General features: G+C 43.0%; 2 protein-coding genes across 5 annotated transcripts; both read left to right on the top strand.

The window, feature by feature from the left end:
• Positions 1 to 61,909: 61,909 nt before the first annotated feature.
• Positions 61,910 to 114,683, top strand: TARS3 (threonyl-tRNA synthetase 3). The gene is made up of 19 exons (XM_060005296.1): positions 61,910 to 62,331; positions 63,281 to 63,346; positions 64,058 to 64,254; positions 70,769 to 70,892; positions 74,155 to 74,276; positions 75,844 to 75,961; positions 77,522 to 77,586; positions 80,483 to 80,561; positions 81,463 to 81,609; positions 82,439 to 82,537; positions 90,771 to 90,937; positions 92,843 to 93,005; positions 99,076 to 99,213; positions 101,372 to 101,449; positions 101,534 to 101,634; positions 108,215 to 108,319; positions 111,330 to 111,402; positions 112,030 to 112,144; positions 113,466 to 114,683. Exons 1-19 carry the CDS (start codon positions 62,029 to 62,031, stop codon positions 113,612 to 113,614), a joined length of 2,409 nt encoding a protein of 802 aa, XP_059861279.1. The 5' UTR covers positions 61,910 to 62,028; the 3' UTR covers positions 113,615 to 114,683.
• Positions 114,684 to 115,810: 1,127 nt separating this feature from the next.
• On the top strand, positions 115,811 to 127,828 carry TM2D3 (TM2 domain containing 3). 4 transcript variants are annotated; one of them, XM_060005288.1, is made up of 6 exons: positions 115,811 to 115,935; positions 116,329 to 116,421; positions 117,927 to 118,084; positions 123,258 to 123,432; positions 124,890 to 124,965; positions 126,880 to 127,827. In XM_060005288.1, the coding sequence occupies exons 1-6, from the start codon at positions 115,845 to 115,847 to the stop codon at positions 127,043 to 127,045; spliced, it is 759 nt and encodes a 252-aa protein (XP_059861271.1). In that variant the 5' UTR covers positions 115,811 to 115,844; the 3' UTR covers positions 127,046 to 127,827. The 4 variants fall into 4 exon arrangements, with proteins under 4 accessions (XP_059861271.1, XP_059861270.1, XP_059861273.1 ...); XM_060005287.1 differs by lacking the exon at positions 126,880 to 127,827 and adding an exon at positions 126,474 to 126,867; XM_060005290.1 differs by lacking the exon at positions 116,329 to 116,421 and having other exon boundaries at positions 115,836 to 115,935; positions 126,880 to 127,828.
• The last annotated feature ends 16,351 nt before the right edge of the window (positions 127,829 to 144,179 follow it).

The following is a 144,179-nucleotide window of genomic DNA, read 5'->3' as shown; positions in this document are numbered from 1 at the left end:
ATTGGGTGGCCATGGCAAGGGCTCTGGAGCTCTGAAGGACACAAGCCCCCAGCCTGTCCCCGGGCCCCCAGCTCACCCACCAGCCCGAGGTCGGAGGGCCTGGAGGGCCCTGGGGAGAAGGCCATGGTCTGCCTCTCACCTCACTCTCTGCCACAAGGGACATGGCCACGCTGACCACTGGCGGAGCAGGACCTCTAACAGCCGGGCTGCAGGTCTCGCACTTAGGGTCTGGCGGTAACAGTCTCGCAGTAAAGGCTGTGCACCTGCCCTGCCCCTATTACAGATATCTTCAGTTTTTATAATGGCAGCACTTTCCTCCCAGATACCAATTTCTGTTTCAGTTATCTGTTTCTGCGTAATAAACCAGCCCAGCATTTAGTAGCTTAAATCAATGTCACTTTTATTGCTCACAATTCTGTGGGCTAGGAACTTGGGCAAGGGTTGGTGGGAGCAGTTCTCCTCGGCTCTGGTGGGGACAGCTGGGGCAGATGAGGCCGGAAGATCCCAGCTTCTGCCTGCTGGTGCTGGCTGTCAGCTTGGGTTCCTTGGTTCTCCTCTGTGGGGCCTCTTATTATCCAGGCCCTCTTTCTATGTGGCCTCTCCAAGAGGGTCGTCTAGATTTCTGTACCTGGCACTTGGCTTCCAAGAGGCAGAAACAGAATCTGCAAGGCCTCTAAAGGCCTAGGCTGAGAAGTCATACAGTGTAACTTGCACTGCATCCCACTGGTCCAGTTCAGATTCAAAGGAAGAAATTTCATTTCTTTGTTGGTAAAGTCCCATTGCAGAAGAGCATACAGGATGGGACAGATTGCTGTGACCATCTTTAGAAACAACCTATCCCACAGATAGAAGGAAAAAGATCACGAACCCAAATGCTCTCTGAGGCCATTTCTATTCTGTATCCAGCAATAAACCTGATGTTCAAACTACCTCCTTAGCAAACTGGCTAATTAAGCCGAGGTAGGCAGAAGGAGGTTAAGACAAAACTAATCGACGCAAGACTGCTTTTACGGGACTTCCCTGGTGGTCCAGTGGCTAAGACTCCATGCTCCCAAAGCAGGGGCCCAGGTTCAATCCCTGGTCAGGAACTAGATCCCACGTGCTACAACTAAAGATCCTGAATGCTGCAACGAAGATGCTGTCTGCCTGCAACTAAGACCTGGCACAGCCAAATATTAATAAATAAATACATATTTTTAAAAAATGCCTTTAAAAATAAAAGACTGCTTTTACAACATCCCTATCTGTATTTTCTTGGACATTTTGAGAGACAAGCCACCTCAGAGGGCGACCTGTCCCATTGTTGAGCAACTCTAAAATCTAGAGCAGTCTTTCATTTGTGAGGCCAACACTGCCTTTCTGTGAGTCCTCCCAGGCTCAGAGATCTGCCGTCTGGAGCCAACTCCCTTCCAAATATGGCTTTCTTTTCTTTCTTTCTTTTTTTTTTTTTTTTGTAATTGTTCTTTTTTTAAATTTAATTTTTATTTTACATTGGGGCGGTATAGTTGATTTACAATGTTGTTAGTTTCCGGTATACAGCAAAGTGATTCACTTATATATACATGTATTTATTCTTTTCCAGATTATTTTCCCATCTAGGTTATTACAGAGTATTGAGTAGAGTTTCCTGTGCTATACAGTAGGTCCTTGTTGATTATCTGTTTTATATATAGTAGTGTGTATATGTTAATCCCAAACTCCTACCAAATACGGCTTTCATTCAGATTTAGGTATTCTCAATTCAAGGCTCGACATCTCCCAACTTCTTTACTTGTCTGTCTCAAGTCATGATTTCCCAAACATGTGTTTGCCTGTATAATATATAACTCATAGAATGAATTTTGCCCAGTTAGTGTATTTAAGAACAGAGGAAAGTAACAGATTATTGAAAGCTTTAAAATATCTGACAATGCAAACAAATGGGCTGTTTATTGTTAAGTGTCTGACACACTGGCCTGGCTTAAACTTCGGTTTGATCTCGTGGAAATACAGTGCTTGAAATTTATCTTGTCCCCACTTTTTATTTTTTTTTCTTGCGGTACGCGGGCCTCTCAGCGCCACGGCCTCTCCCGTTGCAGAGCACAGGCTCCGGACGCGCAGGCCCAGCGGCCATGGCTCACGGGCCCAGCCGCTCCACAGCACGTAGGATCCTCCCGGACCGGGGCACGAACCCGCGTCCCCTGCATCGGCAGGCGGACTCCCAACCACTGCGCCACCAGGGAAGCCCCCAACTTTTTCATAAGTTATTCACTCTTAACCAAAATAATTATCTAACTGAACCATTTCTATAATTAGTATTCAGTGGGTGATACAAGTGGGGACCATTAATACACAAATTCTGAGAAAAGCTGAAGGTAAAGTTTACTGTTCTGTTACAACTGATGAAAAAAAAAATTACCCAGATAAGACAAACTCTGCTTGATGCTTTTTGTGCCAAATGAAAAATAGCCTGTATGACTGGTTGAAGAATCATTTCTCCCCATGGGTGGTGCTTATGTAAGATGCCTCAGACCCAAAATTAGGGTGAAGCTTTCAGTAGTCAGGGAAGGTGGCTGTAAAAAGATAAGAATAATGAAAAGCTATGACCAATAAAAAGACAGAGAACTTAATCACAGCCTTGTCAACCCCCAACCAGGGGTCACAAAAAGCCTTAATCACGTCCTATAGTATTAAGACAACAACCCTACATTTTCTTGACAACAATTTTTTGGTGCTAATATTTTGGTCTTTTGCCTCCAAGTACTAGCCTCCTAATAAAGTCAGAAAGCTTTAAAAATGTATGTGTGTATGTGTGTTTGTTTTATAAATAGAAATACATTTGAGGATATATGAAAGGAGCAAAGTATTTATCTCACCACACAGTTAAGGACTTTAAAAAATATTCATTGTTGTATGATGTCTTTTAAAACATTAAAATAAGCGGGACAGTTGCTTTGAATTTATGAAGAATAACACATATATAATTAATGACTTTCCTCTTCTGTCTGTATCATACTTGCTTAGTTTTTTTCAGGCTTAGTGAAAAGGCTATATATAGGAAAAATAATGTGTATATGTAATAATAAAGAAATAATGTGGACTATCAATGAAATGAAAAATAGTCATTTACATACATTTTGTTTGAAGATATTTTCAGATATTTCCCTACATTCACCTTTCATATTTAGTGCATCAATGGCATGAGAAGATCTTCAAAATTAGGTAACTCAAATGTGTTCTAGTTGAACACAAAAAAGTGAGAAAAAATTAATTTTCCTAAATATATAATAGAGGGTAGAAGATTGTTGGAATTGCAGAAATCTTTTTCAAAATTGATTCTGAAACTAGTTAGTGGCGATGGTTGTACAACAATGTGAATGGACTAAATGTCTCTAAATCGTATACTTTAAAATGACTAAAATAGTAAATTTTGCTATATGGATTTTACCATAATAAAAAAATGGTCTTTCCAAAAAAAGCCCAATAATTCATCTAAATAGGCAAAGTAGATTTCTAGGAAGCTAAAATCTGAGATTTGAAGGAAAAAAGAATAAACCTGGGTTGAATTTGCTGGGATTGCCCATCATTGTCTTTGTTAGCAACCTGCTAAATATTTACAAACTTCTGGACAAGTCTGAGGTCAGTCGGTATAATCAGCAAAGAAGTGAAGTGCACTTGGTCCCAGGCAGACTGGTACCCAGGGTGTCTCTGGACATTTAATTGGTCTGAGTTCCCTGCTGAGCCTGTTGCAGACAGGAGCAGGCAGGTTCAAGAGCTACTGTTGCTCAGAGTGTACAGCGGAGTCAGCTGATTGTGAACGCGGCTGGTACAAGTGGCCTTTTATGCTAGAGCCCTGCTGGCCGCCCAGAGGACAATCCCCCATTCATTTTTCTCCTTTGGATGCTTGTGGTCTTGGGGCCTTTTGGATTTTTATTGCTGCAGATAACAGAAAACAGGCGTGGGTGTATGTTATAGTAGTGTCTTCTCTACACTTGCAAAAATTCCTGGCTAGAAATAAAATAACAACAACAACAAATGGGAAAGGTGGACAACACCAGGCAGTGTAGCTCCTGAGAAAATGACTTTATCCAGAATTCATCCTAAAATATAAGCTGGCTCACCACGACTCCAGGTCTGGCCATGGACTATATTAAAGTGTCATACATACAGGTGGCCAACAGGCACATGAAAAAATGCTCAACATTGCTAATTATTACAAAAATGCAAATCAAAACTACAATGAGGTATCACATCACACTGGTCAGAATGGCCATCCTCAAAAAGTCTACAAACAATAAATGTTGGAGAGGGTGTGGAGAAAATGGAACCCTCCTGCACTGTTGGTGGGAATGTAAATTGATACAGCCACTATGGAGAACAGTATGGAGGTTCCTTAAGAAACTAAAAATAGAACTACCACATGACCCAGCAATCCCACTCCTGGACATATACCCAGAGAAAAGCATGGTTCAAAAAAACAGATGCACCCCAGTGTTCATAGGAGCACTATTTACAGTAGCCAAGACATGGAAGCAACCTAAATGTCTATCAGCAGAGGAATGGATAAAGAAGATGTGGTACATATATAAAATGGAATACTACTCAGCCATAAAAAAGAATGAAATAATGCCATTTACAGCAACATGGATGGACCTAGAGATTACCATACTAAGTGAAGTAAGTCAGACTGACAGAGAAAAGAAAAAAAAAGAAAATAAAGATCTTTCCTGGAGGGCCTGGCAAACTTCTCAGCTTTCTCGTTGACCTGAATTGGGTCTCATGCCCATTTCTGAACTGACTTAGGGCAATGAGTATGGGTCACCCTCTGACCAACCACCTCCCAGGTCTGGAGGTGGAATCTACTTCCACTAAGGTACATGGGGTGGGGGTGGGGGGGGTCCCATGGTAGGGGTTGGGGGAAGAGAACTGCACAAAATCAGAGCTCTGTTAGGAAGGAGGAAGCAGTGAATGGGTGCTATGTATGCACAGAAGGTGCAGAAGGAGGAAGGTGTAGAACAGCATGTCCAGCATGTTGCCAGTTTTTGTTAAAAAAAGATGTGGGGGCTCCTAGAGAAATGGAAATAAAAACAAAAATAAACAAATGGGACCTAATGAAACTTCAAAGCTTTTGCACAGCAAAGGAAACCATAAACAAGACCAAAAGACAACCCTCAGAATGGGAGAAAATATTTGCAAATGAAGCTACTGACAAAGGATTAATCTCCAAAATTTACAAGCAGCTCATGCAGCTCAATAACAAAAAAACAAACCCAATCCAAAAACCCAATCCAAAAATGGGCAGAAGACCTAAATAGACATTTCTCCAAAGAAGATATACAGACTGCCAACAAACACATGAAAGAATGCTCAACATCATTAATCATTAGAGAAATGCAAATCAAAACTACAATGAGATATCATCTCACACTGGTCAGAATGGCCATCATCAAAAAATCTAGAAACAATAAATGCTGGAGAGAGTGTGAAGAAAAGGGAACACTCTTGCACTGCTGGTGGGAAGGTGAATTAGTACAGCCACTATGGAGAACAGTATGGAGGTTCCTTAAAAAACTAAAAATAGAACTACCATACAACCCAGCAATCCCACTACTGGGCATATACCCTGAGAAAACCATAATTCAAAAAGAGTCATGTACCACAATGTTCACTACAGCTCTATTTACAATAGTCAGGACATGGAAGCAACCTAAGTGTCCATCATCGGATGAATGGATAAAGATGTGGCACATATATACGATGGAATATTACTCAGCCATAAAAAGAAACAAAATTGAGTTATTTGTAGTGAGGTGGATGGACCTAGAGTCTGTCATACACAGTGAAGTAAGTCAGAAAAAGAAAGACAAATACCGTATGCTAACACGTATATATGGAATCTAAGAAAAAAAAATGTCATGAAGAACATAGGGGTAAGATGGGAATAAAGACACAGACCTACTAGAGAATGGACTTGAGGATATGGGGAGGGGGAAGGGTAAGATGTGACAAAGTGAGAGAGTGACATGGACATATATACACTACCAGACGTAAGGTATATAGCTAGTGGGAAGCAGCCGCATAGCACAGGGAGATCAGCTCGGTGCTTTGTGACCACCTAGATGGGTGGGATAGGGAGGGTGGGAGGGGGGGAGACGCAAGAGGGAGGAGATATGGGAACATATGTATATGTATAACTGATTCATTTTGTTATAAAGCAGAAACTAACACACCATTGTAAAGCAATTATACTCCAATAAAGATGTAAAAACAAAACAAAACAAAACAAAAACATGAATAGGCAAAAGAAAACAAAAAAGAGATGGGGGAAAGAGAGAGAGAAATATATTCATGTATGCATAAAATATATTTGGAAGTGTAAATAAGAAACCGTTCATGTGGCTGCCTCATGGGAAATAACCAGGTGTCTGGAGACAAGTTTACAAGAAGTAAAATTTTCACTCTACACTCATTTATACCTTTAAAATTTTGAACCACGTGAATATATTGCTGATTCAAAGAAAAATTAATGAAATAAAAATAAAAATGGACTTTCAGACTTCCCTGGTGGTCCAGTGGTTAAGACTCTGCGCTCCCAATGCAGGGGGCATGGGTTCGATCCCTGGTCGGGGAAGATCCCACATGCTGTGTGGCATGGTCCCCCCAAAAAAAACCTGTTAAAAATAAAAATGGACTTTCAGAAGCAAGTGGGACTTGGGGACTCCAAATCTAGACCCTTTCAAGGACTTTGCTCCAGATTAAATGGACACTATGCTTACTTATTCACCCAAGGGCCCAATGGATAACTGGGCATGTATTGTTTGTGTCAAATAATATCACACACACACACACACCACACACACACACACACACACACACACACACTCACCGAACGTTAATTTCCCTAAGTTCTTCTGATGGGAGGATTGTTTTCGTGACTAAGCAGAGAGGTGACAGGCCCCTTCTTCCACTGCCAGCCTCTGAAGCACTGATCCTCAACCAAGGGTGGTTTCACAGCCCTCACAAAGGGACCTTTGACAATATCTGGGGGCCTTTTTGGTTGTCAGATCTTGGGGGTGCTACAGGTATAGAGTGGGGAGAAGACAAGGATATTGCTAAACATGCTAAAATGAACAGCACAGCCCCCCAACAAAAAATGATGGCCCCAAAATGTCAATGGTGCCACTGTTGAGAAACCCAGCTCCAAGGCAGAAAGCACAAGAAAAGAGCCAACTCTCAATGGCCACGGTGTAAGAAAATACCTGTCTTTGTAATTGCCATTTGTCTTACTCCCAGATAAGAATTCTTACTAGAATGCTGCCACAATAAATGAAGCGATGTGGAAAGTTGTGGTATCCAGGATTTAACGGAGTGGAGACACTAGTCTCCTAGTCAAAGAGGTTGGCTCCATCCCGTGAATGGAACATGGTGCCCACTGAGCTTCTGTACCGTGTTTTCCTTCAACAGCTCGCTGCTGAGAAGCAGTTGGAGGTTTTCTTTATACTAATGTTGCAATGATTGCTACCTACGTGCTAAGCATTCTTCTAGTCTGTATAAATATACCTAACCTTCACAACATTTCCATGAGCTGACTACATCATCTCCGCCTCACAGATGAGGCTCAGGTGGGTAAGGTAACTTGTCACAGTCACACAGCTAGAAAGTTGCTGAGGTGACATCTGATGCCTGGCAGGCTGATTCCAGAGCCTGAGTGCCTAACTCACTGCTCTCCTGCTTTGGCACACTCAAACTAACCTACACCTCTGTGTACTCTTGTGAGAAGGAAAATTGTCCTCCAGGAAGATTATTCTGACATATTGTCCAATGAATTATCCATAGGAGTGACTGTTTCCCCTCATCCTCACCAACAGCGGGTATAATGCATTTTTAAAAACCTGTCATCCACCATTATTATTTCTATTTTTCATCTCCTGCCTTAGAATGAAATTATGCATCTTTTCATGTGTTTATATTTGCACTTTGTTTTTCTGTGAGATGCTTGCCTCTTTTTCTATTGGGATGTTTATTCTTTTCTTTTCAGATTTAAAACACTTCTTTGTTTATTAGGAACATGTAACCATTGATCATCATTGGCCACTTGGGCCAATATTTTGCCCAAATTTATCTCTTGTAGCTTTTATTGTACTTTTCTTTTTCTGTGCAAAGGAGCTTAATTTTTATGTCCTTGGATTTATCAATCTTTTCCTACTTGGCTTCTTGAGTCTGATGTCATCCTTGGAAACTTCTTACCTATAAAGTATTATTTAAAATATTTACCCCTGTTTCCTTCTTATAGATTCTCATTGTAGAACTCTCATCTTTAATCCATCTGAGATTAGTACACTAAATTTGCATATGAATGCGTATTTTGACACAGTAAGAATCACAGATAGATAATGTATATTCTTAACATAATGCAGATTTCAGTTGAGGTCACTCTGTATTTTGAGATTTACAAAAAAATTGACCCAAATCCCCATTGCACACCTGGAGGGAAGCCCAAACCCCTTTCCAAGATTTCTGTGGGCCCCACAGTTTAGTCTGATTCTGTGCTCTGGCTGAATCACTGAGCTCCTTTGTTTCCCTCAATCCTCACCGTATTCTGCTCTCTGTTCCCTCAGCCAGATGAGAAACTCAACCTACCCTTTTTCTTTGGTAGAAAGCCCCTCACATGCAGATCTCTCTATAGGGTCGGGGTGGGAGGTGGAGCTTCCCTGCTGCCACATCAGTTGAATAGTAAAGTTCTTTGGTCAACTCACACAGTTGGGAATTTCTAACTGGCATATTCCTCCAGGAGTCTCAGGCTTCTACCCAGTTTGCTCAAACGTATATACTATATTCTGCTTCCCTCCCATCTTTTTTCACCCTTCCCTGAACTTCTGCTTAGTTTTTGTGCCAAATAGTGTTACTATTTTCTTGTTGGGCATTCCAGGGCAAGCCACTCCCTCAGGGCTTTGCCTCCCAATCAAAATATTTTTGAAAACAGAGAGACTATTCCATCATTAAACATACCTTGGTACTATGTATTTAAAAATAAATTAGTCTTTCTGCTACAGTATTTGAAAGTCTTTTCAAATAATGCAAATTTTTCAAATGGCTTCGTAGAATTAAGGTAATCGTAAGGCTTTCATTCTTATTAATGAATGGAGTTCCTAAATCAAAGGATTTTTTCATTCTTAAATTAAGCCTTGCTTAGTAATACTGTGTGTTTCTTGAGATACATTTTCTTTAAGTATATGTTGGAGACTTGTAACTAAGTTCATAAGTAAGACTTTAAAATAGGGATGCTTTGTGAGTGTGCATATCTGTGTGAGAGCCACCTGCATCAGCTTTTAGAAGCCATAATACCATAACTTAGGAAATAAATTAGCAAGGCTCCCTTCCTCCTCTGTGCTTTAGAACAGTTTGAACGCCATTGGAGTCATCTTTTCCTAGAGTGGCTTTATTTATATAAAACAAAGTATACTTCAGAAGAAAGAAAATTACCAGAGACAAGGAGGAAAAACACTTTTAACTATAGAGGAGCAAAGATGAGAATTACATCTAACTTCATCTCAGAAACCATGTAAGCAAGAAGATAGTGGAATGAAATATTTAAAGTACAGAAAGAAAAACAATACCAATCTAGAATTTCATATCCAGAAAAATTATCCTTCAAAAATGAAGGAGGAAGAAAGACTTTCTCAGAAGAAAAAAAAATTGAGGTTATTTGTTGCCAGTAGACATGCTTTGCAAGAAATGTTAAAAAATAGATCTTCAGAGATAAAGAAATTGATAGGCCAGAAACTTTGATCTACATAAAGAAAGAAAGGGCATTATATATGTAAGCAAGCTCCTAGATACACAGAAATAAAAACAGCAAGTTAGGTAAAATGAGGCTGTTAGATTGCTGACTCAGTGCTCTGGAAGTTATAATATGTCCTAGAACGCAACAAGGGAACATGTTCCAAATGAAGGAACAAGATAAAATCCCAGAAGAACTAAGTGAAATGGAGACAGGCAGTCTACCTGAGAAAGAATTCAAGGTAATGATCATAAAGATAATCAAAGAACTCAAGAAAAAAACTCATGAACAGAGGGAGAAGTTAGAGGGTTTTAACAAAGAGTTAGAAAATACAAAGAGAGACAGTAAAAAGCTCAGTCATTGCCCGGGGTTTGGGGGAAGAGGAGAGAGATTAACAGGTGGAGTACTGGACTTTTTGGGGTGGTGAGGCTATTCTGTGTGATGCTGTAATGGTGCATACACAATATGAGTTTGTCAGAACACACAGAACTGTACAAAACACAGAGAGTGAATGCTAATGTAAACTACGGACATTAGTTTTTTTAAAATGTTAAGTCCCTCCCCATTTAATAACTTTTTTTTCTTCCAGTATATTTTGTCTTGTATTAATATGCCACTCTGGCCCTCTTACAGTTGCTGTTTGCACGATATATCTTTCCCAACCTTTTACTTTCAACCTCTTTGAATCTAAAGTGGATCATAGTTGTTTTTTTTTTTTTTTTAAATCCAGCCTGACAATCTCTGACTTTTGATTGGAGTGTTTAATCCATTCACATTTAATGTTTTTATTTATCTAGTTGGAACTATCTCTGCCATCTGGACATTTGTTTTCTATACAACTCTATGTTTTGTTCCTCTATTCCTCCTCTGCTGCCTTTTTTGTAGTAAGTAGATATTTCCTTGTGTATCATTTTCATTCTTTTGTCGACTTTTGGCCTATGTTTGGTTTTAGTGATCTTCTTAGTAGTTGCTTTATATCTGAAGCAATTACTACTGAGGGGATTAGAGTTGGTGTCAGGAGACCCGTCAGAGTTACCACGTGAATGCAAACTGCCGTCCACGCTCTCCTGCCTGCTGGAGCCACCGGCTTCTGGAAGCTGATCTGGATCACTCTTCCTCTCCGGGGATTGGTTTTGCCTTTCAGTCCCAGTTTGGCCTGTTGCCCAAGTCTTGGACTTCAGGCTGAGCCTGATGGAATCAGACCTTTTGACCTGGCTCTTCTTGCAGTCACTGACTGTGATTCCAAGGCTTTCTGAGTTTTGAGCAGCTCTACTCACCTGCCAGAAATCAGTAAGGAAGCTCCTTTATTGGTGCTGAAGCGGGGGTCTGAATCAGACAATACTGAAAGGTTCTTTCTAATTCTTTTATTCCCCGATTGCCTTAAAATAGTATTTGAAATATTTCTCACCTTCTGCTGTTCCCACGCATCAACTCTTTGAATCTGGTACGAAACAAGGTATCTGTTGTGTGCTTTTAACACCTTTTTGCCTGAGTTCAGCTAAACTATTACTGAAGTTGTAACCCTTTTATGATATAATTATTTAGTGTTAGATTTTTGTGTTATGAAACTACAGAATATCTTAAATATGTTTCCTGATAGATCTAGGGCAGCAAATCTCTTCTGGATACTTTTCTCTGAAATTACACTGAAAGAAAGAAACAGCTGTCAGGAGGATGCAGGCTAAACCGTTAGATTGCTGACTCAGTGCTCTGGAAGTTACAATACATCCTAGAATGCAAGTCACTTGGCCTGACATTCAAGTACTCATTTTCTTTTTTTGAAGGTTAACGTAAATTCGTTGTGGAAGGTTGAGAAGAGGACACGGGAATAACTGGAAAATGCAAATGCATGGGCCAGTAACAACCAGTATTCTAGCTGTACAGGCATGGTCAAACACACAGGTCATATGCAAAATATGATTCACGTCTAATTTATGATGCAGAAAGCCTTGTGTTAATAATGGTTCTCTTTACCCATTAAAGCTACTGAATTACATATTTCTTTGTTGCTTGGTCTTGTTTTCCCCTGAAAGACCCTATCAAACAGTTGTAATGAAAGCAGTATTTTACAAATACAAAACCAGTGCATTTTGTCCTTAAGCCATATTTCATTTCAACCTCTGTCATCTCATCTTGATGTAGAGTCAAGAGGCTTACTGCCCGGGGTAGAGAGTGTGTACGCGCCCTCTTTCGCACGATGCTAGGCTTGAAATCCAGGCTTTGTGCATTTGGTCGATTCACTGAATGGCCATTCAAACAGGCCTAGACCTGACTTGGAGCTTAAACCATCTCCTAAAGTGAAAAGAGAAGAGGGTCCTTTTATCTATCTCTGCTGGGCCTCAGGGCTTTCTTCAACCTGGTACAAGGAAACTCTCGCAGAAGAGATGTAAAGGGAAGCCCAGCTCCTCCCCTCTGAGAGATGGGGGTAGGAGAGAGCAAGAAGGGTCCAGCTACGGGTCAGTCTGATGTCGGTGCCGAGTGGTCCTCACGAAGCGCCAGCAGGAAGGGGTGTAGAACGCACGGGCTCCGCAAGAGGCTGCTGGGTGGGGTCCCCTGAGCAGACATGAGCGGGCCCAGCCTCCTGAAGAGCACAGAGCCCAGAGCTCAGCGAGAGAGTTTTCCAATCCCCACCAGCAAGGCCCTGAGCTGAGAGCCACCGGGCCACCCTGAGTCCTGGTGGTGGGGCGAGGCCAGGCTGCAGGGGCCCCGAAGGAGCTGCAGGGAAGACGATGCAAGCTCTTGGAGGGGCTCAGCCAGTGAGATGGAAGAGAAGCTGGGTCCATCGGGGGCCATGCCACCCAGGTGGGAACCTGCAGGTCCCCCCCAGGAATGAGCAGCCGCAGCCCTCAGCTTGGAAGCCAGCAGGGAGCCCGGTGCCCACACAGCCAGGAGTATCACCAGGACCCGGAGGAGGACCATCCCGCAAGAGGACACTCGAACAGATGGAAACAGGGGAGGCTGGCCAGTGACCAAGCAACCGATTAAAGAATCATTTGCCTCTAAACCTTAAACCTCATGGGCCACTTAGTTGGGTTCTGTTGGTTTGTTTGCTCTGCTTCCCTGCAAACAGGTACTTGAGGAAGGCAGGAAATTTGTGTAAACACAATGAGAAACATTTTCTCCGCACATTCCAGCTGTGGCAAGTGTCGCTGCAGGTAGGTTATAGGTTGAAGGAAGCACATGTGAGTGCACATGCACTCACACTTGCTGTAACTCAGGAACGGAGCTTAAGGGAGTGAGTGTGAGGGGCTCACAGCTGCCTTCCGGCAGGAGGAGTCCTGGACATCCTTGCTCAGTCTTTTATACCGGGGCTTGCGGCACCTTTTCAGAAGAACGTCCACACACCATGTTTTTTCTTCTTTTTAAAACCACTTTACTGATGTATGACTGATTTACAAAAAGCTCTATATTTAATATATGCAAACTGATGAGTTTGGAGATAGGTATGCATCTGTGAAAACATCACCACAACCAAGTCCTTAACTCCTCCTTGTTCTTTTTTGAAAATTTTTTCATTTTATACTGGACTGTAGTTGATTTACAATGTTGTAACTTCAGGTGTACAGCAAAGTGATTCACATATATATATATATATATATATATATATATATATACATGTATCTATTCTTTTTCAAGTTCTTTTCCCATTTAGGTTATTACAGAATATTGAGCAGAGTTCCCCATACACCATTTTAAGAGAAGATTTACCAACACAGGAAGCTCCTGGTCCTTGAAGCCAAGTCAGCATCAGCCAGTTCTCCTCCAGAGGAAGAAAGCCCTGCTGTGCTCAAGGCCCTGAACCACTGCCCGCTTCCAGCATTCCAGGAACCCTGTGTCTGGGAGCTGGTCAGCCGCTCGAGAATCAGCATCTTCAAACACATGATTATGGGTGTTACACACACATGATTTTACTTCTGTAACTAATTTTTGTCAGATTAAGTGTTTACCCATCTTAGAGTTGTCAGAGCATAGCAGTGGGTGACAGACTGTCTCCTTCAGGGCATCGCAATGCGGTGAGGGGGTCTTGGGGGTCTCAGCACAGTGAAATTGCTCCCCTGGGGAGCTGAAGATGTTTCCCATCTTCCTATCTTCCCTCAGACCATGCCAGGATGAACACTGAATCACACTGACCCTCCCAAACACTTTCCGAAGTTTCCCAACCCTTGAACTTAATAATGAAGTTTGAAAAGCTACACATTATTTTCCCTTTATTGTATTGAATATACTTATCTCTGTATCCAGTATTTCACCTTTTTTTTTTTTTACTAGTCTCTGAAACAACGGCTGTGAAGGCCTCTTTTCTACCACACTGTGTTGATTTGGGTTTTCCTTACCTTCAAAAATGTCTCACTGCATCATCCTTCTCTAACCCTGCCCTGTCACTCCCTTTTTCCCCATTTTATTTCTCTTATCTACATCTATTTTTATCTCAGCTCAGACACCAGAAGAATTTCTAATATGCTCATTTTAAAGTTTGACATTATCTGTTGGGATCAGAGGTCAGAATCTGTTTGACGTTAGGAAAGCTTGCGATGGCCAGCAAATTGAGGACTGTGGGATTCTTCCTTTTGTGGAAGAAGAATGTGCTGGGGTTTTTTTTTGTTTTTGTTTTTGTTTTTCTGGCCGCACCATGCAACTTGTGGGATCTTAGTTTCCCAACCAGGGATCAAACCCGGGCCCCCTGCAGTGGAAGTGCAGAGTCCCAACCACTGGACCACCAGGGAATTCTCAAGAATGTGCTGGGGGTTTGATAGACCCTAAGCCGTGGAGTTGTTTGTGTTTGGAGTCGGGCACACTGGTCATAGCGCCATTTTTGGAGCAAGGTGACCCCAACAGTAGCACTGGAAAATGCCATCTCAAGGGGGACCCTGGACATTCCCTTTTCTGATTTTTCTTCCAGAATATCAATGATCCAGACTCTGTAGGACTTCCTGAAGTCTTTCCTGTTGAGCTCATCCTCTGTTGAGCCACGACTTTATCAAATTATGGTACCACATGCGGGCCTCTCTTCTCACTGGAAAATTCCAAAAGCAGCCAAAATTCTAAAAAGATAAGCTAATACACATGGGAAAGGCCAACTGTTCCAAACCATAAATTAAAAAAGACGTTCAAAGAACTGATTGGCTGAGGTCTCAGGCATGGGCACAGCATCTGTCTCCACTGGGGTTTGTCAGGTATCTTCGAGGGGCTCTCTTGGCATTTGGGGTGGGACAATTCTTTGTTCAGAACTATCGCACACATTATCAGACGGTTAGCGTCCTGGGCCTTCAGGCACCAAGTCGAATTTCCATGTTATCATGGCAACCATGATGACCCCTACACATTTCCGAATGCCCCCTTGGAGGTGGTCTCTCCTCCAACCGAGATCCGTTAGCTCTGTCCTAAAGAGTATGAATGAATGATTTCAGAGCACTTTGTTTAGTTAGAATTTCATGTTTGTAATAAATTCTTTAGATCAAAAGCTACATTTTTAAACTTCCAGTGAGTTGGTAGAACGACCAGATCCAGCCAGAATTGTGCGAGTCTCCCGCTGTCGGCCCTTAGTTGTTTAGAGCCTTTCTGCATGAAGTGTGTCCCCACAGGAGCAGCTCATTAGAGCTTGTTAGAAATGCAAAAGCTACTGGATTAAAAACTGTATTTTAGGCAAGATTGCCACTGACTCCATACGCACTTTAAATTTTGAGATGCAGTGCTTTAGAGAATACCCTGGACAGTCTTGTGACAGCTCTTATAGTTAGACTTTTCCCCACTCAGTGGCACAAATGATTTCGATCCCAACCCCAAATGGTATTAAACGCTTCCCATTTGCACTTTGCCATTGTGATGGGAGCAGCAACGACTCTACCAAAGACCCACTGTGTTCCTCACCAGCTTGGGCTCCAACCACATCAACTAAGCTCTCTTATAATTGTGAGAAAGCCAGATTATTAGGTGATCTCAAATATTCCTCTTGTCGTCTATGACAGTGTTTTTCATTCCCATTATGGTTTATCACAGGATATTGAATATAGTTCCCTGTGCTATACAGTAGGTTTTGTTGTTTATTTTACATACAGTAGTGTGTATCTGCTAATCCCCAACTCCCAATTTATCCCTCCCCCACCCCAGCAACCACAAGCCTATTCTCTATGTCTGTGAGTCTGTTTCTGTTTTGTAAATAAGTTCATTTGTGTCATATTTTTTTAATTTTTAATTTGTATTTATTTTTTTACAGAATTAACTTTCAGACATTTTCTCAATTAAAAAATTTTTTAAATTTATTTATTTACTTACTTATTTTTGGCTGCATTGGGTCTTAGTTGCGGCATGCAGGATCTTTCCTTGCAGTGTGCGGGCTCTTCCTTGCAGCGTGTGAGCTTCTCTCTAGTTGTGACACGTGGGCTCCAGAGCATGGGCTCTGTAGTTGTGGCATGCAGGCTTAGTTGCCCCATGGCATGTGAGATCTTAGTTCCCCGACCAGGGATCGAACCCGTGTCCCCTGCATTGGAAGGCAGATTCTCAACCACTGGACCACCAGGGAAGTCCCTGTGTCATATTTCAGATTCCACATATCGGTGATATCATATGATATTTGTCTGCTGCTGGCCATCTGTATGTCTTCCTTGGAGAAATGTCTATTTAGGTCTTCTGCCCATTTTATTTTTTTTAACATCTTTATTGGAGTATAACTGCTTTACAATCGTGTGTTAGTTTCTGCTTTATAACAAAGTGAATCAGCTATACATATACATATATCCTCATATCTTCCCCCCCAAAAAAAATGGTTCTGAAGAACCTTGGGTAAGGACAGGAATAAAGACGCAGACATAGAGAATGGACTTGAGGACATGGGGAGGGGGAAGGGTAAGCTGGGATGAAGTGAGAGAGTGGCATGGACATATATACACTACCAAATGTAAAATAGATAGCTAGTGGGAAGCAGCCACATAGCACAGGGAGATCAGCTCGGTGCTCTGTGACCACCTAGAGGGGTGGGATAGGGAGGGTGGGAGGGAGACGCAAGAGGGAGGAGATATGGGGATATATGTATATGTATAGCTGCCCATTTTTTGATTGGGTTGTTTGGGTTTTTGTTTTGTTTTGTTTTTTGTTATTGAGTTGTGTGACCTGTTTGTATATTTTGGAAATTAATCCCTTGTTGGTAGCATTATTTGCAAATATTTTCTCCCATTCAGTAGGTTGTCTTTTCATTTTGTTTATGGTTTCCTTTGCTGTTCAAAAGCTTTTAACCTTAATTAGGTTCCATATGTTTATTTTTGCTTTTATTTCAATTACTCTAGGAGAGGGATTTAAAAAGATATTGCTGTGATTTATGCCGAACAGTGTTATTCTACCTATGTTTTCCAGTAGGTTCATTTCTTTTTTTTTTTTTAATGCTATGATTTTTTTAAAATGTTAAAATCCATTTGTTTTATTTATTCTTTTATTTAATTTTTTATTTTATATTGGAGCATAGTTGATTAACAACGTTGTGCTAGTTTCAGGTGTACAGCAAAGTGATTCAGCTATGTATATATACATATATATATACTTTTCAGGTTCTTTTCCCATTTAGGTTATTACAGAATATTGAGCAGAGTTCCCTGTGCTATACTGTAGGTCCTTATCTCTTTTAAATATAGTAGTGTGTACATGTCATTTCCTTTTGAGAGAGCTATGGAAGGGAATCTTCCTCACTTCCCTTGCTCATCCCTGTGTAGAGAAATGAAGATGACGTGACACTACAGGCATGGCCTTGGAGGAACTGGAGTGCTTCGATTAAGCCAATCCTGAAGGCTGTTCTACTGAAGTCCTTCCAGGTATAGGACAGAGGGTCTAGTCGACTAGGTTAGAGTCAGAAAGCAGTGACATGGGAGCTATACATGTAAATGTGAAGCCATTTCAAGTCCAACTCTGGTGTGGCTTCCAAGCTTTTGGTTTACAACAGTAAAATCATCTCTCTGATGTATAGTATGTTATGGTTTAAAATGTAGTCTCACATTCAGGTCTTGTTTGAGAGTAACTGTGCAAGGCAAGGCCTATGCCCCACTGCACAAGTGAGGGAAGGAAAACACAGTGGGGGAAAGTGCTTGTCCAAGGCCACTCATCTTGTAAGAGGCAGAACTGGAATCTGACCAAAGTTTGCTTCTACATCAAGGTTACTTTCCCTGACATTCCTCCAAACCCCAGGCTGCTCAGATCAAGGCACTTGTACCCACAAACGTGTAATGAGGGCCCAGGCTGCCCTCCAGACTGGCGGGACCAGGAATCTCTAGATGGTCAGCAAGTAGGAAAGGGCAGGAAAAGCCCCACTGGGATACAACTGCTGTCACTAAGGCTGCTGCCACCATGACAGTATGACCTCTAACATTTGACCCTGCTCAGTCCTCAAGATTCAGTGGCCCAGGAGCCAACATGTAGCCTCCAGGCTCCACTAGGGCAGGAGAAAATGACCTGGTGCCCCTCATCTGATGGAAGATTCCCCAAGATGAACATTAGGGTGCTATGCTAGGGACCCCTAAATGGCAAAGGTTCCCCCAATCTCTAAGGCTCCTGCCATCTCCAAAACTCTGGTGGCAAATGCAATGAATAACCTTTAGTCATCTCCTTCCTCTGGAAAGTTTTCTTTCTTTCTTTTTTAATTAAGGCTTCAATTAATTTAAAGAGAATTTAATCCAAAAGATGAGAGTAGAGTTGATGATGGCGTCAGGGAGCTGACGTTAATCAAAAGTTAGGAAAAAGATACATGTGAGCAATAACATCGTTGGATTCAAATTTAGTCCCAGAGCTACAACTGAGTCTGTGAGTGTGTCATTTGGACACATGCTATGTGTTGCACATACCCTTTTGTTTCTGCATGAGCCCAGGCAGGCCACAGTGGTGTTGTTGCCTTTTGTTTTTAATCCTAGATTCGTTTTTAGATCCTAAAGCACAAAACGGAATTCAAGAAGTGTGAGGAGTTCCCTGGTGGCGCAGTGGTTGAGAGTCCACCTGCCAATGCAGGGGACACGGGTTCGTGCCCCAGTCCAGGAATATCCCACATGCCACGGAGCAGCTGGGCCCGTGAGCCATAGCCGCTGGGCCTGTGCGTCAGGAGCCCGTGCTCCGCAGCGGGAGAGGCCACAACAGTGAGAGGCCCACATACCGCAAAAAAAAAAAAAAAAAAAAAGAAGTGTGAATTTACTTGAACCAAACTGAAAAAAGGTTTTATCAGCCTCTGCAAAATGCAGCTGCAGAATTCTCAACAGTTTTTTTTTCTCTCAACAGTTTTAATTATAACACACTAAATAAATACAGTAAGCAACTCTTTGCTCTGAGGTTGAAATCTCTATCTATTTTTATCTCCAAGCAGATAACAGACCAGAAGGGAAAGTTACTACATTGTGAGTAGATTATTGAATCTAAGCATCAACAACTTCTTTGACATTATTTTGTACTGCATGCTGAAGAAAATCATTTACCTAAAAATATTACTGTAAACAGACTAAGCAAAAAAATTTAAGACTTTTTAGAAGAAATTTTCTTCCCACAGGCAAAGAAAGAGTAAGCACATGAAAAACACTGCTGTGTACATTGTGCTCTCTCCATACAATGGAATATTATTCAGCCTTAAAAAGGAAGGAAATTCTGGGGCTTCCCTGGTGGCACAGTGGTTGAGAATCTGCTTGCCAATGCAGGGGACACGGGTTCAAGTCCTGGTCTGGGAAGATCCCACATGCCGCTGAGCAACTGGGCCCGTGAGCCACAATTACTGAGCCTGCGCATCTAGAACCTGTGCTCCGCAACAAGAGAGGCCGCAATAGTGAGAGGCCTGCGCACTGCGATGAAGAGTGGCCCCCACTTGCCACACCTAGAGAAAGCCCTTGCACAGAAACGAAGACCCAACACAGCCATAAATAATTAAATAAATAAAAATTAAAAAAATATATATATATATAGTGTGCCAACAATAGAGATATATTCTTTCAAAAAAAAAAAAAGGAAGGAACTTCTGACACAAGTAACAACATGGATGCACCTGGAGAACATTATGCTGAGTAAAATAAGCCAGTCACAGAAACACACATACTGTATTACTTCACTCATGTAATGTCCCTAGAGCAGTCAAATTCACAGAGACAGAAAGTAGAATGGTGGCTGTCAGGAGCTGGGAAAGAAGGTTATGGGGAGTTATTCTTTAATGGATGCAGAGTTTCAGTTTTGCAAGATGAAAAGAGTTCTGGACATGGATGATGTTGATGGTTGCACAACATTATGAATGCATTTAACACCACTGAACTGTACACTTTAGAAATGGTTAAGATGGAAATATAAAAAGGATCATACACCATGATCAAGTAGGATTTATATCAGAGAGGCAAGGATGGTTTGATATCTGCAAATCAATCAGTGTGATACACAACATTAACAAGGAAGGATAAAAATCACATGATTATCTCAATTGATGCACAAAAAGCATTGACAAAATTGAACATCCATTCATGAAAAAAATTCTTATCAAAGTTGGTATCAACTGTCACTATTTGCAGATGACATGACTATATATAGAAAGTCTCCACCAAAAAAACTATTAGACCCAATCTATGAATTCAGTAAAGTTGCAGGATACAAGATTAATATACAGAAATCTGTTGCTTTTCTATAACTAATAATGAAATATCAGAAAGAGAAAGCAAGAAAACAATCTCTTTTAAAATTGCATCAGAGAATAAAATACCTAAGAATAAATTTAGACAAGGAGGTGAAAGACCTATACTCTGAAAACTATAAGACATTGATGAAGGAAACTGAAGATGATACAAAGAAATGGAAAGATATTCTGTGTTCATGGACTGGAAGAATTAATATTGTTAAAATGTCCATACTACACAAAACAATCTACAGATTTAAACCAATCCCTATTAAAATACCCATGACATTTTCCACAGAACTAGAACAAATAATCCTAAAATTTATGGAACCACAAAACACCCTGAATTGCCAAAGCAATCTTGAGAAAAAAGAACAAAGCTTGGAGACATCATGGTCCCTGACTTCAGACTATACTACAAAGCTACAGTAATCAAAACAATATGGTACTGGCACAAAAACAGACACATAGATTAATGGAACAGAATAGAGAGTCCAGAAATAAACCTACACACTTATGATCAATTAATCTATGATGAAGGAGGCAAGAACATACAATTAATGAAAAACATTCTCTTCAATAAGTGGTGCTGGGAAAACGAAACAGCTATATTTAAAAGAATGAAATTAGAACATTTTCTCACACCATATACAAAAATAAACTCAAAATGGATCAAAGATCTAAATGTAACATCAGAAACCATAAAACTAGAATAAAGCATAGGCAGAGCAATCCTTGACATAAATCAAAGCAATATTTGTTTTGGATCTGTCATCTAAGGCAAAGGAAACAAAAGCAAAAATAAACAATGGGACCTGAGTAAAATAAAAGCTTTTGCATAGCAAAGGAAACCATAAACAAAATGAAAAGAAAACCTACTGAATGAGAGAAAATATTTGCAAATGGTATGACCAATAAGGGGTTAATATCCAAAATATACAAACAGTTCACACAACTCAATATAAAAAAAAAACAAAATTAAAGTTTTGAAAGAACTTTATTAAAAGAACCCAGTTAAAAAATGGGCAGAAAACCTGATGAGACATTTTTCCAGAGAGGACATACAGATGGCTAACAGGCACAGGTAAAGATACCCAACATCACTAATCATCAGAGAAAAGCAAGTCAAAACCACAATGAGATATCACCTCACATCTGCCAGAATGGCTATCATCAAAAAGGCCACAAATAACAAATGTTGGTGAGGATGTGGAGAAACCCCTACACTGTTGGTGGGAATGTAAATTGTTGCAGCCACTATGGAAAACAGTATGGAGATCCCTCAAAAAACTAAAAGGAGAACTACCATATGATCCAGCAATTCCACCCTGGGAATATATCAGAAGAAAATGAAAACACTAATTCAAAAAGATGCATGCATCCTAATGTTCATAGCAGCACTATTTATAATAGCCAAGATTTGGAACCAATCAACCTAAGTGTCTATCAACAGATGAATGGATAAAGAAGATGTGTCATATATATATATACACACACATACACACACACACATATATACATATATATTTACATATATATATATATATATATATATATATATATATATATATATATATCAATATACAATGGGATACTACTTGGCCATAAAAAAGAATTAAATTTGTAGCTTTGCAGACTAGGATGGACCTGGAGTATATTATGCTTAGTGAAATAAGTCAGACAGAGAAAGAGAATGCTATCACTTATATGTGGAATCTAAAAAATGAAACAAATAAATGAATGTAACAAAACAGAAACAGACTCACAGATATAGAGAACAAATTAGTGGTTACCAGTTGGGAGAAGAAAGAGGGGAGGGGCAAGGTAGAGGTAGGGGATTAAGAGTTACGAACTACTATGTATAAATAAACTACAAGGCTATATTGTATAGCACAGAGAATATAGCCAATATTTTATGATAACTTTAAATGGAGTATAATCTATAAAAATATTGAACCAGTATGTTGTACACTGAAATTAATATAGTGTTGTAAATCAATTATACTCCAGTACAAAAATGGTTAAGATGGTAATTTTTTCTTTTTGTCAGAGTACTCTTTATTTATTATTTATTTTTATTTTATTGAAGTATAGTTGATTTACAATGTGTTAATTTCTGCTGTACAGCAAAGTGATTCAGTTATACACACACACACATACACACACACATATATATATATATATACATTCTTTTTCATATTCTTTTCCATTATGGCTTATCACAGGATATTGAATATAGTTCCCTGTGCTATATAGTAGGACCTTGTTGTTTACCTATTCTACATATAATAGTTTGCACCTGCTAATCCAACCTCCTAATCCATCCCCTCCCCACCCCCTCCCCCTTGGCAAACATAAGTCTGTTTTCTATGTCTGTGAGTCTGTTTCTGTTTTGTAAATATGTTCATTTGTATCATTTTTTTTTAGATTCCACATATAAGTGATATCATATGATATTTGTCTTTCTCTGTCTGACCTACTTCGCTTAGTATGATAATCTCTAGGTCCATCCATGTTGCTGCAAATGGCATTATTTCATTCTTTTTTATGGCTGAGTAGTATTCCATTGTATATACGTACCACATAAGATGGTAAATTTTATGTTATGTATATTTTTACCACAATAGAAAAATTGAAAACAGGGACGTCTCTGGTGGTCCAGTAGGTAAAACTCTGTGCTCCCAATGCAGGGGGCCCGGGTTTGATCCCTGGTCAGGGAACTTGATCCCACAAGCTGCACCTAAGAGCCAGCATGCTGCAACTAAATATCCTGTCACAACTTAAAAAAAGATCCGCATGCTGCAGTGAAGTTCCCACATGCAGCAAAGAAGATTTTGCATGCTGCAACTAAGACCTGGTGCAGTGAAAGAAAGAAAGAAGGAAGGAAGGGAGGGAGGGAGGAAAGAGGGAAAGAAGGAAAGAAAGAAAGAAGGAAGGAAGGAAGGAAAGAAAGAAAGAAAGAAAGAAAGAAAGAAAGGGAAGGAAGGAAGGAAAGAAAGAAAGTAGGGAGGGAGGAAGGAAGGAAGGGAGGAAAGAAGGAAAGAAAGAAAGAAAGGAAGGAAGGAAGGAAGAAAGAAAAAATTGAAAAAAAAAAATAAAACAAACAAAAAACCCCATACTGCTCTGAAATAATTTTAAAGTGTAATTCTCCTCTTGACTTTCAGAAGAGCCCTTAGCAAGGGCAGAACTCTCCCTTTCTCACCTCTCCACAGTCGCCGGGGCCTTGGCACTCAGGCCATGAAAATGAAGAACTCTCCAGTCACCACCGCAGCTGGGTTCTGGGGACAGTGGGGATCCAAGAACAGATCGCCCTGGCGTGGTCGGCTGGGGCCTTGGTGAGGGCTGCAGGTTGAGGGAAGGCCCGGGGGATTGCATACCTGCCCTTGGCCTCACTTCCCTGCTCTTCTCCTAGATGATTCTATCAGAAATGATTTGGGCCCAAGAATGGGCTTGTGATGCCAACTCTAGGCTGAATTCCTCCCCTGCATGTGGGCATAACATCGTAGACCCCGATCTTCCGTAGCAGCGTAAGATAGGGAGGGCAAAGCCGGGAGCAGAGAACAGACGTTGAGAGGTTCACTCACTTATTTTCAAAGCAGGCCACACGACCGATGAGGAAACAGGTGCACGGAGGTGAAGAGCCTTGCTGGAGACTGCGCTTCACCCCAGCTCTGTCTGACTCAAAGCTTTGAATTACATCATAATTTCTCAAAGAAAGGGTTAGGGAACCGTTGACCGTAACCACTTGCCTTGGCCAGGCATGATGATAACCGTTTGCCTGAGTTTTCTCACAATAGGACGTCCCGATAAAGAACTCAGTGCTGCCACCGAAAACAAACTGGGAGAATTCGGGAGGGGCCGAAAGGAGGGAGGGAGAGGAAGATATGTCCAGAATCCTCCTCACTGGAATCCATCTTGGCTGAGCCATGTGCGAGCCACCAGGAAGGACCCTGAGTCAGAGGGATTGGCCAGAGACAACCCGGAAACTAATCCCATCACCATAAAACCCTGAGACTGCAAGCCACGTGGAGAGCGGTACTCCCGGCCTCCCTTACCTGCTGCTCTCCGCCCAGGCGCCCCTTCCCAATAAAGCCTCCTGCTTTGTCAGCACGTGTGTCTCCTCCGACAATTCATTTCCGAGTGTTTGACAAGCGCCCACTCTTGGGTTCCCCTTCCTGCAACAAAAAGGTTGATCCTCACAATTACGATAAAATTAACAAGCAGCCTAAAGGGCTTGTTTGGGAAATTCAGTCAAATGGCTACATAACAAGTTTAACATCAAAGGCAGCCTCATTGAATGCTTACATTATGTTTTACCATACGCAGTTATTAAACCACTTAAAGATGTTTCAGGACTGAACGGGTTATTTCTCTATGATGCATTTCTAATGAAAGGAAGCATGAACTATTATTATTCATTATAAAATGTAAAACAGGAGATTTCACAGACAATCAAACCAGAGTTTAGAACTGGATCCTCTTGCACTTTCCCCCACATGATGATATGTCAAAGCCATTCCCTTCTGCAGGCTTCTGCTGGCCTCTAAGCACCCTGGACCACCACCTACGGGGTGCTGCCTGCCTGATCCGGCCAAGAACACACCAGGAACACGCCCCAGGGAGAGGCATCATCTTCCACGGAGCTGTTGAAAATACTGGGGCTTGTTGCCATGACTGCCTTCACCTACTCTAAGGATTTATCAAGTGAACAAAAATACATTAAAACCTCAGTGCTTGGCTTGGGGTTTTGAAGATCAGTGGCATCTATTGTTGGGATAGATCCTTGGGACTTTCCCAGCTCCTACTGATTGATTGATTAATTGATTGTGGTACGGATGCCCGAGGGCTCTGTGCGCAGCCCAGCTCTCTCTCCGTTGCCAGTTCTCCCGCAGATCCTCAGCTGCAGCTCTGGTTCTTGCCTCTTCATTCACACCATCTGGGACCTGAAACTTGTCTGTCCTGTGGCCCCGGAACCTTGACTGGGCAGCCTCTCCTGTCGGCCCCCAGGGAGGTTTGGCTGCCTTTTCTGATTGAGGGCTGCGTGACTGAACCACACAAAGTTGCTGTTTTTGTTGGCTATTTTTGTCCTGCAAAAAGGAGAGTTTCACATCCTTCACTTTCATACTTCTGGAGGAGTAAACAACCTGCTTTTGTTGCCCAATTCAGGGAACAAATGGTTCCTTCGTCAAAGAACTTTTGTGAGCCAAACAATGCTTGTTTGATGCCTGTTTCCTCTTCAGTGACACGTGTGGCACCATCACAGGAGGACCATACTCTCTCCTGCCTTCCTAGGGAGCTCCTGCCCTTTGTGTGACAAGTGCCCTTCCTCTGGGCAGCTCCACTGTGATGAACTTTTTCTGAGGGTGCAGTGACAAGAAAAACGTGAAATATTGTTCCTGTTACCTTAAGTAATAAATCACAATTTCTTCCATTTTCTCATTGGCTAAAAGCTTTACCCAACTTTAACCTTTCTTCTCCATTATGTAAATAGCAAAAAGAATGCGATGTGTGCACCCAAACTTAGACTGTTTGGAGCTGGAAACATCACTGACCTCTTTGTTTACTGTCTTAGAATCTTTGCAGCTGATAAATGTGTTTCTTCTTTCAAATGAACTGGAACAGATGAGTTGCCACAAAGCCTGGGTCTGAGCACATCGTAGGAGAATGTGCAGCTTCTCCACGGCTGGTGCCGGCCCATCTCGTAGAAGCTCAGAGGCCCGGGGAGGCCAGCCCCAGCTGGTCCCAGGAGAGGACCATGGTCAGCTCCGTATGCGATATCTCACTGCCGGAAAGGGATTTGGGGTGCATCGTATGAATACATACATACAATTATAAAATAAAAATAAAATAAGCAAAGAAATGGAGATGGAGGAGAATGAAGGTAAAAAGTTGAGGCCACGTTTTTCTTTTTGCTTATTCATATTTTGAGTTTTCTCACTTTCCTTATCGACTTGTAGGAGTTCCTTGTATATTCCAGGTCTGTGCTCTCTAGTGAGGTAGCCACTGGTCCCATGCGCCTGTTAGAATGACAATTAACTAAAATCCAGCTGCTCAGTCAGACTGGCTGCATTTCAAGTGCTCATTAGCTGCCAGTGGCTTGTGGCCAGCACAGACCTGGAACATTCCCGTGAGTGCGACAAATCTTCTCAGACAGAGTGGTTGTATCTATGAACCCCTTGTCAATTTTATCCATTTCAAATCTTCTTCCAGATTATTGTTTTCTGCTAACTTTGACTAAGACGACTTCACTGAACCACAGGTAGAGTTTTTAGATGGTCTTATCCCTCCTATTTTGCCCTGTCGTTGATGCATTGAGGGTCTTGTTTGAATAGTCTCCTCCCTGAGGTCGCCAAGACATTTCCTTTGACCTTTTTGCATCTGTTATATGGTTTTACTTTTCCTATTTTTTTTTTAATTTGTATTGGAGTGTAGTTGATTTACACTGCTGTGATAGTTTCAGGTGTACAGCAAAGTGAATCAGTTATACATATACACATATCTATTCTTTTTTAGATTCTTTTCCTATATAAGTCATTACAGAGTACTGAGTAGAGTTTCCTGTGCTGTACAGCAGGTCCTCGTTGGTTACCTATTTTATACACAGTAGTGTGTGTATGTCAATCCCAAACTCCCAATTTATTCCTCCCTCCCCTTCCCCCCTGCTAATCATAAGTTTGTTTTCTACATGTGTGACTCTGTTTCTGCTTTGTAAATAAGTTCATTTGTACCCTTCTTTTTTTAAGATGTTGGGGGTAGGAGTTTATTAATTAATTAATTTATTTTTGCTGTGTTGGGTCTTCGTTTCTGTGCTAGGGCTTTCTCTAGTTGTGGCAAGCGCGGGCCACTCTTCATCGCGGTGCGCGGGCCTCTCACTATCGCGGCCTCTCTTGTTGTGGAGCACAGGCTCCAGACACGCAGGCTCAGTAGTTGTGGCTCACGGGCCTAGTTGCTCCGCGGCATGTGGGATCCTCCCAGTCCAGGGCTCGAACCCGTGTCCCCTGCATTAGCAGGCAGATTCTCAACCACTGCGCCACCAGGGAAGCCCTGTACCCTTTTTTTTTTTTTGATTCCACATATAAGCGATATCATATGATAATTTGTCTTTGTCTGACTTCACTCAGTATGGCAATCTCTAGGTCCATCCATACTTTACCTATTAAGGTATTGAATCCAACAGGACTTTGCCTCCTTTACACAGTGGGAGGGAGGAATCCATTTACTGAGACAGGTCTCCCCATCACTGCTGCAAACACATGGGTCTTCTCGCCACTGGTCTGGAGCGCTGCTGCTCTCCCGAGCCTGTCCCAGGCCTGCGTGTGACTTGTTGGTCCGTGGCTCTGTCCCGGGCTGCATCCACCTCTTTGCTTTTCCTCTGCTGGAGCACGCTGCCTTCTTGCTACAACTCTGTGGTGTGACTTCATATGGGGGTTGTGCCCTGCAACCCCTGGCTCTTCTTTTGCCAAAGTATCTTAGCCATTCATGGACCCTACCCATCTACATGCATTTTAAAATCCATTTTGTGAGTTCCTCAAACATACATAACTATCTATCTATCTATCTATCTATCTAAAATTGGCAATACTAATGAAATACGCTCCTTTAATTTTAAAAGAGTGTACGTATGGGGCAAGCTCTGAGATCTCCTTTTGAACCTAAGAATGAAGCTGCAAGTGTTAACAGTGATTAAAAATCCATTCCATGGAGTTTCAATGACTCTGGAGCACCTGTAAATGCTCATTTCCAAAGTGCTTTGCTTTTGGAGGCTCCCAATGAAGGCAGTGTGTTGCCATGGTAACAGTTACTTTTAGTTAGTACTTTTTATAGATTTAAGGGTGACACCCTGCAGTCTCTTCCTACAAATGAATAAATCTTAAGGCAGTGTGGTACTTCATTTAATGTAGATATTTAATGGCATAGAGTTGACTTGAAAGAACCAGAAATGGGAAATTTTGTATTTGATGTAGACACACACTGTTACCAGGGCTACAACATTTTCATCAATTTTTTTCTTTTTTTTTTTACAAAATACAAGTTAATCTTTTTATCCAATGAAATGTATTAAATATGGATTTAATAAATTATGGCAGAAATATATACGTGTGTCAGGAGTTTGCCCAGATCACTGTTTTTTACCTTGGGGCAGAATCCCCAGTTGCTGTTGGGAATCTGAAGACTTGAAGAACGGTGTCTCCTGACCTGATGGGGGGAGGTTACAGGCGCCCGGGGAGGAGGGAGCTGGTGGGCCTGGGTTTGGATACTAGCTCTGCCCTTTACTGCCTGTGAAGGCCTGAGCTTCAGAAGATACGGTAACCCCCATCTTCTACTCTGCAGAGCAACATGATGACTGAAAGAGATCCATGTCAAAAGTGCAGAGGGAAGGCAACAGAGAGTGGTCCTCGGGGGTGCCCGGCACCAGGGAACGGACTGGACCCTCTGTTTCCGTGCAGGGGCCATGGAGCACAGAGGCAAGGCCTCGGACAGGGGGCAAGGGCCTGGGCAGAGGGCCTGGGGCTGGTGGGGTGAGGATGGTCAGTGAGGACAACGGGGTGGCGATCAGAGGCCCCAGTGTAGGCTGAGAGCTCTGTACTTTACACAGCAGCCAGCTTGGTGACCAGAGTGTGGCAGAGGGAAGACCTGGCAAAGCTAAGGGGCACAGAGAGGCTGCCACGAAGGCCGTGTGTGCCCCCGGCCCGAGGAGAGCAGGGGTGACCTCAGGCAGGTATCTGGGAGGGAGGTGACACTGTGAACCTCAGTCACCAAGAGGAGGCTCCTCTGGGCATGGAGAAGCAGAAGGAGTGGAAGGAGCCAGGGCTTATCCTGAAAGCTTTCAGCTTCGCTGATAAACAAGTGTTTAAAGAACAGCGACAAACATAACAATATGTGGTTTGAATATCTGACATCTGTCCTTTAAAAAAAAGTTTCAAAATGCATTTATGAGCATTATCTCATTTGGCTCCCACAAGAGCTTTGTGAGCTAGAACAGGCAGACTTTACATCCTTGTCTAAAATAGGAAGAGACCGTTTCTAGAAAAGTAACAACCGCAATGAAGGCAAAACAATTTCCAGGCCTTATGCTGTCTCCAAAAAAAAGAAAAAAAAAAACTGGCTTCTTTTGCCTCTGTGGTTCCACATCATGGCCAAGGTCAGTCTCGTATCAGTTCTCTGGGAATCAGGAGGAAATTGCTGAAGAATGGACACGCCCAGGAGCAGTCCCTTAGACTTCTCAAGGACAGAGCTGGTTGTCCAGATGACAGACCAGTTCATTGTGCAATGAAATGAAGTATACATGTCCTACAGGTGGTCAAAACAGGGTGCTTCCCAATCTATGAGCTCTCCCACGACTCACATGGGTGTGGGCTGAGGTTTTGGGACACCACTGGGAATACAACTCAGCCTATCATCTGGGTCCATGTGACCTCCATCCCAGCTGCCGTATTGTGGTCCCTGATGTTTCCACTCCTCCAGTCCCCTAGGGAGTTAGGAGCTTCCCACACGGCTGCCAGTGACACCCACCTCCTGGTATTCATGACTTTGTGTGTATGGGCTGGACCAGTGACTTGATTTTGAGGAACAAAATACAGCAGAGGTGATGGGGTGTCACTTTTGAGAGGAGGTTATAAAAGACTGTGACTTCCCTCTTTTTCATATACGCTGTCTTTCTGACCCTCCTCACACATTTGCTCTGATAAAGTGGAGAAGGTCACATGGCAAGAAACTCTGGGCAACCTCCGACTAACTGCCAGTAAAGAAGGCAGAGCCTCATCCTAACATCTCACAAGGAGCTGAATCCTGCCAACAACCATAGGAGTGAGCTGGGATTTCATTGTTCTCCTTTGGAAACTTCAGATGAGACCACAGCCCCAGCTGACACCTTGATTACAGCCTGTGAGAACCCCTGAGCTGTGTAACCCAGCTAAACTGTGCCCTGATTCCTGGCCCACAGAAACGATGAGATGATAACTGTGTTTTTTAAGCCACACACTTTGGGGTGATTTGGGGGTAATTTGTTTTGCAGCAACAGATAACTAATACACCTAGGTTCCAACACTTGGGGCTATCTTTGATCCTATCGATTACAATAAGGCATGTAGAAGTTCTCCCGCCCTTTTCTCAAGGCCCCTAAATTTATGCTTCTCTGGAATCTGAGGGAAGATATTGGGGAGGAAGATAATGCTTAGGGAGGAAAAGATCACTCCGTATCAGCCTCCAGGCACTCTTTCCTCTGCTGGACAACCACTTGTCCAGCTTTTTGCCTTCCTTGCTATTCTGCCTTGGACTTTCTATGTTCCAAAACTTAGCTTGAGTCCAGACTGCCTTCTTCTTCATCCTTGACCTGGATTCCAACTCCAGAGCCTGGGGTTGCTGGGGTTCTCAGCCTGACCTGGTCAGCAGATCTTTTATCGCTGCTGCATTTGATGGTTGGTCTGCGGTGTTCTTGTCCTCGTACAACACCCACACAGATCAAACCTCCTTAGCAGCCCTGCAGGATGGCCTGATTCCCCGCCCGGGCAGTACACTGCCAGGCCCCCGACTAGCTCCCAGTGCCCAGCCCTGGTGCATGGCTCCCTGACTGCTCTGCTCAAGCTTTTCATACCACTGGCCTTCGCAGCCCCGCTGCCTTACAAGGCTCACACAGTCTTTCAAAGGCCTGTGCCAAGTTCTGAGCTCCTTCCTCCTGTCTGTCCAGGGGGGTGGGATGGGACTTACGGACGGGCCAGCTCTTCGGGGGAGGTGTGAATGCAGCAGCTTCACGGAGAGTTTGGCACCAGGCCCGGCCACTCAGTGGCACCGCAGTGACTCACCAAGCACTGGGGAGTGGGGTGTGGTGTCAGAACCAGGCCCCAGGCCCTCTCAGCAATGACGAAGCAGACCGTTGACTTGGAGCCATGAAAACAGAGTAAAAGTTCCTTTTCCTGGCTTCCAGGGATTGCCGCAGATGGATGGATGCCAGCCACCCTCCCAATCTGTCCTCATCCTGAGCCCTCTGCTCCCGCCACTCTCTAGTTCAGAATTCTTTACTTTACAAAATATTTAGTGGGACTTCCCTGGTGGTCCAGTGGTTAAGACTTTGCCTTCCAATGCAGGGGGTGTGGGTTTGATCCCTGGTTGCGGAGCTAAGATCCCACATGCCTCACGGCCAAGAAATCAAAACATAAAACAGAAACAATATTGTAACAAGTTCAATAAAGACTTTAAAAATGGTCCACACCAAAAAAACAATCTTAAAAAAAATAAAAATAAAGAATAAAAAAAAACGATTAAAAAATAAAAAATATTTATTGAATGGGTGAACCCCACAGACATTATGTGAAGCAAAAGAATCTGAATACGAAAGACTAAATGCTGTGCACTTCCTTTAGATGGCATTTTAGAATAGGCAAAGTTCAGTAAAGTGAAAAAAAATCCTACTAGTTGCCTCTGGTTGGTGAGGGATCGTCTCACCAGAGATGTGAAGGAACTTTCTGGACAGATGGAGATGTTCTCTGTCACAGGGTTGGGGCACCACAGGTGTATTCATTTGCCAAAATCGTACAGCCAGCTTTGTGGTTCTGTCACTAAGTCATTTTGATAGATGTAAATTTTACCTCCAATAAAACTAAAAAATAATATTAAGTCAGGACAGGGAGTGGGTGGGTTTACAAAAGAAGCAGAAATGGCAGAATGTGGATAATTCTTGAAACTGGGTAATTGGTGCACAGAGGCTCATTACATTATTCTGTTTACTTTGAATATGCGTAAACTTTTCCATAATAAGGCACTGAAAAATTATCTACTGAACACATATTCTGTACGAGACGCTAAGCTAAATGACACGGCCCAGGCAGACAAGGCTGCAGATACAAAAAGTCAATTAAAGATGGAATTTTTACTTACAAACATTAAGTTTCTTGAAAGGGGGAAATGTGGAAAGAAATGCTGACCATTATTAATATCTTAAATTGTTATTCATTAACAACCCCTAAGTGTCGTTTATAATTTGCCACAGATATGTATGCTTAGGAGGAATACTAATGATACTCTCATCAGATCTATAGACAAAATTGCTCTGAGATATCTTGTTTCTTCCCACTTCTATACCTTTGTTTTTGCTCTTTCCATGAATGCTTGCTTCCCTCTATCCCTCCAAACCTATGTAAATTCCACTCATGATTTAGCAGCACTACTCAAAACATGGGCCCAGGAAGATGCAGACCTTTTACCAGGGGTAAATCCACCTGCTGCTTCTTTCATCAAGATTGTCATGTTATGTTATCCTCATAAGAAGGGCAGCAGAACTAAACATTGTGCTGGGTGATGTAGTTGATTTACATTCTGATTCAAGCTGGATTCTTAGAGCAGCAGCCAGCCCTGGGACCAACACTAGGGCAATGGTTCATTAGATTCACCTGGGGAGCATACAGGTCCACTAAAGTAGAATCTCTGTTGTGAGTTCACCACGTGATTCCAACACACAGCCAGCCGTGTGAACCAGTGATTTATGAACCGCATAAGTCACTTCCCCTCCAGGAGTTTCTCTGTGCCGGCTCTGGAAGAGTTTTCTTTTATCCAACACCCTCCACATTGCTGACTTCCAATCTGCTGTCTAAGTGTCTGGGGCCTTGTAGTGTTTCAAACCATCATGCTTGGTTTCTTCAGTAAAGATATATGGGTATGTGTTTTTGAGGGTAGGGACCATCTTTTACTTCTTTGCATCCCTCCCAACACTTAGCACTATGGTGCTCAGTACACATTTGTTCAAAATGTTTTTTTAGAAAATGATCAAGTATTTCCTTATTAAAACTTGCCTGGGGACTTCCCTGGTGGTGCAATGGTTGAGAATCTGCCTGCCAATGCAGGGGACACGGGTTCAATCTCTGGTCTGGGAAGATACCACATGCTGTGGAGCAACTAAGCCCGTGCACCACAACTACTGAGCCTGCGCTGTAGAGTCCGCAATCCACAACTACTGAGCCCGCATGCCGCAACTACTGAAGTCCACGCGCCTAGAGCCCATGCTCCGCAACAAGAGAAGCCACCGCAATGAGAAGCCCGTGCACTGCAACGAAGAGTAGCCCCTGCTCACCGCAACTAGAGAAAACCCGTGCACAGCAGTGAAGACCTAACACAGCCAAAAACAACCAAAAAAACACAAAGAAAAACTTGCCTGTATTCCTTAATTATATATATATACATATATATATTCCTATGGTCTGAATGCTTATGTCTCTCCCACCAATTCTATGTTGAAATTCTACCTCCTAATACCTGAGGGTATTAGGAGGTAGAGCCTTAGGGAGGTGATTAGGTGCCCTTACAAAAGGGACCCCAGAGAGCTTCCTCGTCCCTTCTGCCACATGAGGAGACAGAGAGAAAACAGCTATCTATGAATCAAGAAGCTCTCACCAGACACTGAATCTGCCAACACCTTGATCTTGGGCGTCCCATTCTCCAGAACTGTGAAAAATAAACTTTTGTTCTTTATACGCCACCTAGCTGAGGGTATTTTGCTATAACAACCCAAATGGGTAAAGACATATAGATATCTATAAATTACTCGAGAACTCTTTCTCAAGGTTTTGAACTAAATGATTAATCAATACTGGGACATGCTTTTTCATGAAGGAAATATAGAAAGAGGTAAAATTTAAACATAACTTCTCAGTTATTTAATTTTGCAATATGCCAATTCAATGTATTTCCTATTTAACAGATTCTGTCTATATTATTTTGCTATCTGTCCTCACGCAGACTATTTATATGCTGAGTTGTTTGCAGGGGAGAAATTTGTTCTAATGGAGTTACTGGGAGTTGAGGTAAACCTACTCAGGCTTTCGAGAACCATCGTTCTTACCGGTTGACCACAGATGAGAGGAACTATATGTACCTATTACAGATCAACACCAGAATGACCTTCACACATAATGGTGCAGAATTTTTTTCCCAATGAAACATGGAAAAATGTAGCAGCCCAGAGTGAAGTTGCCTTCAAAAGCTCTCTGGAGCGAAACCACTGTGTTCTCCTGGGTGACAGAGCCCAGTACTAACGTCCATCAGAGAGGCTCCTAGGAACGCCTTCCATTAAACAGTGTATTAACCAGAGCCTGGTTGCTTGTACCACACTGATAAAGACAAAATTCATCCTCTCTACCAAAAACATACTTGCCATACAAGACTTAGCAATGAAAATAAACAAAAGCTTTAGATGTCAACTACAGATACCACGAAGAACGGTGAATTTCGGTTTTTGTTAATGCTCATTTGTCTTTGCTTTTAATTGCTTAGTTGGCTGCAAAAAGTGTCGTTCACATTCCTTTACAATATTGTTTCACTTGAAGTTAATTGTGAAAGAAAAGAGAGAATTAATAGCACTTCTCAGAAGCCCACACGTTATTTAACCTAAAGAACTTTACATCAGAGATTTCAGTATGAGTCAAAGGCCATCATTGCTTCAAAATAGGGTGATTTAGCAAATTAAAGTTAGGAGAGCAGTAGATAGTGCTGATGAGAATGGCAAAAACGCATTAAGAGTGATTCATTCCTTGAAGAAAAGAATCACCGTCAATGTCAAGTTTAAACACTGTGGAATTTACTAACTATTGCAGAGCACCACCTAGTGGTGATGATATAGCTCCATCCTGGTGTTAAAGGAGGACTGGTTTACCTCGGCCTGAAATTGGCAAATCCAGATCCATAGTGGATGACACACACCATGACTGTAAACTATCAAAAAGGTGAAAGGAGAAAGGCATCTTTTATCACTCAAAATTTGTTTAGGGTGATGAAGTGCATTAATATAGATAAGGTAAGCAGGTTCCAGTAGCTTATATGAAATTTTAAAATGTCCAATATGGATTCTCAGTAAATTTTGTTTTAGGATATTGAACAAGGACTGTGGTTACTTTTCTCACAATAATTACTGCAATCTGTTTTATCTGTCTTGAGTTATACCATAGAATATTGAGTACTGCTTTGTTTTTTTCTTACTCTGAACAAGTGTAATTTGTGCATTTCTTCAAGTGCAATCTGAAAATCAAATGCTTTTGACATGGTAGGTGCCACAATTATCTTTATTTAATGAGATTTATGGAGGGTGAAAAAAATGTTTAAAGGGATAGTTGTTTCTATGACAACTTGAGGGCATAGCTGAGAGTATTATGGGTAATTTGGACACTTTCTGATCAAATTCAGATATAACAAGGCACTTACACTTAATTTACCAATATTTCTAATTATAAGCACGTTTTCAGACATATAGGGCTCACTGTATTTTAAACATAGACAAGTTTCAATGTGAATCTATCATTTTTCTCTTGCTCCAAGCCTTGTTTTATAAAAGACCCATTGATTTGTTTGGCATGGGTAAACCTAATTTAATCTATTAGATGTCCTTCTCAACAATAAAGGGTCTGAAGAAAAAATGTTAATGACTAGGCCTGAAATTATTTTTAAAATTCACAATGTTGTCTATTCTATTTTGCTTACTGATTTAACAAATCTTTAAACAACCTTCATGTGTATTATGGAGATATAACTTATACCATACAGTGATGTGATTTATTGAATGTGAGAGAAATTCTCACATTCAATCTTAATTTCCTAAAAAGAAAAGATGAGAACAGGTTACAGTGTTTAAATAGTGAATGCTTTTGTAAAAGAGCGGCTAAGTGCAGTCTTTCTCACAACTACTCAACTTTAGTGGCAGCATGAAAGCAGCCATAAACTTTATGCAAATGAGCAGACGTGCCTGTTTTCCAATAAAGTTTTATTTACAAAAACAGGCTGCGGGTTGGATTTGGTCCACTGCCATACTTCACTAACCTTGATCTCTATTATCAGTGGGGAAATTGGTATTTTGATGCATCTTATTAAACCTCTGTTCAATATTTTTTATTATTTATTATAACAAATATTTATTGAGCACCTACTGTGCTCCAGGCACTGCTCTAAGAACTAGGGATACAGCTGTGAACAAAATAAAATCTCTATCCTCACAGAGCTTGCATTCTACTGGGAGAAAACAAACGAACAAAGAAACAAAACATGCGATGCATCAGGGAGTGCTTGAAGAAAATAAGGCAGAATGAGGGATGGATAGTTCTAGAGGTGGGAGTGGCACAGTTCTAGAAGGAGTGCTAGGAAAGTCCTCCCAAGAGGTACAGGTACGTGAGGGTCAGAAAGAAGCCGCCCCACCCATCTGCTGTGTAGCGGGTGTTGGCGGCTGTTCCAGGGAAGACAGGAGGGTGGAGTCCTGAGCCAGGAGGAGAACCAGCCAAAGGCTGATGAGCCTGCAGCCCTGGGGGAAGTAAAGGAGGTATCCAGGGGCCAGGGCCAGGGCCTCCAAGGCCATTTTGAGGAGCAAGGACTTTATCTTGGTGTCATGGAGGCCCCTAGGGGCCTTTAAGCCAGGCAGTAAAGTGACTGATTGACGCGTTTATAATCTGTCTCTCTCCGCTGTGGCACCATGGGTTGTGGGTCCAGGACCAAGCAGGGCGGGTTAGGAAGCCCCACAGTCTCCAGGTGCGGGTGGTTGGACTTGGCCGCTTGGTGAGGAGCAGTCAGATCCCGGGAACAGCTGGGGCTGGGACGTGGGATGAGGGGAAGGGAAGCCAGGGCGACCGTCCAAAGACTTTGGACAGAAGTGCCATTTGCTGAGCCCTAAGCAGTCGTGGGCGTGGCACTTGGCAGGGGCCGGTTCCCAGGTACTTGGCTAGCATCGTTTGGGTTGCCTCTTAGGCTGGAGGCAGCGGATCGGACTGGGCTTCAGGGAGGAGATGCCAGTTGGGGAGTGATGGGTAGAGGCCCACAAGGTCATCAAGAGAACCACCAGGACCGGGATCCCGCGGGGGAGCAGGAAGAGTGGGGTGGGAGGGGGGAGCGCATCCGGGAACAGCCGAGGCGAAGGCCAGGGATGGAGGGAGGCGGGGAACACATCCGGGAACAGCGAGGAGAAGGCCAGGGATTGGGGGGGGGGATCTTTATGGGAGGGGCAGGGGGAGGGGAGCGGGCTGCAGAATAGGTTCAAGAGGAACCGAGGTGTGTGTGGGGGGCGGTGAGGAAGCCAAGCCGGGTGCGTGGAGACCTGGGCCCAGGATGGGCAAGCTTTCACCTCACTGCAGGCCAAGCCGCGAGCTCCGTCCCAGGCTGTGCTGGGCTCTGAGAAGGAAAACGTGGATGTAAAAGATTCCTTCTTGTGAGCGTGTGTGCTGGGGGGCCGGGGGGCAGGAGAGGTGTGAGGGGAAACAACCCATCTATTCTGAGAAGCATGAAAATAGGGGCCAGAGTGTGTGGAAACAGAGCTGAGGGTCCCATCCCCGGGGAGGGTCCCATCCTGGCTGCCCAGGTGTGTTGCTGGACAGTGGAGGAAATTTTAGAGTGAGATTCCCAAGGGCTTGATCAACGAAAAAGTGTGGACCCCACATGGGTGGTTTGGCCGTTCCCAATCCACAGTGAGGCCTGGTGGGCAGGAGACCTTCCATCTGTAGGTGTAGGTGTTTCCTTCCATCGGTAGGTGTGCTAAGAAGCAGGCCGGCCGAGTCTTGGGGCTTGCATCCCGCACACACCCTGTGAAGGAGGAGCGCCAGGTCCTTGGAAGCCGTGGGCCTCTGGAAAGGGCACAGAACCAGGGGCCTGGAGCCAGTGCCTTCAGCCCTGAGCCTCAGCTCCTAAACCTGCCACTTGGGGATAATCGCACTTTGAGGTGTGGGGAGAGGAGTTAAGATAACGCATGGAAAACGACTGTGCCCCGAGGGGGCTTGTGGGTGTGTGACGAGAGTGTCCTCAGAACTCCGCGGGAGCATCCAGACCCACCTGAGAATTATGACCTGACGCCAGAGGTGAGGCTTGTCCCTCATGAGTGAAATATTTAGGTATAGGACACGCCCAGCATTCCTTTCCGTTCATCCCTCATTGTCCCTTTTCAATGCATTTAATGATTGTAAACAGAAACACAGTGTCAGCTGGGCTCCTCCCCGCCTCCGGCGGCCTCATCCAGATGCAGCCTGCCTGCTGCCTGTGTCTGGGATGCCATCTGGGCGTCCTCAGGACTGCTGCTGCCTCTATCGGGTGGAGCCGCAGGTCCTGGATACTGTTGCCTTGGTGAATTCACAGTGCTGTGTGTGGGTAGGGGGGGAAGAATCTCTGATTTAGTCTCTGCTCTTAAACATTGAGGTTATCCCTGATGAGGCTTAAAATTAAGACATCCTCTCTCTTTCGTTGTCTTTTTCTTCAGTATATGTGTCTGTGAGCAAGGGGTGTTCTTTTTTTGGCAGGTGAATGAACAGAAAAAGGAGAAAAGCACACACTTGCTGTGTCCAAGTCAATCCCCTCTCTCTAGCCCTTCACGGAAGGGAGAGAGAAACATCACGAAGCATGCGGGGTACTTTTTCTGAAATCAGGTCCCAGGGCTGAGTGGGAGGACCCACTTCCAGGGCCTCCACTCCAGCCTGACTTCTGCTCTGGGGTAGAGGTCCTGCTCCAGCCTCCTCTGCCGAAGGTGAGCAGGAGGGTGAGGGGAGAACGGTGACCCCACCGGGCACAGAGCAGGCCCTTTGCCACGACCGCTGTGCAGCAGACGTACGCGTGGATGAAATGTCTTCTAACAGTTGGTGGAACCCAAGTTGATTTTGCTGCTAGTGTGGCAAAACTCAGACAGGAAAGACACTTTCCCCACCTCCTAATAAAATCACATAGTGCATCTCTAACTTATTCATTAATTCACAGAACCTGGGTATAAATTTGGGGAGAGGAATGATCATATTACTGCCCTTCTCAAGAGGCATATTTAGGAGCTGGCCATACAGGTGCTTAATAATACCTACTGTCATCATTATTGTGATGAAATAACCTAATGAGGTGTATTTTTCACAGGACTCTATTCAACATGAGTAGGAGATGATCAATTATTATTTTAGACCAGTGTTTCACACATGCAGAAAAATCGACATATTATAGGTTGTTTTCTAACGCAAAGAGGATTTAGGTTATGCACTTTGCAGGTTAACCTAACAGACATAACTATTGTTCTAGAATGTAGAGCATGTTTATCCAACATGTAGGGCCATTTTAACTCTTTAAATCATGGCAAGATACAGTTGGGAGTCTGCAGAAATTGTTAGCAATAAACAGTGAACACAGAGGGAGTGATGATAAAATGATAAACCAACACAGACAGAATGTCCAGTGATGGCCCGGCGGCGAAGGTTCTCCACATGCTCTCCAGCAGGGTTGGGGGTACCCCGTTTAGAATTTCAGGCTAGGAAAGGACAGTGAGGTCAGAGAGAAGACAAGCAATGCGCAGAAGGGAAGAACAGGTCAGGGGAGGCTGGTGAGAGCATAGGTCACGGCTCTGGAGAGAAGGGCCAATCTAAAGATATGGGTGGGGTTGGCTGCAACTTTTCCTCGGGAAATGGCTAAAGTCATGAGCTTAGTCTTCAGCTCAGAAGGGCCTGAGGCTGGGGGCAGGGGGAGACGCACCTAGACCACTCCAGGGCACGTCTCACCCCACGTGCACCTGTATCCACACAGACATGGCCCTGGGGAATGGAGGAAAAAGAGAAGGTGTTGAGCCTCCCCAGGAATCAGGAAAAGCCAAAGCCTTAGAAGCTCAAAGAAAGCACAACCGCAGGGTGGCTGCTTTGGAGCTCAGAGCTCCCGCTCTCTTGGGGTCTGACAAGAAGTTATGACCCAAGGACCTTCTTTCCATCCTTACATTATCCCTGGGGTGGGGGTCCGGGGGCAAAAAAAGGAAAGGGAGACAAGAAAGAAGGATCTAGGCCTCAGGGAAAGGCAGGAGGGGTCAAGAAACCATAATCGAGACGCTGTGTTTGCACACAAGACAGAAAGTCGAAACCAGGATGTTCTGCTGATCGTATTAACTCAGTGCATGGGCCTCAGGCCCAGGGGGACTGAGGGTGCAGAAGTGGCCGCAGGCCCAGTGTGCGTGGCCAGAGGCACAGAGGAGATGCCGGCAGCCCCGGACTGGACCGTTGTCTTAATCGGAAAGAGAAGCCAAGAGGAGGACGCAGTGAGCAGGCGGCTGAGTCTTAGCATGAGTTGAGCGCCAACAACATGCCGGGCACAGAGTAGTCTGGGCACAAAGAGGGAAGAATGGATCAGGAGAGGCTGCTTCATGCATTTTTGTGCATTTAACCCTCTCTCCCCCCAGTACTTGATGAGCCAGCTACTGTTTATTATTCTCGTTTTCCACAAGAGAAACTCAGGGATGGAGAGGTTAAACAGCTTGCCCAGGGCTACACAATACTTGGCGATGCTTATTTTTATGTGTGAACTTGTCTAGGCCGCGGTGCCCAGGTGTTTCGTCAAACACCAGTCTAGACGTGGCTGTAAGGATATTTCTTAGGTGTGATTAACATCTAAACCAGTGGACTTCGAGTAAAGCAGGTTACCCTTCCGTAGTGTGGGTGAGCCTCACCCAATCACATGAATAAAGAATAAAGACAAAGCCTTCCTGAAATAGAAGTAATTCTCCTTAAGATTGCAACATAGAAACCTGCCAGGGTTTCCAGCCTGCTGCCGTGTGGAATTCCGACTCAAGCCTCAACATCAAGTCTGATCTGGATTCCCACCCTGCTAGGGCTTGCCCTGTGGGTTTTGGACTTGCCAGCTCCCACAAATGCACAAGCCAATTCCTTAAAATAAATTTCTCTCTCTCTTTCTCCGTAGGGGTGTGTGTGTGTGTGTGTGTGCACGCGCGTGTGTGTATCCTTTCGCCTTACTGAAAACAAGAAGTAGATGGGGAAAGAAACAAAAATCACCTCTTTGACAAACACTGCAGGCACCTGCCGCTCTGGATCCTGTTCTGGGAAGGGCTGGGATGCCTGGGGGCCGGCCTTGGGCCTGCTGGACACAGCTGGGAGGACACTGCGCTCTCCACAGAGGGGGCTCACCTGCAGGAGGAGTGTTCATCACAGGGAACCCAAGCCCACCCAGGTCAGCCTCAGGGACCCCGGAGAGCTTTGCCCCAAGACTAAATGGGTTCTCCACGCAGCCAGAAAAAGGATCAAAAGCAGGATGTATACTTTCCAAGTGAATAGACTATGATAATGAGGCCCCAAGTACATATTTAAGTTAATAAGCCCTATGAATGGAAAAATCGATTACATACGCTAATTAAATACATTAAATGTTGGCCTGTGTACTTTTTCCACAATGCTTACTAATTATCACAATGTAGCTATTTATAAGCAAGCCATAAGCAAATTAAAGAAAATGGATGGTTTACATTTTTCATGCCTTTTGGAGGGGGAAGGATTTTGACTGGAGTAGAAACCATTTTGACAGTTGCGTTCGGTTCTCGGTTTATTCAAATCCTTCCCATCAGAGTCTGTATCGGCAAGAAATAGCCGTGAAGGCTGAGCACAGTCCAAGTTTCATTGTAGCGCATAACATACGTAACCTGTGAGCCAGAGAAGCAGACGAAGGCCGCTCATATTAGAATACTTCCAGAACGTCCCATAAAAAGTTCAATATTCAGGGTTTTTTTGAGGGGAAAGCATTAGAACACATTTTAGTGGATCACTGCACGATTCTTTTTTTTTTTTTTTTTTTTTTTCTTGGCTGCGCTGTGTGGTTTGTGGGATCTCAGTTCTCTGACCAGGGATTGATCCCAGGCCACAGCAGTGAAAGCCCGGAATCCTTCCCACTAGGCCACCAGGGAACTCCCCACTGCATCCAGGACATTCAGATGTTAGAATTTTACCACTGAAATGCAGAGTTATCCGGGAGGCTCTGAAAGTGCAGTTTGGGGCCCCAATAAGGAACAAAACCCTGGGGCAATTAGGAGCGTGCTTCCATGGCATCCAGGGTCTGAGATTCATGTGCTCTCCAAGAACCATTTTTCTATACCGTGGAACAACCCAAGAAGCCACACAGTGGCCTGGGCACATCCTTGAAGATATGGGCATCAGCAGAACGATTTGTAAATGGTCAGGGGTCAGGGTGAAATCAGAGCTACACAGGGAGGAAGAAAGCGGAAAAGAAAAACATAGGACTTTTCAAAAGCTGCAAACACACGCAGAATGTGAACATACTTGTTAAATAATTGAAGACTTTCTCGATCCTCAGTCTCAAGGACACTGCTAGGTTCGGGCTGAGTTCCAATCCTTGCTTTTTCCTCTGCAGCAGCTACATCTTGCAGGATCCTGCGGGTCTGCTCTGCATTGTAACATAAACAGGAATCACAGTTCTGGAAAGACGCTCTCCCACTCATCCCTGCCTTGCTTCCCTTCGCTAAAGTCATCTCTTGCTGGAGACATGGCCGTTTCAATAGGGCAGAGAAGGGCAAACAGGATTCAGGCCACACTTTTCTAAACAAACGCCTGTTAGTTCATTGACATACGGATGATTATAAGTCCTTCAATTGCTCCTTGGGGCTGGGAAGAAAGGGCGTTTTTCAAAAGCCCATGTCGGTATTTTTCTGAGCACAGGGCTTTGGAGTAAATAAATACTCACATTCCTTGCAATATGTACAAATGGGTTTCATGCAAACAGGGAAGAAGGAAAAGGAGGAGCCAGGATCCCTTTCAAATGTGGCTTCTCCCGAGCTGCTGACCCAGGACCCCCACGGCCTGTGCGGGTTTGGGAGGCAGAGGCACGTCAGGTTCGCCAGGAAAGCTCATCTTCCTCTCTGGGACCCGACTGTGATTTGGGGCAGCAGCTTTACCGCACACCCGATTCAAAGCCTCTGAGACTTCGTTCCCTACAAGCCTCTCTGTCCCACCTCCCATCCGTCACAAGACGCCATCTTCCCTAGCAAAGAGCTGATGACACCCAATTAACACCCTCCGTGGGGCCCCTTCAGCATCCAAGGCCACCTGCCGACCTCTCTGCCCCCCCCCCCCCCCCCCCCCCCCCGCTCCGCCTGCACCGGCCCTCGCGCTCACGTGCTCCTGCTTTGTCATGTCCCCCTCCCCCTCCCGCTCCTGGAAGGCAGCCCGCATCCTCCCGGCGGTCACATACCTGCCAGGTGCAGGCATGTCGTGATCTGTGTGGCCACAAGGAATCGCATCGCGGTGGAAGGGTCCACCCAAGAACCGGGCTGAGCGAGAGGCTGACTCTGCTCACACTTACATGGTCCTTCCAGTTCTAGATCCTGCCTGTCCTCCCAGAGCACAAGGGTGGGAATAGGAGAAACGCAGTGCCCGCCTTCAGGGGCCGTAGGGATGAGCCTCTCGCCCTGTGTGTGGGGTTCTCCCCCGTAGTTAGGGGTGTCAGGCACTCTTTTCATCTCTATGGGCACAAATGACCTGTTGTAACAACTAGTGCTTCCGCAAAGAATATTAAAATGTGGACACAGGGACTTCCCTGGTGGCCCTGTGGTAAAGAATCCGCCTTCCAGTGCAGGGGACGCGGGTTCTATCCCTGGTCAGGGAACTAAGATCCTACATGCCGCGGGGCAGCTGAGCCCGTGCACTGCAACTACTGAGCCCAGGCGCCACAACTACAGAGCTCACACGTTCTGGAGCCCGTGTGCCTCAACTAGAGAGAAGCCCGCACACCGCAAAGAGCCCTCACACCGCAATGAAAGATCCCACATGCCACAGCTAAGATCTGATGCCGCCGATAAATAAATATATATATATATTTTATATATACATACATATATATATAAAAAATACGGCCATAAAACATAGGACACTGTAGTGCTCCTGGGCCCTGGGATCTCATTAGCTGTTGATACTGAGTGAAATACAGTAACTTCATGCCTCCACCTTTACACCAATTAGATCGTTTTGCCTTCGCAGATGCTGCGAAGCATAATTGCTAACTTGGATCCTTTCCCGTGTGGTCACCCTGGGACATATTTGTTTATAGTATGTATGTCTAGTGATGGCAGCTGGCCTTGTGTGTATTCTAAGGATGGCAAGACCTCCTAGGCATTTACACAGGCTGATTCTACCCCCATACAGCGAGAGGAGATGGATTTCCTTCTGAAGGGAGGTGTTGTGATAGCCCATCATAAAGCAGCCCCTTCTGGGCACCTAAAAAGGGTGAGCCCCATGGAGCACAGGTGGGTCACCCCATGCTGGAAGGAAGTGAACCTCTGCAAAGAACTTACAGAATAGCCCAGAATTATACCTATGGAATCACCTACAAAAATTACTTTAAAACTCTAAATTCTGACTGTTGACATGAAATTCAGGTAGCAAAAGAAGTTGAACATTTTAGAATTTGATTTTTGAAAAATAATCTCTCCAGTTAAATTCTGATAATGCTATTGCTACATTTTTTTTTACAACTTTTAATTTTCAAGCAGTTTTAGGCTCGAGTAGAAGTTGTAAATATAATACAGAGAGCTCCCATGTACCCTTCACTCTACTTCCTCCAATGATAATGTTTTACATAATCCTAGTTATGTATTGAATAATGAATCAACCATTCAAACCAGAAAACTGATATTGGCACAGTACTAACCTATAGACGTTATTCAGATTGTACTAGTTTTTACATGCACTCATATTTTGTGGGTTTTTTGTGGTTCTTGTATAGTTCTATAAAATGCTGTCGTCAGTACAGATTTGTGTAACCACCACCACAAACACATTATTTCTTTTACAATTCAAATACTTCTATTTTTATTTTTGCTGAGGAACATGTTCAAATATGCAGAAAAGTATAGAAAATAATATAAGAAATATAAGAAATAGCCATGTTTCTAACTCTGTATTTAACAAGTGTTAACATTTTCATACATATGCTTCAGAATTTTTTTGTTACTTTTTAAATTTAAGTATAGTTGATTTACAATGTTGTGTTAGTTTCAGGTGTCCAGCAAAGTGATTCAGTTATATATGTGTGTGTATATATATATATATATATATATATATATATATATATATATTCTTTTTCAGATTATTTTCCTATATAGGTTATTACAAAGTATTGAGTATAGTTCCCTGTGCTATACTGAAGGTCCTTGTTGGTTATCTATTTTATATATAGTAGTGTGTATCTGTTAATCCCAAACTCCTACATTATTCCTCCACCCCCTTCCGCCTTTGGTAACCATAAGTTTGTTTTCTATGCCTATGGGTCTATTTCTGTTTTGTAGATAAGTTCATTTGTATCTTTTTTTTCTTAGATTCCACAAATAAGTGATATCATATGATATTTTTCTTTCCCTGTCTGGCTTACTTCACTTAGTGTGATGATCTCTAGGTCCATCCATGGTGATGCACATGGCATTATTTCATTCTTTTTATAACTGAGTAATATTCCACTGTATATATATACCACATCTTCCTATCCATTCATCTGTTAATGGATACTTAGGTTGCTTCCATGTCTTGGCTATGGTAAATAGTGTGGCAATGAACATTGAGGTACATGTATCTTTTCAAGTTATGGTTTTCTCTGGATATATGCCCAGGATATGCTTCAAAATTTTTTAAAGAATTAAAATGTTAAAGATACAACTAATACTCCACCTGATCCTTTTCCCTCTCCCTCTTCCTTTTCAGCCAAGGTTATTTATTTACAAGAAAAAAATTAAGCAACAAATAAACAAAACTCACTGTGTAATTGACCCTTACCTAAAAAGTTAAATGATTACTGTAATAGATATTCAGGCCATTTTTGACTTATCAACATTTTAAATTACATTGTAAAAAACATTCACCAAAGGGGTTTTCTTTTTTTCACTGTATGATAGATATTTAATAGCAATAGAGGCCTTGGCACTAAAAATGAAGGACTGCATTGTTCTTGTTTGCCACAGTACTGTATAAAGTTGTATAGAGTCAATAAATGAATGGATGAACAAATACTCCTCTGACAAATTTATATTAATTACAACCTGAAATATGTACAAATTATTTATATTACACGATAGCCTAAATAATGTATAAATAAGAAGCCATTTATAAATATCCACTTGCACCATCTTGACCTGGGCCATGGAGGGACCATTTTACTGAACATTATAATTCACGACTATCTTAAAAACCAAAAATAATTTTTCCCCTGAGACAAATTTTAAAATACAGGTAACTATCGTAAAGCTGGGATTCTTATGGTGCAGGCAAATGAAGGCCAACAACCAAACACTTTCTGCAATTCTCGAAGACTTGAGCGGTACACATGTACTCAGGCCACAGAATCACGATAGGGATCTCCTTCGTTTGCCTCTGTTCCCATAGTCCTACAACTGCCCCAGAACATCTGCTGTCACTGCTGTTCCCAAACCCACCTCCTCTGTCCAGCTCTGTGTTGCTTTTCTCTCCCACGCTCACCTTCCCTTCCCCCACTCTTCATTCCTTTAACGTACTGGTATTGACGAACCCAAACCCTTTCTCTTTAGAAGGAAGGAGGTAGGGAAATCGGAACTGGCAATTACAGGGCTCTCTTTGGAAGGCTAGCAGATGAGAAACAGCTAAGAAGACTCCCACGCTAATTTTTGGAAATAACAGCTTTTTTGGAGATATAACATATGTACCATAAAATGCATCCTTTGAAAGTAATGCAATCCAGTGGGTTTTAGTATGTCATAGACATACTCAGCTTATCACCACTACCTAATTTCAGAACGTTTCCATCACCCCACAAAGAAACACGGTACCCAATAGCAGTCTCTCCCAATCCCCTTACCTCTAGCCCTGGGCAACCACGAATCTACTTTCTGTCTCAATGGATTTATCTATTCTGGACATTTCATATGAATGGAATCACACAATATGTGGCATTTTGTAACTGGCTTATTTCTTTTAGCATAAGGTTTTCAAGCTTCATCCATGTAGCATGTTTCAGGCCTTCATTACTTTTTATGGCAGAGTAATATTCCATTGCATGGATATACCACATTTTGTTTATCCATTCATCACTTGATGGACATTCGGGTCATTATTTCTTGGCTATTATGAATAATGCTGCTGTGAACATCCTCACACAGGTTTTTTCTGTGGACATGTTTTCATTTCTCTTGGGAGTATACCAAGCAGTGGAATCCTGGGTCACATGGTAACTCTTACATTTTGAGGAACCATGGCAATTTTTGTGCCTTTACCTATAAAATGAAAGCTCAGGCCAGCTTCTATTAACTGAAACTTAATCTATTAATAGTTTATGCCTTGCAATTAAAAGTCCTCGTTAAAATCAGAAAGGTGCAAATCATTCTATGAGACAACTGAAGTCATCCCCTAGGCTGTGTTGTGTAAGATTTTATGTGACACCATAAGCATTTACTTCTGTATCATGAGACTTTAGAGAGAAGTATTGGATCTTTTTATTAAAATAAAAATCAATGCTGCATTGGAGCGCATTCTTAAAGAGTGTGGTTGTAGTGCCAGATATTTTGATTAGACCATCATTAATCTTAACACTTCTCAGAGCAAACCATGTTCTTACCTTGAAGGTAAAGAAAAAAGCAGGTGAGCAGGTAAGGGCAGAATTCCTCCAGATGAGAGCAGAAAGCACAGAAAGCCTTTGGCCCTTTGGAGCACAGCTTCAAGAAAAAAGAGTCCACTCTCTCCAAAGAGTCATCCCGGGAGAGGATCTGGTTGCATTCCTGCAAGGAGAACACACCATCGTACACCAAGTGTGGGAGCACCCAGCTCACGTCCAAGTCCCTCAGGATCCTCTCTTTGTAACTCCTGGGGATCTCCGAGAGCTGCTCGGCCCTCCTCTCCTTTTCTCTCCGAGTCGTTGGCTCGCAGTGATAGAACCAAGACCCGGCCCCTGTCTCTGCTGTCCTGGCACGTGGAGGGCCCGGGAAAGGGCTCCCTCCCGGTCCAGGCAGCTCCGCGGCCTCCGTGGGCATCATCCACACCGCACAGGCATCTGCAGGCTGACTCATCCCACCGTCTGGAGAGATTGCAGGTCTTCGGAGAGGGGTGGGGGGGGGGGCCTCGGATTAAACCTGCAGTGCTGGCCGTCGTGGCCTAAGAGGATTGCCCTGCACCCGTGAGCCCCTTGCAGTGGTGAACTTGCAAAGATGAACAAGACACAGCCTGGCTGAATCCCCTTCAGCTGAAATTCGTCCCCTGGTCCCCAAGTGAGCACTTCCCCAGCCGACCCCTGCATCCCCCCAAACGATTATTTTCAGCATCGCAAATGTAACAGGCTCATGGTCTATACTGAAGGGTCTCCTTGTGACGCTGGAAGCTGTGTCAGGACCCAACTACTCATCTCTCTGGCCTTCTCTCCCCTGTCGTCGGGGGTTGGACATGGCTTGACAGCCAGCCTGGCTGCGGACACGCGGAGACTTGGCCAAAGCCAGCCGTTCAACAGAGCATTTTGATTTTCCCAAACTGTCTGCTAAGTGCTGTTTCTTAGGGCATGGTTCTTTTTCTTTCAGAAATTGGTACACTTCTGTGTGATGGTTTGGTTAAATGATTCAGTCCCATAGATGACCCCCCTCCTCTGATCCAACCCTGGTGTCCATTTAATGGAGTTATTGCCGGGTCAGGGGAGGCCTCTGCCACGAGCCATGCCTCACTACGCACCACGCAGATGCAGGATGATTGCTCGCTCCACCTGCTGGAGCTGCCAGGCCTGACTCACCTCAGGATGCTCCCTGGCTGCGTCTGCAGGTGACCTGTTCTTCTCTGGCCTGTCCCTCTCCCTCTGCCCATGAGATGGAAGTATAGCCTTGGGGTCTTTCTCCCACTCACATTACTGTGTCTTCTCTCTAAAAGTCACCCTAGGATCATTCACCCAACAAGGACCTACTGTATAGCACTGGGAGCTCTGCTCAATATTCTGTGATAACCTATACGGGAAAAAAAAATCTGAAAAAGAATGAATGTATGTATATGTATAACTGAATCACTTTGCTGTACACCTGAAACTCACAACACTGTAAATCAACTACAATCCAATAAAATTAGAAAGAAAAAAAAAACACAGATCATTCGCAGGTGAAGAGAAATGATTTAAAGAAGCCCAATTTTTATAAACTGCTTTCCAGTTAGGAAACTGACGAAAAGATCTGCAATTCTCGTAATATTCTTGCCAGTTCCATTTATAGAAGCAATTAGATATTATTCTACAGTATCTGGGTGGAAGATTTGCTTTTCAGAAATCCAAACTCCCTTGGGGTGTTCTGGTGATGGTGCTTTTCCTGGCTTTGCTTCCGACCTCGTGTGTGACCTTGAGAAAATAATTCTATGTCATCACACTCCTTGTGTTAACCATGTATTTCTGATGTTCTGACATCTTGGGGCCTTGCTGACTCCGAAGAGATTGCCCCCCTCCCCGCCCCGCCCCCAGGACTGGCCAGTTCCTAGAGACAGCAAAGAACTCGCCTGCAAGCACATCTTTCGTAGGCAAGTCACCAATCCGGAGTCCACACCCCCAAACACCTCCTTTATGGGACCCTTACACTTGGGGCCACTCTCTACCTGCCCTAATGACCCCAGGGCCAGGTATCAGACAACTAGGGACAGCCCCTCTGTCCCACAGCCCGCTGAAAGAATTCAAACTAGCCCATCGTAAGCCTGCTTACACTGCCTCACCTGTTCCTTCCTGCAGAAATCATGAGCCCCACACCTCCCCCCTGCTCTTCCTGCCTCCTGATGGACCCCCGGTGCTCCCCCATGTGCCCCTGCTTGGCACGGAGCCCCCCCTTCTCTTGGGAACTGTAAATGACAAACCATCTTTTCAGTGGCCGTGGTCTCCTGATCTGTTGGCCTCGCCCTGCCTGAGTAGCAATAAACTCGACACTTTAAAACATCCATCGAAAGTACAAAGCTGGGGCTGAGCTGTGACAATGCTGTGAAGCACTTTGAGTGTCGTAAGAACTGGATTGGAGGTCACAGAACCCCTAACCCTAACTACATTCTTCTGCACCAGCAGCAAAGATCATGTGCCCCCACATTGCAACTTCTAAGGGAATTAGTGCCATCTTGTGGTGTTTTTAGAGTCTCTCAGGCCATTTCTTTTTCTTAACAGACTTTATTTTTTTAGAGCAGTTTTAGGCTCACAGCAGTTGAACAGAAAGTACAGAGAGTTCCCATATACCCCCTGCTCCCACACGCCCACAGCCTCCCTATCATCAACACCTCCACCAGAGGGGTACGTTTGTTACAATGATGAACCTACATTGACACATAATTATCACCCAGAGTCCACAGTTCACTGTTGGTGGTTTACATTCTTTGGGTTCAGACAAATGTGTAATAACATGTATCCATCATTATTGCATCAGATGTAGTGCCATTGCCCTAAAATCCTCCTTGCTCCACCAGTCATCCCTCCCTCCTCTCTAACATCTGGCACCCACTGATCAGTTTCCTGCCTCCAAATTTTTGTCACAGGCCATTTCTACTCTAAGATTTTCTTTATTTTGTTGCCCACCTTGTGCTGAGCATGATACAAAATAATGGTGAGCAAGACAGACAACGTCCCTCCCCAGAGAAAAGGTCCAGGTAGGGAGAGAAAAAAGCCAGGTAGCAAATAAATAAAATAGTTACAATATTGTTGAAAAAGATGCTGAGAGGAAATGGGCATAGGGATACCTTAAATAGAGTGGAGAGGTGGCACAGGAGCTAAAACTGCCAGGATGAAAAGAAGTCAGATGTTAAGAGTGGATGGAAGCTATGAGCAGGCAGAGACTCAGAATGTGTAAAATCCCAGAGCAGGAGAGCGTGGGAGTCATTGGGCATCTGAGGGCTCCACGAACCAGCATGTGGGGTTGGACCACGTGGGGTCAGGGAGCGACGATGGAAAGGCCGTCAGGAGGTCAATCTTGCCAGCCTGCTAGGTCCTGATAAGAAATTTGAGGCTTCCCTCGTGGCACCGTGGTTAAGAATCCACCTGCCAATGCAGGGGACACGGGTTTGAGCCATGGTCTGGGAAGATCCCACATGCCGCGGAGCAACTAAGCCCGTGCACCACAGCTACTGAGCCTGCGCTCTAGAGCCTGCGAGCCACAGCTACTGAGCCCACGTGCCACAACTACTGAAGCCCGTGCGCCTAGGGCACATGCTCCTAGAGCCCGTGCTCCGCAACAAGAGAAGCCACCACAACGAGAAGCCCGCGTGCAGCAACGAAGATCCAATGCAGCCAAAAATAAATAAATAAATATGTTTTTTAAAAAAAGAAAGAAATTTGGATTTTCCTCCCCTTGCAGTAGAAAGCTCCTGAAGGCTTTACCTGGAGGAGAGATATCATCTGATGGAAGTTTTCAGAACTAGTGTTAATTTTCAGAAGCCTCACGTTTGAGGCTGGTAACACTTTTTTTACCCTTTGCTTTATCATTTGTTCTCTCTCCCTCTACAATACTTCTTTCTGAACTATTTGGGTGTAAGTTATATACATCATGACCCTTTACCCCTAAATTCTTCAGCTTGCTTTTACTAAGAATGGAGATAATCTCTTTTTTTAAATTGAAGTACAGTTGATTTACAATGTTTCAGATGCACAGCAAAGTGATTCAGTTATATATGTATATATATCCTTTTTCAGATTCTTTTCCATTATAGGTTATTACAAGATATGGAATGTAGTTCCCTATACTATACAGTAGGCCCTTGTTGTTTAACTATTTTATATATGGTCGTTTGTATCTGCTAATCCCAAGATCCTAATTTATCCTTCCCCCACAACTTTCCCCTCTGGTAACCATAAATTTGTTTTCTATGTCTGTGAGTTTATTTCTGTTTTGCAAATAAGTTGATTCCTATCATTTTTTAGATTCCACACATAAGTGACATCAGATGATATTTGTCCATATTCTTAATTATAGAGCTTTTGTCATATGTTTTAATATCCAGTAGGGCTGGCCTTATAGCTCTTTCTCTTCAGTGTTTTCCTAGCTATTATTATGTGCTTACTTTTCCATGTGAACTTTAGGATCAACTTTTCTAGGTTCATAAAAAAGTTCTTTGGAATTTTTTTTTTTTTTTTTTTTTCGGTACGCGGGCCTCTCACTTCTGCGGGCTCTCCCATTGCGGAGCACAGGCTCCAGACGCGCAGGCTCAGCGGCCATGGCTCACGGGCCCAGCCGCTCCGCGGCATGTGGGATCCTCCCGGACCGGGGCACGAACCCGTGTCCCCTGCATTGGCAGGCGAACTCTCAACCACTGCGCCACCAGGGAAGCCCTCTTTGGAATTTTTATGGGGATCATATTAAATTTCTAAGTACAGTAAGGAGGGCTGACCTCTAAATGATGTTGAGGTGTCCTAACCAAGAACAAAGACATTATACCATCAGTTCAAGTCTACCTCTGTGGCTTTCAGAAGTGTTTTAAGGTTTTCTTCATATAAGTTATAATATTTCTTGTGGACTAGATTATGACATAAAGCTAGAGAGTTTATGTAGCCCTGGGGTAAGAATGTGAAGATATTGCTAGTCGTTCCGGCTGAAAGAAAACTGCTTTTGATGGCCTTCAATGAACAGGTAGAGAGAAAAAGGCATTAGCCCGACCAATAGCTGCATATAAGGTGTCAGGGATGATGCTGATACACTCCACCAATCATAGCATATTGGGAAGAGCAGCTGCAACTAAAGTCACCATCTAATTAAATGTATGATAATCCACTGTAGTTCCTCAACACATATCTGTCATGTACACAAGCAAAATAGGGGAGGTAAACGGAGGTGTGATGAGAATCTCCACACCTGCACTGTTCGAGTCCTGGAGGGTGGTAGTCATCTCTGCAATTCCTCCAGGAATGCGGTGTTTGCTTTGGTTTACGATTTTTGAAGGTTGAGAGAATTCGAGTGGCTCCCACTTGGCCTTTCTTACTAGAATATCCTTAAGTCCGTGGGTCAAGGAACCACTGCAGGGATTCTGCCAGTTGCTGAATATGTCTATGCAAACTCTGCTTTCTGAAACTGGGCAAATGAGCACAGTGTGGGTTTGGGGAATGGATGAGCATGCTGTGAGATAGGTCCCAGACCAAACCCGGACACAATCCAAATGTCCACCAACAGATAAATGGATAAATGAATTGTGGTATAGGCGTACAATCGACTACTACTCAAGAGAAAGAAAGAAAGGGGCGGAGTCAAGATGGTGGACTAGAAGGACGAGGAGTTCCCGACTCCGCAAAACTAGGGCATCTACCAGGCACTGGTGGGGGACCATGGACGCCTAAGGGGACAGGAGGAACCCCCAGTGACCGGGTAGGGTGTGGGGGGGAGCAAAGGGGGAGAAGAAGTGGAGACAGGACAAGACTGGCACCCCTGAGGGGCAGCTGGGGGAGGGGAAGGGATCCCACGTCTGGAGGGGGAAAGAGGGCTACCGTTGGGAGGGCAGAGGATCAGAAGGGAGCATGGCCAGCATTTCCGCTGTCCACACGGGCCCCGGGGAGCCTGCTGAGACCCAGGCCTGATCCTCTGCCCACTGAGGCCCCCACCAGCTGTGTGGGTCCTGAGGGAGTAGGAGGGAGGGAGGGGGGAGGAAAAGTAAAGGCCTGACCGATGGGACCTGCACCCCTGAGGGGCAGCTGGGAGAGGGGAGGATTTATCATACCCAGTGGGGCCCACCCATAGTTAGGGGTTCAGCAGCAATGGCAGAGACCCTTGGGAGGGCAGAGGAACAGAAAGGAGAGTGGCCAGTGCTTTCCCTGCCCACTTGGGCACCGGGGAGCCTCTTAGGCTCCCAGGTCTAATCCCCAGCCCTCAGAGGCTCCCTCTGGGAGCGCAGAGCCCGGCCCCCACCCCCACACCCAGGGCCTTACCTCTACAGGTGGCACTCGGAGACCCCCTCTGAGACCCCTCCAACTGCACTGGGCCTAAACCCTGCTCACACACCCTCACCTAAGGCCTTACCAACAAACTCTGGAACCCCACATTCTCAGGCACCCCCCTCTGGCCGTGCTGCCTTTTCCCTGCCAGGCAGGTCCTAAGCGTAGGCCCTGCCCCCACCCTAAACCCCACCCCCGCCTAAGCTCCGCCCCCCCAGCCAAGGCCTTTAACCACCTTTTTTGTTTTCTTCTTCTTCTTTTAGGGTGTGGTTCTGTTTCACCTTGTTGTTCATTCATTTATATTTTTATTTTTTCTAATAAATCTTTAATTTTTCTAATTTTATTTTATTCTTTGTACTTTGTTATTGTTCTCCTTTTGGCGTATTCGCATTTTTCTTTCTTTCTTTCTTCTGTTGTGGTTCTGTTTTACCTTGTTGTAGTTGTTTCAATTATATTTTTATTTTTCTTAATATATTTATATATAAATATATAAACATATACAAATATATATATTTATATATTTTAAATATATATTTTATATATGTAATATATTTTTTATCTTTCTAATTTTATTTTATTTTTTATTCTTTGTTATTCTACTGCTCCTTTTTTTTTTCCTTTGCCATGCTGCATGCCTCGCAGAATCTTGGTTCCCAGGCCAGGAGTCAGGCCTGAGCTCCTGTAGTGGGAGTGCTGAGTCCAAACTGCTGCACTAACAGAGAACCTCACACCCCAGGGAATATTATTGGAGTGAGGTCACCCAGAGGTCTTTATCTGGGCACCAAGTTCCAGCTCTACCCAGCTGCCTGCAAACGCCAGTGCAGGACCCCTCAGGTCAAACAACCAGTAACACAGGAACACAACCCCACCCATCAAGAAACTGAGACGACAAAAAATATGTTACAGACGAAGGAGCAAGGTAAAAACCTACAAGACCAAATAAATGAAGAGGAAATAAGCAACGTACGTGAAAAATAATTCAGAGTAATGATAATAAAGATGATCCAAAATCTCGGAAACAGAATGGAGAAAATACAAGAAACGTTTAACAAGGATCTAGAAGAACTAAAGAGCAAACAAACAGTGATGAACAACAAATAACTGAAATTAAAAATACTCCAGAAGGAATCAATAGTAGAATAACTGAGGCAGAAGAATGGATAAGTGAGCTGGAAGATAAAGTGGTGGGAATAACTGCCAGGGAGCAGAATAAAGAAAAAAGAATGAAAAGAACTGAGGACAATCTCAGAGACCTCTGGGACAACATTAAATGAACCAACATTTGCATTATAGGGGTCCCAGAAGAAGAAGCGAAAGACAAGGGTCTGAGAAAATACGAAGAGATTATGGTCAAAAACTTCCCTAACATGGGAAAGGAAATAGCCATCCAAGTCCAGGAAGCGCAGAGAGTCCCATACAGGATAAACCCTAGGAGAAACACACCAAGACACATATTAATCGAACTAACAAAAATTAAATTCAAAGAAAAAATATTAAAAGCAGCAAGGGAAAAACAACAAATAACATACAAGGGGATCCCCATAAGATTATCAGCTGATTTCTCAGCAGAAACTCTGCAGGCCAGGAGGGAGTGACAGGGTATATTTAAAGTGATGAAAGAGAAAAATCTACAACCAAGATTACTCTACCCACCAAGGATCTCATTCAGATTCAACGGAGAAATCAAAAGCTTTACAGACAAGCAAACACTATGAGAATTTAGCACCACCAAACCAGCTTTACAACAAATGCTGAAGAACTTCTCTAAGCAGGAAACACAAAAGAAGAAAAAGACCCACAAAAACAAGGCCAAACAATTAAGAAAATGGTAATAGGAACATACATATTGATAATTACCTTGAATGTAAAATGGATTAAATGCTCTAACCAAAAGACACAGACTGGCTGAATGGATAGAAAAACAAGGCTCATATATGTGCTGTCTACAAGGGACCCACTTCAGACCTAGGGACACATACAGACTGAAAGTGAGGGGATGGAAAAAGATATTCCATGCAAATGGAAATCACAAGAATGCTGGAGTAGCAATACTCATGTCAGATAAAATAGACTTTAAAATAAAGACTGTGACAAGAGATAAGGAAGGACACTACATAATGATCAAGGGATCAAACCAAGAAGAAAACATAACAATTATAAATATTTATGCACCCAAAATAGGAGCACCTCAATCCATAAGGCAAATGCTAACAGCCATAAAAGGGGAAATCGACAGTAACACAATAATAGCGGGGGACTTTAACACCCCACTTACACCAATACACAGATCATCCAGACAGAAAATAAATAAGGAAACACAAGCTTTAAATGACACAATAGACCAGATAGACTTAATTGATATTTATAGGACATTCCACCTGAAAGCCAAAGAATACACTTTCTTCTCAAGTGCACATGGAAAGTTCTCCAGAATAGATCACAACTTGGGTCACAAATAAAGCTTGGAAATTTAAGAAAATTGAAACTGTATCAAGCATCTTTTCTGACCACAATGCTATGAGATTAAAAATCAATTACATGGAAAAAATTGTAAAAAACACAAACACATTGAGGTTAAACAGTGCACTGCTAAATAACCAACAGACCACTGAAGAAATCAAAGAAGAAATAAAAGAATACCTAGAAACGCATGACAATGAAAACACAACGATCCAAAACCTATGGGATGCAGCAAAAGCAGTTCTAAGAGGGAAGTTTATAGCAATACAAGCTCACCTCAAGAAACAAGAAAAATCTCAAACAATCTAACCTTACACCTAAAGCAACTAGAAGAAGAAGAACAAAGAAAACCCAAAGTTCGCAGAAGGAAAGAAATCATAAAGATCAGAGCAGAAATAAATGAAATAGAAATGAAGAAAACAATAGCAAAGATCAATAAAACTAAAAGCTTGTTCTTTGAAGAGATAAACCTTTACCCAGACTCATCAAGAAAAAGGGAGAGGACTCAAATCAATAAAATTTGAAATGAAAAATGAGAGATTACAGCTGACACCACAGAAATACAAAGGATCATAAGTGACTACTACAAGCAACTATATGCCAATAAAATGGACAACCTGGAAGAAATGGACAAATTCTTGGAAAGGTACAACTTTCCAAGACCAAACCAGGAAGAATTAGAAAATATAAACAGACCAATCACAGGTAATGAGATTGAAACTGTAATTAAAAATCTTCCTAACAAACAAAAGTGCAGGACCTGATGGCTTCACAGGCGAATTCTATCAAATATTTAGAGAAGAGTTAAAACCTACCCTTCTCAAACTCTTCCAAAAAATTGCAGAGGGAGGAACACTCCCAAACTCATTCTACGAGGGCACCATCACCCTGATACCAAAACCAGACAAAGATATCACAAAAAAAGAAAACTGCAGGGCTTCCCTGGTGGCGCAGTGGTTGAGAGTCCGCCTGCCGATGCAGGGGACACGGGTTCGTGCCCCGGTCTGGGAGGATCCCGCATGCCGCGGAGCGGCTGGGCCCGTGAGCCATGGCCGCTGAGCCTGTGCGTCCGGAGCCTGTGCTCCGCAACGGGAGAGGCCACAACAGTGAGAGGCCCATATACCGCAAAAAAAAAAAAAAAAAAGAAAACTGCAGACCAATACCACTGATGAACATAGACGCAAAAATCCTCCACAAAATACTAGCAAACATAATCCAACAACACATTAAAAAGATCATACACCATGATCAAGTGGGATTTATCCTAGGGATGCAAAGATTCTTCAATATACACAAATCAATCAATGTGATACACCATTTTAACAAATTGAAGAATAAAAACCATATGATCATCTCAATACCTGCAGAAAAAGCTTTTGACAAAATTCAACACCCATTTATGATAAAAACTCTACAGAAAGTGGGCATAGAGGGAACCTGCCTCAGCATAATAAAGTCTGTATATGACAAACTCACAGCAAACATCATTCTCAATGGTGAAAAACTGAAAGCATTTCCTCTAAAATCAGGAATAAGACAAGGATGTCCACTCTTACTACTCTTATTCAACATAGTATTGGAAGTCCTAGCCACGGCAATCAGAGAACAGAAAGAAATAAAGGGAATACAAATTGGAAAAGAAGAAGTAAAACTGTCACTGTTTGCGGATGACATGATACTATACATAGAAAATCCTAAAGATGCCACTAGAAAACTACTAGAACTAATCAATGAATCCGGTAAGGTTGCAGGATACAAAATTAATGCACAGAAATCTCTTGCATTCCTATACACTAACAGCAAAAGATCAGAAAGAGAAATTAAGGAAACAATCCTTTTTACCATCGCAACAAAAAGAATAAAATACCTAGGAATAAATCTACCTAAGGAGGCAAAAGACCCGTACTCAGAAAACTATAAAACACTGATAAAAGAAATCAAAGATGACACAAACAGATGGAGAGATATACCATGCTCCTGGATTGGAAGAATCAATATTGTGAAAATGACCATACTAACCAAAGCAATCTACAGGTTCATTGCAATCCCTATCAAATTACCAATGGCATTTTTCACAGAATTAGAACAAAAAAGTATACAATTTGTATGGAAACACAAAAGACCCTGAATATCTAAGGCAATTTTGAGAAAGAAAAATGGAGCTGGAGGAATCAGGCTCCCTGACTTCAGACTATACTACAAAGTTACAGTAATCAAGACAGTATGGTACTGGCACAAAAACAGAAATATAGGTCAATGGTACAGGATAGAAAGCCCAGAGATAAACCACACACCTATGGTCACCTAATCTATGACAAAGGAGGCAAGAACATGCAATGGAGACAAGACAGTCTCTTCAATAAATGGTTCTGGGAAAACCGGACAACTACATGTAAAAGAATGAAATTAGAATGCTACCTAACACCAGTCACAATAATAAACTCAAAATGGATTAAAGACCTAAATCTAAGATCGGACACTATAAAACTCTTAGAGGGAAACATAGGGAAAACACTATTTCACATAAATCACAGCAAGATGTTTTTTGACCCACCTCCTAGAGTAATGAAAACAAACCCAAAAATAAACAAATGGGACCTAATGAAACTTAACAGCTTTTGCACATCAAAAGAAACCATAAACAAGACAAAAAGACAACCCACAGAATAGGAGAAAATATTGGTAAATGAAGCAACAGGCAAAGGATTAATCTCCAAAATATATGAACAGTTCATGTAGCTCAATATCAAAAAAAACAAACAACCCAATCAAAAAATGGTGGAAGACATAAGTAGAAATTTCAGCAAAGAAGACATACAGATGGCCAAGAGGCACATGAAAAGATGCTCAATAGCACTAATTATTAGTGAAATGCAAATCAAAACTACAATGAGGTACCACCTCACACTGGTCAGAATGGCTATCATCAGAAAATCTACAAACAGTAAATGCTGGAGAGGGTGTGGAGAAAAGGGAACCCTCTTGCACTGTTGGTGGGAATGTAAATTGATATAGCCACTATGGAGAACAGTATGGAGGTTCCTTAAAAAACTAAAAACTGAACTACCATATGACTCAGCAATCCTACTACTGGGCATATACCCTGAGAAAACCATAATTCAAAAAGACACATGTACCCCAATGTTCATTGCAGCACTATTTACAATAGCCAGGACATGGAAACAACCTAAATGTCCACTGGCAGATGAATGGATAAAGAAGATGTAGTACATATATATAATAGAATATTACTCCGCCATAGAAAGAAATGAAATTGGGTCATTTGTAGAGATGTAGATGGACCTAGAATCTGTCATACAGAGTGAAGTACGTCAGAAAGAGAAAAGCAAATATTGTATATTAATGCATATATGTGGAATCTAGAAAAATGGTACAGATGAACCTATTTGCAGGGCAGGAATAGAGATGTAGACGTAGAGAATGGACGTGTGGACACGGGAGGAAGGGGAGGGTGAGATGAATTGGGAGATTAGGTTTGACATAAATACACTACCATGTGTAAAATAGATAGCTAGTGGGAACCTGCTGTATAGCACAGGGATCTCAGCTTGGTGCTCTGTGATGGCCTAGTTGCGTGGGATGGGGTGGGGAGGGAGGTCCAAGAGGGAGGGGATGTGCATATGCGTATGGCCGATTCACTTTGCTGTACGGCAGAAACTAACACAACACTGTAAAACGATTATACTCCAATAAAAATAATGAAAAATAAGGAGAAAGAAAGAAGGAAAGGGGGGAGAGGTAGAGAGGGAGGTGGAAGGAAGTAAGGAAAGAAGGAGAGAAAGAAAGAATTGATATACCCAACAACATGGGTAAATCTCAAAATTACTATGCTGAGCGTAAGAAGCCGAATAAAAGGAGTACATACCATATGATTCCATTTATAGAAAACTACAGAAAATGTAAACTAACCTATAGTGACAGAAAGCAGATCAGTCGTTTCCTGGGGGTTGGCGATGGGGCCTAAGAGAGACAAATTACAAAGGCCACGGCATCTGACAGTGCGTAGGTCACGCCAGAACGGGAGGAGCAGAAATCAGATGGGGGGAAGTGGGGAAGAGAATGGGAAGGCTGTGGAGCCTGTGAGTCTGTGTAACTCCGTCCAGAAGCTGATCAGGGGAGGGAATAACAAAGACGCACTGGTATTAGTGTCATACTTATGGAACCTCCTTCTGGGAGCTGTGTGTGACTCCAATCAGCTCGCCCCCTCACCTCCTACAGAGGCATTCATCCACCTCTCCTCCTTCCTAACACCTGCCAACCTTTCTTTTCCAGAGCATCTGCTCCCTTCCTAACTGCACCAGTCCAAACGAAGCTCTCCCATTTTGGAACCACGATGACATTCATGGCCTGCATCTCACCAGGCTACCTGTTCAGTTAAACTTCACCGCGGTCGAAAGGCAGCCTAGTGCTGAGCACGTAAACATGCCTCGGATGGTCGAAGTTTGAAACTCAGATGTACCATGCAGAGGTGGTGTGACCTTGAACACTTAGCCTCTCTGTGTTTCAGTTTCTCCATCTATAAACGGCTATAACAATAGTGTCTCTCGCTATAAGTATTAAAGTAGTTAATATCTGTGTAAAGAATTTAGAACAAGGTTTGCCACATTCTAAGCCCTAAGAATGTTAATAAAAACCAACTTGTGTTCCTACTACGGGAAGGTGTGTGCTTATGGTTATAAGGGATACAAAGACCTATGTGGCATTTGTCCTACCCTCGAGGAACTAGCAATTTCTTGCCATCAGATTTAAATTTTTGTAGCGATCTGCGTGCCCTGGTGCAGCAACCTTTGCATTTGGGCAGCCTTGGCATGAGGCCAAAGAAGGTCAATTCTCAGTGGCCACTTTTTAGAACCTGGTGGCAAGTTAAAAGAATGGTAACTTCCAGGATTCACGAGAGAGAAAACAGGAGCCATTCTGGGAAGGGAGATGGTTTTGGACAATATGCATTTTGGCGACCTACTCGTAGCTTTGAAGGCACAGTGAGCCTGTTTAGGGCCCACTCCACTCTCCAGGTCACTCTACCTGTCTTGGCCCCCAGCCCCGAAGCGTGTCCAATGTGGGTACACCAGCCCCGCCCCAACCCGTCTCCCCCGCCCCGTTCCTACAGCCCTGCCCCTGCAGTGCACAGCCAGCCTCACCCCTCTCCTTTGCCCCGCCCTCTACAGTTCCAATAGCCCAGCCTCTGCAGTGCACAGCCGGCCCCACCCCTCCCCATCGTCCCTCCCTACAGTTCCTATCGCTCAGTCTCTCCCCTTCACTCCGCCCCCTACAGTTCCTATAGCCCGCCCCTGCAGTGCAAGCCGGCCCCACCCCTCCCCATCACCCCGCCCCTACAGTTCCTATAGCCCCACCCCATATCTCCGCCCTCCTCAGCTCCTATCTTCCCGCCCCTACACGGTACAGCTAGCACCGCCCCGCCCCGTCACCCCGTTTCCCCCAACCCGCCCCGCTATTTATATAGCGTCGGGCCCCCACCCGGACACCGCAGTGCGCCCCTTAGCTGGCGACTGTGTCCCACGGGGCGCCGGTACCTGTGTGAGGCGAGGCGGACGCTATGGCGGCCGAGGCCCTGGCGGCGGATGCCGTGGCGTCGCGCCTGGCGCGGCAGGAGGAGGACATCCGCTGGCTGTGGACGGAGGTCCACCGCCTGAGAGACGAGCAGCTGAACGCGCCCGACCGCTGCCAGGCCGAGGGGCCGTGCCTCACGCGCGAGGTGGCGCAGCTGCGGGCCGAGAACCGCGAGCTGCGCCACCGCCTGTACCGCCTGCGGCTGTGCCTCGCGGAGGAGCTGAGCCACCAGGCGCGGCGGGAGAGCGCGCTGCGGCAGGAGGCCGGGCGCGAGGCTGCGGGCACTCAGGTACCGGGCTGAGGCCTGTCCGCAGGGCGTGGCGGAGCTCGGGCGCTGAGAGCCCTGGGGCGGCAGGTGCGCTGCGGGGGCGGGGGCGGGGCGGGGCGGGGCCTGCCCTCCCGGCCCCCTGACCCGCGCTCTCACTCGGGCCGGGAGCCCGCGACAGACTGGAGACGCCGGGGCAGCTGCGTCTCCAGCGATCGCCAGGCTGACCTAACGCTGTAATGTCTCAACTCTTCCCGTAAATTGCTCGGCGCACATTTTCTTCAGTGGCAGAAATAGCATTTTCCTGTCTGAAAAAAATGCTGCAGTGTTTAAAATTCACACTTATTTTCTTGGGCAGGAAGACCAACAGCTCCATGTAGAAACATTTCCCTTTCCCCTGGTGAATGGCTGGTCTGAGCTGTTTATGACAGGTGGTTTGGGGTGTTTAGTTGTTGCCTTGTTTTGGAGGTCTATCTTGAGATTTGCGTATTTAATATTGTCATTGAATAGCGTATTTTAATGTTTTGGTTCACTTACCTTCTAACGTAATGCATTTCTAAGTTCTGAAGGCCTTCTCAGACTGTGGGTGTTCTCAGTCCTTGTACCAGCGGACTGTGGTGCTCCTGGGCAACACCTTCTTGAAACAGTGCATTTAAAGTCTCTGGGAGCAGCTATGCAACCATTAATCCAGGGACATTATTTGTTTAAAATTTAGGGGGGGAAAACTTTAAAGAGCAAAATATATTAAGTGTACTTAGCAAGAATGTGAAAGTGCACATTCAGGAAGGACTGAACCCCAGAAAACGGCTTACCTGTTGAAGGTTGTAGGTAATGGTCAGGAGAGCCCCAGCCGTGAGCCTCTAAACATGGGACGCTTGCTGCCTGCTGGCCTGTCCCTCTCCTGCTTCGGGCTTCAGATATGTTGCTCTTTGTTGTCATTGGGATGAGTTGTTTATTTCCCTTTATTTCTCAGCCTCCTCCTAGTCAGAGCCAAGGAAAGGACATTAAAAAGAAGAAGGAAAGCGGGCCTGACAGTGAGGTAAGTCATTGCTGTGGAAATAATATAAAATACTACTTATGATTTAAATATGCTTATGTAGTTAATTGCCCAGGGGTTTTAATTAAAACAGTTGCTGTAAATTACGGCTTGGGCCACAGGAGTGTGTTTAAAATTTTGTTAGCCTTAGATACAAGATGTCTTAACTTAGAGGTGAGCCAGCCCCACAGCTGTAAAAGGCTCCTTAGTCTATTTAAGTTGAGAAAGCAGAGCTCTTCTTTTGTGTTAAGGAAACCGGCTTCTTTGCTTTTTAAATATAAATCATTAAAACAACCAGAATTGATCAGGCACATCAACATTTGGTAGGAGCAGAGGGATCTTGGCTTCAGGGATCCATCGGGTTGAGGAGTTCAGACAAACGGGAGAAACAACTAGAGAACAAAGTCAGATGGTGTATCAATAAAGGCTGAGTTGTGTGGCTCTGTGCACGAGCATGTTAAACCTGTAGAGAAGGGCGATGCGAGTGGGTGTGGTAGTTGGAAGAGGAGGGCTTTGCGCAGGACCCTGAGAGCTAGGAGGGAGTTAGACCCTGGGAGGGGAGTCTCCAGGGGGTGAGAGTGAACGCAGAGTCATAGGGGCTTGTGGGGGCCGTGACCTGAGCGTGCTGAGAAGGGGTGGGGCTTATTTAGAGCTGAGCAGTTAGAAAAAACTGGACTGTGTCTGTTAACCCTCCTGTATTCTAATGGTTTTCAGGTGAAGAATCCACCAAATTTTGTGAAGGAAAGATTGAAGCTTTTTGAAATACTGAAGAAAGATCATCAGCTCTTACTTGCCATTTATGGAAAAAAGGGGAATACAAGCAATGTGATCACAGTAAGAGTGGCTGATGGGAAAACAGTGGAAGGGGAAGCTTGGAAAACAACACCTTACCAAGTGGCTGCTGAAATTAGGTAAACCGTAGTGTGGAGCAGATGATCAGTACTAAGTGTTGGGCTAGAGCTTAGTGAAAATGTGTTCTTAGGGACTGCTAAGGTATTCTTTTCTTACTCAATTGAATAAATTAAATGTAATTAGGTAATTATTTACCTCTTGGCTTCTAAAGGGGCCATTTAATACGTAATTGAATATCAGAACACAATCTCCTTCTCTTTCAAGGGTCCAATTTTTAGAGTTCTAGTAAAAATATATAGTAGAGAAAAATGTGTAATCCTTGACAGGCGACATTACATTGACCCGGTTCATTATCAAGTTATTTCCATGAGATTTTACAGGTCTTTTGTTGGGCTTGACTCCAAGCCATTGTTCCACCAGTAAATAACTGTGGGTGGGTCTTTGGACCAATGTGGGCAGATCCCTCCAAGCCTGTTTTCTTAAATCTTAAGTGGAAATAATAATACTTTTATCGTTTACCTTACGGGATTGTAAAGATTAAATAAAATACTATATATGAGAGATACTCTGAAAATGAAAGCAACTCTAGAAATGTACAAAAAGGCCTATTAATTATAGATTGAAGATGTATGCGTTAGAGCTATGATCAGCCCTGGAAGCTTTGACCTTCCTAGAAATTAGATACTTCAGTGAAGTTGTGTTGTTTTGACTAATGTTAATTCCTGGCATTAAATAAAATTCTGTGGAAGCTATAGCTCAAAACTGCCATGTAAATAAACTTATTATTTAAAAAGCAAACTATTCAACAATTAAAATCTTCAGATTTCCTTTGAAAAATATGGTTAAGATTGTATTTTTCATCCTATTATATCATACACCCTAAAGGCCCCTCCCAACCTGTTCCTGTGCTTTCCAGGAGAGAGGAATAGATGTGCTGGGAACGGGCTTTGAGGCAAAAATAAGTTTATGTTTCCTCGTGGAGAGTCATTTGCATGTTGGTGGATTGAAGTCTGAGCCGTCCTGCACTGAAGAGACTGTCCAAGCTTGGGAAACAAGGTCATTTCATTATAGGACGTGTTCTCATTGTACAGTGACTTGCATTCCCACAGGTACTAGTTTAAAACCACCCTCGAGTTTTATGACAGAGGGGTTACAGGAGTGTCTAAAAAGTAAAATTGTCCAAAACTAAAGCATGGGCAAAGCTATATCAGGCAAACCTGATAAGAAGAAAGCAGTGGTCTTAATGTTACCGTCAGACAGCAGAATTTAGGGCTGTCTAAATCATTAGACAGAATCATTGAATGGGAGACTGAGGCTTATTTTTAAAATAGAAGAACAGTGTAATTCCCAATTTGTCACGCACCTTTATGAGTTATATAACGTAGCATCAAACCAGAAATACAAGATTATGGGAACTCAAGAGTGGCAGACTTTAACATGCCTCTCTCAGTTTTTGATCAAATAGCCCAAAATTAAGATTACATGGTCTGAATAACAACACTCTAAGGTAGGCTTTGTGGCTAGTCCCTGATCTCTGTGCTGTGGCCCAGATGGTGCCTCCTCTCTTGGCACCTGTGGTTGTGCTTTCGGTTCCTCAGAATCTTAATAAAATACAGAAACACACAGTTAGCATTCTGTGAGCAAAGTGAAATCCATTGTGAACTCAGTAAGCATTAAATGACAACAAGACAAAACAAAGCTAGGAAATTAAAAAAACTTCAAAATACTCAGGTGAAAAGAAATAAAAACAAGTATTTTTGGAAATAAAAAGAGTAAAAAAGGAGTATTCTTAGAAAATACTTCTAATGAAGAGAATATATTTCAAAATCTATGTAATACATCTGAAGTGGTGATCAGGAACAGATTTATAGTGTTGAAGGCTTTTATTATTGAATAAAAAAAATGAAATGACTAAGAATTCAACTCAGGCAGTTAGAAAAACAACAATTAAACTAGGAGGAAACTAAAAAAGTGAATTAGAGAAGAGTATTAACTGAAAAACTATTAAAATAAGTAAGGGTGCAGCAAGGTGTACAGTTATAAAAATAAAGTTAAAAAGAATAGTTTTATTAAATTATACTGACTGTTCCCTTGGTTTACTGAGACTTGATTGCATGGATGATTTTCCCTGCTCTGAGGGAGTGTCGGCCTTCCGAAGTGTAACATGTAAGGTACAAATCATTAAGGAAAAGATGGACAGAGTCAAAAACACTTAGGAAAAATGGCTATGTGTAAAAATGACGCATAAAAAGGAGGAAAAGATAATCTTAGAAATGCAAATTAAAGTAATTGTGTATTATCTATTGGTCTGTCAAAGATTTATGAATAATGGTTAATATTGATATGATTTTAGGGAAATGGCACTGCTGGAGGGTGGATGCAGAGGCGCAGTCTCTTTCTTAAATGTGCAAACCCCAACCCTTGGATCCAGTCATTCTATACATAGCCATTTATCCCAAGGAAATACCCCAGCAGAAAAAATGAGCAAAGGACAGTTCATAGTAGTTCATTGAAGAGTAGTTCTTGGAATGTGGTCCCCAAACCAGCAGCATTAGCATCACCTGGGAACTTGATGGAAGAGCAGATTCTTGGGCCCCATCCCACATTTGCTGAATCAGTTAGTCATCTGTGTTTCCAGGAGCCCCCCAGGGGCTTCTGACTAAACTGCTGCAGGAAAGAGTCCCTAGAGATCATGGCTTAAATAAGGCAGATGCCACATTCTCCCCTGACAGACTCGTGGTGGCCAGACTGGTGGGCGTCTCTGGTCTAGGCAGTCCTTCATGGGCCCAAGATCCCTGCATCTTGTCGCTCTGCCGTCCCCTTAGGTAGGGTTTGTCCACATCTAGGGGTGGAGGCTGGGTCACACCCATGGACCTGCTTGCAGGCAGGGGAAGAGCGGCTGGAGAGCAAGGGTGCTTTGAGGCCAAGACCCTGGAGCAGCATGTTTTAATTCCCACCTACAGCCTGTTAGCTCACGCTTAGTCACACAGCCACACCGCCTGTAAGAGAATGGAAACGTAGCTCCTGCTGGCTGGCCACGTGTCCAGCCCAGGCACTCTCACCACAGGAGAGAGGAAGGATGGTCTTGGGGACAGCGTCCGCCACGGCGTGCTGCTGGGACCTCCAGACACCTGTGAGCATCCGCCGTGCATCATCCCCCACACTCCCTCACTCTCCCGGTGAGACGACTCCAGCCCCTGGCAGTAGAAAGCCCAGGATTTTCAGGTGAAGCACACAACACCCCCATCGGCTGGCTGCTCGTGCTCTAGCAGCAAGTAAACTGATAGACGAGGCTGCCCATGCCACGTGTATATGGTGGTGGGATAAACACAATCACGATTAAAGTGTCATTTGGAAAAAAGAGGAGTGATGCGGCAGACAGTGGTATTCAGGAGCCCCCAGATCTTGTCTGCAGCCTGGCCGTGGGTGGGGCTCGGGTCAAACCATCTGGCCACCCTTTGTCCTCTGGGAGCAGCTCTCTTGTCCACCGCCCTCTGTCGGCCCTGATTTTGCAATTTGGAGGGCTTGTCGTTGTCCCTGGCCTTCACTTGCCGCATCTGAAGTGCGGGCAGTTGTTCATGGTGGAGGCCGCGGGGTTTGCTGGTGCGGCTCCTGCTGGTGCACATGTGGGGCTCAGGGCTCCTGAGGATCAGTGACAGGTACTTGTAAGCGGGGCTTGTAGTTTGTTTGGCAAAACAATTCCCTCAAGCAATTAACTAGAAGCTTCTAGTCAGTTTCCCGTGAAAGTAACCATACTGAAGATTTCTCCTAGACAGAGACTTCTCACCCTTTTACTCCCTGGCCTTTGTCCTTTGCTTGTTCCTCCCTCCCTCAGTTAAATGGGCCAAGATCAGACAAAACTGTAGGTTGCGGGCTCTGATCCTTGTAGCTGGACCAGCCTGTGTTGTCTGTCTCTGTGCGGCCTTTGAGAAGGGCTGTTCCTCCTGCTCTTTGGGACAGAAGATTGTTTTTGCATCTTGCACAGCCTCACACTTCTGAACTCCCATTCAGTTCGGCTTACAGGCCGCGTGCGGAGAGAGCCTCCCTCGCAAGGGGACAAATACCGTCTGAGCTTACCTTGGCCTGGCAGTATTTTGTTAAAAGCCACGAGAGTTACCCAGTGTATCCCAGCGTTTGCCTTTGTATAACCGTTTACTCATGTGCTACAGGCATCGTAAGCACATTATTTGCCTGCAAGTCTTAGGAGACACTTTGTTATGCTGTAACAGGGTTATTGGCTTTCCACGTCTGAGTACCTCTTTCTGTGTAACCCACCGCCCATCCGCTAAGCCAATGTCAGATGATTTGTTTTTGTTACTCACTTGCAGGCCCTTATTTCTGCGTTAGTTAAGGCACAGGCTAAGCTGCTGCAACAGGCCACAGAAAACTTAGTGCCTTAAATACGACTAGAGCCTCTCTGACAGCAGTCTGGGGGTGCAGGGTCCAGGTTGGCAGGCAGCGCTTCTCCATATGTTTATTTGGGGACCTAAATTCCTTCCATCTGGCTGTTGGGTGGTCTGGTACAGTGTTCCTTTGTCCGTATGGCCCAAAAGTCGTAGCATGTGTGCTCCATCTACAGAGGGCCGGATGGACAGGTGCCCTGTGTGGTGTTAAGGCTGAGATATGGCAGTGCTGGACACCGCTTCTGCCTCCACCTAAGCCACGTGGCTGCCTCCTGCTGCAAGGATGGCCAGGCACTGATTGTAGAGGACAGAGAGAATGGGCTTGAGGAGCCCTTAGCAGCCTGGCATGGCCAGCGAAGGTGAAGATAAAATTCTACTCCACTGATAACAATACTGAATGTGTATTAAGTTCTTATTATGAGTACACCTTATTTAATCCTTAGGATAAATATATGAGGAAGGTCCTGTAATTCCCATCTTGCTGACGAGGAAACCGAGGCTTAGAAAAGCTGAGTAAATTGTCCAGTGTTTAACCCCAGGTTGGCCTGACCCTAGAGTGTGTGCTGTTAACCACAGTGCTGTGCCCCTGCTCAAGTTACTCACAGAAATGCAAATGAAAACGTTACATTGTCAAGATGACACAATTTTGTACTCCTGAAGGTGAGAGCACAGAGAAAGGTATTTTGGGACCCTCTTCTGATAGGAAAATTTGGTAATATAGTCCAATTAAAGTCATTAAAAGTGCTTATCCCTTGACTCAGTAGTTTTACTTCTAGAATTTTTCCTGAGAAAATAATCAGGAACTGAGATGTATGTTCAAGAATGTCCATTGCAGCTTTATTTGTCATTGTCAAAATAAAACAAGAAAAACCAAAACCCACAAAGAAATAACCCAAATCCCAGCAATAGTGGGTTCATTAAGCAAATCTTAGTTCTACTGCAGCTGTCAAATAGCATGTTTTACAAGTCTGTTTGCTGTTGGGGAAAATGTCATGGTTTATTGTTAAGTTTAAAAAGTAGGTTATCATATAACATAAAGAGTAATACTATTAAAATTTTTACATTGGTGTATGTATTTATCCAAAAAAGTGGAAAGACGGACAGCAAATGTTAACAGTAATTTCTGAGTGACTGGATTGAGGGTGAATCTTTTTTTTGGCTGCACACGTGGGATCTTAGTTCCCCAACCACGGATCGAACCTGTACCCCCCTGCGTTGGAAGCATGAAGTCATAACCACTAGACCGTCAGGGAAGTCCAGAGGGTGATTTTTTTTCTTTGTGCTTTTCTGTGCTTTCTAGGTCTCTTCTCTTAACATGTTATTTTTGTCAGTAATTTTCAAGCAATAAATGTTAATGAAAAGACACACACACACACACACACACACAAAGGAAAAGGATCAACACCTCAGTAGAAAATAGGCAAAGGACACGGACAGTTCATAAAAGTAAACTGGCCAGTAAACATTTATAATCCAATAAACCAAATTAAAACAACCATTTCCAACATCACATTGGCAAAGTTTGAAAAAATCGGGGTGCGTGGAAGTGGTACATTCAAACAATATTTATCAGCAGTCCTTCAGAGGTACATGCTCTTTGACCTGACAGTTTTACTTCCAAAGGCCTATTCCCAGAAAAGTCACCAAGGAACAAAGCCGCCTGTGCACGGATGTCTGTGCAGTGTACGCTCTGATAGCACACAACGACCTGGTGTGCAGGAGGAGGCTTCCTTAATCAGTGTGGTCCTTCCAGAATGTTCTGGGAGTCTGTCTGATGGCATGGTTGTGAAGAAAATTATGTAGGCAACTATGTTTTTTTATGATGGGGGTGTGTGCCTGTGTGTGTGGGGGGGATGAGTGTGTGAAGGAGGGGCGGGTATAGATAAAGACTGGAAAAACATGTGCCAGAATGTTATATGAGTGGTGATATCTGGATGGTGAGATTTATGTGATTTTTATTTTATTCTGTGCATTCTCTGTTTTCTGAGTTTTTACAGTGAACGTATCTTATTACTTTTGTACTTAAAATAAGTGTTACAGAATTTTAAAAAAATCTATCCTATTAGTTTACATTTGTACTTTCCACTAAAGAAAGAAACCCTGGAAATCATTTCCATCTTTTGTTTTAGCCTGTGATGCGTTAACGCCCACGTGACTGTTCTCTCACCAGTCAGGAGCTGGCAGAAAGCACAGTGATAGCCAAAGTGAATGGGGAGCTGTGGGACCTGGACCGTCCGCTGGAAGGGGACACCACCCTAGAGCTGCTCATGTTTGAGGACAAGGAAGCCCAAACTGTAAGTGTTTAAAGACCAACCCACTGTACTTCGGCTATTTATGTTGTCAGTTACATTATGTAATTATGACGCCACATACCGAAGTCAAGAATGATGGGTTTTGTGGCCTTCTAAGGTTTAAAATGCATTTGTTGGTGTTTAATAAATATAATATTAATAACACCATATTTAAAAGTGATTCAGAAAGAGCAGGTTTTAAATGAAATACATAGCTTATATGTATTATTTAGTTTTTCTCACTTAAGATCTAACCCAAACAGCTGTCACCTAACTATATGCCAGCTGTCACCCCAGAACTTGTGAACACGTATTGATTCCCTCAGTCAGCTGACCAGTATCTAAGCTGTTGGGTGCACATGCCAGACCTTGTGGGGCGGCAGAGGCTCCTGCTACAGAGAGTTCACTGGTGGGAGGGGTAGTGAGCAAGGGAATAAACGACTAGACACTTTCGGGTGGTGTCAGCCTCCAGAGAAGCAAGTAGGAGCAGCCATGGTAGCTGGCCCGGCAGTTAGTTTTAGCCCTCTCCTGAGGGCGGAATCCTGCCGAGACCTGAGCACTTTCCCACACTAGCTGGCTCTTGGTTGACCTGCAGACACTGTTCTCTAACAGATTCTTTAACAGTGGGCTGCTGCAGGCTTTCAGACTGTCAGGTGTTTGGTTGGGGGGCCGGGGGAGCTACCAAACTTAATGTTCCATGGAGGGGTCGACCTCTTTGGAGTTCTTTCCCCCTGTGTTTAGTGACATCATGAAAGAGAAAACTTATTTATCATATTATCTTGGGGAATGTTTCTGGAGTGTCTCATCAGCCCGCCCCTCTGCCTACCCTGATACTAACATGGCACCTGGTGTCACATTGCATGGCTTCCGAAATACTTGTGGTTGTTTATGAAAATGAGAATGTTCCGTGCCAGGCACCAGCCCCAGCCCCTTGTGTACATTATCTCCCTGAGTCTGCACTTACCTTTTCACACAGGTACCGTGTTAATAGTACACAGGCTCAGGATGCTTCAGTAACTTTTCCAAGCCCTCAATGCTTCTTTTAGTGTAATTTAGTAACAGAGAGGTTTTTTTTTGTTCTTGGATTTTATTTTCCTGTTACTATGAACATATTAAGATTTTGAGCAGAAACCCATTTATGAATATTTAATGCATATCCATGAAAAAGAAATCCTAGAAAAGCAAATCTAGAAAACTCAGATCTACAAGATGATAAAATTAATGATTTTGTAAAGCATTTTTTACTTTACAGAAAAATCCGTCTCCTTTGTATAGCAAACTCTTAAACTTCTATTTTAAAAGATGCTTCTATTTACAAGACTATTTAGTGCATGATGTAACATAGGAAAGTAAATAGTCCTCACCCTCTAGGTAAATTCATGTTGAAAGTGACAGCAAGAATGTTCATGTAAAGTTGATAAGTACGCACACCAGAAACAAGGAGCATTTTATAAAATGGTAGAGCTTTCAAGTCTAAAATATATCTAATAGATATTTCCTTTTGCAAGCATGCTGTCCAGCAGGAGAATGTATGTGGGTATTCGTTCTGCTCTAAATCTTTGCGGAAGTCCCAGGAGCAGTCAGCGATGTGCTGCTGGGACCTCATGCTCAGGAAGCATAGGTACTTATCTGAGGTGTAAACAAGGTACTTATCTGAGGTGTAAACAAAACCAGATATATGTAAGAACCCAAGCTGCTAGTTCTGTGATGCCCTATGTTTTAAATGTAAATTCAATCATTTCTTTTCTGCTTAAAACCTTTTAATACATCCCACTGCATTAGAATAAAGCTCAAATCCCTCTCCAAGGCCTGCATGGTCGCTGGCCTGTTCTTACCTGTCACCCTTCCACAAGCTGCTTTGTGGTACATCCCCCCAACCCTAACCACGCTGTGAATACAGGGCGTCCGCCGTGATTCTTAATTACAGCACCCTGTTCATCTTCTTTTTTTTTTTTTTTTTTTTTTGCGGTATGTGGGCCTCTCACTGTTGTGGCCTCTCCCGTTGCGGAGCACAGGCTCCGGACGCGCAGGCTCAGCGGCCATGGCTCACAGGCCCAGCCGCTCCGCGGCATGTGGGATCTTCCCGGACCGGGGCACGAACCCGTGTCCCCTGCATCGGCAGGCAGACTCTCAACCACTGCGCCACCAGAGAAGCCCTCATCTTCTTTTAAATACGCTTCTTGTCTTGCGATGATGCACTTAGAGGTTTGTTGCCTGCCCTCTCCCCACTAGGCTGCAAACCGCCTGAGGCCAGTGGCTCACATTTCTTTCTCTCCTGTGTCTCCAGCACCTAACACAGTGTTTGGCTCAGGCGATTTCCAGGTGTGCACAATGCACCGAAGGAGGTACTTGGGCTGACGCTGGCAGCCAGCCTGCCATCCTGTACCATCCCAAGCAGAGGGTTCTGCCTCTAGGCCTGGTGCCCCGGGTCGGGATTGCACGGAGCCTGCTCAGCCAGCTAACTCCCTCTACTCCGGTTTATTATCTCAGACAGCTTTCTAATTGCAATTTGTTTCCTATGTAACTGAGGAAAGTGCTGCCAGAGGACTCGATTGTCTTGTTCCTTTGGCATCTATATTTATTGATATTTGGTGACTGGTTAGTTTTAATGTATCCATAGACCGTTGATTCCTTGGTAATTCAAAACCCAATCAACTTTCTGAACTTGTAGAGCTAATGACTGGCCCTTGGACTGCAGTGAATTAACAAATGTACACCCTGCCCAGGGGACCCCGGCAGCCAGCAGACAGTCCTCAGTGACCCCTCTGTCTTGAGTTATCTTTCAGACTTCCACAGCCACGTGCTACTCAGCACGTGAAGACTGCTGTGTAGACGCAGAATCTTGTTAACGTGAGTGATGTCATGAGCAGCCGCTGTGGCCTCGAATCTGATTCAGAGAGGCTGCCTGGAGGAGGAGGAAAGGGACCCATGCCCAGCACTCCCTGGCGTTCCTCTGCGCTGGGCCTGGACCGGCTCTGGGCGGCTGCTCTGCTTGGTGGTCAAGGCACAGAAGGAAGTGGTTTAGGAGCTGGGCTTCAGTGCCACACAGAGCAGCAGCTGCACGTTAGAACCAAGCAGCCGGCTGCCAGGGATTCCAGACAGGGCTCAGGAAGCATCTCTCGTCAGCAGTCGCCAGAGATTGATGCTGCCTTGTGTCCCAGTGTCTGTCCCCTTACACTGTATCCACGTGCTTGCTTGTCCTCTTGTCTGCCTGATGGCTTCCCGTGACCCGTGGTCGTGGCCGCGGCCTCTGTCCTGCCTGCAGGTGTACTGGCACTCCAGTGCCCACGTCCTCGGGGAAGCCCTGGAGCTCCACTACGGGGGCCTCCTGTGCTGCGGGCCACCTACCGACTGCGGGTTCTACTACGACATGTTCCTCAAAGACAGGTAACGCCTCTGAGTGCATGTGTTTATAGTGGTTACACATTAGTGTAGTGAATACCTATTGCAGAATGTGATTATAGATTAGGTCACCATTTATGAACAGTATTATTTTTTATGAGTTTAGATTCAAGGGTAACTTCTCAAATTGTTTTCTTTCTTTTCTTGAGAAGGATGTGATACACTATTTATGTAACCTGAGACTTGGCTAGGGCAAACTACTAATTCGGACCAGAGTTGTAGGGTTAATCCCTGGAGAGCACATAGTTCAGCTCTGTGCCGTGATGGTCAAGGGCGCTGTCCACCCCAGCCACACATGTCCCACAGCTGGTGCCAGAGGTGCTGGTTCGCAGCGGCCTCATGCTCCTCAAGTAGATCTGTGCTTGAAATCACAAGCAGCAGGCCCAGCCCTGGCCCACCTCCTTCTCCATATCCCTCGTCGCCCTTAAGGAAACCACCAGCTCTCAAATCAAAACCTGAGGGTCTTCCCAAGCCCACCCTGCTCCTTGCCACCCCTACCCCCCCCAGTCACTCCATCCAGTTCTGCCAGTCTTATCCCCTAAGTAGTTCTCCCCCACCTTCTGCCTTAACATAGACCCCCAGCATCCTTGCCTCGACGACCGTGGTACATTTTCCCGCCATCTACCACCTCCACGCTGTCAAAGTGACCCCTCCCTAACCGAGCGCCCGGCACTCTGCAGCTCCTGCTCCCAGCCTGTCCAGCGTAGTCCCCCCCGGAGTCATTCCGCAGGACGTGTTGACGCCCCTGTGTGCTCTGGGTTTGGTGCTGCTGACTCTGCACTGGACAGATCAGCCTGTCCTCGTGGGCTCAGCAGTCTGGATGGGGGAGACAGACATAGACAGACACGCAGCCGTCTGCTGTCGGAGGTGATGAGGTGGTGAGGGCTGTGAAGGGGAGGTGGGGGCCTGAGCAGGCAGCCGGTCAACTGAGAGCTCAGTGACCTTGAAGCAGGGGTGGGACGGAGGGAGAGAGGGAGCGAGCTCTGAGGCTGGTGGGGGAAGAACGTCCCAGGCCTCTGTGGGACAGCCCTGGGTCGGGGTGTGTGTGGCTTGTTTGAGGAATGCAGGTGGCCCACAGGGCTGGAGGGGTGTGAGCACAGACAGGGGTTCCTGAGAGGAGCCAGGACTGCCCAGCGGAGGCCGGCTGACCTGTAGTTCACACTCTCAGAGCTTCCTCCCAGCCTGGATCTCCTGGTCTAGGGCAGGGGCATGGCGCACGCTCCACACTACGCTTTTGAACAAAAACGTAAACATGTGAAGAATGAGGAAGACTGCCCAGATGATCAGGCCCCGGAGGAGCTTGTGGTCCAGCTGGGGAGTGTCCAACGGGGCTGTTCAGAGAACCGAGGGCAGTTCATCAGCTGACGCCTCTTTCTCCCTCTTTGAGAAGTAGGGTTACCTGCCTTGTGAAAGGATGACTGACCCTCTGAAGTCCTGGACAGTAAAGAACCACGTTCCTCAATGTAGAAGGCTAGTCAGCTGGTGACAAAGGCCACAGGTCTAAGGTCATGTCTGATCAATCTGTGCTGATTCTCGCTGCTTTTCCCTGCAGGGCCGTGTCCAGCACAGAGCTGCCAGCGCTGGAGAGCACGTGCAAGGCCATCATCAAAGAGCAGCAGCCTTTCGAAAGGTTGGAAGTCAGCAAGGAGGCCCTGCTGGACCTGTTTAAGGTGAGTTCGTGCCGGGAACGTGAACAATATTTAACACAGACGACTGGTTTTAACAAATAATTGGCCACTGCTCACCAAATTGTTCCAAACGGGTTGGTTGAATTTTTAATGCAGACATAGGTAGGTGAAGGGCCAGGGGAATAGTTTCATATGTGTGTTTTATAAATCTGATTAATTCTGAGTGTTGTTAGTACTCCGGCTATTGAATTCAACAATATGTATAATACCATATAAAATTCTGGGTTTTCCTCTTTCGTTTGGGGTTTTCTGCTAATTTTTTTTTCACATCTTTATTGGAGTAAAAATGCTTTACAATGTTGTGTTAGTTTCTACTGTTCAACAAAGTGAATCAGCTGTATGTAAACATATATCCCCATATCCCCTCCCTCTTGAGCCTCCCTCCCACCCTCCCTATCCCACCCCTCTAGGTCATCACAAAGCACTCAGCTGATCTCCCTGTGCTATGCAGCAGCTTCCCACTAGCCAACCATTTTACATTTGGTAGTGTATATATGTCCATGTCACTCTCTTACTTTATCCCAGCTTCCGCCTGCCCCCCGCTGTGCCCTCAAGTCCATTCTCTACACCTGTGTCTTTATTCTTGCCCTGCCACTAGGTTCATCAGTACCACTTTTTAAAATTCCATATATAAGCATTAGCATACGGTATTTGTTTTTCTCTTTCTGACTTACTTCACTCTGTATGACAGATTCTAGGTCCATCCACCTCACTACAAATAACTCAATTTCGTTCTTTTTTATGGCTGAGTAATATTCCACTGTATACATGTGCCACATCTTCTTTATCCATTCATCTGTCAATGGACATTTAGGTGCTTCCATGCCCTGGCTATTGTAAATAGTGCTGCAGTGAACATTTTGGTACATGTATCTTTTTGAATTATGATTTTCTCTGGGTATATGCCCAGGAGCGGGATTGCTGGGTCATGTGGTAGTTCTATTTTTAGTTTCTTAAGGAACCTCCATACTGTTCTCCATAGTGGCTGTATCAATTTACATTCCCACCAACAGTGCAGGAGGGTTCCTGTTTTTAATTTTTACGTGTCCTCAGAATTTTATTTACTTCATGTAGTTAAAATTGGAATCTTCGAGAGCAGTGCTGTCCAATAATGAGATCCACAAATCTGAGCCACATATGTCATCTTAAATTTTCTCGTAGCCACCTTTTAAAAGTAAAAGAAAGATGGAATTAATTTTTATAACATTTTATTTAACCCAATAAATCAAAAATATTGCTTCAACATGTAACCAACATAAAAAGTAATTAGTGAGCTATTTTATTTTCTTCTTTTCACATTATGCCTCTGAAATCCAGTGTTTTGCCCTTGTGGTACACCTCATTTCAGATCAGTTGCATTTCAAATGCTCAGTAGGCTCCCGTCCTGCATGGCACAGCTCTGGGCTGACAGCTCTTTGTATCCCCACAGTCTCAACACCTAGAACATAGCAGATGCCCATTCAGGGTGTGTTGAAAAAAGTTAACATTTTTTCCCAGTTAAACATTTTGTGTGATAATATGTAAATGTATTTTTCTTTGTAGTACAATAAATTTAAATGCCGCATCCTAAAGGAGAATATTAACACGCCAGCGACCACAGTTTACAGGTAAAGTGTGTGTGAATTTTAAACACTGCTCAGTGGTACATCTGAAGGCATTAACAGTAGCAAGTCTGTCTTTGGTGGGTGGTCTGTTTATAAATTTGCATGGTTGGTATAGTACTACTGTAGGTGGGGACTCTGAAATGTTATCACCAAAGGGGAATTGTTATTTTCTCATTTGTATTTATTAGGATGGTACTAAAAACCCACATTCTGTTTTCTGGATGTTAGCTGTAGCAGCCTCTTTCTCCCTGTGGTTAAGACTGTGTTCTCAGGGCCTCACATTTTGGGGGACTGTTAGGGAAAGGAATTCTGTTTGTCCTCCCACATTCTTACTGAGGGGCGGTGGGAGCTGTCATGGGCCATCTCCTCGGGCAGTGACTCTCTGCCTCTTACCACGCTCTCCACTGCTTGGGGTCCAAGAGCATTACCCTCCAGGCGTCAGCTGGACTCACAGTGAGACAAGAAGTGGTGGGAAGCAGAGACCAGTGGGTGCCCCTACCCAAACCACTTAGTTTTGCTGGGCATTAGGCTCCCAACCCCTTTTACTGGCCACTTGTTCAGCTGCCTTGTGCGTACTGCTCGTCTCTGTTCCTGTGTGTCCTGCTCTCTGGCTGCCTGTGACCTTCACGGTCCCATCGGAGAAGACCTGGTCCCTGTATAAGTACGACCACAAATATCCTCCACGGGGAACTTCCTTTCCACACTCAAGTACTATGGTTCTCTGACTTAACTGTACTGTGAGTAAAATTATACCCCCTTTATGCACAGCTGTGCACAGTGCATTTCTTTTCTTTTTTTTTTTTTTTTTGGCGGTTCGCTGCCCTCTCACTGTTGTTGCCTCTTCCATTGCGGCTCCGGACACGCAGGCTCAGCGGCCATGGCTCACGGGCCCAGCCGCTCCGCGGCATGTGGGATCTTCCCGGACCGGGGCACGAACCCGCATCCCCTGCATCGGCAGGCGGACTCTCAACCACTGCGCCACCAGGGAAGCCCGCATTTCTTTTTTTAAAAAAATTTATTTATTTATTGTATTTATTTATTTTTGGCTGTGTTTGGTCTTCATTGCTGCACGTGGGCGTTCTCTAGTTGCAGTGAGCAGGGGCTACTCTTCGTTGCCATGCGTGAACTTCTCACTGTGGTGGCTTCTCTTGTTGCGGAGCACGGGCTCTAGGCACGTGGGCTTCAGTAGTTGTGGCACGCAAGCTCAATAGTTGTGGCTCACAGGCTCTAGAGTGCAGGCTCAGTAGTTGTGGTGCACGGGCTTAGTTGCTCCGTGGCATGTGGGATCTTCCCGGACCAGGGCTCAAACCTGTGTCCCCTGCATTGGCAGGCGGATTCTCAACCACTGCACCACCAGGGAAGTCCCCACAGTGCATTTCTTAAATGATAATATGAACACATGGCCATTTTATGCTGAAGGTGGATACCATGCTTATCTTATTTTTGCTGCTCTCCAATGACCTGATAAGATTTTGTTATTTATTACCTATAATACAAAAAAGTGTCAGTATAATCATTTTAAAGTTTAAAAATAAATGAAGAAATTGAAAAGGTATGCTAAGTTTTAAATTTCTGGCTTTTAATACTTGACATTTTGTTGTTTTTTTTTAACTTAGGTCAACATTGATGCTTATTCTATCAATTGGAATGGCTTGTATTTAATTTTTTGAAAATAAATGGCTTTTTTCTATGGAATTATTTAAAGATTAGCTTATTAAAGTCTTTCATGCTAATCAGGCATTTTTTTCCATTTCTCTGAGCATTGACTTACAACCTCCATCTTGGACAGAGAACAATACATAAAAGCCTGGTCATTCAGAGAAATGATGTTTTCATGTTTAAAGCTTCATTGTACTTTGGTGAATAATCCAGTCCCTTTATGTATTCATTGTAATTTTTAACTTTTTAACCAATGAACTTTAAAAATACTTAAAATTGGTTGGAATAGTTAAGGAACAACTTTTTTTCTTTACTAAATTTTCCTTAAATTGGTTGACGTTAAGTCACCTTCCCTCAGACCCACATTATTGGTATCTTAACTCTGCTAATGTTTCTGTACTTGGAGAAAAGTCTGCGCTTGTTAGGGTTTAGTGGTCCCTTGTTCATTATAGGTGCAGGCGAGTCCCCACCTGCAGCCCCGTGTGCTTTAATAGCAGTGTCGTCTCTGATCTAAACCTTTGCCTGAGATTTACGTTGTTAAGTCAGTATGCTGTTTTTCTAAACCAAGAGACAATTAGACATTTTGTCATGAAATCAGAGGGCCTTAAAACAAACAAAAACCCTTGAATTTATTTATTTTTTAAGTAGACTATTTTTTAGAGCCGTTTAGGTTCGCAGCAAAATTTAGAAGAAGATGCAGAGAGTTCCCATACACCCTTGCCCCCATATATGCACAACTTCCCCATGGTCAAGATTACCCACCAGAGGTGGGAAATGAGTTACAATCCATCTACACCGATGCTTATAGCGTGCTTCACTGTTGGTGTGCATTCTGTGGGTTTGGTGAAGTTTATTTTTAATGTAAAATATCAACTTAATGCATTTTTTATAACTGTCATATAATTTTGGTTTTGAAAATTAGTGTAGAGCAGGGAAATGGCTATCTGATTTTAAGACAGTGAAGGTTTTTAGGAGCCTTAGAGTGTGACAATGAAAAGTGGTGTCTCTGTCTGCACAGTTTCTTTCCAAGGATTCTGTGGCTTTTGAATGTGAGCGAAGGAGGGAAGGCTGGGATCTGAGACTAGGTGAATCGCCTCTTTCTTGCTCCTTAAATTAAAAATTCATTTAAATTAAGTTGTTCCTAAATTAAACATTGCCCCAAAACATAGAACATGGTTTCTAATGAATAGTCCCAAAAGCTATAACTGTGCCTGGGCATGTTTTAAATATTTTATTACAGGTGTGGTCCACTAGTTGACCTTTGTAAAGGCCCCCATGTAAGACACACTGGAAAAATTAAAGAGATAAAAATTTTCAAGGTAAGTATTGATTTTTTTCTTAATATAGTAAACTTAAGATGAACTAGATATTCAATAATATCTTTTATAACCTGAACACCATGCCTCTTAGAAACACTACATCCATATTTGATTTTTATGTGGGCTTCTAAAAATAATATAATTTTTTAGAATTTTGGTAATTAGAACATTATATGTAGCCTTTAATTGTTTATCATTTAACCTTACTATACATGTTACAGTGCATTTCTTTTTCATCTATATTACAATATTGTTCTGCATACTATTGTTTTCTTGAATTGCCCTAATGTGAACAAGAATGTTTATCTGCATGTAAGAATATAATGTACTGTAGGAAAAGGAGAAAATAAAGGGATAGAGTGGTATGATGCAGAAAACACACTCTGGAATCAAGAGGCATGAGACTGACATCACCGTCCTGCCCTTCCCAGGCCTTGGTTTTCTTACAGGTGGAGGAAGGGTGATGACAGTCAGCAAGGCTGGCCTTCATGTCCCCACACCTCTTCCTCCACTGCCCTCTCCTGGGTGATGCACTCGGTGCTTGGCCTTCCCTCAGTTCCACACTTTCTTTCTCACTTTTCATCCCTAGAATCCACAGCAGACTGAGTACATAATTTACTGATTAATGGTATAATTTGGGCTGGGAAGGTTTAGTTAGAAACAATTTAAGATTCCAAGTCTACAAAAACTCATCTTTAAGTAAGCTATGCTGATGTTAGGGTGAGGAATTGTGTACAGTCATCCCTTGGCATCCACGGGGCAGTGGTTCCAGGATACCCGGCTGATACCAAAGTCCACGGTAGCTCAGGCCCCTGGTATGAACCAGCTGTACATATTTCAGAGCAGTTTTATTTGTAACCAAGGGTTTGGTGTGTTTACCCAAATCTCATCTGATGTTTAGAATTCCTCAGCATATTGGGAGGGTAACCCTGAAATGGAAACGCTGCAGAGGGTCTACGGGATATCCTTTCCTGATGACCAGATGATGACAGCCTGGGAGAAGCTGCAGGAGGAGACCAAGACCCAGGATCACAGGAGGATTGGGAAGGTGCGCCGCGCTGAGCGCTGCTGAGCTGGCCTGCGACCGCGTCTCAGAACTAGGGTGTCTTTAAACTAACATTTCTTCTCCTCCTCTCCTGTCTTCTGTTTTGCTGGCGCTCGTGGTTTGCTGCTGAGTTCTTTCACGCTCCTACCCCAATGTCTTCTAACCTCTTTCCTTCTTGTATTTTGTATTAGATTTAAAAAATTGCACCTTTCACTTTTATCATGATATAAAAATAACCTTTTTAAAAAAATTGTGTATACTTGATAATATACTTTGTATTTGGGAAGCAGAGCAGAAACAAAGAAGATCTGCAAGAAGGCAGACCTGGGTTTAACTCAGTCCTGCCACGTAGGAGCTCAGTCCTGCCACGTAGGAGCTGTTACACGACAGGCCAGGCACTCGCTGTGGAGCTCCATGTCCTCGGCTCTGCTGGGTAGCGTGCAAAGTGGCATGAGGACGGACACTGGGTGTTGGTGGCCACCAGGGTGGGCTCTCAGCATGACGGCCATGCTGATGTCACGTCACTCAGAGCCCACCTCCAGCCATGTCTCCCTATGAGATCCATACTCCAAGGTGCCGAGGAGGAAATCAGCAGTAAATACTAGGTGAAATAAAAGCCAAGTTCAAAGCTAAGTAACCATAAATATGAGTTGTAATTTTACATGTGCTGTTACATGTAGTTAGATTCAAGTACAGTGTTGAGGGACTTTGGAATGTCAATATTAGAATCAGAAATAACTAAGTATATGTTTTATTCCTAGTGTATCATTTGTATACAGTAAATGTTATGCAGCGACAGTGAAAATGAAATGCAATCATTGTTTTAATCTAGGAACAAGAACTTTTCTTCTTCCATGATCTGAGTCCTGGAAGCTGTTTCTTTCTTCCCAGAGGAGCCTTCGTTTATAATACACTTATGGATTTCATACGAGTAAGTTAATTTTTAAAATATTCTATACTTATTCAACTCCATTTTACATTTTACTATTTTCTCTCATCGTAAAATGGCCAAGCATTTCCATTAATTTTATTTTAATAATACTAAGAATTTTGAACCTCAAAGAGAAATGCCACATTGTGCCTTCAACTAAAAACATTGAAACAATTTGTATTTTCCCTAAATATTTACATTTATACTTGGACTTCATTAAATGTACCTCTTGTCCATGTAAGTTTCTGGAACACGTAGGATACTAAGATAAACTTCAGACCAAGTGTGGAACTCCCCCTGAGAGAAGGAAGGAGGAAGCGTTCTGTGTGGCACAGAACACTAAACTGTGAAGTATCATTGCTTCTCAGGATGTGATCCCTGGACCACTGGTGCCCCCTGCCATTGTTTATTATGTGACTCCTAGGTGATTTGGCAGCTCCAGAGCAAAGAGTGAAAAAACAATTTTGTAAAATAGCTACTTGTACAATAGGACAAGTTCATAGAGTAGAAAGTCTTCATTAGGACTATGTAGATGTTGTGCAGAGGTGACCCAGGCAGACTACTAGGATTACTTTTCCTTTCTGTACTTTCTGTGTCTTTCCTGTAATTAATAATTACCTAAAACTTTCATTTCCTCACTTTTCTATGTGCCCATCACTAATTCATCCTCAACTTTCTATCAAAACTCTGAAACTCCTTGCAGTGTATTCTGATGATTCAGGTAATCTCTAAGTAAATTTTTTTTCTTCAAATTTGATCCTCTCCCTCCAGAATTGACTTGCTGCTAAGATTCTTGACAACTGATGTCTTAGGACTCCTTTTCGTCATCGCCCTGGCTACTCCCCTCCTGTCTTTCCTGTGCTGAGTCCCCTCTCCCCTGACCCATGTCTTCCTCTTCCTTGCTTGTCCCTCTCGTTGGGGGGACCACCTTCTGCAGTGCCTTCCTGAGAAGGTACGCGGCCTGTACTGGTTACTGTCCGACTCGCTTTCCTTCCTTTTCTTCTCGGCTGTGCGCCTGGAGGCTGACCTCTGTGGGCTGCATGCCTTCCACAGGGATTGACCACTGCTTAGCCATGGGAGGAGATCAGAGAGCAGGGAGGTAAGACCTGAAGAGTCTTTGAAGGGTGTCAGACTTCACCAGGTGGTAATGGCCATCACAGCTGCTGTTTGGGGTGTGCTGTCTTTGCTGGAAAATCAGCACAGCCCCTGGCACCTTGAACTTCCTGGGTTGGAGGTGGAATGTGTGGAAAATAAACAGGATGCCTCTATGGTGGCTTTAAAAGAATCTTTTATCTTTTATAGATGCAAGACAGACATGGCTGATGATCAGGCCCAAGGCCTGATCGTATGGGTTGTAGTACTGTACAGTCGTTTACATATGTAAGCCCAGTGGTCTCTTCTGCTGAGGTAAGGGCATTGGTGGGAAGGATGGGGGTCTCTGAGGCTTCGAAGGGGAATGGTTGGCAGACACAGATGAGGTGAAGAACTCTGAACCCCCAGATATCCGTGTCTGAGAAAATCGGCCTTTCCATGCAAAAAAGAAAAACGTCTCAGAGACTGCCTTCTCCTGGTTTCCTGGTATGCAGTCTTGCCTCTTTCCACAGCTGATCATTTTCTATTCTATGCTGGATATTGTATGTAAACATACCTGCAGAGGCTCCGGGTGACGTTTTCTCCCACTTGAGCAGTTACCCATCGCCTAGATGGAAGAAGAAGCCCTCAGTGCGGAGACTGAGCTCAGTCAAGGCTGGGCTTGCATTTGGATGGGGCACAGGCTGCCCTTGTGTCTGGGGCCTGGCCCCCGGGGCTTCCAGCTGAGCGTCTGGTGGCTCTTTATGTCTTCAGCCCCCAAAGGCTGGAGGATAATCAGCTCTGCCCTTTGAATGTGTTTTGAGTGCTGAGTAAAAGGTCTGCCGAGTCTCCTCTGGTTACCACATCAGCGCAGAAGGTAGTAACTCATCTCGGTGCAGAGGAGGCTTCTCAGGTGTAGCCCCTCAGGTAGAGTTCCCGTCAGTGTAAGACCTGTGGACTAAAGAGACAGGTTACCTGTGGGCCACCCCACTCCCCCCACCCCACCACATTATAAAATGATGATGAAAAAAAATAAAAAAAATAAAATGATGATGGAGGAGTAGGAGGCCGGGGACATTCCCACTCAGGAAGGGATGGGCGCAGAAGGAGGTGCTGGGGTCGGTGATCTGTCGAAACCCTGATTCCCACCCGTCTTCCCAGCTCCAAGGTCAGAAAACGCTTGTTTTTCAGGACTCAGTTCTCTTCCCTCTGGGCCCTGGTTCAGAGTCAGCCTCCCTGCCTGTGTGGACCTCTGAGCAGCTTTCTCAGTGTCCCCGGCCTGATTCCTTCTGTGAAGGTTGGGGTCCAGAGACCTCATTTCTTCTCGTGCTGTCTCTGTCCCTTTCAATCCCAGCTAGTACAGTTCCTTTAAGAGTTGGGGGGCGGGGAGCACTTTTACATACAGTGTTTATAATCAATGCTTAGATAAAAGCCATCCCTGCGTCTCTTTCTGGGACAGATTCTTCCCTACCCAGGGCTGCCTGGGAGGCTGCTGGGAAATGACACTTAAAAATGTAAAAGCCTCCTCTTTAACTGAGTGTACAAAGAGCAGTCCTAAGACTCTCAAAGCCCCATAGGGTACTCAGCTCATTCCGAGGTCTTTGCAAAGGGCAGACAGCTGCACCCTTAAGATTTGACCTTTGTCCTCAAGAGTCTTGTGACTCCTTTGCTGAGAAGGTCTGAGGGTGAGAAAGTTTTATTTTTGAATCCGGTCGGTCCTGCCACCTTTGTATTTCCTCTAAATTTGTCTCAGAAACGTAATAGTGCTCTCTCTAGTTTCTGTCTTCTTGTATTTTGTCACAGGCAGTTAGAAGTTGGCTGTCCCTTTCCACATTCTGCCCGGACACCCCCAGCTAAGTCTGTGAGCTCTTCGGGGACTCTTTCTGTTTTCCGTGTTACCTGGGGTGACAGGGTTACCAAATCTCTGGCACCACCTAACAAGGGTCCTCTTTTCTTCAACTTCCAGTAACATTTTCCTCCCTGTTAGTGTTCAGCTCGTCACAGACAGTTTCTTTAAGGCCCTTCTAGCTTTGCCCACCACTTGGCCCTAAAGCCACAGCCCCCTGTTTTAGGGTTACTGGTACAGCAGCACCCATGGCCAGTGCACATTCTGTCCTGGTTGTCTGTTCTATCGCAGCCTAGAAAACCATCCTGAAACTGAGTAGCTTAAAACTGCTGATTAAAACTTCTCTTTCATGGTTCCAAGTGTTAGGCTCATTGGGGTGGTTCTTGCATTAGGTCCCTTATGTTGTTGCAGGAAGGGGAACCCCTTCCAGAGCCCAAGAGTGGGCTCTTGGCTAACGCTTGGAAATGAATTGTCCAAGAAGACACATGTGCTGACAAAGCAGGAGACTTTATTGGGAAGGGGCGCCCGGGCAGAGAGCAGTAGGGTAAGTGAACCCAGGAGGACTGCTGTCTACGTGGCTCGAAGTCTCGGGTTCCATGGTGATGGGGTTAGTTTCAGGTTGTCTCTGGCCAATCATCTTGCTTGGCCCATATTTGGTGGCTCAGGGTCCTTCCTGGTGGCATGCGCATCTCTCAGCTAAGATGGATTCCAACACGAGGGTTTCTGGGAGGTTGGCAGGACATATTATGGGCTGACGTCTCCTCCCTTCTCCTTTCAGCCCCTCCTGAATTCTCCCCGTTAGTTTTCAGTGGCAGCACGATGTTCTTTATCAGGACCTCCTGCTGTGAGACAACACAGGCAGGCGCTTATCATAGTGCCTGGCCAAGGCGGGCGGTTTCGGTCAACGGTTCCCTAACAATATTATTGTATTCGGAGGGAGGCTACTGATTGAAATATAAGTTACATTCATTAAAGTGGACAAATCTGAAGCATTTCACATGTGCACATCTACCAGCCACACTCAAATCAAGACCAAGAACCTTCCATCTTGTCGTGTGTCCTCTTGGGTCTCTTCCCGGATGGTACCTGCCTCCCCTTCCCTCCCCTGAGATCATCTCTATGCTGATTTTGGTTACCATAGATAAATTGCCCCTGGTTTTAAACTTCATAACATGGAATCGTAGTATTCACTATTGTGTTTCTGGCTTCTTTTGTTCAACTTAATGTGTGAGATTCATCCAAGTTGTGTGTATTTTGATTTATCCCATCTTATTACTATAGTACAATCTGTTTGTTTATTCTCCTGTAGACGCACATGTAGGTTGTTTCCAGTTTGGGGCTATTACATATGAAGCTACTGTGAACATTCTTGATCATGTCTTTGGTGCTCCCAAGAACCCACTTCTCTTGGGTATTTACTTGGGAATAGAATTGCTAGGTCCTGGGGAAGTAATGACAAACTTTTAAAGAAAATGCTGACCAGTTTTTATGTAGTTGAACCACTTACTACTCCTTCTAGGATTATATGACTATGTAATTCTTCTACACTGTTAAAAACAAAATTCAACCAAGTAAATTTGAAGAACTAATTGGCTTTATTCAGAAATTCAAGAATCAGCAGCAGTAGGAGGGGTTGTACGAAATGGAGGGTTTTTATAGGTAGAAGGAAGGGAGGGGGCGAGAAGGTGTTAGCAAATGAAAAGAAAGGATTATTTTAGGCAGGCTGTCTTCTACTGGGGGAGGAACAGCAGGGTCTTTCTCAGGTAGTTACCTCACCAGTGCTGATCAGGACATTTCAGATGGGCTGTTGTAAAGGTCACATCTCTGTGGGGGTGGGGTTGAAACTGTCTTGGTTTTCTGTCCTGGGGGTAAGTGACCCCATTTGAGGCTTGTTATTTCTTTTTTAACACTTGGTATAATGGCACTATTTTGCATATCCCTGATGGATAGTGATGTTGAGAATCTTTTCATATGCTTATTAGCCACTTGGATGTTCTCTTTTGTGAAGCTCCTGTTTAAATATTTTGCCCATTTAAAAGTTTGGGTTGTCTTTTTATTATTGATTTGTAGGAATTTTTTTCTATATTCTGAATCTGAGTCCTTAGTTAAATATATGTAATAAATATATTCTTTCAGTCTGTGGCTTCTTGATTTATTTTTTAATGAAGTCTTTGGACCAACACTTTTCATATTTAATGAAGTCCAGTTTATTACTTTTTCTTTTCTCCTTAGTGTTTTTCACATCCTGTTTAAGAAATCTTTGGCCGACTTCAGAGTCATGAAGCTATTTTTCTTTGTTCTGTTTAAAAACTTGTTTGCTTTCACTCTTAAGGCTATGATTTACCTTGGATTCATTTTGAGGTTCTGTGCTTATCCAGTAACTTCAGTACCGTTTATTACTATAGCAGAATCTTTGTCCCAAGCCAAATCATCGCATATATATTTTTTCCGGGTATTTATTCCGTTCTTCTGATCCCTTTGTTGTCTGGCCTTGCGTCAGTACCACACCGCTTTGATTACTGTAACTGTATTTTAAGTCTTGGTGTCAGTAGTTTAAGTTCATTAATTTTATTATTTTTGTTCAGGATTATTTTGGCTATTCTTTGCATTTCCATATAACTTTTACAAGAAGCTTGTCAATTTCCTAAAAAAGGAAAAAAACACTGCTGAGATTTTGATTGGAATTACATTCAATCTATAGATTAATTTGCAGATAATGACAACAATATTGAGTTTAACAATCCATATGTAAATCTTGTCAATTCATTTAGATCTTTATTTTCCCTCAGCAATATTTTGTTACTGCTACTTTAGAGGTCTTAACACATCTTTCATCAGATTTATCCCTAGATATTTGATTTTGTTAATGGAAACAGCAGAAAAAACACAAAAAATGCTCAACATCATTAGTCTTAAAAGAAATGAAATTTTCAATGGAAACCCTAAAATATAGAAGACAGGAGCAATACCTTAAAAATGTGAAACCAAGAAATCTATATCCAGCCAGAGTAGTCTTGCTTCTGGGATTCTCCCTTAAAGTTTCAGCTTTCCCAGATCTGCTGAGGCTGTTGCTCATCTGCTTTCCAGATTCATAAGTATATAGCTGTCATCTCCTCTCCTTTTTCTCTTTGCCTTGTAGATTTATGCTTTTATTAAAACTCTGGTATTTTAGTGTGATTTTGGAAAGGATCTGTTTAAGTGGAATCACTTTAGTGTTTATAATGAAAAATTACTTAAGAGAATTTCTCTATGCACTGATATTTAGGTGCTATTTCCAGTGGCCAAATCACAGGTGCAGGTGGAGATTCAGTACCTTCTACGGTATGAAGTTATTACTTCAGGGATGAAATATGCTTTTTATCTTCAGAATAAGCCTTCAGGATTTCTTCAGATCATACTGAGCTATAGACTGGTCAGTCATCATGACTTTGCTCTTTCTCAGACTTGATTTTCTTTACTCTTTAGAGAAAGAAATTGATGATATGGATTCAGATATATTTTTCCTCAACTTTTTCTTTCGAAAAGTTCAAATCTACAGAAAAGTTAAAGAGCAGTGCAGTGAGCATACATGTGTCCTTCATCTAGATTCATCAGTTGTTAAGTTTGCCAACAAAACAAAGTCCTAACATGATTGTGTCCAGAGTGGGTTAAAAAAAAATCTATCAATTACTATCTCCTGAGCTTAGCTTTAAAAGTAACCTCTAGTAAAAAGAAACCAAAACACAAAAACCCCTTTAATTTCTGGGACCTTGTTTTTTGTTTTAAATTTATTTATTTATTTATTTGATTTTGAACTGTGTTGGATTTTCATTGTTGCACACGGGCTTTTTCTAGTTGTGGCGAGCGAGGGCTACTCTTTGTTGCGGTGCGCAGGCTTCTCATTGCGGTGGCTTGTCTTGTTGCAGAGCACGGGCTCTAGGCGCGTGGGTTTCAGTAGTTGTGGCACACAGGCTCAGTAGTTGTGGTGCACAGGCTTAGTTGCTCCGTGGCATGTGGGATCTTCCCGGACCAGGGCTCAAACTCGTGTCCCCTACATTGGCAGGCAGATTCTTAACCACTGCGCCACCAGGGAAGTAGCTGGGACATTGTTTAATCTGAGTATATGGAGCCATCTGACTTACCACTAAATAATTTCTGCCATTCATAGTGACCTATAATTTTGTTGAAATTTTCCTATTTGGTAAAAACAAAGGTTAAGTAAAGAAGCTTAATGGATAGCTGAGACCCAGGCTCTTCACAACTGGACTGAAAAGATGCTCAGCTGAAGAGCGACAAATAATATATCCCTGTCAGTGATGCAAAACTGTTCTTTGTAGTAATTTTGAAATAGTATGTTTTATATTTTTTTAATTGTATAAAAATATATTTTTACTTAGCTAAAATATGGTGATCTAGGTTTGTGCCAGATGCCCATTAAATGATTAACAAATGTTGAAACTCTAAGAAACACTGAACAAAGATCATCAGATTGATGAAGAAAAAGAAAGCAAAGTTAAAGTAAAAGAAGAACTCTGCTTGAAAACAAGACTCTCTTTTCCTGACCCCAGTGATGGAATGAGGGAAGCTGTTAATTGATAGGGAGGGAGCAAAGCCAGCTCCTGACTCAGTAGATAACAACCACTTAAAATATTACAAATTCAAATTCCCAGCTTTAGTTCTATTTAAAACTAAATGGGTCAAAACTGTAAATAACATGGCACTCAGAGGCATATTGAGTTATAAAATTATTCTACCTCTTAAGTAATAGAAAATAAACTCCTGGGCTTCTCTGGTGGCGCAGTGGTTGAGAGTCCGCCTGCCGATGCAGGGACACGGGTTCGTGCCCCGGTCGGGGAGGATCCCACATGCCGCGGGGCGGCTGGGCCCGTGAGCCATGGCCGCTGAGCCTGCGCATCCAGAGCCAGTGCTCCGCAACGGGAGAGGCCACAACAGTGAGAGGCCCGCGTACCACAAAAAAAAAAAACAAAAAAAAAAACTTCTGCTGTTTATCTGGAATGTACAAGGATTTGGGAGTTTGTAGTTACAAAAAGTTTATATATATAGTATTTCAATTACTAATTCTCAAAGAATTAAAATACTATACACTATATACTATTATACTATAAAATAAATATACTTAATGTGAAAATTATACTGAGCATACATTAATCTTTCTTTCATGATCCATAAATTACCACCCTTAAAGCCAAGGGCATATTAACCATGAATTAATGTAAGACATAATCCTGAATTTAAAAATCTGTGTTCATAGAGTTATTTGCCTGGAATTGTGACCTGTCCCAGCAGATTTTAACTTTGCGTGTGCATCTCTTTTAGGAGGAGTACCACCAACGCAGCTTCATGGAGGTGCTCTCCCCCAACGTGTACAGCAGTAAGCTCTGGGAAACCTCTGGACACTGGCAGCATTACAGTGACAACATGTTCACCTTTGACATTGACAAGGACACTTTTGCCCTTAAGCCCATGAATTGTCCGGGGCACTGGTGAGTATTAAAAGTGAAGCAGATCTGTGCCTATAAACGCATAGCAGACTTCCTCACAATTAGTCTTTAATATTATTTTGCTTTTTGGAACTAAGTGATTCCTTTAATCTGAAGACTGGTGGTTAGAAATCATCTTTACCAAGTTATTTCATTCTGGAGAATAAATTTACTTTTTAAAATATGTTTGCTCTTTGACAGGTGTGGGATGGTAGCTGGAAACCATTTAGTATTTTGTGCTTCTCAGAGGATAATGTTACATATCAACTTTATAAATTATTGTAATATTTCTCTTCCTAATAGTAATACACTTCAAATATACATATTTGCAGAACATCTAGTTCTTACATACTATTTGGGTTGATTGTAACAAGAACAGTGAGGTCAAAATAAATGACTGGATTTCATTGATTCTAAGATGGCTTTACCCCTGAAATTGGGACACATCTTATAATTGGTATCTTAACATTATACCATAATTTAATTAATGGTTATTTTCTTTCTTAGTGATGTATAAAATAGTGGTACATCTTATAATCAAGGTTGTCTTAGAGTCTGTGAAAGAATGTAATTATCATAAAGTTGCATGGTATGCAAATACAACCTTGTAAGAGTAGCAGATTTTACAACTGGAAGTGAACAGATACAATTCTCCACAAAAAAATATCCCAACTATTGTAGCTTTGTATCATCAACTACATAGTTTCAGGTAAATTTACTTTAGAAGGTAACTACTTAAAACAAACCTCTGAACATTGAAGAAAGCTCTTTGCCCTTTTCAGTAAAGAATGAAAGAAGTTCAACTTTATGATGACAGCATGTAAAAAATATATATTTATCTTTAATTTTCTAAAAACTTGTATGTAAATATTCTATAACCTCGTTTTAAAAACAGAAGGTGGGGCTTCCCTGGTGGCGCAGTGGTTGAGAGTCCGCCTGCCGATGCAGGGGACGCAGGTTCGTGCCCCAGTCCGGGAAGATCCCACATGCCGCAGAGCGGCTAGGCCTGTGAGCCATGGCCGCTGAGCCTGCGCGTCTGGAGCCTGTGCTCTGCAACGGGAGAGGCCACAACAGTGAGAGGCCTGCGTACCGCAAAAAGATAAATAAATAAATAAAAAATAAAAACAGAAGATGGAGGCTAACCTTGTGCTTTGCATTCTCTAAAACACCTGTATTAACAACTTCTTAACTCAGTTTCCCATTGGGTACCAGTTGAAGCTGTGATTTCAATAGAATTAGAAGAAAGCTGAACACAAGTAGAGAATGTAATTTTGTATTTTCATGTCTCAGAACAAGGAAGAGCAGGACCACAGTGGCCTAGTGGTGATGGGATTTGGGAGCCAGGGGTGCTTCCTGCAGAAGAGAGGCCTTTCATTCAACAGAGAACATTAGCCGAGTGTTTCCAGTGCTGGGAGCTGGAAATGCAGAGGTGATTCAGACGCAATCCATTTCCCCCCGGAGCTCATGAGCAGATTGGGGAAGGAACAGATATATAGACAGTCAGTTATAAAAATAGCAAGACCAGTGTCAAAACTGTGGCAATTCCAGCTGTTCTTGGAGGCTGAGGCAAGCCTGACTAGCCCTTCTGGGGGAGTGTCCAGGGCTGCTTCACTTAAGAAGTAGCCTTTGAAATGGATTGTAAACGGTAAGTGGATATTCCCTGGGTGAATGAGAGTAGGGAACAGCATTCTGGAGAAGATAAGAGGGTTCTTTCTCAGAGTGTGCAGTGATGTAAGTTCAAGGTTCACTAATTCATGGGAGAAGAATTTTTGTAAAATTGGTGATCTAAGAACCAGAATAAGGTGTTTACAAATCCTGAGGCATTTAACTGTACCTTATTAACATCTAGATCATTACATAATCTTTTCCATGCTAAGGAAAAGCTGCATGCCATTGTTTCTTTTCTAGTCTGATGTTTGCCCATCGTCCACGATCTTGGAGGGAAATGCCTATTAGATTTGCTGACTTCGGAGCTCTTCACAGGAATGAGCCGTCAGGAACTTTGCATGGCTTGACCCACGTCAGGCGCTTCCAGCAGGATGACGCTCACATCTTCTGCACTGTGGAGCAGGTAAACGGGGACACAGGGGAGGCGTGGTCAGCACAGGTCCGGTGTGCTACCTTGGACAGATCGCTGAGTCTTTCAGGGTCGCTGTGAAATGTGTTGTTCAGTCTAGTCTCTGAGGGCCCATCAGCTCCAACGTTTTGTGATTCTCTAATTTGGGTCATAGATCAGTAATCTCATGACATGAAAAAGTTTTTTTCAAACATGATTTATTTTATTATAAAGGAACATGATTCTCTGAAAATTCGAAGTTCTGTTTGATGCTATTTAAAAATTTTTAACAATCAGTCACTGATAGAAATCAAAAGTAAAGACAGTTTTATTATTATACATTGGAACATAAATCACATTGTTGTTTATCTATTTTATCTATCTGTAAAGTAGTGTGTGTCTGTAAGTCCTAAACTCCTAATTTATTCTCCCCCTTCCCTTTCCCCTTTGGTAACCATAAGTTATTTTCTATGTCTGTGAGTCTGTTTCTGTTTCGTAAGTAAGTTCATTGTATCATTTTTTAGATTCCACATAGAAATGATATCATGATTTTTGTCTTTCTCTATCTGACTTACTTCACTTAGTATGATAAACTCTAGGTTCATCCATGTTGCTGCAAATAGCAATACTTCCTTCTCTTTTATAGCTGGGTACTATTCTATTTTGTGTGTGTGTGTGTGTGTATGTGTGTGTGTGTATGTATATATATATAAATACACACACCACATCTTCTTTATCCATTCATCTGTCCATGGATACATATGTTGCTTACATGCCTTGGCTGTTGTAAATAGTGCTGCTGTGAACATTGAGGTGCATGTATCTTTTTAAATTAGAGTTTTCATCTTTTCTGGATATTTGTCCAGGAGTGGGATTGCTGAATCATATGGCAACTCTATTTTTAGCTTTTTAAGGAAGCTTCATACTGTTCTCCATAGTGACTGCACCAGTTTACATTCCTGCCAATGGTTTAGGAGGCTTCCATTTTCTCCACACCCTCTCTAGCACTTATTATTTTGTTGACTTCTTGATGATGGCCATTCTGACTGGTGTGAGGTGATACCTCATTGTAGTTTTGATTTTCATTTCTCTAATAATTAGTGATGTTGAGCATCTTTTCATGTGCCTGCTGGCCATCTGTATGTCTTCTTTGGAGAAATGTCTATTTAGGTCTTCTGCCATTTTTTGATTGGGTTGTTTGTTTTTCTTGACATGAAATTTATTATTATTTTTTTAAGTTTCCTCCAATTTTATTAACTTAAGTACATTAAGTGGACTGTTTTAAGGGGGTTGGTGGAATTTTGGATGTGTTTGTTTTTCAGTATTGCCTAGAAGTTAGTGTTTACTTTTTCAGGTTTTCATGTTAATTCAAATTAAAATTGTCATGCAAAGGACCACTATCAAATGGTTTGACCTAATAGACAGTTATAGAACCCTCCAATCAATAACAGCAGAGTACACATTCTTTGAAAGTGCACACAGAACATTTACCAAGGTAGACCATATTCTGGGCCATAAAATGAGTCTCAGTAAATTTAAAGGGATTCAATTCGTACCAAAAATGTTCTCTGGCCACAATGAAATTGAAGTAGAAATCAATAACAGAAAGCTATCTGGAAAATCTCCAAATATTTGGAAGGTGAATCATACACTTCTAAATAACCCATGTGTCAAATAAGAAATCAAAGGGAAATTAGAAAATATCGTCCAGTTAACCCTTGAACAACACAACAATATAAATAAAAACCAAAGGCTGGTTCTCCTAGAAGATCAATAAAATTCATAAACTTTTAGTTTACTAAACTAAACCTTTAGTTTAGTTGTTGGAGAGAAAAGAGAAGATACTAATTAAAAACATTAGGACTGGGGACTTCCCTGGTGGTCCAGTGGTTAGGATTCTGCACTCTCACTGCATGGGGCCCGGGTTTGATCCCTGGTCGGGGAACTAAGATCCCACAAGCTGCATGGCCCAGCCGAAAAAAAGGAAAAAAAAAGAAAAACAAATATTAGGACTGATAGAAGTGACATTACTACAGACCCTATAGATATTAAAAGGGTAATAAGGCAATATTATGAACAAGCTTATGCCAGTAAATTTGACAAATTAGATGAAATGGACAAATTCTTTGAAAAACACAAACTACCAAACTTTACTCAAGGAGAAATAGATAATCTGAGTAGCCCTGTGTTTATTAAAGAAATTGAATTGATAGTTAACAACATTTCCACAAAGAAAACTCCAGGCCCAGAAGGAATCACTAGTGAATTCTACCAAACACTTAAAGAAGAAATCATACCAATTCTACTCATCCCTGCCAGGCATTAACAGGGATCTCCCTGCTCCCACCCCGTAATGTCAATGGAGACTAAGTGGGAGGCTTTACTTCCACCCTCACCTGGCAGTCACAAGGTGCCTCTTCCACTTCCTGCTTGAGTGGAGAGACAAAACTTCTACCACCACTCCATGGTAATGAGGCTGTGCACCCTGGAGGTTGCTAAAGGCCACATGAGGAGCAGTGCCAAGATACCCCTGCCTCTCCCAGCTGAGGTGTTATCAGAGGAAACCTACTAAGGTGCAGAACTCCTACTTACCCAGCAGTAATGAGGAGCCTCTGCCTCCCTTGTGGTCCCCAGTGGGAAACCCAGACATCTGCTCCTACTTTGCAATAACCAGGCAGTACTGCTCCCTCCCTGTTGGAGCAGAGTCAGTGGAAGCCAGCTAAAATGAAGAGTTTAAATAAAATCCAAAGTCTTATAACATAATATCCAAAATATCTAGATTTCAGAAATCAAAAATCAATCATCACATTAAGAACAAGGAAAATCTCAACTTGAATGACAAAGGGCAGTGTAGGAGCATTGATGTGGACATGGCAGGGATATTAGAATTATCTGATGAGGATCTTAAAGAAACCATCATAAAAATGCTTTAACAAGCAATTACAAGCACATTTAAAAAAAATGAAAGAATAGTCTCAGGAAATAGAAGATATAAAGAAGAACCAAATGGAAATTTTAGAACTGAAAAATGTAATAACCAAAATATTCAGTGGATGGATTCCTGAGCAGAATGGAGGAGACAGAGAAAAGAATCAGTGAACTTGAAAACACCAGTAGAAATGACACTATGTGAAAAACAGAAAAGAGACTGAAAGAAAAATGAACAGAACCTCAGAGACCAGTGGGACTATAACAGAATGCCTAATATTTATGTCACCAACGTTCTGGAATAGTTCTGGAAATAGTTCTGGAAATGTAGGGTGGAGGTGAAAAAGTACTCAAAGAGGTAATGGCTGAAAACTGGCCAAATTTGGCAAAAAACATAAGCTTACAGATTCAAGTAGCTGAGAAAGTCCACACAGGATAAACCCAAAGAAATTCACACCAAGACACATTATAGCCAAACTTCTGAAAACTAAAGAAAAAGAAAAAAATTTGAAAGCAGTGAGAAAGAAATGATACCTTACCATTAAGGAAAAAAATATTTTTTTAAAAAAACAACAGTTTTCTTATCAAAAACAAAACAAAACAGAGGCCAGAAGGAAGCGGCACAGCATTTTCCAAATGCTGAAATAACTGTTAACCCAAAATTCTATATCCAGAAAAAATGTCTTTATGGAATGAAGGTGAAATCAAGACCTTAGACCTACCTTAGAAGAATGGCTATAAGAATTTCTCTGAAGAGAAAGGAAATGATAAAAGGAAGAGTCTTGGAACATTAGGAAGAAAGAAAGAACAACTGTAAAAGTAAAACATGGTTAAATACAATAAATATTCCTTTTCCTTTTCCTTTCTCTCAGAGTTTTCAGAGTTGTGAAAAACTCACAGTTTTCTGAGTTGTGTTTGACGGTTGAAGCAAAAATTATATCACCACTGGGGAAACCTGAGTAAATGGTACAACGGTCTTATTTCTTACAAATGCATGTGAATCTCAAAAAGTTAAACTTTAAAAAATGGGCAAAAAGATTTGACCATTCAAATGGTCGAAGATACATATCTAAGGAGATACACAGATGGCAAAGAAGGACATGAATAAGGGGTGCAAGGTGATCAGTCACTAAGGAGATGAAGATTGAAACCATGAGGAGTTGCCTCTACACCAACTAGAATGGTTCAGACGTAAAAGGCTGACTCTGACACGTGTTGGGAGTGTGGAAGGGATGGACTTCTCACTCACTGGTTGTGGAAATGGAAGACGGCACAGTCACTTTAGAAACCAGTTTGGCAGTTTCTTAAAAAGTGAAGCAGAGACTTCCCTGGTGGTGCAGTGGTTAAGACTCCACGCTTCCAAAGCAGGGGGCACGGGTTCGATCCCTGGTCAGGGAACTGTATCCCACATCCACGCCGCAACTAAAGATCCCGCACACCCCAACGAAGATCACACATGCAGCAACGAAGATCCTGTGCGCTGCAACTAAGACCCAGCACAGCCAAATAAGTAAATAAATAATTTTTTTCTTTAAAGCACAAACCTACCATATGTCCCAGCCATCTTACTACTCCTTTTCCTTTTCCAAGAGAAAAAGAAAGTACATGTCCATACAAAGACTTGTCCACACGTGTTCATAGCAACTTTATTTGAAATAGCCAAAATATAGAAACAGCCCAATAACAGGTGAGTGTATAAAGGAACAGTGGTATATCCATACAGTGGAAAACCACTCAGCAAGAAAAAAGAATGACCTATTGATGCACACAACAGTATGAATGAATCTTGAAATAATTCTACTGAGTGGAAAAAGGAAGACAGAAAAAAGAGCAAGGGCTGCATGATTCCACTGATGAAAATCCCAAAACCTAATCCCTGGTGACATGCAGATCCTTACTTGTCCCCTCTCTCTACGTCTCTGTTTTTGCTGCCCCATCTCGTCTGCATTTAGATGTGCTTGTCTTTCTCCCTGTTAAGGATGCTGTCTCTCAGCCTCCCAGCCCGGGCCCTGCTTTTCTCACCCTGCGCTCTCTGGCATCGGTCCCTCTCCTAACCTCTGCTGCGTCTCAGCTGTCCCCCGTGAGATCCAAGCCCTGCAGGGGCTGGGGGATGTGTCTGCTTGGCCATCACAAACACCCTCTCATTGGCCAGGCCCAGCGTCGGCCCCTCTTCTGCCTTTCACACCACGTCCTCCTCCTCTCAGCGATGCACCAGCACCCTCTCCATGGCCCAGGCCAGGAACCCAGGTGTCCTTTGGTTTTCACTTCTCATGTCTAGTTTATCACAAGCCCTCTTCTTAAATATATTATTCTTGAATAAGTTCATTCATTCCTGAATTCCCAGCATCCAGCACAGTGCTGACGATGTAGGCAATTACTGTCTGTTAGTGAACGAAAGGACAGGTATCCTGCAAACGCATCTGATTCCCTGCATTCCAGCCACTTCTGTTTCAAGCTGCCATCCTCTTGCTCCTGAAGGATCCCAACAGCTTCCTAATGGGCTGCTCTTCTCGTCTTCCCAGTCTTTTTCCCGTACTTCAAACAATCACATTGAACTGTGTTAGTCCCCTGCTGAAACCTCCACTGGTTCTCCATTGCTCTCAGGCTAAAAAGTGCAGACATTACCCTGGCTTTGAAAGCACTGCATTTTCTCTGGCCCCGGCCTGCCTCTATCCTGACTGTCTGCCATGCTCCCTCTGTGCCGTCTGTCCCGTCATGTGCAGCTTCCCACAGCTGTCCTGCACTGGCCCACTCCTCCATCCTGTGGGTCTTCACCCTCAGTGTTTCCTCTGCTCCGGGAGCTCCTGCCCTGCCTCCATGGAGAACGCTTAACCTCTCCTCTGGCTGCAGCTTGGCCATCACTTCCTCTGGACCTCCGCCCTTCCTCCTGTGTGGCATTGTGCACGGAGAGGTACCCTCCCCTGGGTCTTTGCCCAGCCCTGCGCTGGACCATGGGGGCCTCCAGCAGCCTGTGTGCATTGGCACCTGGCGGGCGTCCCGTGAATATTCGAGTGAGGAAAAGACAACAACCCAAACAGTGCTACTGACTATAGTAAAAGCACGCTTTATTTCTATCTGACAAGAAGAATGTTTTTTAATACCATAAATAGGTTTAAATTTGGTGTTATTTAAGGTTTTTCATTTGCTCTGATTTCAGATTGAAGAAGAAATAAAAGGGTGTTTGCAGTTTTTGCAATCCGTTTACTCAACATTTGGCTTCTCCTTTCAATTAAATTTGTCAACAAGACCTGAAAACTTTCTAGGGGAGGTTGAGATATGGGATGAAGCTGAAAAGGTAGGGAGAAACAAAGTGTTACCCTTCATTTTTGTGAATATGGAAAATACCTTGCATGAGGATGCGATGCTTTGCAATGGAAACTTAAAATTGGAAGTTCTGGGATAAACGTGCCCATTGTAGAATTTTGTTAATCCAGTTTTCTTCAAAACAATGCTAAGAGCAGTACCTTACATTTGCTTCACACCTTAGTTTATATCAGGTTTCCATTTATACTCTTTTCAGTGCTGGTCACTAATAACCAATTTCATAAGCTTTTAAAGAAGTTCTCTGGCTCCTTCTTCAGCAGCTCTTGTTTGGCCTCTGCCACTGGAACTGATGTACGTCCTTCAGCTCCTTGGAGCTGGATTAACCTCAAACCTCTGTTGGGGGCTTCCCTGGTGGCGCAGTGTTTAAGAACCCGCCTGCCAGTGCAGGGGACATGCGTTCGAGCCCTGGTCCAGGAAGATCCCACATGCCTTGGAGCAACTAAGCCCATGCACCACAACTACTGAAGCCCACACACCTAGAGCCCATGAGCCACAACTACTGAAGCCCGTGTGTCTAGAGCCCGTGCTCCACAACAAGAGAAGCCACCACAATTAGAAGCCCACGCACCGCAATGAAGAGTAGCCCCTGCTCACCACAGCTAGAGAAAGCCCGTGTGCAGCAATGAAGACCCAATGAAACAAAAAATAAATAAATAAATAAATAAATAATTTTTTAAAAAAAACGTCTCTTGGGTCCCACTTTCCCAGAGTTGCAGTGAGTCATTAGATCCTTAAGAACATTACAGCCCCTCCCACATAAGCACAAGCAAACTGATGTGTCCGAAACCCAGCACGTCCCACAGTCTAGACCCTAGTGCTCTTGGGAGCCAGAGACCTGGCATGCGTGGGGCAGGACAGACAGCAGGGAGAAGAGGTGCCGGGCAGTGTCCCCGGGCCAGTCCTGGGAGCAGCAGTTCCAGCACTGCCCAGACGTCCCCTCTCCCCAGACCTCGTGTCAACTGGAAGCTTTCTTGGCCTCGGCCCCTCCCATCAGGCCTTCCTATCCCGGTGTCCCCAGGGAGAGGACAGAGCAGTGGACGCAGTGACCTCTGCTGTATGCTCTTCCCCCAAACCTGGCCTTTCTTTTGCTTTTAATTCCCTGGGAGTCCCTACAATTGCTGTTACCTGCTGTAGCAGGGCCTTGTTTTGTCTGAGAACATGGTTTCACAGTCTCTTCTCCCTTCAGAAACAAAGTCGGGGGAGGGCAGCTCCAGCTTGTGAAGTGCATCTGTGCAGGTGGCCTTCCCAGCCCTGAGCACAAGGGAAGCCTCTGCAGGAGGGTTGGGTCCCTGAGGGACCCCCTGGGGTCTGGCCAGGAGCAGCTCCTGACCTGCTCTGATTGAGGCCCTGGAGGAGGCTTTCTGGGTGATGCTGGCCTGGCCCAGGACACCACCACTGCTTTCCTTCCCTGTCGGGCGCTTCACTCCCAAATGTCACCCCCCTCACGGCTCCAGTGCGCTGGGGTGATGACAGGAGTCTGGCTGCTGTTCTGACATTCTTCTGGCCAGGGCCTTAGGGATGCCTGGGTGCTTCCCAGAGAAGCCATTTTCACAGGGAGTGGCCAGAAGACTCAAAGAGCCCTATCACTAATACTCGTGTGCACGCCCCGTCACCGTCAGTGTGGAGCGGCCTCACTGTGTGCTAACTTAGGTGACTTTACGTGGCTTAGTCTGGAGACCAGAGTGGGCCTCACGCTTCCACAGCCTCCGTGTCCCAAGGGGCCCTGCCCACCAGCTGCAGGCACAGAGGTGGGGGAGAAGCAAGAGCAAGTGCAAGGCCTGTCCCCCAGTCTTCTGAGCACAGAGTGCACGAGGAACAAGGCCCCAGCTTTCTTGCCTTTTATGGTGTGGAGGCGCCTCCTGAAAGGAGCTAGAGAGAGTAGGGCAGAGGGAGCCTGCACGGCGGAAGTGCCCAAAGTACCCCTCTATCACTTACCTGGAATTCAGTGGAACAGTTTAGTAAGTTATCTTTTTTCTCCCCCAATTAAAATGTGTATGTTTCTTGAGAGTAAGTACCATCTTAATTTTCTTTACGTAGTCGTTGCTCAGTAGTTTATTGAATATAGAAGAGGTTCAATAAGTATATGGTGATTAAGTGTAAGTAATGTTCTCTTCTTATTAAAAAAATAGCAACTACAGAATAGCTTGATGGAATTTGGGAAACCATGGAAGATGAACCCGGGAGATGGAGCATTTTATGGTCCTAAAGTAAGTAGGCCATATGCTTCAAAAAAAGTAAAATTTAACAGAAAAATAAAACCTGTCTCTAAGCAAACATCATTTAATTTACAGATTGATATAAAAATCAAGGATGCTATTGGCAGATACCATCAGTGTGCTACAATTCAGCTGGACTTCCAACTGCCTGTAAGATTTAATCTTACGTATGTTAGGTGAGTGATTGAATGTGATAAATAATGTAGGACTCATATCTTAATTATTGTCATTTGAGCATTAGCAGTACAGAAACAAGTGTCAGTGAATGTCTGTCTGTGCGCAAGATACTCAGTATGTATTTGTTTACCTGCTTGTAATCTAGTTGGAGGTCAGCTTTAGTTTTCTGGTTAGAGCTATGAACAAACGACATGGAAACATGACCCAAACAGAGAAATCTCCCTGAGGCAGAGGGGGAGACTTCATAAAGGGCTGACCCTGGGTCTGTATCTTAAGGATGGTATTTACCAGGGAAAGCAGAGGAAAAAAGGCAGTTTCATCACTGCAAACCAACAACTCCTTTAAAAATTTTTTTCTTAACTCACAGTAAAGTTGACTTTGTGTGTATATGTGTGTGTGTGTGTACAGTTCTGTAAGTTTTAAACATCGTATAGAGTGGTGTGCCCACCACCACGATTGTGATTCCATCAGGCAAGCAAATTCCTGTGCTGTTCCTTTACAGTCACACTCTCCTCCCACCCCAGCCCTGGGCAGCCTCTGACCTCCTCTCCATCACTTTCCCAGAATTCCACAGAAGTGGGATCATACTGTATATCACCTTTTGAGGGTGGCTCTTCCTGTCAAGGGTGTGCATGGCATCAATGTGACTTGTCAGCAGTGATGTAACCTCCATCACTTGGTTAAAATAAAGTTTGCCAGATTTCCCCACTGCAGTTACTGTTAATTCCCTTTCCATAATCTGTTTTTTGGAATTGAGATTTTCCTGGTGATGAATATGCTGAGTAGGTTTGAATTGCATCCCAGACATTGTTAATATTATATTGTGAGATGCTGGGTCTTGTTTAAATCCTAAGGGGACTGTTGACTTTTTAGCAGTCATTCTGCCAGGGCAGGTTCAGGCTGTAATTTCTAACCCGCCTTCTGTGGTTCCAGCGTCAGCTCAGTTTTCTGAGCCTATACAGTCGACCCTCTGTATCCATATCTGTATCCGTATCTGTGAAGCCCATGGATATGGAGGGCCGACTGGGCTCACTGTACCAGCCATTGTATATAAGGGATATGAGCGTCTGTGGATCTTGGCCTCAGCGAGGCCTTCTGTCCTGTGTGCACCACCCAGGGGCAAAGTCCCACAGTCCAATTCTCAAGCCTTTTATGTGCTGTTAGGGTCGGATCCAAGCATGTGCAATGAGAGGTGAGGCCAGCGAGCTCATACACCCCTTTATGGGGCAGCTCTTCTGCGCCCCCTGCTCTCTGTATTTTCCTGACACTTTTTGGTTCCCTGAAGTCCCTTTCTGTAGTCCTGTGGCCAGAACGCTGGGCTTTAGCTTCCCTGCTCCGCATGCTGTTTCCAGGGCTATCTGTTTCAGAGACCAGGCATCAGGAGGCCAGCCAGAGAGAGAGAGCACAGGGATTCACGTACGCTTGGGATCACAGCTGTTCGGGTTGGAGAGAAGGATCCCCTTCCTTGGAGTTTTAGGTGCCTGTTTAGTCTCTGTGCCACTGTGAGAATGCTGGGGGCTGGAGGAAGAGAGGAGAAAAAAGAAACAGAAGAAAACTCCAGGACGTCCCCCACCCCCACTTTTTCTGAAACTTAGCAGTTATTTTCTGGCTCTTGGCCAGAAAGTGAGGATTTCTCTTGAAGCTTTTCCTGTCTGCACCTGGTATGTATTCTTGCTTGTGGGCTGTCTCTGAGTCCAGGCCACACAACTGGAAGACAAAATTACAAAAAACTAAGTGCAGTTTGGTGGCACTTCAGATTCTGGTCTTCTTCGTCAATCCCCCGGCACCAGTCACTCCTCCCAGCCCTCGGATGGCTGTTCTTCATGTTCTCTCCAGGGTCCACGTCTGCGTTCAGAGAGAGAGTCAGGTGTGGCATGCTTACTTCATTCTGCCTGGAAGCAGCTTCTTTTTAAAGACCCTTCCACTGACTTGAATTAGACAAAAATCACAACATCATTTCTTTAAACTCTCCCCTTCTCACCATGTCCTGTTTTAGACATGTGGTGTTGATTAGATAATGTGTTGAGATCTCTTTCACTCAAGATTATTAATTTAAAAAATTAATTTAGAAAGGAAAATTTATTGGCATATTTTAAGTCTAATAATTTTTAATAGAATATTTTCCTAATAAGATTCTTATAATAAATGAACAACCACCAATTTCGCAGAGTGTAGGATTTTATGCAGTGATCTCAATTTATGTTCAACCAACAAAAATTTTATTTCGGATTCTCCAACTTGTGTTTTGATTAATGGTTATAGAGCTACACTGAGAGTTACATCCTGTGAGAAGGTAAAGAGCTGAAGAATAGTTGAAGTGTTCATACAGGGAGTTACATCAGGACATGAGAATAATAAAAATTTTCAAAGGTTAAAGGGGAAAGCACGGAACTTTCAAGAATAAATTCAGGCCTTTTGGAAAAGATGGTGTATTAAGTTCATATTTGCAAAATCATCTTTCCCCAGTAACCTACCAAAATGAACAAAAGGAATTAGGGGTAGGGGGACTTTATGCAAAAATGACCCAACTAGTGCAACAAAATTTGAACACTACTAGCCATCCAAGGGGGATGTGGAGGAGCAGTAGATCAGGCAAGCCATCCACCCATCCATCCATCTACCCATCCACCCATCCATCCATCAACCCATCCACCCATCCATCCATCTACCCATCCACCCATCCATCCATCTACCCATCCATCCATCTACCCATCCACCCATCCATCCATCCACCCATCCATCCATCCACCCATCCACCCACCCACCCACTGATCCACCCACCCATCCACCCATCCATCCTTCCATCCATCCACCCATCCACCCACCCATCCACCCATCCTTCCACCCATCCATCCACCCATCCACCCATCCACCCATCCACCCACCCATCTACCCATCCGTCCACCCATCCACCCATCCATCCATCCACCCTTCCACCCACCCATCCACCCATCCTTCCACCCATCCATCCACCCATCCATCCATCCACCCATCCACCCTTCCATCCATCCACCCATCCACCCACCCACCCACCCATCCATCCACCTATCCACCCATCCACCCATCCATCCACCCATCCACCCACCCACCCACCCATCAACCCACCCATCCACCCATCCATCCATCCATCCATCCATCCACCCACCCATCCACCCATCTATCCACCCATCCATCCACCCATTCACCCACCCACCCATCCATCCACCCACCCACCCACCCATCCATCCACCCATCCACCCATCCATCCATCCATCCATCCATCCATCCATCCATCCATCGTCCTAGGTGTTGTGTGGACAGTAGGGACTGGAAAGCAGAAGTGGAAGCAGTGGTCTGTAGGCCAGGTAAGAGATGATGACAGAACGTGGTGGCAGTGATACATAGAGATGAGAAAAGTGGAGGTATTTGGGGTATATTTTGGAGGTAGAACCAATGCGATCTGTTTGTGGCTTAGATATGAGGGGAGAAGAGGGAAGGAGCAGCGAGTTCATCACCTTGATCAAGTAAGTTTTTTACCCAAGAAAGCAGGGGTGGTTTTGGACTTCCCTGGTGGTCCAGTGCTTAAGACTTCACACTCCCAATGCACGGGCCCTGGGTTTGATCCCTAGTCAGGGAACTAGATCCCGCATGCTGCAACTAAAGATTCCACATGCCGCCAGGAAGATCCCGCACACAGCAACCTCAGCTAAGACCTAGGTGCAGCCAAATAAATAAATATTAAAAAAAAAAGAAAAAAGAAAGCAGGGGTAGTTTAACATTACGAAGTGTATTGTCACCCATTACCTTCAACAGCGCTGAAAGGCATTGGATAAACAGTAACATTCATTCCTGTGAGAGGAACAGAAATAAATTTTCCTGTAATGGTAAGGAGTATTTATTAGAAAACAACAATAACATCTCTACTTAGTTGAGAAGAAGGTGACTAGCCTATTTGTACTCTTAATCACAGTTGTTCTGGAATACGTAGACATATTGAAATAAAGAGCCAAATTTTCATTGTATGTAGATGCTAAGATGTCTAGAAATCCAATAGAATCAGATGGAGAAAAATTAAAACTGATAATAAAGTAAGGTACCTAGCAATAAGGTCAAAATGCAAACATCAATTTGCTTTCATATATATTAGCGACAACCTGCTAAGAAGTGCAATGGAAAAAAAATTTCAGAAACAGTAACAGCAACAATAACAAAAACCAAGCAGAGGGGCTTCCCCAGTGGTGCAGTGGTTAAGAATCCTCCTGCCAATGAAGGGGCCTGGGAAGATCCCACATGCAGCGAAGCAGCTAATCCTGTGTGCCACAACTATTGAGCCTGTGTGCCACAACTACTGAAGCCCATGTGCCTAGAGCCTGTGCTCCGCAACAAGAGAAGCCACCACAATGAGAAGCCTGCGCACCTCAATGAAGAGTAGCCCCTGCTCGCCACAACTAGAGAAAGCCCGCGCACAGCAATGAAGACCCAACACAGCCAAAAATAAATAAATTAAATAAATTAAAAAAAAAAACAAGCAAAATATCTAGGAATAAACTTAACAAGGAATATAAATATATAATATTTATTTGAAATATATACCATAAAACTTTATCAAAGGCCAAAAAAAACAGTTGTTTAAATGAAGAGTCACACCACTGTTGGACTGGGAAGAATCAATATTGTGAAGATACGAATTCTCTTCAAATGTATCTCTAAATCTAATGTAATTCCAACTAAATCCACGAGGATTGTTTGGGGGAACTTGTCATTAATTCTAATGTTTACCTGAAAGTATAGATGTGTAAGCATAGTTTAGGTCACTCTTTGCCCTTCTTAAGACTAGACCTGATTTTAATTCTTTTAAAATAAATGATGGGACAGAAATTTCTGGTACCCAGGGGCCTGTGAAAGGATCATGCTGCTTCTCTTTCATTCCCTACACAGGCAACATTATGCGACATTCAGGAATATACCATGCTGTTTCCAGTTTGTAGAATGAATTATTTCTTCACATATCTGAGCAGGACTGGACTCAGGCCCCCCAGCCCCACCCCAAAGCTTCTGTAGGATCTGACAGAGGATTTGGCCTGCAGTCAGTCTGCCGTGGCTCTTAGCAGAAATGATTGGCAATGACGATGTCCAATGAAAACTCTTTTGAAGTGAGTTTAATGAATGAGTCTCTGTTTTTATTTGTCTGTTTGCCCTGTGTGTATATGTGTTTTAGTAGTAAATAGCTGGTACAACGTTTAGATAAAAATTTGTCCTAAGAACTTTGTAAGCATCACATATTATTACATTTGTTGCAGTAACGTGAAATTTATCTTTCTGGGAAAAGTGTGCACAGATCTTGGAGTGCCTGACTTTATTACAATTAACAGTTGTAATTTGCTTTTTACATCTTTTTCTGAAAGGGAGGAGAGAATTCTCAAATGTAAGGAGAATGTCATGAAGGTTTCAGGTCTGTAAATGGAATTTGACCAGTGGACTTCTGGAACAAGTATCAGGAACATTTTGAAATATATCAGTAGTATGGGGGCATAGTGTTTACAATATGGCAGTGTGTTTACAGTGGATGGTGTCAGGAATGGGTGCATTTGGACCAAACCAGGTTGGCTGTGAGTTGACATTTGCTGATGCTGAGAAAGGGTTATGTGGGAGTTCATTATACTATTCTCTCTACTTTTGTATATGTTTTCAATATTCTCTAATAACTACTAACTAACTAACTAAGGTTGGTAAATTTTTTGCCAGCCACCGTGGTCATACCATTAACCCAAACTAATAGAATACCAACATATTCTATTACAGACTACAGAAACCCATTTTCTTTATTTTTGCAATGTCTTTGATAATTGTTCAATAAATTAGTGGTGAAGTAAGCCATAGTTCAAAATAAAGTTAATTTAAAAAATATGATTTGTAAAATTGCCTCTCAATATGAGTAAACTGGTAGTTTCGAATAAAACTGGTAGTTTAGAATAATCAGTAGATTTGTAATAGAGATAGTGATCTAATATCACATTGCTTTTTCCTAGATGATATATTTTACTTCCCTTTGGTTTATAAAAGATACCATAGGGCTTCCCTGGTGGTGCAGTGGTTAAGAATCCACCTGCCAATGCAGGGGACACGGGTTCAAGCCCTGGTCCGGGAAGATCCCACATGCCGCGGAGCAGCTAAGCCTGTGCGCCACAACTACTGAAGCCTGCGCGCTTAGAGCTCATGCTCCGCACAAGAGAAGCCACCACAATGAGAAGCCCGTGCACCGCAACGAAGAGTAGCCCCCACTCACTGCAACTAGAGAAAGCCCACATGCAGCAACAAAGACCTAATGCAGCCAAAAATAAATAAATTTTAAAAATACTAAACTATTAAAAAAATAAGAAACATAATGCAAAATCTCTTTAAAAAAATAAAAGATACCATAATTTGAAAGAAAAAAAACCTTTATTTCTAATTAATGGCACATTTATGTTTAAAGATAATTTATGAGTAATCTATTGTTTTACCTAGTCTGGGAAAATACCTTTTAAATATAAGGTAAGAAGATAAAGTTATTTATGAATCTTAAGAGAATAATTAAATGTATAATTTTCATTTTTTTAGTAAGGATGGGGATGATAAGAAGAACCCTGTGATCATTCATCGAGCCATTTTGGGGTCAGTGGAAAGAATGATAGCCATTCTCTCAGAAAACTATGGAGGAAAATGGTAAGTGATATGGAAAAGAAAAGCTATATGTCTACTGTTCTTAAAAATCATGTCTAAAAGATGAAATTAATATGAAAAAATTGGTGGCTCTTGCCTTATAATTAGCAAGTATCCAAACAGCAAATAAAAATTTTTGTGGCATCTGCCAGACCAGAAAACAAAACAAAGAAAACAAAGGCAGCGTGGCATAACACTATCATTTACCTTTTTGAGATCTCAGTAAAATTAAAGAGTAACCTTTTCACCTGTGTCAAACAAACCCCTCAAAGATCTAGCCGCTGGAACGTATATGGCCCACACTCTCAGGGCGCCATCTCTAGCTGTACTGCCCTCCTTCCTTCCGCTATGCTGTTGACCTCACAGCCCCGTGACCACAGACTTAGGAGGAAACATGTAAGCCTGGTTCACACATGGCCCCAAAGCCAAAGAGAACCACTGCAGTGGCATCCCCCTCCAGGGATGGAGGGGGAAGGTGAATGCCCTAAGTGCAGGCTTTTGGTGGTACGTCTGGTCACCGTCTGTGCCCGGAGGGAAAAGTGGCCAGATGTGGGTTACACTGATGCGTGGGATCTGGTTATTGCTTTGGCCACAGGGTCAGAGACTTAAGAGATAATTAGGTTGGAAACCAGATGACAAGTAGATTTGGTATGTGGATGGTCGCTCAGAATGGGCCATGGGGATGGTATTGCCCGAGTCTGTGTCTGTCCCTTAGATTTTATTTGCAATCCTAGAGAAATATACTGAGGTGTCATGGGGGTGTCCAATCTATTACAGGTACAGGGAATCCAAAACTGTAGATATGAATATGTGTGTGTGTGAATTAACATGTTTATATTTCTCTCCAGTTGATTCTGTTGTAAATAGTTAACATAGTGAGAGATGGTGGGTCTTGCAAGAGAGCAGTAGAACTAGGGGATCAGGAGATGGTGTGGGCACACCTCCCTGTGGAGACACAGTACCACCCTCTACAGTTTACACAGCAAGCCTTTGGACACCTACCAAGTTGTGGTGGAAATCTCCCTGAGAAATAAAAATAGAAATGTTTAAAATGTGGCTCTCTTGAGTTGGTAGGGCTGAAGCAGGGGTGAGAACAGAGTTCAAAAAGATACATTTACTTTTCATTTTATAATCTGTATTTCATCATGTATATAATTACATTTGTCACATGTATTATTTTGCTTTTGTAATTTAAGAATAAGTATGTAAAAACATATGCACGAAGTGCCATCTGGTAATAGTCCCCGTGCATTTCCTTCCACCTTCAAACTAAACATGCTGAAGAAAAAGGCAAACATTTCCCACATCAAACATTGCTTATACCCACCTTTCCATCTTTTAAAACATTTTCATTTTGAGATAACTGTAGAATCATTTACAAAGAGGTCCAGCACACCTTTTACCAGTTTTCCCCAATGGTAACATCTTGCAGAACTGAATACAACATAACTGGGGAGTGACAATCCACCAACCTCATTCAGGTCTTGCATTTGTGCACACGTTGTAGATTTGTGTACCCGCCAGTCAAGGTACAGGACAGTTCCATTACTTATAAGGATCCCTCATGCTGCCGTTTATTTTATGGCCACACACCTCCTACCCCATCCCTGTCACCATCCTCCGGCAGCCACTCATCTGGTCTCCATCTTCATAATTTTGTCATTTCCATAATGTTACATAAATGGAATCACAGCGTGCAGCCGTTGGAGACTGACTTTTTTCACTCCTTGGATGGAGTTGCCTTGAGATGCATCCGAGGCATCTCAAGTACCAGTCGTTGGCTCCCTTTCACTACTGATGGTGTTCTGTAGTGTGATGCACAGTTTGAGCATTCACTCGCTGAAGGGCATTTCGGATATTTCCAGTTTGGGGCTATTATACGTAAAGCTGCTATAAATGTTAGTGTGCAGGTTTTTGTGTGAACATGTTTCCATTTCTCTGGGATAAATACCCAGGAGAGCGGTTGCTGGGTTGTATGGTCAGTGATGTTTAGCCCTTTCATCTAGCTGCCAACCTGTTTTCCCTCCCTTTCCAACCAAAATGCCCAGTTTCCCCTTTTGTCTCCTCTGTTGCCTTTTAATATAGTTTGCTTTATTTCTACACCCCTCTACTGAACCTGCTCTCTTGTGAAGTTGAGGGGGCTATGTTCTAGTTTGGTGAGAATAGGACTGAGTTGACGCCCTGCATTCAATTTGTGCTTTTCCTGGAATTTCTTTTCTGTTCTTTCCGGAGGGGGAGGGCCGAAAAAAGGACCATTCCAGGGCGCGGCGCTGGGCTTGCCACATTTGGGAGCGCCGCCTGAAGTTGGGCGCACAGCCTCCCGACGCCCTGCCGTTGGGCTGGTGGAGGCCGCAGCACTGCTAGGGTTGTATCAGTCCTCCTGTTTGCACTATTTCTTTTTGCGACCATGGCCCCGCCTTAAGTATTTCTAATTAAGAAACAAAACCTCAGGAAACCGAAACTTAACCAGCCGCTCTCGCTTCTGTAATTACGCCTGCTGACCCCCCCCCCGCAACCGTCCAACCAATCAGACGGCGACTAGTGTCTCTGTTTAAAAGTCAACCAATCGGCGACTAGCGTCTTTGTTTAAAAGTCAACCAATCGGCGACTAGTGTCTGTTTAAAAGTCAACCAATCGGCGACTAGTGTCTTTGTTTAAAAGTCAACCAATCGGCGACTAGTGTCTCTGTTTAAAAGTCAACCAATCGGCGACTAGTGTCTTTGTTTAAAACTCAACCAATCGGCGACTATATTTGTGCCGGTCTATAAAAGAGCTGTACTAAACTCCGCCAGGGCCTCTTAGCGTCACGGGCAAGGAGTGCGCGGAGGTCCAGGTTCGAACCTGCAATAAATGACCCTTGCCGTTTGGCTTTGACTCTCGACTCTGGTGGTCTTGTGGAGGGGCCTCGCGACCTTGGGCATTTCAAAGTCTTACTTAAAAAGAAAAAAGTCTTTGGTTGTTTTTTAATCTTGTAATAAATGGTCATTTTAAAAATACGTATTATATTTTTCAGGCCTTTCTGGCTGTCTCCTCGTCAGGTAATGGTCATCCCTGTGGAGCCAACTTGTGAAAAATATGCACTTCAGGTAAAATTAGAGACATTTAAAGTACATAATCTTGGCATGTGGTCTGTGAACGTCATTGACTTGGAATTCGCACCTTAAAATATTGCATAACTAATACATTAATTTACCACCTCATGTTTTCAATAAATGTTTTCAGTAACACCTGAGTCGTGTCTATGTAGCTGTATCAGAACTATTTTATTTCTTAATGTTTTTGAGAAATTGGTGTTTTAAAACATCTCATAGTTATTCTTTTCCTCGTGGCTCTATTAGGAAGAATACTTATATTATCTGTTGCTGTGTAACAAGTTACCCCAAAACTTGGCAGCTTAGAACAATAAGCATTTATTATCTCAGTTTCTGTGAGTCAGAATCTGGGACAACTTGGCTGGGGACTCTGGCTCGGGTGCCTGGTGAGGCTTCTCAGAGGTCGAGGCAGGGGGAGTGACTCAGCACTTTAACCTCATCTCAGAAGTGGGGTGCCATCACTCTCCCTCCACTGTGGTCACAGAGACCAACCTGGTACAAGGTGGAGGGGACACACAAGGGTGTGAATACCGGGGGGTGGGACCCTGGGGGTCATCTTGGAGGCTGGCCACCACATTACCATACACAATGTATTAATGAAAGTGTCTCATTCTCTTATAGGTATCCACTGAATTTTTTGAAGAAGGATTCATGGCTGATGTTGACTTAGATCATAGTTGTACACTAAATAAGAAAATACAAAATGCACAGCTGGATCAGTATAATTTTATTTTGGGTAATCTAAATTTGTATATATTTTTCCCAAATGCTTGTTTTTTCACCTTAATTCCAAAAAACCCCAAAAAACAAAGAATATGGTATAACTGCTTGATTATGACAAATAGCTGTTGAATACTTATACACAAAGAAGAGTCTGTGATGTTCCTGGCTAGATACTTTTTGTTATTTGCCAGAAAAGAAGAGTTATGAAGTTTCACATGGATCCTGTGGTGTAGTATTACTAGGAAGAATTAATAACTCAAACTGACAGTGGAAAATGATCTTATCAGTAGAATTATACTCTGTATGTTTCAGTCATGTGATAGGCCTGAAATAATCTCCTTTGCTTTTCTGGTTTATTAGAAATCTTTAGGATTAAACTAATGACTAGGAGATGTTCCAAATTTAAGATGATCAAAAGAAAAGAATTAAGTGAAAAAATAAAACGTCCTTGAGGAACATGAGTAATTAGATGCAGAATCTAAAATTTTGACTGTAAAAATGATTCAAAATCAAGGGAAACTTATTTATATGCCTGCAGGCATGATATGGTTATGTCCTATAAGTTGAAAGTTTGTGTAGAAGGCAAAATAAATATGCACAGGGCTGTCCTATGAGCAATTTGTCATCAAAAGTGTTTGTAGTAGGTACTGTGATGCTTCAATCAGCCTTCTTGTGGTGACAGAAATTTCAAATTAGCTTAGACACGATGGAATGTATTGGAAGGGAGTTAGAGTATCTCGTGCCATGGAAGGTAGAATTAAGTAGCCAAATCATTAGAAAAGTAACTGGAAGGGGAACTCAACCCTTACCAGGACCATTTCTCCCCATTTCTGTTCCCTGTTTTGATCTGCTTCTTTATGCTTCTCTTGATCTACTTTATTCCCCTTACTTGCTGGCCAGTATCTTCGTTCCAGACAGCAAGAAACATGGCGGCAGAATTCTGCATCATCTCACAGTATGGGTCATTAGCGAGAACAAACCTTTTACATATATTCCAGAAAATTCTGTTGGCTGGTTGGGCACATGTCTGGTGCCCGCCTCTTGATTCATCAAGTGTGCCAGGTGGAGTCAGGGGGTCTTTAGGAACTCCCTCCTCCCACCTGTACCCCACGACCACCACAGGTGTTCTCAAAAATGGACAATAGAGAGATGGGATTAGAGGTCATTCCTTGTCTCAAGAAATTTACTCTTAAGAGGATGACCAAATGGACATTAGATTGATATTTGGTGATTAGTACTAAGAAGAAAACTTAATAAGACACATGCCATATGACTGCTGACTTAATATTTAGTAAATTGTTGATTGTAAATGTATTTCCCTTTGTTTTCTACAGTCGTTGGAGAAAAGGAAAAGACAAATAATGCCGTAAATGTTCGAACAAGAGACAACAAAATTCATGGAGAGATTTCAGTAACTTCTGCCATTGATAAATTGAAGAATCTCAAGAAATCACGTACCCTGAATGCTGAGGAAGAATTCTGAAGTCCTTTCCTTGTGCTCACATCTGTGTAACCTTGTTCTAAACCCTGAACATGCATTTTCCTTAATTACCATTCATACTTCTGAGAACTTAGGACCCACTATCTGGTCCACTGATGGGCACAGTGAGAAGTGAGATGGGGAATGAGTGGCTGATATGCACAAAATCTGATTCACTAATGTGTCTGCGGACAATGAGAGGACAAGTGTGGGAAATTTTAAATTTCCCAAATATCTTGAGAGACTTCAATGGGAAAATGTCATTCATCAAAGAGGGAAATACTAGGAAATGAGCATTATGAGATGTTACTGTTAAGAATTCTGATTTTCAAAAGATAAGTTTCAAAAGTCTGCAAAGCTTTTTGAATATGGGGTGATATCTTATTTTCTAATAACATTATGCCTCAGGTATTTTTTAACTGAAGTTTTACTAAAGTTCGCACTGAAACTTTATTTTTCTTATTTTTGGCTACACCCCACAGCATGTGGAACTTCCCTTACCAGGGATCGAACCCATGCCCCCTGAAGTGGAAAAGTGGAGTCTTAACCTCTGGACCACTAGGGAGGTCCTGAAACTTTATTTTCAAAATCAGAATCAATTTGTTTTAACCAACCAACAATCACAAAAGAAGAAGCTAGTACTAAATATTGGATTACTAACAAAGGATTCTGAACTCAAAGAAATTCAGTGTTGTGCAAATCTTCTGTAGTTTCCACTATAGGATAAGAGTTGCCATTTTAATGCTTCTAAATGACAATTGAACCTTATTTATCTTTAGAAAAAATAAACTCTCAAATAAAATGTGTTATGTAGTGCTTCCAGGGTTTCACCTATAGGTTTATACCATAATAATTTGCTCCCCTAGAGTTAAATTACTCTTCTGATGGGATGACATTCCACTGATTTACAGACTCAAGTGGATTTCTGATTTTAACTGAGAAAAATACCTTACTGCTCAAAACAATTAAAATGGCTTTATGTCAGTAGTGAATTTAGCTACCAATCAAGCAGTATTTTTTGTGTTTATTTGGTTATGTGCTGTGGAATTCAAAATAAATTTAAGACCTGCTCTCTCTTCTGTACACGCTTATCATTTAGCTTCCTGAAGAGTTGGAAGACAAACCAGCAGGGCTGACCGTGAACAACAGGATTGAACTGCACGGGTCCACTTACTCGTGGGTTTTTTTCAATAGCAAATACTAGAGTATACACAGTCCTACCCGCAGTTGGTGGAATCTAAGGAGGTGGAGTCACCGATAGGGAAGAACCGAATGAGGAGGGCCTGCTCTAAGTTACACTGCGCCCCTCACCCCAAAGTTGTTCAAGGGTCAGGCCTGTGTGATGGAAGGTGCAGATTGTGTGATGTACCTGTTTAAGCTAACTTTAATTGAGGCCAAGCACTATTCGATACATTCCTTGAATTCACCAAACGTGCTAGTGAGGCAGGGGGCGTCAGAAGACTCCCCATCCCCACCCCAGACAACCTTGTGTTGGGTGGGCGGGGAGAGGGAAGCCCGTGCTCAGCCCAGCACGAATGTTGCTGCGGTGGGAACAGGTGCGGTGGGAACAGGTGCGGATCGCTGTGCCGGCCGCAGGGAGCCGCGGCCTGGGAGCAGCTCCCTCCCGGGGCGGGCCGCCTCCAGGGGGGTCTGGGGGCCTGACACCCGCGGCCGCACTTCAGTCCGGCTTCTCCCCGCCTTCGAGGAGCGTCTCTGAGGACTGGTTAGACATCTGAGCAGGGCGGGCCTGGAGAGATGCTCGCGGGACGCTGCCCGGGCCCTGGGGTCGCGGGGAGTGGGTCCTTGGGGGCCACCTGGCACACCTGGGGTCCTTACCGAGCAGTCTGGGCCAGTTTCCTCATCTGTAAACAAGAGGCTTTTTAGTCTGACAAAAACGTAACGTCGTCAAACCTCCGCACGGTACCAAGCGCACAGCAGCAGTTTTTGTCTCTAAACGTACAGATCCGGCCACAGGTATACAGCGGCCAACTTCCCACATTTCCCCCCCTCTGCTCTCGATCCCTCAGGTGTAACTTTCGGGGTCCAGGTGACCTTTCCGTGTCTCCATCCGCCGGGGGAGAGGTGAACGCCTTGTCACAGGCGCTGGCAGCCCTAGGAGGCGGGGCGCGGGGAACTCGGGAGGAGGGGCCGCGCCTGCGCCGTGAATCCCCTCCCCCCCCCACTCCTCTCGGCCCGGCGTCCCCCGCGGCCCGGAAGTGTTTCCTCTGGCAAGATGGCGCGTGCAGGGGTCCTGTTGTGGCACCTACGCCGCCTGTGTCGAGTGCTGCTATTCCTTTCGCAGTTCTACATCCTCTCGGGCGGCGGTGAGTTGGGGGCAGGGGTCTGCGCCGGGCCGGGCTGAGGGGTGGGGAACCCAGGACCGCGAGGACCGTCGGCCTGGGCCCTTGGGCGGAGGCTGAGTGCGGGCGGAGGGCGCGGGTTGCTACAGCCGAGTCCGGCTCGTCCTGCCGCCGCGCCTCGGCTCAGGGAGCCGGAGCCGCGAGCCTCGAACTGTGGGCCTGGGGGCTCGGCCTGGGACGCGGAGCTGGGTCTCGGCACCGCGCGTCGTCTCCAGTTGCCCGCAGACCTAAATTGGTGTCGACCCCATTGGGTTTCATGTTGAGTTTCCCGGTGGTCAGGCCGAGATGTTTGCCCGAGCAGCTGTGGGCCTGGCGCGATACACACATAGCCTGAGGTCTTCGTTTCTCTAATCATAGGATCCTTCAGTGTAGAGCCTTCGCAGCCGCTGGCTCAGTCCGACAAGGATCCGGGCCCCACACGTACGTTCACAGTAGTGCCCAGGGCAGCAGGTACTAGACGTTTTCTCTTCTAGTAAACGTGTATATTTGTATCTAGTGGTCTCTTTCTTTTCTTTTTGGATAAAATTTCTTGTAGAATATGACATCATTTTCCATGTTTTGAACATTTTATTGATTGCATTTTAGATATGTGAACTAAAGGCAGATGCATACCTTTTCTGTAGACAGTCTTGGTATTTCAGTACCTTTTGACATTCCTGTCTCATCTTTTTCCAGTCCCAGGCTCCTCATTTCCATCTCTTTATTTTAAGTTTTTTCTTTTTTCCGCTTCATCCATCAAGATAACCTTCAACCAACGCTTCTTTCCCTTCAGAAAATTTCTTGTGCTTTTGGAACCCTGTTCCTGATGTTGGATATTATTAAAGGCTCCCCCAGGGCTGTGTGAAATGGAGGGATTGCAGAAGGACTGGTACAGACCTGGCATCTATCTCTGGTGGTGCTGCTGGGAGCTGGAGCAAAATATTCACCTTTTTGGGTTTCCGTTTTCTCATCTTTTTAAGGTCGTGGGGTTGTCCTGGCCCTGTAAATTCTTGGCTTTGTGATTCTAAGTGCCCATCCTCCAGCCACGGTAGTAATAGGAACAAAAGAAAAGAAAATTTTCTTTTCTTTTGTTCCTATTACAAAAGGGTATAATAGGAATTATACCCTTTTGTAAGTATACCCTTTTGTAGGCATTTTGTAGAATTGCCCACTTAATAGTGACTTTAGGACCAGATTTAAATGAGTATTAGTGTGTTTTGCTAAATGGAACTTTGGTCTCTATAGTTTCATCCCTTTAGAGTTCCATGACTTCAGTAAATTGAAACTGGCAGACGTATTTTACTGAGTCTATAAAAGACTGCTGGAAGACAGCAGCATACTTGAGTTTAAAACATAGATTATTTTATAGAGAAAGCACAAGAATTTTTTACTCTCTTGGACGTTTTTGAAAGCTTCTTTTCCTGAGAATACTGGTTGCAATTTTGATCCTCTCTTAAGTGATAGTAATATATTATACTCCCAGCTAGGCTGGCTGGAGAAACTTACTGCAACCCACTGAATAAGTTACTAATATAAAGAACTATTTTGAACTTTGGTACTGTAAAATTGTAAATGTTACTTGCAGATGGTGGCTTGTTGAAGTACCAAAGTGGAATAATGACAGGACGTTTTTCTAGGGTTGGTGCGTTGTTGTACCGATTGATTCACTTAGAGGGTTAGGGGCTTCACTTACAAATTCGTGAATTCAAGTGAAAAGAACATTGGATTGGAAACTGAGAGGTTTGGGCTCTGGTTCCTGTTTTGCCCTCCCTCAGTGATCTTGAACGAACTTTATCATCTGTAAGTTTTCGTTTTTTTCATCTTGTAACATGATAGACTTTTTGAGGTCCTAATTTATTCCTAGCACTGCATATATGTTATGTTCATGATTGTGTTCCTTAAGCTTAGAAAATTGCTTTCCTCTGTTATTGTAATCAGTATTCCAAGAGAATAAGCTTCTCTCTCACCTCTCACAGAAAGCACCGATATCCCACCTTATATGATGAAGTGTCCGAGCAATGGTTTGTGTAGCAGACTTCCCGCAGACTGTATAGAGTGCAAGACCAATTTCTCCTGTGTCTATGGGAAGCCTGTCACTTTTGACTGCACAGTCAAACCTTCTGTTACCTGTGTTGTAAGTACTGCAGCTTACTTATTCTTAATAAACTGATCGTAAAGCTCGAGTTATAAGTAGAGTTCAGACTTGACTATGGAGGAAATTCAGAAAGTGCTCTGCATTTTAAAAGTAAGATTTGAGGAATAAAGTCAGCTTTATCAGAAGATGGAAACTTCCATCTCCAAGTAAGGTTTGGTTGCAAGGGTTCAGATAGCGATTTTTTGACATGAGGATAAATTGAAGCAATTGTCAGACTTCTTACAAAAAGTAGGAAGTAAAAGCTCAAACGCACCAACTGTTGTCCATTAGAAATGACCGTGTTACAGTGGTCACTCCTGCAGCCCATCTCTGATATGTTGACAGCCAGGAAGGAGCCTACAAAGGCTTCCACAGTCGGTGTTCCTTAACATGCTCTCGGGATACCTGCTTCAGAGCCACAGACTCCTGGCGGCAGCCCCACACCTGTTGAATGTGACAAGGGCAGGGAGACTCGTGTATCTGCATTTTTGAACCGTTGGACCAGGGAAATTACTGCAAACTTCATTGTAGTCCCAGCATGTGGGTGAGATAGAGAGTAGAAATGAATAATGAGGCAGTGTTTTACTCTTGGACCTACCATGACTAGCTCTGTGATTTAGTCATCTGTCTCTTGTTAAATCAGGAGATGGGCCCAGAACAGCTTTCCTGAAGTGTTTCCATGGTGCCCTCTTTCTGGGAGATGGTTGAGGAGGAAAACACAGATTCCATACCATATTCTCTATCTCTGTCTTTTTTCTTTTTTTTTAAGGGAAGCAGTAGGAAGTAAGATTTTTCTTTTAATTTATTAATTTATTTATCTTTGGCTGCGTTGGGTCTTCATTGCTGCGCACAGACTTTCTCTAGTTGTGATCGGAGGCTACTCTTCGTTGCGGTGTGCAGGCTTCTCCTTGCGGTGGCTTCTCTTGTTGCGGAGCACGGGCTCTAGGTGCTCAGGCTTTGGTAGTTGTGGTACATGGGCTTCAGTAGTTGTGGCTCGTGGGCTCTAGAGTGCAGGCTCAGTAGTTGTGTCGCACGGGCTCCACGGCATGTGGGATCTTCCCGTACCAGGGCTTGAACCCCTGTCCCCTGCATTGGCAGGCGAATTCTTAACCACTGCGCCACCAAGGGAAGCCCACCATATTCTCTTTTGCAGATTCCCTTTGACCCAGTGATTCTAACTTACTTGAACAAGATACCTTTCCCTGTCGGTTCTTTGGAACTTGGTCTGCAGAGGGCTGGGTTAGAAAGTTCCTTCCACCCCCAGGCTCTTTCTCTATTTCTCCTGAGGTCTAGTATCAGGTGAGGGCATGAGGGAGGCTTCACTCCAAAGGGGAAATGAGATTTTATGTGTTCTCAGTGTCTGGACATAGTGTTTGTAACTGTCAGTATTTGTCATTTTCTTATATCAGAGTTACCTTTAAAGTGTGCTGGAAAATTGAACTAGTTGCTGGGTAATCTTCATGACTGCCCTTGGATTATCAGTTAGTCTCTGTTGCTGTATCTTACATAGAATTTTCTCCCTACTTACCTAATGGCGAAACCTGTTTGAAGGCTTTTGAAATTGCGTACTTCATTGGTCTGGCAGATAGTAGGTACCTTGTGAAAAATGAGAAAACTGATGGCTGAGGAGAGCTTTTCCAGAATTAGCCTCCTTTGTTTGCCTCAGTGTCTTTGACATTCATCTCTCACAGCTGGTTCCTGAATGAAACATAGTTCTCAATTTCTTCCTTCTTTAGGTGTTCCAAAAACAAGTAGTTTCATTTAGCGGAAAATAGCAGAGAATAGGAGAAATTACAAAGCTTAGGTAAGTTTCTGAAGTCCTGGGTGCTGGTCCCTGGTGCATCCTCACCCCTTGGCTGAGATGTGCCCTGGATGGGTTCCTTCCCTTCTCCTCCCGAGGTGCTTTCACCTCACCTGCTTCCTGACTAGCCAGTCATCGCGAATCCTGTAAAGTAGCAGATGCCCAGCCCGCAAGTGTGGCATTTGAAGGCAGCCCCAGGAGCGTCTGGTGGTCTGTTTCTTCTTAAAAATGAAGAGCAGTCGAATAATTGGCTGTCAGGAGCCACGGGCCCCAGGACTGCTGCGGCCAGGTGATCTGGGGCAGGCCGTGCATTCTTCCCTTGTTTGTTTAATGACCACCTGTAGGATCCTGTCTCGCTAAATAAGTTAGCATTTCAGGAAGAAATAAGCTGTGACCATCTGCATACGCAGGTGCACGTGCAAATGCTCATCCTTTCGCTGTGCTGCACTCAGCTCTCTCCCTCCCTCCTGCACCTTATTTTGAACTTCATATTAATGGAAAGAAAGAAACTCTTCTTGTCCTTCTAATGCATACTGCATAGGGACTCAGAGCAAGGGAACCTTACCTGGATTACACTAGTCAAAGAAATTGTTTTATAATGGCCCTGTTAAGTATATAAATAGAAATTAATGCAAAAATCCTGCAACCCCTTTCATATCAGCTAACTCCTGCTCCAGCTATCATGGGAACTATCAAGCCAGTTACCTCAGCTGGAAATGTGCTTGATAGAAACGCTGCTTTCTGTTCCTTGGAGAAGAGCTCAGTCTGCTAGTGTATTTGAAGCAAGTTTAATTCCTTCAGATAGGTTCTGTATCCTTACTAATGACAGCTGTTTCACAAAGGGAAAGGTAACAAATCTTTTTACTACAGATGAGCTTTTTTGGGGATCTATACTTTTTTGTGGTGTGAAAATGGATTCAGTAAATGCTGGGGTGCCTGTGTAGCTATATGGAAAAAAGTGGAATCCTGTTTTATCCAAAGTAAATTCCAGATCAAAGATTTAATGTGAAAAAGTGAAACCACAAAGTACCAGAGAAAGCATGAGATAGTTTTGTTATAATCTCAAAGTAGGGAATATTTTTCTAAGTATGAAATAAAATTTAGAAGCCATAAAAGAAGGAATTGATAGATTTGACTACTAAAAATTAGAGATTTCTGCATGACCTAAAAAAAGCATAAAGGCCAACGATAAATGACAAACTAGGAAAAAGTATTTCTAATACACGTGACAAATAATGCACTAATATCCATAATATATAAAGACTTCCAAAAAGCCAATAAGAAAAAGATGACAGTCCTGTAGAGAAATGGTTTTAGGACATGAACAGAGGGTTCATAGGAAAGGAAATACAATTGGACTTTCAATGCATGAAAAAAAGTTTAATTTTTCTCATGATTAAGTACAAATCAATGCGTTTTGTTTTGTTCTGTTTTGTTTGCGGTACGCGGGCCTCTCACCACTGGTGCCTCCCCCACTGCGGAGGACAGGCTCCGGACGCACAGGCCCAGCGGCCATGGCCCATGGGCCCAGCCGCTCCGCGGCATGTAGGATCCTCCTGGACCGGGGCACGAACCCGCGTCCCCTGCATCAGCAGGCGGACCCCCAACCACTGCGCCACCAGGGAAGCCCAATGCATTTTTTAAACTATCAGATTGGCAAAACAATCAAAAAGTTTAACACTCTGAGTTCTTAAGGGTATAAGGGACAAACACTCCTGTATCTTGTTAGCAGGCGGGTAGGTTAGTCAGCCTCTTGTGAGCACTTTGTCTTATCTCTGAAACTTATAGATGCACATAAGCTTTGACCCAGCAATTTCATATTTAGGAATTTATCTTACAGATATTACATATTGCACGTGTATGCAAATAAATATGCCTAAGGATATTCTTAGCTGCTTTGTTCACACAGGCAAGATTGGAAACAAGCCGAATGTACAAAAGAGAACAGTTTAATTTATGGTCCACTGTGTAGTGAAATAAATACATTGCAGCCATTGAGAAGAACTAGGCAGCTCTAGGGATATTTATCGATATCTATACAATTAAGTGAAAAGTAAATATCAGTGGGAACATTAAATTAAAAAAAAAAAAAGAAACGTATCTGATGTAAACGTGCCCATGCATAGAACAGACTCCCTGGAAGGCCAGAGTGGGTGAGCGGTGCTTGGTGCTGGGGAGGGCAGTGCTGCTGAGGGCTGGGCTGCACCAGCCTTCTCCCCACTCTCCTGTTGTCTCCGGGAGTTTGTACCACGTAAACTTATTACCTAGTTTTAAAAAACAATTGGTAAGAAACGTGTTATGGATGCATCACTAGAAGTATGCAGACATTTAAAACAATATTGCTGAAATCATGCAGTGCCTTACTCAGTTTCAAATACTGTCCATAATAGGAGTTTTGCATTAATCAAAAAAGTTAATAAATATAATACTTCCAGAGGTGATTGTGTTACCATTTAAATATGATTTTGAAAAATATTTATTACAATATAATGTCAAGTGGATACAAAATGTTTTCAGTGTAATTCCACGTATGTAAATCTGTACTATAGGAAGGAAAAATGAAAGAAGGTTAAAAGTGCTTGTCTCTGGAGAGGTTACAGGTTTTTTCTGTAATTTCCAAATGTGCAACATAAAAGAACATGGACTGCTCTTATAGGCAGAAAACAAAATAAGGACATTTAAAATTGAAATGAAAAATATCTCTGGTCTCAAAGTTCAGGGCCCACAGTGAACACTTGCTCATCAGCCTCTCCATGCAGTTCTTTCTAAGTTGGGAGTGGTTTTCTGGGGTTGCCTATGGGTCGGTCCTGCTGGGTGCTCGTGGGTGTGTCACAGCAGTGACAGCCCTGGGGCTCTGGGCCACTCGCAGGACGGCTCCTAGGGAAGAGTTGAGACCCGGTGGCCAGGCTGTTCCTCCAGGAGCAGGGCTTCTGCGTTCTGCACGGGCTTGCAGCTCCGTGACCTTGAGCAGAGGGACTCATCTGCCCTTTGAACTCTCTGTGACTCCGAGGCTTTATAAAGTACATTTTCCTTTTTTCTGTGTTATAGAAGTACACATGTGCATTATTAAAAATTTAGCCAAAGTAACAGTGATGAAATAATCTTATCATTCTGAAATAACCTTTGTTACTTTGATGTGCATTTATCTAGATATTTTTTGTTAGGTATATATTTTTGGTTGTATATTTATGATCAGGATCATAGCATACACATTTGTATTGTGTACATATTGGTTTGATGCCTGTTTTTCTGCCACTTCCTCCTAGGTCATAAAGTATTTTAGACACTTGGTGCCATATGACTGTAGTTTTATTGACCTATTAACAAACTACTGTATTATGATTGAATAGTTCTGTGTCCTTTGGTACGTAGGATCAAGACTTCAAATCCCGAAAGAGCTTTGTCCTCAACATGACTTGCAGGTTCTGCTGGCAGCTTCCGGAAACCGACTACGAGTGCTCCAGCTCCACCAGCTGCATGGCGGTGTCCTGCCCGCGGCAGCGCTACACGGCCAACTGCACCGTGCGGGACCACGTCCACTGCCTGGGTAGGTCAGCGTTAAGGAAATCTGTGAGCAAGATATTTTTTCTATGCTTATTTATGGAACTGTAACCAGAAACTTAAGAATTAAATTTTAATTGTTTCGTCAGAAATATTTATTAGCACTATTTTTAGTTATGCCAGTTCTATTTTAAAATGTAATATTTGATAAAACAAAAAATGTGTAAGGTATAAAGCATAGTGTATAATTGAGTTTCCCCCAAATTAACATCTAAAGCAGTGTGATGCCATTGAAACTACCAGAGTGTGTTTCCTGCACGCAGTTACCCTGCCTCTTCAGAGGTAACCACCCTTTTGGATTTTCTTATCATCTCACTTCCTTTTCTTTAAATTTTTTGTAGTTCTATCACATGAATGTACTAGAATATAGTGTGGTAAATTATTCAGTAGTGCATGTTTTAGAATTGTGTAATATAGACTGTTTATGGTCTTCTGAGACCATCTTTCAACATCATGGCTCTAAGATTCTTCCATTTGTCTTCTCTTATTACAATTTTTTTTTACTTCTATATAATAACTTGTAAGATTGTGTCATAGTTTATCCTTTCTCCACTGTATTTGGATTATTTACAGTTTTTTTCCTTACAAATTGCCCTGCTGTTAAAGCTTTTGTCCATGTCTCCTGGTTGCACATGTTTGTCTGGCATACACTCTCTTGCGTGTGTTATTTTCCAGGACGGTTGTATCCGTTTACATTCCCACCAGTGGTTACACAACCGTTCGTGATGATCCACATCCTCTCCAATACTTGTTATCCCTACGTTTTGTTTTTTTTTCTTACAGACTTCTAGGAATTCTTTTATATTTTGGGTAGTAATTTTTTGGTGTCCCTAACATCCTCTCCCAGATTTTAACACCCCCCACAACCCCTTTCTTTTGGTATCTTTTGAACAGAACTTTAAATTTTTAGTTAGTTGAAGTTTTTAGTCTTTCAGAGTTAGCCCTTTTTTGTTGTAAGAAATCTTTCCCTACTCCAGATTCATAATTTCCTGTATGTTCTTTTAAAAGTGGTAAATGTGGCCTTTCACGTTTAGGTCTCTAGTCCCCTGGGGTTGGTTTGGTATATGGTGTAAGGTGGATTCAGTCTCACTTTTTCTGGCTGGGACAGCCCAGTGTCCCAGGACTCCGGGCGGTCTGTGGGCCCGCTCCCTTCCCGGTGCCTGGTTTGTCTGTCTCAGCCCCACGTTACCCACGTTTTCACAGCAGGTGGGGTGTTTTACCTTCTTCAAGCTGTGATCCTCACAAAACTGATTTAAATGTCAAGTCTGTGCTCATAGACAGTCAGGGCTTTCTTTTTACCATTCATTGTAGTGAACATTTACTTTTGTAAAGAAAGTTGGCTTTTTACATTGTAAATCACAAGGCCCCTAGTTATAATTTAGTCTCTGTGTGAGAGTATTTTTATACCCGTGTTTTTATGTGGAGTGTTTTCCCTTTTTTAAGGTAACCGTACTTTTCCGAAAATGCTGTACTGCAACTGGACTGGCGGTTATAAGTGGTCTACTGCTCTGGCTCTGAGGTAAGCTCTGTTTCTAGTAAATCGGTTGCCATTTGGATTTCGTTGGGGTTGGTGGGCTCTTCCAAGCTCCTCCTCCATCCACTCAGATCCCGCCGTGTGTTAGGTAGACCATAGGGACAGCACTGTGGGAGGTTATTTAGGTGGTCAGACCAGTACCCTCGTGGAATTTAATGGCCCGTTGCTGATTTTCCTCCCTAGATGACCTGCACATTCTAGAGATGACTGTAGTCATTACTAGAGATCATTAGAACCAGTCAGTGCTTCCCATCCTGAGTGTACCCTGAATTAGTAAAATGCCATATACTAATTAAAGTCGGTAGGTTTATGATGTATATCTTTAATTTTCAGTAATTTTCTTCTTTATTACAAAAAATAATACATGCTCAGTACTGAAAACTGGAAAAAAATGAAAATGACAAAGAGAAACGTTGAAAATCACTTATAATTCCACCATTCAAACATACTTATAGACTTACAATTTTTACATAAAAATTTGCTTGTATTACTTAAACTTTTCAACAGTTTGAAAAGAAAATTGTACCAGTTCTTCCCACCGGAGGGAAGGGCAGGTGGGGTGCTGGTTAAATGATTCTCTGATTAGGAAGGTAGGCATCTGCTGTTGGAGGTTTCGGTTAAGAGTCTGAGGTGGCCTGTGGCCTGTGGTGAGACGCGGGCAGGGCTTCTCAGCCTTGTCATTGTTGACATTTGGGCCAAGAATTCTCTGCTGTGGGGCATCCTCTGCAGAGCAGGATGTTCAGCAGCATCTCTGGACTCCATTTACTGTGTGTTAGCAGTCTCCCCAACCCCCACTGAAGCTGTGAGAATCAAAAATGCCTCCAGGCGTGGCCAGGTGGCCCCTTGTCAGGAACCACTGCGTCAGGGTTTGGGCTGGGGAAGAGGAGGATCCTGCTGGCAGGAAAGCACAGCTGGAAAGTGAAAGACGGGTCCACGATAGAAAATTAGATGCAACGACAGATTTGGTGACACCCAGCGTCTTTGTCAGCAGTGGTTCACATTCAAACTAACAGCTGACTTTCTGCTTTTCAATAAACTTTTTATTTTGGAATAATTTTAGATTTAAAAAAAAGTTGCAAAGCTAGAGACTTCCTGTACACCCTTCACCCAGCTTCCCCCACATTGTTGACATCTTAAATTACCATGGCACATTTAATAGCTGATTTTTTAAAAATAAGAATAATTTCCTTCTCTGGGCTCAGCATGGTTTCTTTGAGAATATTCACGGTGAATGTGATAATGCCTGGTGTTTGCTTCTTGGTACTCAGGGTGGGGGATTGGAAGGGTGTAGATGAACCAGGGATGGACACATGTTGATAACTATTGGAGCTGGGTCATGGGTGCTGTTCTCTTCTTTTTACTTTTATATGTTTGGAATTTTTCATAATAAAAGCTTTAAAAGAAATACAATGAGAAGTTGTCCGAATATTGTTAGATCTTAGAATTTGAAGGAACCTTAAAAGTCATTTATTCTGAACATGAAATTTTTAAAGATGGGTGACTGACAACGTTCACGACTTGATCTGGGCGGCCATGTGGTGTTGGCTGCCTGGCGATGCCACCTTCGACCACCATGTTCCTGCACTGTCTGTAGGACTAGCCCCACTTTGCTCTCCTGGATGTGCCATTTCAAGGTTAAAAAAGCAACAAGCTCGATTTTCTTGAAAAGAACCATTAGATTTTATTACAGCTAAAAAGTGTTTACTTTTGACAATTAAACGGTCTTGTTGCCCATGATTGTTTAGTGTTGTACATTTGTGAGATAGTCACTGTGTCCTGATTAAGGGATCTGGTGATTTGAGGCCCTTTCCCACATGTGAGTTAGCGGTTACTGAGGCGCAGTAATGCAGGCGCAGTCGGGGGGCCGTTGATGGACTCCAGGCCTGTTTGCTGTTGCAGCATCACCCTTGGTGGGTTTGGAGCGGACCGCTTCTACCTGGGCCAGTGGCGAGAAGGCCTCGGCAAGCTCTTCAGCTTTGGGGGCCTGGGAATATGGACGCTGCTCGACGTCCTGCTCATTGGAGTCGGCTACGTGGGACCAGCAGATGGCTCATTGTACATTTAGCTGCAGTTGCGCGCTTCAGAGGGGAGCAGTGCTTAGAAAACGGCCTCTTCCCTGTAGGAGTCCATGTGCTGTGAATGGTGTATGTGTATGTTTTTAATGTACAGCATCTGTACTTTGCCTGCCTTGATGAAGGTAAAATAAAAAACACTGAACTGTGTTTATCTGGAATTTGTTTTTATTTGCCTGAAGTCTATTTTTTTTTCCATGAAAATATGTAAACTTACTTAAACTAGAAGAACAACCTGTGCAGCGACTGAAAACCTGTTCAATTCGTAGACTTGAGTTTTATATTGCTTACCTCAAACTGTGCCACATGTATCTCCAGCCTGAGTGTCATCTGCCGTAAAGAGCTTTTCAACTATAATTGCAGAAAGTGGGAAATGTTTTTATTCTTTAGCTAAATAAGATTATCTACCTAAATTTTCAGTCATCTCTGAGCTTTGCAGTGTAATGTCTATGGAGTCTGGTCTTCATATATGACTGTTTGAAGTAAACTGCCGAAATTTTGTGTCTGGTTCCTGTGATTGGAATTTTGTTAGTAATATAAAATGTTGCAAGAGTACTGGAGAATTAATAAAACTACAAGTTACTTTAAAAATTTTGCAGACTTCTTCCTGTTAGGTTTTTTATATTAAAACATAATCTTGAATAATCCTAGCAACTTTTATTATTAAGAAGTATAATATTTATTTTTCAGGGCATTACTCCATTCTAATAGATATATTCATAATTGGCTGGCGCATTAACACACTGGAAGTGTTAAAAAATGTGTTGGTGTGATAAATGGTTTTGAGTCTTTGTAAGATCTGTTGTAGACTCTTTCTTGGAAATAAAAACATTTATTAATCCAAAATTTTTTAATTAACTTTTTTTATTCAAATATAGTTGATTTACAGTATTTCAGACTGATTCAGTTATGTTTATATGTGTATATATATACACATATATGTGTGTGTATTTTTTCAGATTCTTTTCCATTGTAGGTTACAAGATATTGAATATAGTTCGCTGTGCTGTACAGTAGGTCCTTGTTAGTTATCTATTTTATATATAGTAGTATGTATATGTTAATCCCAAATTCCCAATTTATCTCTCCCCACCTTTCTGCTTTGGTAACCATAAGTTTGTTTTCTATGTCTGTGAGTCTATTTCTGTTTTGTAAATAAGTTCGTTTGTATGTTTTTTTTAGATTCCACGTATAAGTGATATTGTATGATTTTTGTCTTTCTCTGACTTCACTTAGAATGATAATCTCTAGGTCAATCCATGTGGCTGCAAATGACATTATTTCATTCTTTTTTATGGCTGAGTAATATTCCATTGTATATATGTACCACATCTTCTTTATCCCTTCCTCCGTCAACGGACACTTAGCTATTGTAAATAGTGCTGCTATGAACTTGGCTATTGTATATAGTGCTGCTGTGGACATTGGGGTACATGTATCTTTCCAAATCAGGGTTTTCATCTTTTCTGGTTATATGCCCAGGAGTGAGATTGCTGGATCATATGGTAACTCTCTTTAGTTTTTTAAGGATGCTCCATACTGTTCTCCATAGTGGCTGCACCAATTTATATCCCCACCAACAGTGCAAGAGGGTTCTCTTTTCTCCACACCCTCTCCAGCATTTATTATTTGTAGACTTTTTGATGATATCCATTCTGACCGGTGTGAGGTGATACGTCATTGTAGTTTTCATTTGCATTTCTCTAATAATTAGTGATGTTGAGAATCTTTTTATGTGCCTGTTGGCCATCTGTATGTCTTCTTTGGAGAAATGACTATTTAGGACTTCTGCCCATTTTTTTGATTGGGTTGTCTGATTTTTTGACATTGAACTGTATAAGCTGTTTGTATATTGTGGAAAATATATACCTTGTTGGTTGCATCCTTTACAAATATTTTCTCCCAGTCCATAGGTTGCCTTTTGATTTTGTTTATGGTTTCCTTTGCTGTGCAAAAGCTTTTAAGTTTAATTAGGTCCCTTTTGTTTATTTTTGCTTTTGCTTCCATTACTTTAGGAGTAATTCCAAAAAAATATTGCTACAATTTATGTCAAAGAGTGTTCTGCCTATGTTTTCCTCTAGGAGTTTTATAGTTCATTTAGGTCTTTAATCCATTTTGAGTTTATTTTTTGTATATGGTGTTGGAGAATGTTCTGATTTCATTCTTTTACATGTAGCTGTCCAGTTTTCCCAGGACCACTTATTGAAGAGACTGTCTTTTTTTTCCATTGTATATTTTTGCCTCCTTTGTTGTAGATTAACTGACCATAAGTGCAGGGGTTTATTTCTGGGCTCTCTATCCTGTTCCATTGATCTATGTGTCTGTTTTTGTGTTCAGTACCATACTGTTTTAATGACTGTAGCTTTGTAGCAAGTCAGGGAGCGTGATTCCTCCAGCTCCATTTTTCTTTCTTAAGATTGTTTTGGCTACTTGTTCTAGTTCTGTGAAAAATGCCATTGGTGATTTGATAGGGATTTCGTTGAATGTATAGATTGCCTTGGGTAGTATAGTCATTTTGACAGTATTGATTCTTCTAATCCAAGAACATGGTATATCTTTTCATCTGTTTGTGTGGTCTTCCATTTATTTCATCAGCATCTTACAGTTTTCAGAGTATGGGTCTTTTGCCTCCTTAGATAGGTTTATTCCTAGGTATTTTATTCTTTTTGATGTGATGATAAGTGGGATTGTTTGCTGAATTTCTCTTTCTGATATTTCATTGTTAGTGTATGGAAATGCAACAGATTTCTGTGTATTGATTTTGTATCCTGCATCTTTACCAAACTTATTGATGAGCTATAGTAGTTTTCTGGTAGCATCTTTAGAATTTTCTGTATATAGATCATGTCATTTGCAAACAGTGACAGTTTTCCTTCTTTTCTGATTTGGATTCCTTTTATTTCTTCTTCTTCTCTGATTACTGTGGTGAGAACTTCCAAAACTGTGTTGAATAAAAGTAGTGAGAGTGGACATCCTTGTCTTGTTCCTGATCTTAGAGGGAATGCTTTCAGTTTTTCACCATTGAGAATGATGTTAGCTGTGTGTTTGTCATATATGGCCTTTATTATGTTGAGGTATGTTCCCTCTATGCCCACTTTCTGGAGAGTTATCATAATAAATGGATGTTGAATTTTGTCAAAAGCTTTTTTGCATCTATTGAGATCATGTTTTTTATTCTTCAGTTTGTTAATAGGGTGTATCACGTTGACTGATTTGTGGGTATTGAAAAATCCTTGCATCTGAGGGATGAATCCCACTTGATCATGTTGTATCATGCTTTTTAATATGTTGTTGAATTCTTTTTGCTAGTATTCTGTTGAGGATTTTTACATCTATGTTCATTAGTGATACCGGCCTGTAATTTTTTTTGTGTGTGTAGTATCTTTGGTTTTGGTATCAGGGTGATGTTGGCCTCATATAATGTGTTTGGTTGTGTTCCTTCCTCTGCAATTTTTTGGAATAGTTTCAGAAAGATAGGTGTTAACTCTTCTCTAAATGTTTGGTATAATACACCTGTGAAGCCATCTAGTCCTGGACTTCTGTTTGTTGGGAGTTTTTAAATCACAGATTCAATTTCAGTACTCGTGATTGGGCCGTTCATATTTTCTATTTCTTCCTGGTTCAGTCTTGGGAGGTTGTACCTTTCTAAGAATTTGCTCATTTCTTCTAGGTTGTCCATTTTATTGACATATAGTTGTTTGTAGTAGTCTCTCATGATCGTTTGTATTTCTGTGGTGTCAGTTGTAACTTTTCTCCTTTTTTGTTTTTGATTTTATTAATGTGGGCCCTCTCCCTTTTTTCTTGATGAGTCTAGCTAAAGGTTCATCAATTTTGTTTCTCTTTTCAAAGAAGCAGCTTTTAGTTTTGTTGATCTTTTCTTTTTTTAAATTTGTATTTCATTTATTTCTGCTCTGATCTTTATGATTTCTTTTACTAAGTTTGGGTTTTGTTTTTCTTTCTCCAGTTGCTTTGGGTGTAAGGTTAGGTTATTTACTTGAGTTTTTCTTGTTTCCTGAGATAAGCTTGTAACACTATAAACTTCCCTGTTAGAGCTGCTTTTGCTGTGTCTCATAGGTTTTGGATTATTGTGGTTTCGTTTTTGTGTGCCTCTAGGTGTTTTTTGATTTTCTCTTTGATTTCTTCAGTGATCCACTGGTTGTTTAGTAGCATATTGTTTAGCCTCCATGTGTTTGTGTTTTTTGCAAGTTTTTTCTTGTGCTTGAGTTCTAGCCTTGTAGCATTGTGGTCAGAAAAGATGGTTGATATTCAATTTTCTTGAATTTACCGAGGCTTGCTTTGTGACTCAGTATGTGATCTGTCCTGGAGAATGTTCCGTGTGCAGTTGAAAAGAACGTGTATTCTCTTGGTTTTTGGTGGAGTGCTCTATAAATATCAGTTACGTCCGTCTGGTCTAATGTGTCATTTAAGGCCTGTGTTTCCTTATTGATTTTCTGTCCATTGATGAAAGTGGGGTGTTAAAGTCCCCCACTATTACTATGTTACTGTCAGTTTCTCCCTTCATGGCTGTTAGCATTTGCTTTATTGAGGTACTCCTGTGTTGGTTGTATATGTACTTACAATTGTTACATCTTCTTTTTGGATTGATCCCTTGATCATTATGTAGTGTCCTTCCTTGTCTCTTGTAACAGTATTTTAAAGTCTATTTTGTCTGATATGAGTATTGCTACTCCAGCATTCTTGTGATTTCCATTTGCATGGAATACCTTTTTCCATCCCCTCACTTTCAGTTGTATGTGTCTCTAGGTCTGAAGTGGGTCTCTTGTAGACAGCATATATACAGGTCTTGTTTCTGTATCCATTCAGTGTATTTCTTTTGGTTGGAACATTTAGTCCCTTTACGTTTAAGGTTATTATTGATATGTATGTTATTTTCATTTTATTGTTTTGGATTTGTAGGTCTTTTTGAGTTTTAATAACAATTTCCCTAGAAACATTTACAAATTTTTAGCATTTTTCCATTTAAATTGGATATCTGAGTGTTACTTTTTAAACATCTGTGTCAGTAGCCAGCAGACTTAACCAGACTATCAGATCTTTAGATATAAAATATTTTTTGAGAATATCTCCGTAAATCTCAGGTGACAAAAACATGTTTCTTCACCAGAATAAATTACAGTTTACCTGAAAAGGGAACTGAATTATTTGGTACAATAACTTGCCCTTTAGGAATCAAGAATCTTGTCTGGGGCTTCCCTGGTGGCGCAGCGGTTGAGAGTCCGCCTGCTGATGCAGGGGACAGGGGTTCGTGCCCTGGTCCAGGAAGATGCCGCGGAGCGGCTGGGCCCGTGAGCCGTGGCTGCTGAGCCTGTGCGTCTGGAACCTGTGCTCCGCAATGGGAGAGGCCACAACAATGAGAGGCCCGTGTACCGCAAAAAAAAAGAATCTTGTCTGTGCAGGTGTGTTGGTCTGGTTGAGTAGCAGTTCCAGCTCTGGCCACTAGGTGGGGCATCCCCATTACCGTTGCTTTCCCATCATATTCCCAGAAACAGCCAATCTTGACTTGTCGTCCCCCCCCCTGCCCCCGCCAGCACCCCCCCCCCCGGAACTTGACCCTGGGCACAGAGCAGGGCTGCACTTCCAGGTGGGCAGCCCAGTTTGCACGGGACTTTCTTTTCTAAAGACAGCACACTTTCTTACCCGACATGGGTACATGAGACTCCTGGCTTGAGCTGGTATTTCTTTAGAGGAGGACCTGTTCCTGCCAGGAAGCAGCCCCTTTGCCAATTATAATAAAGATTTCCCCAGAATCCCCTCAGTACTCGGCTCCACGTAGAAGAGGATCTCCACTGCTGTGCTCCCACACAAGGAGGAGCAGGGGAGTGATGGGAATTGATGGCTGTTCCTGGTGTTCATGGGAGAGGTATGTATCTTGACCATTGACCATCTGTATGCTTTGTGGGCTGAGTTAAAAAACGAAGCTCCAGCATTTGAAAGGCGAAAGCTGAAATGATTCTGAATCCACAAGAGGAGATGGATGAACTTGTTCCTGAATCCTAAGAAAGTTTTATATGGGGATAGTCTTTGGAACCTAAAGGATGTAAGCAAATCAGGGATTCTTCCTGTCAAGGATTTGATGGAGCTGATGGCCTCAGAGAGCTAGCAGGAAGATGAAGAGATTCCCAAATTTATGAGTGAGGAACTCATACATGCGTCCCTAAAAGGAAGTGTAACAGAGCTACATGTTCAAAGGGCACCAGAGAGGTGGATGTAATCTCTAGCCAGTTCCATGAGCCTCTGCTGGCTGCAAACTGTCTTGTTTGGGTCTGACCTTTAGGCTCTGTTCCCATATGCTGGGAGCTCAGATCAGAGGCTGTGAGATGGGGAAGCTCGTCACAGGCTGGGAACCGTATTAGTCACCAAGCTCTGTTGACGGTTCTCTGGAAATTGAGAATTATCACTGCAGCATGCTGTGTGTCATTACTTTGTCTTATGAATGGCTGCCTTGCTTTGTCAGCATTCTTCTTCCACTTGCCCCAGTAACTCCTGGTGGGCAGGTGCTGTTATTTATTTCTCCCCCGTCGTCCCCAGCGCAGTGTTGTGCACACAGTGGCCCTCATATTTGCTGAGTGAGTTAATGCCATGAGAGTCTTGCAGGTACTGAAGCACCTGAGTGGGATTCTGGGCCCTGGCAGTTGAGGTGGCTGCAGGATGGTAATATACAGAAATTGGCTCTAACTAAATATTGGCCATAGCACCACGTGAATCCGATTCCTGCAAATTGCTGGGGAGCAACTGGTTTATGGTGCTTATAAAAAGAGATTTTTAAAAGGTTTTGTGCTTCAGGATTTAAAAATGTAAAATTGTCTTCTCTGTGCCACACAACTTTGTTTCCCTATACTTTTTAAATACTTTGTGCCAGAATTGATATTATTTATTTTTGGCACATCATCAAGTAAGGAATTTGCAAGTGATTCTAATTCATCCCGTAAGCAATGAGTGGAAAACAATCTCTACTTTTCAAATACATCAGGAGAGCTTAAAAATGCAGGCGGATTCCTTCACTCACGCTCTCAAGCTTCCCCTCTGTCCAGGCTATAGGGTGTGAAGTGTCACAAGGATGTTAGAGGGTTTGCAATTTGGTATAAATTCTTGGATTTAAAGTATTGAAATTATCTTCTATAAACATGCTTTTATGTGAAATGAAGCCTTGACTGAGACACTTGGGCGTAATTTACTAAGAGGCTCCAGGAGAGCAGGACTCTGGTTCTCTGCTGTACCCCAACTGCGAGAGCCCACAGTAGGTGGGCACACAGTAGGTGCACAGTGACTATTTGTTCGATGAATGAATAATGGGGAATCTCCTGGAGTAAGCTAAAGACCTAAACGTATTGCTAAGAGTTTCTGGGTAGAGTGGAGAGAGCAGCTGGGTCACAGCATCTCCCTTTTCAAACACTCAGTGACATGAACACAGTAGTTAAACTGGAGCCTCCTTGCCACAGAGAACAAGCAAACAAATGAATAAGCCCAGCAGCAAACAAGGAAAAAGGCAACCAAATAAAAAACATACAAAAATGACAAGAGAAGAAAAAAAAGTATTGCTCAGGTGTGCCAGGCTACTCCTGCAAATGGCCTTGGTGAGTCAGCAGAATCCAGGAACTCTGACTCACAAGAGTGACTGGTTGGGAGAAGAGGGATATCCTTATCTTTTCCAGTTACTTCAGGGGGTAGGGTGTGTGAAAAGGGCTGTTGAGGAGAAACTGATGAGAGGACTGACTCTCCGATGGAAGTGGGGGTTTCACGCTGAGCCAGAGAACGGATCCAGAGCCCAGGATGGCCCCCAGGGATCATGACATCACCTACCCAGGGGACAGGAAACATTGCTGAGGACACTTTGAAAACCTTAGTGAAGAGGCCTGAGACCAGATATTCTAGCAAAAATAGTTGAGCTCTTCCCTGCCTCGCCTCTGGCTATCACGCTCCCAAACATTCAGTAGGATGCAAAATAACAGCTTTCAAACTGCTCAGAGAGAAAAAATAAATAGGGTAATTTGCTCACCCGATATCATGAAGTTGCCCACATAAGAGAACACAATAAAAAAAAATGACAGTGCTTCACACCCACCAGGATGACTGTAACAGGAAAGAGAGACAATAACAAGAATTAGGATATGGAAAACTCGGAACCCTCATACACTGCTGGTGGGAATGGAAAATGATGCAGCCACTTTGGAAAACAGTCTGGCAGTTCTTAAAAATTTTTAAACATAGAGTTACTGTTTTTGACTCAGCAATTCTAGATATATGCCCAAGAAAAATGAAAATATATGTACACACAAAAACTTGTTTATAGCAGCAATATCCATAATAGTCAAAAGTGGAAACAAGCCAGATATCCATCAACTGATGTGTTAACAAAATGTGGTCTATCAATACAACATAACAGTATTCGGTCATAAAAAGGAATGAAGTACTGATACATGCTAAAACATGGATAAACCTCAAAAACTTGATGCTAAGTGAAAAAGGTATATTTTAGGCTGGTGAACTTTATGGTATGTAAATTATCTCAATAAAGCTCAACAATTGGCACAGCAACTGTGTATACTATTGCAGGGGGAATGGGAGAACACAGAAGAAATAGAGGAAGGAACATAGGCTTCAAAAAAAGAGGAAGAGCCCATCTTGAAGAAAACATGACCCAGGAAATAGAAGAAAAGCCCCTGCAAATTTTTTGTGCTATAGAGCACATAAGTGTATTCCTTTGTTCAGCAAATAGATGCTGCGGTGTTAGTATATGACATGCACCATTCTGGGCACTGGAGATAGAGCAGGGAGCAAGTTCTTCCTGTTGCAGAGCTTCCATTCTTATGTTTAAATGTGTAAGTACAAGGCTATTGATTCCATTGGACCTCTTCTGTCATGGAAGGGATATTGATTCATCCTCATGGAATAGACACATACTCTGGATGTGGATTTGTCTCCCTAGCCTTGTTTACTGCTTCACACAAGATTGCTTCTGCTCAAAGAACTCATTTCACAGGAAAACACATGGGGCACCAAGTGTGAGGTCATGCTCAGAAAGGGAAAAATGGCCCCAGTAATAACCAGGCTGTGATTTTTAACCTCTAAATATAAAAAATGCTCAGAATACAAGCCATACTCCTCCCTACCACCTTTTCACCCCCCAGGTTCTTAAGGTGGAAGCTTGGGTCATTGATTTGAGACACTTGTCTTTTTCTAATACAAGTATTTAATGCTATAAATTTCCCTCTAAACTTGTGTACATCTCATGAATTCCATTGTGTACAATTAAAAATATTTTATAATTCTTTCAACTTCCTCTTTGACCCAAGGATTATTTTTAAATGTACTGTTTAGCTTCCAAATATTCGGGAATTTTCAAGATATATTTTTGTAATTAGTTTCTAGTTGAATTTCATTGTGGTCAGAGAATAAAATTTGTATTTTAATTTTAAAAAACTTGTTAGTTTGCTTTATGGCTCAAAATATGGTCTTTCATGCTGAATATCATGTGTACTTGAAAAAAGTGTGTACTGTTCCAGGTAATGTGTTTTATAAATGTCAGTTAGATCAAGTTGGTTGGTAGTATTTTTCAGCATTTTTATATATTTACAAATATTCTATCCACTTGTTCTGTCAATTAGTGACAGAAGAGTGTTGTAGTCTCCAACTATAATGATAGGTTTGTATTTCTCATTTCAATTCTCTCAATTTTTGCTTATGTATTCTAATACTTTGCTGTTACATATATGCATTTAGGATTGTGATAACTTTATAGGTGTCATAAAATATGCATAATACAAAATTTACCATTTTAAGTGTACAGTTCAGTGGCATTAAGTACATTTACATTGTTGTGCAACTCTCACCACAATCCAGAACTTTTGCATCTTCCCAAAATGAAATTCTGTGCCCATTAAACAACTCCTTATTCTCCCCCTTCCCTGCCAAACACCATTCTATCCTTATGTAATAGGGAGCATACAGTATTTGTCCTTTTGTGACTTACCATTATGTCTTCAAAGTTCATCCATGTTGTAGCATGTGTCAGAATTCATTCTTTTTTAAGGCTGTCCATTGCTTGTCCATTCATCTGTTGATGGAAATTTGGGTTGTTTATGCCTTTTGGCTGTTGTGAATAATGCTGCTGTGAACACTAGTATACAGACATCTGTTTGAATCCCTGTTTGAATTATTTTGGATATATGCCCAGAAGTGAGATTGTTGGATCATATGTTCTATGTCTAATTTTTGAGGAATGTGTGATGTTTTCTTGATGAATTGACCCCTTTATTATCATGTAATGTTCCTCTTTATCCCTGGTAATATTCTTTGTTCTGAAGTCAACTTTTCTGATATGAATATAACCACTATTATACTAATGTTATACTATTTATTATTAGTGTTTGCTTAGTATATCTTCTTCCATCCTTTTACTTTTATAACATATCCATGTCTTTATATTTAATTGAATTCCTTCTAGATGCATATGTTGGGTTTTGATTTTTCATCTAATCTGACAATCTCTGCCTTTTTTTTTTTTTTTTTTTTTTGCGGTACACGGGCCTCTCACTGCGGTGGCCTCTCCTGTTGTGGAGTACAGGCTCCGGACATGCAGGCTCAGCGGCCATGGTTCACAGGCCCAGCTGCTCCGTGGCACGTGGGATCTTCCCAGACTGGGGCACGAACCCATGTCCCCTGCATCGGCAGGCGGACTCTCAACCACTGCACCACCAGGAAAGCCCAATCTCTGCCTTTTAATTGGGGATTTTAGACCATTTACATTTAATATCACTAGTGATAGAATTGGATTTAAGTCTACCAGTTTGTTAGTTGTTTGCATTTGTCCCATCTGTTCCTTGTCCTCTTTTTCATATTTTCCTGCCTACTTTTGGCTTAGTTGAATTAAAAAAAATTATTTTCAGCCATTTTTCCTCAAATATTTTTTTCAGATTCATACTCTTTCTCCTCTTTCTCTGAGACTCCAGTGATACAAATGTTAGATTTTTTGGGTATTGTCCCACAGGTTCCTGAGGCACTGTTCTTCTCCTTTTTTTTTTTTAAGTCTATTTTCTCTCTGTTGTTCAGATTGGAAATTTCTATTGATTGGTCTTTGCGTTCACTGATTCTTTCCTCTACCATCTCCAGTTTACTGTTGAGCCTGTCCAGTGAGTTTTTAATTTCAATTATATTTTTTAGTTATATAGTTTCCCTTTTGTTCTTTTTTTATATCTTCTATTTATTTGTTGGAATCTTCCTATTCTTTATTTAAGAGTGTACATAATTGCTCATTGAAGCATTTTTATCATGGCTGCTTTAAATCCTTGTCAGGTTAATTCCAACCTCCAAGTAATCTCAGTGTTGGTGCCTTTTGATTATCTTTTCTCATTCAGGTTGTGGTTGCCCCAGTTCTTGGTGTGGCAAGTAAATTTGTACCCTGGGCATTTCTGGTATTGTGTTGCAAGACCTGTGTGATCTTTTTCCTGTTTAAATCCTTTTTCTTTCTGGGTGTGGTGTGCAGGTCCAGCTCGGGGTGCATGCAAAGCTTCCTGTGGGGCTTTTTTGACTCCTCCCTGACAGTGGAGTGTTGGCTCATTGCCTCGTTGCAGGTGGATGTAACCTAATCCCAGGACCCCTGGTAGGACAAGCTGCTGTGATACGAACTACCTGTAGAGGGCCATGTGGCAGGGAGCAGTGGGCAGCCTGTAGGAGCTGAGGGCCTCAGTCCTATAACTGCAAGGAATTGAATTCTTCCAACAACCATGTGAGTTTGGAAGAAGGCCCCAAGATCCAGAAAGGAGCACAGCCCCACTGGCACTTGATTGCAGCCTGGTGAGAGCCTGAAACAGAGAGTGCAGCTAAGCCACCCCAGACTCCTGATCCACATATGTTGTTTTAAACTATCCACATTTACAGCCACAGAAAACTGACACGCCCTTTCTGCTCTTTCTCATTCCTCATGTTCCAGGTTTCCTTCCGTTGTCATTTCCTTTCTGTCTGAAGAACTTCCTTTAGCATTTTTTTTTTCCACTAGAGCAGGTCTGCTGACAACAAATTTCTTAGGTTTCCTTCATCTGAGAATTTCACCTTCATTTCTGAAACACAGTTTTGCTGAATATGTAATTCTGGGTGACAGCTTTTTTCTCTCACACTTGAAAAATGCTTCCTTCTCGCATTCATGATTTTTAATGAGAAACATACTGTCATAGGAATAGTTTTACTGTTCACATCAGGTAACACATCATTTTTTTCTGGTGGCTTTCAAGATTTTTCCTTTGTCTCTAGTTTTCAGAAATTTAATTATGATGTATCCAGGCATGGATTTCTTTGGGTTTATCCTGTTTAGGGTTTGCTTCTTCAAATTTGGTAAGATTTCAGTCATTATTTCTTTAAATACTTTTTCAGCATTACACTCATTCTTCTCTCCCGCTGGGTCTCTGATGACATGAATGTTAGATTATTTTGTTATTGTCCCACATGTTTCTGAGATTCTATTCATTTTCAAAATCTATTCTCTCTCTGTTGAAATCAGATAATTTCAATTTTTCTGTCTTCAGGTTCACTGATTCTTTCTGATGTCATATCCACCTGCTGTTCAGCCCATTCATTGAGTTTTTAAATTTCACTTATTTTTCATTTCTCAAGTTTTTATTGGTTCTTCTTAAGTCTATTTCTTTGCCTAGAGTTTCTGTTTTTTCTCTTTTCTCAGTGTTAGTATCTGTTTGGGAACATTTTTACGAGAGCTTCTATCAAATTCTCACCAGGTAATTGTAGCATCTGTATCATCTTCATGTTGATGTCTGCTGATTGTTTTTTCCCATTTGAGTTGAGATTTTCTGGGTCTCAGTATGATGAGTAATTGTGGAATGTGCCAGGACAAATTGAGTGTGAGTTTATGAGATTCTGGTTTGCATTTCAGTCTGCTTTCAGCAGGCTCTCAGCCTGTTTAGGTTCCAAGTACATGTCCTGGCACACTTCTGTGGGTCATGCTTCAGATGCCAGTGTGGTTTGTAGTGCTGTCCTGCCCAGCCATGTGCTGCCCAGAGGCCAACCTGAAACGAGAGCAGCATTTGACCTTGAGTTCAGTTCTCCAGTCTTCTGATGTGTTCATTCTGGTTGGTCATGCATGGGCTGCTTGGGGGTCTGCCCAGGACTTCATGCACAGATTTAAGTATCCCTGCCTCCTGTACTGTTCTCTCTGTAATCCTCACCCCCTCTGATGGGGTGGGGAGCAGGTGCTGCCTCCTTGTTCCTGTTTGCTTAGTGCACGTGGGGCTCTCACAGTCTCTGCAGCTGATGTGCTACTTGGTGGGGAGGAGACTACTTGTGTGCTGGCGTTTGCTTAGTGCAGAGCAGAAATGGTAATGGGGACCCCTCCACAGTGTGTGCAGTGCGGGGGGTATGGAGTGGGAGCTGCGCCTCTGCTCATATTAGTGTGGGACAGAATGGTCGACAGGGTTCACCCCAGAGTCTGCCCACAGTCCCACTGTGCTAATGGAAAGCAGGGGTGGTCACAGGGCTCCCCCTCAGTTTCCACAGCCCTGCCCCACTGGGGAGGGGGGCCTCCTGGTCAGCATAGGGCAGGGATGGTCACAGGGCTCTGCCTGCCATCCCTGTGGCTACAGTGTTGGGTAGGGGTGGGGGATGGAGTAGCTTTTTTGAGGTTTCATCTGGAGTAGAGTGGGTTCCATCCTGCAGGGCTGCCTTTTATCAAGGCTTTGAGCCAGAGAGAAGAGGCTTTCCTTGGAGCTTGTTGGTCTGTGCTTGCTGGCATTTCTGGGTTGTGGACCCCTCCAACTCTTGGACGAGAATCTGTAGGAGGAACACCCTGCCTGCTTGGTCTTCAAGTCAAGGTCCCTGCCGCCCACCTTCTCTTCTGCACCCCTCAGAGTCTTCTGCCAGCTGCTCTGTGTATCTGTGGAGAGTTTTATTTGCAAACAGTATGAGGAATAGGGTGAAATGTGTATTTTGTCTGGAATTCACAGAAGTTGTGGATTATCTTTCATTGTGACTTAAAGTAAGAAAAGTCTTCTGTAGTTAACCTCCATTTTTGCCATTTCTGGTGGCCCTCGTTTCTTTGTTGATTGATTTTCTCTCTGTCATCATATGCATGTAATAAAGAGTAAGTCTCCATTTTTGATGTTGGGCTATCTCCAGCTTTCAAGCCCCACTCCTCTTTCTTCCCTTTTGGCTCCACATCTGAGGAAAAGCCAGTAAGGTAATGATGAGAAAACCTGGTTACTTGCTCCAGAAGTGCCAGCAGGAAGTTCACAGTGTGCGAGCCCCAGCCTGAGGGCCTGAGCCCTTTCCTCGGCCCGCATCACTAGCCCTGCACTGCTCGTGCCATTTGGCCTGGCTGGCTGGCCCCTGCCCTCCTCTCCTCAGGAAAGCTCACGGGTAATAAATCTTCCCATATCTTCTTGGTGCCCGTGGCCTTACGAGTCTCAACATCTCAGCTCTCCCACCTCTGTGGGGTGACTGTCAGACACTCCTTCTGCCCCAAGGACTCTGTTAACATATCTTGTAATGCAGGTCTGCTGTCAGTGATTTCTATAAGCTGTTGTTTGTTTGAAAATGTCTTTGTTTTCCCGTAATTTTTGACAGATATTTGCACTGAGTGTAGAACTCTGAGTTGACGGGTTTTCCTTTCAGCCACTCTGTTGTCTTTGCCCTGCACAGTTTCTGATCAGAAGTGTCCTGTAACTCTTATCTTTGCTCCTCTGTGTGTAATGTTCCCTCTTTCCTCCGGCTGCCTTCAAGCTTTTCCTTCTGTTTTCTTTAAAACAGTTTTTTTCCTCCAGTTTTATTGAGATATAATAGAGAAACAGCACTGTATAAGTGTAAGGTATATGGAATAATGATTTGACTTACACACACACCATGAAATGATGACCACTATAAGTATGGTGAACATCCATCATCTCACATAAATACAAAATAAAAGAAAAAGAAAAAAAGATTTTCTTGTGATTGATGACTCAGGATTTACTCTCTTAGCAACTTTCGTTTATAATGTAAGCAATGTTACTTCTAGTCATCACATTGTAAAGCTTTTCTTCTCATCTTTCAGCAGGTTGACTATGATGTGTATAGGTGTATGTGGGCCTTTTTTTGGTTGGTGTTGAGTTTTCTTTTTTATTTTTATATTTTGTATTTGTTCCTTTTAGAGTCCTCTGTATTCTTAGAGCTGTGGTTTAATGTTTATCCTTATTTTTGGAATATTCTTGACTGTTACCTTCTTCAAATAGTTCTTCTCTTCAAATTCTCCCTCTTCTTCTGTCACTCCAGTTACGTGTATGTTAGACCGTCTGGCGGTTCCTACAGGCCTGGAGTGCTCTGATTTGCTTTCGCCACGTCATTATCCTTGTGTTTCAGTTCACTTAATTTCTATTGACCCATGCTCAAGCTGGTTGATTTTTCCAAAGTGATATTCATTCTACTCGTGTGCCTGTCACAAGAATTTTCCATTTCTGACCTCATATAGTTTATTTCTAGCATTTCTGTTTTACTCTTTCTCACAGTTTTTATCTCTCTGGTGAAATTTCCCAACAGTTTCAGTTATCTGGGTCATCAAATCTATTTCCATTGATTGCTTTATCTCTAGATTGTTTTCTTTTACTTATTTTTTACTTTCTTGAAATTGTAATTTTTTTGATTGTATGCCAGACCTCATGTGTACAAGGACAGTACAGACTGAGGTAAACTGTATTTACACCTGTGCTAGCATGCCTCTTCTATCTGGGTTTTAAGTGTGTGACGTTGAGTCAATTTAGTTAGGGGTTGAGCTGGATTTAGGTTTTGTTGTTTCATTGCTACTGTCAGTGCAGCTAAGGCTTCTACTTTCTCTAAATGTGGATGGTTTTCCCTTGTGCTTACGGGGGTGCTGAGGTTCCAGGTGGTTTTTCTCAGTGGTTCTGATGCTTCCTTCACCTGTAGATGTTCCTGAATTTCTGTGCGACCGAGGAGAGCACTTGCCTCTTCTTCAGGGATAGCGGGCCACTACTTGTTTCTCAGCATGAAGTTTATGGTGAGAGGGGGATTCCTCTGATGTCTTGGTCCAGCTCATTCTTAGATCCTAAATCTCAGTGTGGGGCTTCCTGCCCCTCTTTCCCATGGCAACCCAAATCTGCCTTGTATCTGTGTTGATTCTGGTCAGGAGTTTCCTGCTCCTCCTCCCTCTGCCTGGTATTGATCTAAGGTCCTGGGCCCTAAATGGTTTCTTGTCTTTCCCCAGAAGTAGGACGTTTTACTCTCGCAGTAGTAATGGGTCTTTCCCTGTGTCCTTGGGGCAAGAGGTTTCTGACTTCTCTCCCAGAGGCAGATGGGTTTTAGCTCTGTCTTCGAAAGCAATGGATCTTTACCTGTGCCCTGTGGGTGGCTTTGGTGCCCTTCCCTCAGTTCATAGGAGGGATGGATCCAGGGAAGGGGTGGGTCCGTGCCCATCCTTCCCCGGCTCCTGCCCTGCTCCTAGTATTTCCATTGCGAGCACTCTTGCTGGATTCCTCAGCTGTTCCAAACGTACATGCAAGCCCACACTTGGCCTTTAAAGATTTGCTAACGTTTTAGCTGAGATCTCCATCCCCCAAGGCAGCCCCGTGTTTCTCCTGGTCTTCACATAAGGGAACAGGTAGCAGCCACGTTTCCCCTGGAGGCTCTGCCCCTCCTTTGGAAATCACCGTATTTGGTTGCCACGCAACCTCACATCTCTAATAGATTCAAGAAAGATGATCATTTTTGTAGACCACCAGATTTTTCTCATTGTTATTTGCAGCTTTCTACTTCCTACATGGAAGCAGAAATTAGATGTTTTAAATCAAAATTACAAACTCACCTTCATTTATCTGCATTTATCAAGAACATTGCATGAATTTTTTTCCAATTATAAAATGACTTTGAAAGAGTTTCCCAGCCATATTTAGAAGCTAAAAGCTGTGAATGATCTGCTTTTCTTATTTTGTAACCTAGTAACCAACATTATTAATGAACATCAAAGTTAAGTTTTTTTCCGTTTGAAAAAATTTGAGTCAACATATAGAAGGTTGGGCTTCCCTGGTGGCGCAGTGGTTGAGAGTCTGCCTGCCGATGCAGGGGACACGGGTTCGTGCCCCGGTCCAGGAAGATCCCACATGCCGCGGAGCGCTGGGC

Source organism: Delphinus delphis, chromosome 2, assembly GCF_949987515.2.
Source record: "Delphinus delphis chromosome 2, mDelDel1.2, whole genome shotgun sequence".
NCBI lineage: Eukaryota > Metazoa > Chordata > Mammalia > Artiodactyla > Delphinidae > Delphinus > Delphinus delphis.
Note: the sequence above shows the minus strand (reverse complement) of the source record. Positions and strands in the feature narration are given on the sequence as shown.

Bases quoted from the DNA above. Each gene is read 5' to 3' on its own strand.
- TM2D3 (XM_060005287.1), top strand. From the start codon at position 115,845: ATGGCGCGTGCAGGGGTCCTGTTGTGGCACCTACGCCGCCTGTGTCGA. The intron at 115,936-116,328 runs GTGAGTTGGGGG...CTCTAATCATAG, and splicing joins CTACATCCTCTCGGGCGGCG to GATCCTTCAGTGTAGAGCCT. The intron at 123,433-124,889 runs GTAGGTCAGCGT...CCCTTTTTTAAG, and splicing joins GGACCACGTCCACTGCCTGG to GTAACCGTACTTTTCCGAAA.
- TARS3 (XM_060005296.1), top strand. From the start codon at position 62,029: ATGGCGGCCGAGGCCCTGGCGGCGGATGCCGTGGCGTCGCGCCTGGCG. The intron at 80,562-81,462 runs GTAAGTATTGAT...TCTGATGTTTAG, and splicing joins AAGAGATAAAAATTTTCAAG to AATTCCTCAGCATATTGGGA. The intron at 101,450-101,533 runs GTAAGTAGGCCA...TTTAATTTACAG, and splicing joins GAGCATTTTATGGTCCTAAA to ATTGATATAAAAATCAAGGA.